We start from the raw sequence: 144,179 nt of genomic DNA on the forward strand, positions 1-144,179 counted from the left end.
ACACGACACATGCTCTCCGAAGCACGAGTATATTATCTTCCAGACTTCGGGCTGTTCAATGAAAGTTTCTAAAACCTACTAAGCGATTTCAGCCAGAAAAGGGAATTGAACCCGCGATCTGGAACATCATTCGAAACATTGCAAAAACTAGACCAAAGAGGCAGTCAAAATTGTATGTTCAATACAATAATCTACTAGGTAGTTGGTACCTAGTAAAGCCCAACTCAAGCTTTTCAGTGTTCGATCTACTCGACGTCCTAACATATCTATCTGCAGGGTTCCAGCAGAACAGAATACGAGCTATTCTATCAGACACAGTAGGTATGCTAAGCTGTAATAAAAAGTCATTCGGTGAAACTAAGAGACACTGTTATTTTTCTATTTATCCGAACTGGGATATATCCAGTGATCACTTTCATAATTTTCATCCAATTGGTATATTTCCAGTTTCTCAACTTTCTAATTAGTCTTTATTTTGATACCAATAAGAAAAAAGTTAAGGCTAGTAATAAAAGCTCCGACAAAAAAATAAGTATTGCCCTTACTCAAAATACTAAACCTACTGACTAAAATACTGACTTTCCGACTACTTTTCTCCGCATAAAAATTACGAAACGACCGAATGAGATACTAAAGTCTTCGAAAAATAAACATCACCGTTTGTTGCTATAATACTTTTCTACCAGTATAAATTACGTTCTACTGAAAACTATGCTTTGTAATTTTTAATCTTTACTTGTCTACTATTAATTCATAAATTACCTTTCATATTTCATAAACTTGGTGCCATTTTAACTATAACATTATACTGAAAATATTATTCTCAGTGGTTAAACAATACTTTAAAAAAATATAAAAATGTACTTGTAATAATAACTTTTACTTGCTTCATATATCATGAATTTTACTTATCACGGGTATGCTTCGATATCGGTACTTATTTCAGGTTCAGGAAAAAGATAGAATTAAAGTAGTATTTACGCTTTAATCTAAAACCAAGTAGATTTTGGTTTCCTAGAATATTTGGCCGGTTTTTTTTTCTATGCATGTTCATTGATTACGCCGAGATTTATAGACCGATTTACGTGATTCTTTTTTTGTTCAACGCGGAATAGCTGCCAGTTAGTCCCATAGTCATCAGATCAGGATCTGATGATGAAAACCCTGAGAAATCAAGGTTAACCTTCGAAAGTTGTAGACATTTGATCAACACCCAACTTTTATTTCGACGATTCTTCTTCACCGATGAACCAGCTCCCTCCTCTTCCTCCAACGATCCAGAACGGTACACGGGTACCTCATCCATATTTCGTAACAATATACTACAAAGATAGTAAGTTAGTAGTTTCCTTAGTACATTTATTAGTTATATTAGTGATAATAAGGAAGCAAAAGCAACAAAAAGCTATTTATTTTCTTAACATAAACAGACGTAACATGCAAGCATCGGTCGTTGCAAACCTTGCAAACGCACTGGGCTGCGCTCGGATCTTTCGAAGTCGCACACGAAAACTGCCGAACGCGACCCGAACCCGATCGCATGTGCCAAACTGTTGATGTATTTTAAATTTATTATTCAGAGTAAAAAAATAAATTTAATAATCAACAATAGAAATTATAACAGTTCATGCAAGTTGTAAAAATATGATTACTTTGTCAAAACCTCTGTTGTCGGTAACTTAGTAATTTTGTCGGAAGTTCAGTATTCTAGTCGGAACTTTAGTTTTATTACTCGAAGATCGATTTTTCTTTAGGAGAAAAAGTTATTTGAACCTGCTCATATTTGTAGTTAAAATTGATATTTTTTGTCGTTTATGTTTTGGATTTTTTGTCAGTAAATTATTATAACGCTGGTTAATAAGAATAATAGTCGGCCACAGATCGCTGGAGATTAATTTGTTTTTCGGAACCATTATTATTATCCAAAAGTTAATACAGGAATTTTCAACGAAACTAGTTCTGCTACTCGACAAAAGATGGTGTTAGCGGTCTTTGAAACCTTTACACTATGGTACTAAATTGCTGAACTAAACTGCTTCTAACTTCTACCCCTAAGACATATCAAAAGTGAAAGGGTTATTTATAAAGAAAAACGCACCTATGAATCATCCTTTTTATTTTTTAAAATAATTATAGCTAACCGTTTCGGCAATTATAGTCACTATTCTCAATTGAATGACACAGTAAGCATTTTCCGTTGTTAAAATTATACTTTTTCACAATAAAATTAATGGGTTAATTAAATTTGTTCAATAAAATGTAATAACTAAAAAAATATTGCTTAACATAACAACGCTAAACTTAACTATAAATTACATAGCAGTTCTTATTTTGACTAAATATCGAGTACAAAAAAATAATAACTTTTATAAAAAATATAATATTTAATAAACACATCGAGTAAATCTAAAATAATTACTTAAAAACATGGCATCGTTTTATATTAATAATTTTTAATAATAATTAAACTTAAGATTATAGGGTATAACTCTATACACGAGAAATAATCGTAAAAATAAAATAAAAATTACAAAATAATTAAACAAAAAAAATGATCTGTCGTGAACCCTCGTTACTTAAGAGAGTTAATAAGAAATATCCAACAGGTATGTTTATTCGCCTAAACACCGATTAGGTACAGTAATATCGTCACATCACATTTCTAAAATTTATTTACAATTTTGTTTAATTTTTACTTCTTTAAATTTAAATACAGCATGCCAAACACGAATTTTGACTTCTACCTAATCTGTAAAGATTTTTATTCTAACGTCTAAACATTTTTGAATTTTACAATTTATACGCCGAAATATAATATTGTAATATTTTTTTACAATATTTGATTTATACAAGTTTCCATTTTTATTTTTTACAATTTACGGTTTCCAAAAACGTACAACAATTTTTGATCAATCACGACATTTTTGAGGATACAAAAGATAAGACTAGAATTACACCAATTGGGTAAAGTTTTGCGAAAACAGAGTTAACGATTTTTAACAAAAACGTTGTAACAACGCAAATGCCGTATGTGACATTACAGAGGCTAGGCATACAATAAAATAGACAAAAAATGAATGCGCTGTCAGCGGCATTGACAAAATACCCTTCGATTCAAATACCCAATTTATTTTTCAGTTTTTAGTTTTTGAAATTTTATTTTTGTAATTTTGTTTTCGGAGAAAAATTAAAATTTTCACTTTCGTAAAAATGGATACTACAAAAGTTGATGATTGCATTATTATTTTTTTCTTAAAAGTACGTTTATAAATGGATACGACGCAGAACGGGATGTAATAAGTTCCCGCAAAAAACACCAATAATAAATTCCATTATCTATGACATTTAAGTACGTTTAAGTACACGGATATTTTTTTTTGTATTTATTTGTTTTTTTATTCGTTGTTTACTACGTCATAATATAAAGTAAGCATTTGACCGCTTAATTTATATTATATTTTCAACCATTTATAAGCAAAGACTTTTGAGTAATTATTTATAAATGGTATCCCGGTATTACATTACATTAATTATACTAACTTACGATACATTAAGATATACGACTACTATGTGAGTTAAATTGAAAACCTGGCTATCCTGACTACACTTAATTATATGATTAATGATGTATATTTAGCTAAATATGTAGTAAAACAAGCTGACATACAAACACGTAAACGAACAAGCGATAAATTAAATAACTTGTAACAGTCAATGAGGATGTTTAAGTCAAATCAACAGCAATTCATTGTTTAAAAACTTAACAATTTCAGAAAAATATTATCAACTGCTAAACTATTCTGGATTTATATTTTTGCAATTTTTTCTTTTAAACAATGTTTGCATCCTATTGGCTTCTTAAAATAATATGATGCTTTTTTATTTCTGTAGGTAATTTTAGTGTGGGTCAGAATTTTTTATATTTCAAAATATCAAAGTAGCAGTTGTTAATATTTTTCCTCTAACTTTGAAATAAAAAATGTAATGTAATCGCTAGTTGTAGGTCGCGATTCGATGTTCAGATGAAAGAACAATTTTATTTGTAAGTGAGTACTCATATTGTCACTTTTTTACTGTTCTAATATGAACAAACCAACCATCCCAACTTTATAGGACAGTAAAAAAGTGACACAAAAAACGTTCGTCAACGATTTTTCTAGTAACAAAACAATTAAATAACACAATATTGTAACTTTAAACATTAATTAATAGCCAATTAATCTAGGCGTCGTATCCATAAAAACTGACAGCGCATTTTAAAAATTGAGATTCATGCAGACTAAGTACTGCATGTGAAATGACATCAACTGAATCCAGTAGGTACTATTGATACTAAAAAACAGTCAAAAATATTACAAATGTGCACAAATGTAATATTATTTGACTCCGTATCGGCGATCCGTACATCGCCTTTACTGTTAATTAGGCTTTATATTTAATGTACACTGCTTAACTACGGATTTTTTTCTCATAAAATAAATGTAGAAAAACATTTTCACCTTTTTTCCGTATAACATTAAAAAAATTCACCTTCGAAAACTTAAAAGTAACCTCTGACAACTCGCAGACACGATCTGTTATAACTATTCCATTTCGATGATCACAGAAAATACGTTTATTTCCACATTTTTGCGCGCCGTATTATACCTAAACACTATTTTTTTCATTTTATTTTCGTATCTTAATCAAAAATTCTTATAATTAAATTTTACCATCTCGAAAATACAACTTGAATATGTTTTTTTTACAAATATTTTTACAATGAAATACGGCGCGCAAAAATATGAACCACGATGCGACATGAACACTTTCTTGGAAACGTAACTTTTGATCTAAAAATCTAATGTTAGGATTCACGATCCGTGCTTTTTTATTTTTGTACAACTCGTCACCTCCCGAGTCAAGTTCCCTAACATGATGGTTCATTAATTATAACTTTAAAAATACCAAACGTTCATAAATTTTTCCTTCTACTAAGACCTAAATTTAAAACAATACCTTTTATACAATATTCATAGGAACTTCTTTTGTTGTTATATTAATTTATTTATATATTAAATTTATGAGGACATTTTTACACATAAATAGCGATCCGTTCACTTGGAATTTTACTGCGATTATCATATCATTTTTGGTTTGTATCAGTCAAAATGGTTTCACGTCCAATATAATTGAATTTTTACTCACGTTTCCTAGAAAACATATTATGTATACGGTATTGGTAACCATTCGCGTCTCGATGTTACTTGCCTGTCCGTTCCAAAACAATAAATAAATCTTTGCCGAAAAGTTGTGTATTTCATTAACGAAATAAAGAATTAAGAAAATTATTTCGAAATAAAAACATCTTTCTTCCACAAAAATAAGAACACGATACGGAAATAAACAATGATTTTTGGGCTATTGCATTGATTTTTTTTCCTATTTACATTGATATAACGCATCAGAGAGAACACTTGGATATAGTGCACCACTGGACGAGTATACCAATATTAATTCAAGAATGAAACAATGACGTACATTAAAATCAGCTTATTTTTACCCTACCTATGTTACGATTATACGTATTAATACAACTTGTATGAACGAAATAAAGTGCATTCATTTGGTTCACATAAATTGTCCCTTATATAATACATGTTGATAATATTAAAAAGAATTAATATTCGGCAACACTTGACATTCTCTTAAATTTGGGATTGCAAAAAATCCCCCATATTTTTTATGTAAAACAGGGGGATATTTTACAATCGTGAACTATAAATCTATTGCGGCAACTGTATGCATTATTAAGTTTATTGTTTAATGATTGTATAATTGCAAAATGCAACTATTAATCATTTAAAAATGATTTCTGGGCTATTGCTGTTTAATTATGCTTGTTTGAAAAATAAAAATAAATGTATTAAGTATTTGGGCTGTGTGAACATCCGTGATGAAAAGAATGTCTTGTGTTTCTGTTTGTCTACTCAAGGTAATTGTCGTCCAAAGTTCTAGTAGTTGTTAGTTTTATGTAACTTTGACGCTTAGTCCAATTGTGATCAATTGTCCTGTTGACTGTAAGTTCAGTGAAAAATCGCTATTTTTTATTTATCAATTACAATTCCATTTTGATTTATTTACATACAAAAGATAAGTAACGGCAGTCTTCTGAAAAAATAATGAATATTTTTTATATATATACCTACACAACTATACAAATCATTTTGTAAATAATTGTTTTCCAGTTAAAATAATAATCGTATAATGTTAAAATAAACTGTTATTTTTTAATTTATAAAACAAAAGCATCAACATTTGCGTAAAGTGCTACGGTATTTACATAATTATTATCTAATATGGCATTTAAAAATAAAATACGCCAAGAAATAAGAAATTTTGAAAATGATAATAAAGTAAAAATAAAATTTATTTTTGTTAAATAGAATTATTTTGTGCGTTCAAAACGTGACTAGCATAAGACGTGTTATTGCGTGAAAAGATAAATAAAAATAATTATTAAAATTGAATAATTAATATTAAAATATCCTATGGAAACATAATGCAACTAATTATATTGCAATAAACCGTCGCTAAATGCGATAAAACGTGCTTAAACCTGTTTGGCACATCCAAAAGTTTGTACTAAGCTAAGAAATTCACTGCTCTGTGGTAAAGCTAATAAAAATAAATATATATTTCTAATAAAAACACTCAATAATAACCAAACAAATAATAGAAGATTGCACTGTAATATTATTTGTCGTAACTCTACATCTAATTACTTGTTCGGGCGAGTTTTTGTTCCATTTTGTTCATTCATTCAACTATTTTAGGTACTTTTTATTTTATATACAGTAAAATTTGTTTCCGCTAAAAGTTTCCCTATTTACAACAGTTAGTTCTATCTAAATTAATGTTATTACTTTTTTTTGTATACTTTTGTATACTTTTGCCGGCTAAAATTAAACATAAAAACACTTTAGAGTCCAAAACTAACTCGGTAAAATAATAGATTGTTACGAATTACCAATCAGAGGCGATTTCATTCGAACTCCGGCTAAAATAATTTTTCGTCGAAAAAATACAAAAGTCCCCCTTTTATAATTTTTACTAGGATTTACGAGCTAAATTACACCTACTGCGTCGAAATCGCATCGGATTAGTAATAGCTAAATTTTCATGGCTGAGGGTTTTGCTGGAGGTGGACAGCTTGCTGAGCAGCCTGCTGGGCGGCCTGAGCGGCCTGCGCGGCTTGGATGTGCTGCTGCTGGACGGCCTGCTGTGCGGCCTGTTGCGCGGCCTGCTGAGCCGCTTGTTGTGCAGCCTGGGCAGCTTGCTGGGCCACCTGCTGCGCAGCCTGTTGGGCAGCTTGCTGAGCCGCTGCTTGTTGAGCAGCGACAGCCTGCTGGGCAGCTTGCTGAGCAGCCTGTTGAGCCGCCTGTTGCACCGGTGAAGGCAGGTTAAAACCCAACATCCTGGGATCATGCAATCTCAAAGCCTGTTCTAGTCGCTGCTCTTGTGCGATTCTGAAAGCTTCTACTAATTCCGGTGATATTTGTCCACTAGCGTCGTTTGGCGGTTGTGGAGGAAAGCCTCCGTTGTGTCTTAAAGGACTTGCAGCCTCGTTGCCGTGAGCCGCTGCGGCTTGGGAGACAGCCAGTCGTAATGCCTCAGCCTGACTCCGTAGAAGGGCCTCAGCTTGTTGGATTCTCAATGCTGCTTCCGAAGGTGCTGGTGGAGTTTCCGCAGGTGGTTGAGCCGGGGGTGGCTCTCTGGCCAGTTGCTGCCTCATCGCGGATACCAGGTTGGCAGCAGCTACCTGCACGGCACTAGCACCTTCGCCTGGCTGGGCCATCATGTTGGCGGCGGCCGCGGCAATCGCGGCTACTCTCTCATCTCCGTATGCTTGGTGTCCATTATTAGCTGATCTGAGTAGGTCCGTGAGTTTGTTGACTGCTGCCCCTGCTTCGGAACCGGCAGAGGAAGACAGTCGTCCATTCGAGGAAGAGTCTGAGTGCGCTGGGGAGGGTGGCGCGAGGTTCAAGAGGCCCGATCCTCCGGCCGATGCCGAGACGGCGGCGATGATGTCTCTCTCTCGTCTCTCGGCAGCCGCTCGGGAGAGCACGTATTGCGCGGCGAACTGATGTTTAGGTTCCATTCTCATGTGTTCCATATGGGAGAGGAGACCTGAAATATTAGTCATTAAATGAGCATCGATATTGCAAATTTTATTAATGTCAGATTAAGTCTTTTGTTACGTAAAGATTGCAAAAAAGCAATAGGATATGAAAACACATTGTTTGGTTAATAAATTCATAACTAGCTTTTGCCTGCGGCTTCACGGCATCTATGATAAATGTCCTTCGGGAACGAGATTCGATTCCGGTTCAAAAACATTTTATGCTTTAGTCTGTGTGGTGATTTATCTCTGCGTCAAGATTTAACAACTAGAGCCCAGCCGTTATCGACAAGGTGTTTGCATATTTGACTGATATCGACTGAAGTCAATTTTAGACAAATATGCAGTAAATACCTATGGAATAATAATTAACGGAGTACTTTATTACAATGCTTATTTATACAGATAACGACTGCTAAGAAACAACTCCATTTTAACTGCATCGAAGTACTAGATAGACTAATGTGTGTCCATTTTGAAATGTTCAGAGATTATCAATAAGAGACTATTACTTTACTCAATAGTATCTTATATGGCAGTCGTTAAGCCAATTGCAGATTAGAATAGATCCAAATATTCTCACACAGGTGGAACATAAAAAACAACCTTTATATCCTTTTTATTATTGGTTGGGTTTTTCTTTCATCTCAAGCAGAGAAGAACTATAAAATCTTTTTTGATTGGCAATAATAGTTTCGATATTTTGGACCTATCCTATTATGATTCACCACTTACCACTTTCATGCGTAAACACAGCTTGGCAGACGGAACACGGCCACATTCGGAGTCCACTGGTGAGCTGGGTCTCTGGGTGACAGGCCAGGTGCTTCCTCAGCGAACCTTCGTTGACATAGTGCTTCCCGCAGACAGGACACGGGTGGTTCGCCGTCCGTCGCTTCGCTATGTAAGGGTCAACAGGTTTAGCTTGCGCCGGGTATGGTGACGTAGCCGGAGGGCCTAGTCACCAGGATAGGGTAGGTTAGTGGGTTAGAGGAGGAAAAAAAGAAAAAAAAACAGGTTAGTTCCATTGTTAGTTTCATTTTTTTGATGACGGTACCTTGTTGTTGCTATCAGCAATCGGGATCGATTTTAATATAATAATAAATAATCATTTTTGATTAATAATAGGTTTTATTTTAGATTGTTATGAAAATAATCATAACAATTATCAAAGGGGATTCTACAACAACAAAATGCCGTCAAAACACTTAAAATAACATTCATCTAACCGAACTCAAAACGCGAAAATAAATGGAGCTTAAATAAATCAATAAGTAGAACCAAAACAGAAACCAATTAACTGAACATTGGATGCCAACGAAACGGAATTGACGATAGAAAACGAGGAAAACGCTGCCATTAGATACATAAACAAAACATGTTATGATAATATAGACTGAACGCCATCCGAAGAATTTGTACTTCCAGGGACAAGCAAGAAATGTTTGCAAAACATACTACCCTCAGAATGATGCTAAAACAATAACATCTAGTCCCCGGACCGCGTTCAGCGCTTATTTATTAAGTTAACGTTTGAGATTTATGGAAACGATACGTTTTTGTTTTACCGTTGATATTGAAACCAACACCCCTCATGGCTTTGTGCCAGCTGGAAGCTTTTATAACGTTAAACATAATGTTAGATAAGTACAACTTATCGCCCTGTTACGATGACCAGTTACAAACTTCCAGTGACATAACTTACATGCTAACATATCTCTCCTATTGCTACGTATCACGAATTTTTATTACGTTATTAGAATAAAATGATTTTAACAATGCCATTATTAAAATAAAATCATTCACATTTATATATTAATTTTGAAAATACGTGAGCAAATAAAAGAGATATTTAAACCTAACTTAAAAACTAAACCCAAACAAATTGAAAAAAGAATACCAATGACATTCCATTTTCAAATGGGAACAGAACGCCGTTTTAGGTATTCTAATTTCGAGAGAATTCAAAAAAGGAACTTCTTCGACGTTTGTATCGAGCAGAGTTCTTTTTTCAAACGGACCAATCCTTCGAATATTGAACGAAACGCTGTGAAACTTACTCGCAACGCCGGATGCATTGGGGTCCTTGTGTGTATTCTTCATGTGTTCTACTAGGGCTTCGCCCCCGAACACTACTTTGTGGCATATTGGGCATGGAGTGGCGGTGGCGCCACCTATCATGAGTGCCGCGTGTTGCTGCAAAACACCAAGGTGCAGCTGAAGCTCCTGTTCCACCGGCGGTGGCGATGCGGGCATAGCAGTTCAAAGATTAGGACACATTCATAATAAAAACACAGAATAACAACAAAAACATACAGTCCAGAGGGAATTTTGAAAATAATATTCAGCCAAAACGTACAATTTTGTATTCAAGAAACTAAAATTTTAATTGCCAATTTCGTTGTTACATTTTAATTTTGAAAATTAAAATAAAAATTCTGACATTAATAAAATGAAAAACAAGTTTCGTGATTTTTGAGAAACTTGTATAAAATTGAAAAATAAAGTAACTAATATGGAAAAACTTTCAGAAATTCTCCAAAATATTTTCATAAAGTCATTGACCTACGAGTAGTACACAATAGCTTATTTTTAGAAGTACAATAGTATCTTAGCAATTATTACGTAATTATTCGATTATATATCATTAATCAAAACTTAAATAAACTACTTAAAAAATCTAATCAATTATTACACAAATGGACTGTTTTTTTTAATTAAAATAGAGATACTGACCTTTGCAGTGTGCGTTCTCAAACTGCTCTCAGTCGCGAATCCTTTGCCACAAATATTACAATGAAAGGGTCGGTTCTTTGCCCTTTCGACCTGGGCATCATGGTTCCTCAGATGCTGTTGAAGATTCGACAGCTGGATGAAGGCTCTACCACAATCAGGTAGGTGACATTTGTAAGGGCGCTCCCCTGAAAAGAAAGCTACATTTCAGTTTTTGTTGAACTTGCGTCTTTTTTTTTCAGAATTTTTAGTGAAAGGATCAATTTAGACGATATTTGGTAACTACGGAATTGTGTAGTATGAAAGGGTATAGCTTAATTCTTTGCCATTCTTTCGCAGTAGTTGTTGGTAGAGTTCATTTATAGAACACGACATAATGTCATATCTGAGTAATAGTTAACAACACAATATATCTGACCTTAATAACTAACTAGAACGCTGTTTTAAACTTCTAATCAAAAAGATTTGAACCATATGCTCGTATTAAAGTTAAACCAAACATTAAAATTAGAACAATCGACGTTCGAAAATCGAACACTAACGGTAATCTTACACAACGGAACCGCAAACCAGTTCGAAATTCGAAACAATCTCAGGCAGCGAGGGCACGTTTGTTAAAAAGCCGAAAAATCACGACCGCGACCTAACCCAACGCGAAAGAAACCGAACGTGGCGTTCCATTTTTAAAATAAGACCATAATAAAACGAACGCATACTTTTAGCCTGTACTGCAAGCAAATGCATAGGTCGTTGAACGCACGCACACAGGCGCATTACCCACACACAGGCGCGTGTATGTACGGAGTCCTGCGCTTTGGTAGTGTATGTGAATTTTGCATGTCTGGGAAGAATGCGTGCATATTATACGCGTGAGGGACTAAGATTATTGTAGAATTATTTCCTAGATGCAACCAGATAGATATGTATGTGTATCTAGTGTAGGCTGTAACGGTTCGATCGCCATATTTATTGCCAGTAAATTTTATAAGTGTGTATGTTTTATTAGTTAGAGCTGATAAAAGTGATTTAAATATCGACTTGTCTGTTTTATGGGCTGTGTTTGGTGATTGCACTGTCCTTGGCGGTGATATAAAAATTAATTGGTTGGCGTAATTGTAATGTAGAGTTAATTTAGAGTTAGATTGATTTAACAATAATTTATTATCATCCAATATTATGGTATTCTGTTTTAAAATATAAAATTATATTTTTTCATTTTTATTTCCTTGTTTTATAATTCATTTATCTTAATTTTGAACAAATATAAAATGAAGTGAAATAAGTAAATAAAATTGCTTAGGTCAATAAAGTAAGTTAGATTTTTGCCGTTACACAAATAAAAGTGAATGTCTGAAAACGAGGTCTTGCCAGTATTCCGGGAATAAAACCTTGCCTAACATAGGTGGGGTCAATAATCACTGATGCGTCACGGTTATTCTACACTCTTAAGTGGTGATTACTGTGAATTGGTGATTATGATCCAATTTCTATGCTGTGGGAATGTTTTTGTATGAATTACTGACTAGGTACTCTACTTTTTTTTTAAGGCTAAGAGATTGTCATTTCAATTTAGTTTTCAATGCACCAGGAATCGGGGATATACTTAGGTAACTTAACTGACTATGATTAGTTCCAAATACCCGTAACATCAAAATTGAATTGATCCTTCCTAATTCCATAATAATAAGACAAGCAGTTTAATATTTAAAAAATAGGTTATATTTTTTAACGTTTTTTATTTTTATACTTAATATTTAAAAATGTAACTTATATGTTTAAAAATAAATAAATAAAAAGACAAGCAGTTTAATATAACGCAGACTAGATAAAACAAACATGTGATTATGTTATATTTATAAAGGAATAATAACCCTAAAGTGTAGATTATTATAAGGATTACATTATAATAATTACCGATGGTTCTTCGATTACATCAATGGGTAATAAACTGTGCTTTAAACGGTGCTTTATAGTTTTTCATTCGGCTAATAGCAAACATCTATAAAAGTTTATAATGCGTTTTTAAATAGATTGTCTCTGGTTTTATGTCAATTTATTTAATGATCCAGTGTTGTAATAATAAGAACCGATGCAAAGAAATAAATAAAATTGATTAATCTTTATGAAAGTAACGCAAAAGTAAAATAATAAGTTGACCGTTTTTAAAAAGTTAAGTTCTGTTATAGTGTTATCTGTAATATAGGTATTTTAATGGTTGAAAAAACTGCTACTCTTTATGTCGCGGTTATACAACATTTTGTTTCAAAACTACAAACTCCCACGATTAACTATTCGATATCAAAACACAAGACACTTCGAAATTTCACATACTCATTCTTCAATTATAATTCACTTACAATCAAAATCATAACTAACAAACGACCCATTACCGTAATAGATTCTTCAAACAAAAAAACACAAACGTACCATAGATTAATCTTGTCTATGGTCAATATGTCTTCCGGGTTCGCTGTTCCCTATACTATTGTGGCTTAGCCGCCATTTTTCAACGTATACTTGTGCAACCTACGCGTGTACCGACCAGTGTAAGTTAAACCTCTTGAATGATGAGAATAAGTTATCTCAGAGGTCTTGATATACTGGTGGTGTACGGTATAGCTATTTTTGTTATTTCACTATGAATAAATGGAAGGGAAAGGCGCTTACCTTAGCACAGTTTGGCCGATGTGCGATGGTAAAGGATGGTATCTTTTAGATCGTGAACGGATTTATAGTTTAGTAATTTGATGGGAATTAGAGTTTATGATTTTTTGACGCTTTGGATATTAAAAATATATGTATATTGATTCTAAAAAAACTAAACTAAAAAGAAAAAAACACAATAAATAAAATACATGGATGCTAAAATTGATACCCATCGCTTATTTTTCAAACGCTAAGCGATTTAACAGTAGGTAGGTACAGTAGTAAAAAATACCGTATTTTCATAAAAGACAACATCTGTAAGCAGTTCAAAATATCAATAGAGTAATAGAGTAATAAATAAGACCATTATTAGAATTCCTGTTAGAATTTCTTAATTAATACGTTCTAAGAAGAAAAAAAACACATACCAAAAAAGGAACAAACAAAATGGTACTCAAACAACCACCTAATTAGAGACTTAAAAACATTTCCTTGGCTCGGAATCCAGGTATTACAAAGCCTAGGCTAGACCCAGGTATCCTGAAACCTACGCCTTCGATTTACATACAAAAGTAACTCCCAGCCACCTTTGACTCGAATGCGTAGGCATTATACATTCTTACGTTAGACATTTAGCATGCCTAGGTCGGCTTTTTGAGATAGCATAATTTAGCGAGATAAAACAATATTATTGTCATATTTATGATTTAAGTTAATGTTGGTTTTGATTCTTGGTAGACTGACCACTGAGTAAATAAGTGCCTAGGCAGAGTTATGCATGATGGTTGGTTAGAAGTTGGATAAAATATGTACTTAGTACAGCTTCAGTAAAATAACTTTGCCGCTCTGAAGATAGTCGTATGATTCTTCACACATACATAGTGTTTTGATCCTTTATTTTCACCGTTGCATAATCATTAGTAGCCAACTTCGGCCAAGAAAATGTGGCGAGAAGCATGCATAAAAACATCCATTTAAAAAATCATAGACAAACACTAAGTACTCATTTTACTTCATAATGGCAAAGGAATTCTGTAACGCAGCTAAGAGTTGCAACACAACAATTATTGTAGGTCTGCTAATAAAGTGCATAAGCAAAACACAAAAAATAAAAATAACTGAAAAAACTGTGCATTTATAAAACTAAAAATAAGAAAAATAATTATCTAGATTTAAAATTATAATGATTAAAATCTACGTGTCTCACGAGACGTGACTTAAGCGAATTTAATTTAATTTTGTTCTTTAAAAATAACTTAGCGTTTAATGTTTTAAAAGATTAAAAAATGTTGAGAGATAAAAAACTTTGGTTCATGGCATTTTTAATGTCCTTTTTTGAAGGCGGTTAAACCTTGGAAGTACTTAAATGGAAAAACAAATTATGACATTATACTTCATTAAGTTTTCAAAGTATGATGGCGGGCACGTTTTCTGTATTATTTACCTTTAGAAGGTATTTTATTTATAGATAGGTTTACTAAATTCTCTGCTTGTTTCAATCGGGTATCAGCCTGAATAATATCAAAACACTATATTTTTGTCTTATCAGTTATTATAGTTATTAGTTGGTCTGTGATTTCATTCAAAGTCCACAAAAAGTTAAAAAAACTTCTTTACGGGAGAATTGTGAATACTCCTCTTTTTTCGAAGTCGATTAAAAGTATTGGTATAATAGTAACTGAAACACATACTCGCTGATTCTAAGCAAAAATAACTGATCTACTTCAACTATTCCTCATAATAATAAAAAACGTACTAGCTTATGTTTTCTAATATCATTAGTAAACCAATTACGACATACTTTGGTAAAGGAACAGGCATTTGACATTATTACAGCGGCCATCTTTAAAAAGGACATTAAAAAACAAACTGACGACAAGACATATTAATATGATATGTCATGATCTGTCATCTGACAACACACACACACATGTAAGACTTGTAGACACACATAGAAATGGTAATGTTGCTGTTGTAGGCTAGAGAAAATATATGGACTTTTTGATAAAGTACTAGGATACATAACCGAAAACAACGATATACGCTAGTTTTTCTTTTCTGGAATCCGTTATTTAAATCAGTTTTTTTTAATAGGTACTTAGTGTCTTATCAATGACTTCATTTGCAACACTCCTTCGATATAATCAATACATCTCTATTTTTTGTGAAAGAACCTAAAATTTTAATTACTTATTGACTCCAGCGTAGCTCAACATTCACCAGACTAGTATCATATCGAAAAAGCCAATTTTACAAAATACCTGCAACATACCCACACACACAAACACATCTACGTTTACATAGATATGGCGGTGGATTCGAAAATTAAAATTAAACATATCTCGTTGCGCGTCGATTTTAAAACACGTCGGCCGGCCGGCGCGTGCGCGATGCACAATTTATTTTTGAATTTGGAACGCAGACTTCTCGCCGTTTTATACTGCAAGCGAATTATTTGAGTTTTTGATGTCGAGATTGACATTTTTTATGTTATTTTCGTTCATTTTTTTATTTTATTTTTTTGTGTTTGTATATGGAAATTGGTATTGGAGTTCTGTAACAATATTCGTCCTTTTTGATAGGTAGGAATATGATAATAACAATTCGTGTTGTTACACAACTATTTACTGTTATGATAGAGTTTACGAGTGACTATCTATGATAGTATTACCAAGTCATGCATTTTATACCTGTTTACTATACTTTTATATTACACAGTGGCTTTTTGGAAAAACAACTAATGTCCATAAAATAACATTAAAAAATAGGAATAAAACTAAAAAACATATAAACTAACTAAACCACAAACTGTATGAAACTTAACCCGTCTGCGGGACATTGCGTAATACAACTTAAACGTCTATAACTTCATAAACGTCCAATTTACTGTAACTGTCAGTTATGAAATATTTTTAATATCCTACTAAAGATTAACTGGAGATTAAAGTATCTTAACTACATTATTATAAACGCTAAAATAAGTCTGTCTTTACAATCAACTTTCACTGTAAAACTACTAAACCGATTATGATTAAATTCGGTACGGAGACAGCTAAACCTCTTCAGAAGTTTGTAGGATACTTTAATGTCACATAGTTTGCGCAAAAAGCAAGTAAAACCGCATAAAACAGCTAGTATGTACGTAATATGACAGTAAAAGTATCGCCTACGCTTGTCTGCAAGTTAATTACGCGCTTGCAAATAACTATCCGTTTTAAATAATCTATATTATCTTTAAACTATAGTTAACTTGCTACTTCCCTCTGTTTTACTTAACTTCATAAACTTAACCTTTCCTTAGTCAGACTAACGGCCAGTTTCTTCATCAAAAGTAAAAGTTAAAGTAATGTCTAAAGTAAAAGTAACGGTCAAATTCGTTTTTTCAAGGCTAAAGTGACAGCAAAACTAATAGAAAAATTGAATTTGACCGTTACTTTTACTTTAGACATTACTTTGACTTTTACTTTGGCTTTATCTTTTGATGAAGAAACTGGCTGTAAATCTGCTGAGACTCTTTTTGGTCTGATCGATATAAATAGTTGCATTCCTTTTCATATTTGTACAAGCTTTCATCAGCGGTTTCACCGGCGTTAGAGAACTACTTCGCGCACCTGGATAAAAGAAACCTTCTTCAATAAACGGGTCATCAAATACTGAAAGAATTTTTCAAATCGGACTAGTAGTTTTTGAGATTAACGCGTTCAAACAAACAAACTTTACAGCTCTATAATATAATATCAGTGACTATACCTAACTAACGTTTTAAATCAATAAACTAACACAACTAACAGCCAGTTTCTTCATCAAAAGTTAAAGCCAAAGTAAAATTCAAAGTAATGTCTAAAGTAAAAGTAACGGTCAAATTCAATTTTTCTATTGGTTTTGCTGTCACTTTAGCCTTGAAAAAACGTATTTGACCGTTACTCTTACTTTAGACATTACTTTAACTTTAACTTTTGATGAAAAAACTGGCCGTAAGTAGTATAATTTCAAAGAGTTTTACAGTAAAATTACAGGTACATTAGTAACACTAGTGATTCAAGTATAATTTGCACTGCAAAGCTGCATTGAATGCAGTGAAAATGACCCGATGTAAGCCATGCACTGCCGAATGTGTAATTTGTAGAACAAGTGCCGATCGATTCGACGTTCTTATAGGAACGTTTTTTTAAATGGGAATTATTCTAGTAAGAAAGGTTAATGGGTGCTTTTGGTAACAGTTAGAAAGGGTTTAGAATATGAAGTGTTACTGTAGGTTATACAGAAGAGTATAAAGGTGTAACTGTTAATAGATGAGGAGGGAAAATGTTACGAAATTTCGTGTAGTAAGAAGTAAAAAATAACCCCAAAATACTGCAGTCATTATACCACGCTATATCGAACATTTTACACCCAACGAACAACGTACTATGCGCACTATTTGTATGTATGTTTGTGAATTTATACAACATTAATCATTGCTATTGGAAATTTAAATTATTGGGCCTCGAATTTGCGTGCACACATGGTGGTGCAACCTCCCCCCGCCCCGCCCGCTGGGGTGGGGGCGAAGTATTCGAGGGTGGGGGTCACGCACTCCCTCCCAACTATCGCCACCCTGGCCCCCAACTATTTCGGGGTGGCCAGTGGGCATAAAAAAAAAAATAATAGTATTCCACCTGCGTCCGCCGGGCGGAATTCGTATTGACGTGCTGTTAAATATGGATATCGGCCGCCATTTTGTTTTATGCTGATAATTTTGGCAGCGGATTTTACATTTAAACTGGCTGCATTGTACCGAATTTAATGTTTTATATTGTATTTCGTGTTTCTATATATACATGTTGTGCTAATAAGGTATTGTGTTTAAGCTGTAATTTAGAGCTGAAATCGTTCGATAGATGGGCTGGTTACGCGAATTAGGTAATAAATCTGTGGGCTATTGAATCCGCGTTAGGTAACAGTAATCGTTATTCAAATAAAACTCCGTTTGAACAACAAAAGTCATGCTAATAATTCGGAAAGAACATCAATATGCAAAATTCGACGAATTGCTACCGAGTTGTAACTTTTAATTGTAATCGATTCAAGAAAAAACAGACTGTTCAAAGTATTTCTTAAGTTGGTAAAAGTAATAAAAAGTGCTTGTCGAGGGTTGAGAGAACGATGCAAAGTTTCTTACCGAGAGGAATCCTTTTTTATCTTGTCGGTTTTTTTAATTTTCACCGCGGCGCTATCTCGCGAATGCTTCAGTGGTCAAATAAAAACTTAAGGAGTTTTCAAGGAATAGCAAAAGCTGTGGAGAGTTCAGGTGAAAAAGTATTCAACATTTCTTTTGTTTTTAGTTTTTATTTGTATTTGTTTAATAAAGTATTAGTTAGTTCAAACATAAATAATATAGACACTAATTGCAGCGTTAGAATTAATCAATAATATTCCTGAAATATTATTTAATTTCAGGATAATATTAATTGTATATATACCTGTATATTTTCATCGTTTAAATTTTATAACTATAGAAACGACCGATACCTAAAAATAAGTTTTAATTTGAGGAAAATATCTTATTTACGACTAAAATTGCAATTACTATTGTTAATAATATTTCGCTGCTAGGTACAAAAAATGTGGTTAATTGGACTCATTTGTATGTATGTAATATAAAACTGTGAATCATTCTATACTTATTAATATATAGGTGTATTTAATAATAATTGTCGACTTCGTACAAGTGCATAATTCCAAACTCGTAATAGTAAAGACTGATGTCCTAAACTATTTACTTAGTACAGAATCCCATTTCACAGTGCAAAATCAAGTTAAAAATATAAGATACAAAAGTAAAAAAAAAAAACAGAGAAAACCATCTCCATAAAAACTAATTCTAAAAAGAAAAACTCGAAAGATAAAATTTCTTAACCCTCTCCACGCCACTCTAAATCTAAAGCAGTCAAGTTAAGAAAGATAGCCAGGCAACTCCTGAAAAGGGTACACGTTTCAGCGACGAGTAAAAAGATTCAACCGAAGGAGCGGGTTAAGCGAAAAAAGCAAAAAAAGCAAACGTTTTGCGCTCGGGAAAAATGCAAAAAGAACAAAAACTATAGTTGGCAAGTTTTCCTCAAGTTGCCGTAGTCTCCTAGGGCTGCTAACGAGTTTCCTGTGTGTATTTTATCTTAATGTTTTGTAGTAATTAATGTTTTTTTCTTAATCTAGGTTAATGTTTGTTTTAACTTTAGGTTTAAGCGTAACTATCTGTTAAGGTATATGAAACAGGAAATAAGGACGCCGTTAAAATTTAAGTACGAAAAGAGACGGTACAGTTTTCTGATATACCTAGTATAAACTTGTAGTTTCATTATAGCATGAAGGTATCTTCTAAAGCTAAATGTATATTATTACGAAATATGACTTTAAAGCACTCGCATATTGAATTGTATGCCTTAATGCAGTTCCTATAACAACAGCGAGACACCATTCAATATTTCTAAAGACAAAAAACAAAAGACAGATCTCATTTCCCCGATCAACTGCCAACCCTGTCACTAACTAAGATCGTGTGAATAGTAAGAGGTTGGCCCGGGCATCAGTCCCTGGCGGCAATTATTTTTATTCGCCCCCCACCTCCCCGTTGAGACATCGGACATTTTCCACTAAAAAAAATGTCCCCAACTTCGGGACAATTTAAAAATTCATCTGCAGTCGCAGTGTTGAATCCGATTTTAATGTCGATTTAAAGTTCGTAGTTTGAATTTTTTTTATTTTATTTTTATTGGAGTAGATGTGAAATGAATGAGCGTGGATTTTATTTTTAGTTGCGAATCGATTTTGTGGAAATGGCGACTGCGGTGATACAAAGTTGAATGTTGAACATACCTACTTAGTTTGCATTAGTGGACGATTTATTTGGACCAGAGCTTTTTATGTTAGGGTGAAAAATATTGTGTACCTATTCGTGAACTATTGTCTACTATACTAAGTAAAAAATTACCGTAACTATTACTGAATATTTTCATAAAGTCTCCACAATTTTAAGCTAGTTCAAAATTTTAACTAAATAAAACTTGACCGTTATTAACAAACTAAGTAAAAACAAAACAATACGTACAGTATAAAAATCTTCCGTTTCGAATTAACCCTTTGAGGCATTTTTTGTCTTTGTCTATTGTCCCTAAAACTTAACCCTTCGATTACCTGTTGTTCGTAACATGGACAGAGGGGCCGTGTGTCAATCTGCATTATTTTTTGTACACCGTTAATTATTATTTTAACGTTTACAAACGAGCTGTTTTTATTAATATCATGTGATTTGTTCGTGCTTATTAATTTGACTTTTTATTAATTTATTTAGTCACTTATAAAAAAATAGTATGACTTTTAGTAAGTTTTATAAAATATAAGTGAAATCGTTAGAAGATTTAAACATAAGCTTACGAAACAGATTCTTTACCTACATATACCTATAGTAGAAGTTTGCGGAGCTAGACTGAAATTGTGTAAGGCTAAAACTCGTAGGCGAAAAGGTATTCACAGACTTTAAGCCTAATCCGTTATGACCGCACTAGGATTCAGACAACAATATAACTATTATTACAATTCTCCATTCAATCGCAAATAGATAATAGACCAACGAGACATATATCAATCCTTTGTTAATTATAAAAATAATAATCGCTATTATTTTTCGAAAGGGTTGTGACCATCATTGTTCTTCGTGTAGACAAAAATACCAGTGGACGATGACCCCAAAAAATGGCCGCAGCTGCCCAAGCCATAATAGTCGTTTGTTAGCCAATATCGCCAAAATAATAGTACGGCCACTATTATTATGCTAATAAAAGGCGCAAGGCTATTATTTTGTTCACAGGTACGGAAAGAATATCTTCCGGGACGTTTTAGACCCCATTGTGTCCGAATGTTTGTCGTTGCAGTTGCAGGGTTAGTTTTTTGTACTAATTTTTATTATTGACCGTCTCTTCCGTGTCTAATTTTGATGAATTATAAACCATATGGTAGTGAACGGGTTATGTTTTGAGTTGCATTCGGTTTTGATATTATTATTGCTTTTAAAATATTTGGTCTTGTACTTAATTAGCGATACCACATACTCAGTAGCAAATAACTCACTTAAAATTAATTACTTTGCATTTACATATTATGCTAAAGATCGATAATAATTTAATAATTAATGTAAGACTCCATGTAAAGAAGATACCTACAAAAAATATTCCGACTGTACCTAACCCTTAAATGCAAACGTGATTCAAAATCCTCTCTCTAAATCGAGCAATTAATCACGACGATTCAAAAATAGGTTTTCCAATTAAGATGCACCGCATCATTCTTAACACATTCGTTCGATTGTTCCAAAATTGAATTCTAATCACCGTTCCTCGCACAATGGACCCGCCACGCCCCCACGGTGCCAAAAAATAGGGAAAATGGAGAAAATTTTCCTTTCTCTTATAAAATCGGTTCGATTCTTGAAAGGAGGCGAGCAATTAACTCGAGTATCTTTTGAGTTTAAATTAAGTGAAAAAAAAAAAATGGGGGATGAACGATTTCTTGAAAACGTCTGGGTTATTCTGAGATCTATTGATTTCGTTAATAGTGTGTGTGTGTAATTAGATTTGCCTTTATTTTTGCTACCCTTTTATAAAATATATTTCTTTGAGGAAGTGATACGTATAGATACAACATACCATTTTAAGAGCGTGTGAATGGGGTTTCAGAAATAATTTCAGCGCAAAGATAGTTGCAACTGCGCTTTTTCGCTAACAGCATCGCCACCACCAATAAATTATAACAAAATATAAGATAAATATCAATAAAACGTACAAACAAGCTAACCCTACCGCTGCAAAGGTCGCGAATGCCCGCACGCAACAAAATCCAAGCTCGAGCTCGTTATACATCTACATATTTTTGCTAAACAAAACCAGTTTTAGCCGGTAACGTGCGGTATTGCACAGCGTGTACCGTTACTTCGCATCTGGTGATGCAACTTTTGATGCCTATAATAACATAATAGTGCACTTATCTTTGGATACATATCCAGGTAATGTGTGCGTGATAGCTAAATTTGTATAAGCAAAAAAAAAAAACGGCATATCAGTAACTTTACTACTGCAACTGTAAATCAGTGAATTATTTCATTAATGTATCAACAAATAAAATGCAAATATCAGCACTGGTGTTCTAATTAATGAAAGTAGACAAATTCCTTTTAAAGGAAGCCGTGAGTAAAATAACTATTTTACAATACTTCCTTTCAACGTCAAATAATAAATAAACAAAAGACTACAAAAATTAGCATGTCTCAACAATTAATTGCGAAACGCATTATCCATTGTCTTTCTAGAGTAAGTAATTAAATTAAAAAAAATTAAGAGCAACACGCAATCCTATTCTTTAGCTAATTAAAGAAGGAAGAATGAAAGAAACGGCTAAGTAGCAAGTTGGGAGTGTAAAAAAAAACAAAAGGTCTCCAAAGTCTCCATAGGGATTTGAATTTCGAACGAGAGAGTTTGCGTGTTCGCGTCAGTTCGCGGCGTTCCATTTTTGAATTTTTATTTTTTCGCTAATTGTGTCACGATTTGCTTTTGTTTTTCGTTTCTTTGTATTCTACTGTCGCTTTTGTAGGGTTAAGATATGATTTAGATTATAAAGCTTAGTCACAGGCAGTTCAGTTGAATGTTGACTCAAAATTATTACGATTTAACCGTTTGATGAAGAATGCAAAGTAATGTGACAACAATACAATTTAGCTACATAAATACAGCAACATTCTCATATAATACCACACATAAATAGCAATCAACTTCAATCGAAGTTATTTAACCCTAAAAACACAAATAACACTTTCGATACCAAAGAAAAAAAATACTAATCACCAGACTTCCGTGACCCTATCCGATTTTTTCGATGTTTTTAATCGAAATAACCATAAAACTAATATCATAAATCGATTTAAGGTTCCGGCGGACATCTGTTGTTCTTATGCAGTCATAAAGTGATCTTGGGATACCGGAATAAGGCCATCAGTAATTCAGTATTGCTAGTGATTTTTAAAGGGATTTTTTAACGTTTTTCGGTAACATGTGGGATCAACAGATGTTGTGCGTCGAAATCTCGGAGTCAACGGACTGATCGATAAAGACTGTTATAAGTATTTCTTCTGGTTCTTGATAGGTTTTTTTTGAGGTACCGGAGAAAGTTTTCGTGTAAACGGTTACGAATACTTACTGCATTGGATCTTTAATATTTTTTCTTTTTTCTACCTTAAATTGCGAAAATTATAAAAGTGATTGAAATTAAAATATGTTGTAGGTATATTTCACATTTTACTTTTTGTCAACAATACAAGTTGTACATAATGTCCACTGCCATAAAGGTAGTTAAAATTAAGTTCCTATTAGAAATATTTTTGAAAAATTCTACATCAAGATATATTATTTAGTATAAATCTGCGTGCAAACTATTATTGCGTAGCTATTTCAAAATGTCTCCTCTCGTTAAAAAACAAGTGCTACATACAGTTCACACAAGAGAATAAAGTTTTGTTTAACAAAACGTATGTTTAGTAAGGAAACCTGTTTTTCTGTAACTATATTGTTCCTTAGTGTCTATTCATTATGCGATGGTAATTGTCATGTTAAAATTGCCTTCTTTGTTTTACAAATTGTGTCCTCGATGTCTTAGAGTGGAGGAAAAAAATGTTTTTAGCTCACGAGAGTTGTTTAAAATAGAATAAATGTTCATATTTTCTTTTTATTTTTAGAAATAAAAATGCTCTTTTTTAGTTTAGTTTTAATTTTAGCGTAGTAACAATTGACCGTGTGCATGTTAGGGTTAACAATTTTTTTTTTCACTAAAATTATTTTTTAATTCTTTAATCTGTATCAAAACAAAAATAGTTTCTATGGATAATATACAGTTTCACACATCATCTTAAAAAAAATCTTGAACATTTCGCACCCTAAAACAATTTTTACTTACCTACCCTACCATATGGCTGAACAAAAGATGAACAGTAACAATCCCAAGGAGTTAAAACACAAAAAAGGTTATAATTAATAACAGTCGTAATTATTCTTTGTAAGATTAATTGAACCTTATTTGTTTTTTTCACTATTGTTTTTTTTTAGACTGTGATTAGACTTCTTTTGTTTCTTTATGCTTCGCCAAAGGTATTGTTTTGGTATATTTTGACGAGATGTTATGGAAATAGACGCTTACGCTTACATTGGTAAATCATATTAGAGAGTTTCGTAATGTTTTTTCCTTGTTCAGACCTTGAATTTCACTTCATTTTGGGATGTGAACTATATTTCATATAAGGTAAACTTTATTTGTTTTGCATGTATGACTAATTCAAAAGTAAATGAATTGTTCAAAAATTATCTACCTACTCAGTTTTTGTCCAATACAAAGGTTACAAATATTTCTCCCGTTCCAAACGTCCCGCACAGTGGGCCTAATTAAAAAAACTCCAGACAATTAAAAGAGGGTGCGACACTAAGTCCGATTTAATAACCAATCGAGACCGACACCTAGAGAAAGTAGCAAAAAATTCAAAGAAGAATTTCTTCCCCAATATAATTTCGTAATCGCCGGACCGTACGTCCGGTTCCGGCAAAAAACTGAGATACGACCTTCGGGAGCCTCTTGTCAGAATTCGTGTAGTGTGGATAAGATAGGCGGGACAATTAGACGTTTTATTGACAAGATAAAAAAAGATGAACCTTTTATTAAAAATATTTTTATTTTGGGCTATTTTTTAACAAAACACATATTTTTCATTTCCAAAGAAGTAAAACCACTGCTAAGCATTCATTTCAAGCTGTACATTTTTTTCTTAAAAAAAAAAACAAGAAAAATCTGATTCTAAAAAAAATCTAAATTAAAAAAAAATAAATAAAACGAGGCACATCCACTCAATTCAAATCGGCGATATGACGTCAATATTTACCCGGGTAAAAGAAGGTGGCAAAAAATAAATTAGGCAAAAGCTCATTTCGGCTGAAAAATCTTTCGGGCGACATCTGGGGCCCGAGGGGTTGGTAGGGAGGGGATGTGATTTCTTTCCCATTACTATTTGAACACTTAAGTGGTAATGGCGGACTGCGCACCGTTGAGTAGGTACTCAGATGCACAGGGTTAGAAATTGGCATTGATGTGGGCGTGATTTTGATTGAGTGAGTTTTTTTTTTGCGGTTTGTGTGTGTGTGTTTTTTTTTTAATATTTTTGAATGTGTTTATAATTATATTCCAATCTTTAAGGGCAGTATAATTTTGATTAGATTAGTTAATTATTTACTTGCTTGAAGTCGTTGTGTCCAGTGTTTTTAAGAACTTGTTTCAATTATGTTTAAGCATCATCATCATGTTTAAACACTGTTATAAAAACTTAACTTTTAACGGAACTTTTAACGGAATTTCAACCCAAAAAAGGGTTGACGTCAAAAACTACAGAATATTCGTCCCTATCCAACAAAAATCTCTCAGCGAAGGGTTAGGTGTACTTCAAATTAATAGAAAGATAACTTTGGTGGTTTCTTTTATTTTATAAAAAAGCAAGGGTTTCAACCTTTGGTTTACTTTATATTATGGACTTTGTGAACTTTAACCTTTCTGCTAAACATCTGAACATTATTTTTAGATAGCCACGCCGTTCGAAGTATGGCGCATAATTAAACTTTAATAACGAAGGAAAAAATAAATTGTATAGAAATATAACGTGTTTATGATAGATTAACTATCAACTGTTTGACGTAATAAAGTTTATATTTATGAAACTCAGAAGACACAGTTTGCCACGACTCAGTAGGTAGTTCTAAACTCAAAAAACCCAATCAATTAAACATCTTCAAAAAAATAAATTGAAACGTTAAAAAATGGCTCAAACATCTATATAGGAAAAAAGAAAAATACGGAAAAACAAACGGAATACTGAATGGGAGGCGACGGGCGCTAATTTGGACGCAAACATTTTGTGAAAATCAAATAAAAGCCGATCACGCGAAACAACCTTTTTTCCATCTCGGTTTCTGCAAATAGACTACAGTTTTTTACACTTTGAACGATCTTGATACTTGATTATTTGTATTTGAGTAGATATTTGTTCGATGTTTACACTCTGCTAAGGTTATACTTAAATGAAAGATGTATGTAGGTATGGATGTTTGCTCCGGTTTCACACTAAAGCTACTGATTCAATTTTGATGACTCTTGACAGTAGGTAATAGCGTAAAAATCAGAATAACATAGACTTTTAATCTGGGTGCATGAAGTTCCGTTAACAGTCAGAGCTATATTTTTCACATGACAGCACAGCCTTTTTTACGTTATTTCATATACACACGTAGCCTTTATTCCTAAATAACTAGATATATGATGATGATGATGTCCTCCTAGCCGATTATCGGCTACGGCGGCTGTTCTCATGTAAAGAGATTAGCCAACTACGCAGGACATATTAAAGTGCACGAGCATTTGCGCAGACACAGGTGCACTCACTATTCCTTCACTCTCATAACCCGATGGGACGGCAATCCGACACGACCGGTAAGAGATCAGGCGCAGGACCGACATTTACGTGCTCTCCGATGCACGGGTTTATCAATCACCAGCTTCCAGGCTCCGGGCTGCTTTGTGAAAGTCTTCTAAAACCCACAAAGCGATTTCGGCCCGACTCGGGAATCGAACCCGAGACCTCGTGCTCAGCAGCCGCACTTGCGACAGCTAGACCAACGACACTAGATATATAACAGAGTATCATGGAAATAAAATACCTATTGTAACTAGCATTACATATTTTAAACATATAGGGCCTTACTACAAAAACTTTAAACCCTGTTTTACACTTGTCTAATAAAATTTTGGCTGCAAAATGAACCATATGTCAACGTCATAATTTGACATTTTTTTAGACAAGGCATAAACTGACGTTTAAAAGTTTTTGTGGTAAGACGGATATAGTGTCCATAATATGTAACACAAACGCCTTAAAATCACTATAATTACCCAAGTAGGTATTTTCCAAAAATAAAACACAAGTATCAAGACTAATATTCCCACTACACCCTGCCCTCTTTTTCTGAAGGGTAGCACAAAGACGCGGTGGAAAATGAAAAAAAGCGACAGAAAAAAAGATAACTGAATCCCCGAAGTTGAACCAATCATGGAAATTACGTCGTTTTCTATTGGACGATTCTGTTTTGTAATATTCTTTTTAACAAAAAAAGTATTTCTATTTGTTTTTCGACCGATTAGCTGGAATTTGTAGGTTGTTTGTTTGTTTTTTCGTGAAGAAATGTTTAAATAAGTATGATGTTGTAATGGAAATGTTTTTGAATAGGCTTTTCTTATAATATTTGGGTGGTTTTCCAAGATTTTGTTACTATAAGATTGTGTCTTAATGTTTTTATGTGATGGAAATTTTAGTTTATGGAAATGTAGCGGCTACTATGCCTACAATAATAATTTTCAAATATTTGCTAACATATTTGCAACAACCGCTAATGAATAATGTGCCTTAGTTAGTTATTAAATCATAGCTAAACCATATCTTATGATTCCCTCAAAATTTATAACTCTATTTAAAATCATTTATTTAAAACTGCAACCTTTCGAACTGAAAATGGCAGACAGCCAAAATATACCCCATATTAATATTACATTATTTAACACTAAAATACCACATAATATAAACCACCCTTCCCCAGTGGGACTAGGATTTCTTTAACGCGGACAAATTTTTCCATTAATATTTTTTCACAGAAATGATAAGATGGATTACGTGGTTGAATTAACGGTTATTCCCAAAGGTACCAAGTTCAACATCCCCTTTCTTGTGGTTATTTTTAGGGTACAAAATGACGTAAGTTTTAAAAGCGATCGTGCGAGAAAATGGCCGACATCAACGTCAGAATTGAATTATATTTTGCTGTATGTTTTAGTAAAAGACTTTATAATTAATTTTATTTCTACCACGTAATTAAATGTGTCCAATGGGATCTTAGCTATTGTAATCACGCGCTCTCAACGCATTATAGACGCCATGGGATCTTCAATGAATTTTGATGACTTTATTTGCTTTTTAATGTGTATGATATCGACTGCTTATGCAAGCAGACATCTTTAGTAATTGTTATAAAAGCTGCCATAGCAACGAGGATTAATATAATGGTTGAAAATTACAGATTTTCAATGGAAAGGTAATATTGGTTGTTAGTCATATGCACCGACCGCATTTGAACAAGACGGGGTCCAAAATTATCATTTATTTAGGCCGATATCGCATTAGTTTAATTTAAAGGAAATGCATTTTGTGCGCTACGGAAGCCACAACAGTGCGGTTTGCCTGTGGAGATTATTTTGACTGAAACGTATTCCTATCTTCATTTTAATATTTTGAGTAATATTACACAAAACCTTTGCAGGAAAAATTATATTTTTTGTTCAATTTAAGCTTATTATGTAACTCCGTGCGGGTACAAAATTTTAATACAGTTCATTTTATCGGTACTTCAAAATGCTTTCAAATTCAATGCAATCGAGGTTTTCTGTTTTTTTTTGGTTCGATTTGAACCCGCAACGCACGGTGTAGTATTCCATAGATCAAGCAGCCGTATTGTGAAATCCTATTGATGAGTTTCAGACACCTCTCCTGCTCAAATCCCTGATGGGACGAGGTTTATACCTACTGACTATAGATCGATGACTATCAGTATACGGAAGGGTAAGTTCATTATCAAATTACGTTTGAATGTTTAGTTGTAATATCAGAATATCGGATCTGGATTTAATGAGTAAGTACCTATACGAAAAATCTTAGGTCAATAAAAAGTAATCATTTATTTGGAGATTGCTTATATTATCGTTATAGATAGATTGTTTTACGAAGACCAAAAAAGCCGATGGAAGGATCGTATAAAATGCGATATGAAGAAGTATAGAAGATAGCAAGGACCATGCTTTGGAAAGGGTAGTTGATTATTTGTTGTTGAAAGACTTTCTGCTCAGAATAAAAAATATATCATGACTGCTTTCTACCAAGGGAGTTACAGTACCTACATAAGAGCATTAAAATGAGCTCTCTAATAAAACCAGATCTCGCAATATAAACTCTATATAAAATTGCAGAACTCAATCTAAAGAGAAAGCAAATTAACGTGTATAATCGAATACAATTTTATTTTTAATTAATATTGCAAGTTATCTAGATGCGTGGATTTTATCTATTTCCATAAATGACAGATAACATTGCTTTTTATACTGTTCGTAGTTGAAGGAACTTGTTTAATAATAGTTATAAACGCAGGGCAATGTATCAACATCTGCCTAGCCTTTTCGCAACTTTTTTCAGCTAGGCTTCCAGTTTTAACCAGATTCAGCTAAATAGTGTTTGACATGAAGCGACTGCTTATCTGATCTGCTGAAACCTGGAAATGCTGGTTGACAAACTTTCTGACCACCCGTAACGACCACCAAAGATGTACAAACGACAGCCTACACCTATAACTTGCACCTTCCAAACTAAACAGAATTTATTGTAATATCGCTTAGCCTGAGATCAATCGACTCTTACAACTGTTGCTTAGCCACGAAGATAAAAACACAGAAACGAAATTAAGCCCAACAGTTCAAAATGATCTGATGAAGCATGCCCATCACTTAGAACACTACAGCTAGTGTTGTCCACATAGATATCGATTTAGACACACAAGAGAAGGCTATCCCCGTGACTATTGGTTCTAAGAACTTGCGTGGGATGACAAGCAAGTTAAACATAACTATTGTATGCATAAGTGCATATACTTGAGGAAATAACAAGGCGAAACCTTGAGAAGAAGGGAAAGGTGTTGGAGAAGAATTCGGCGTTGGAATTGATTTGTTCAGTAACGGAGAAGATGTGAATTTGATTCAAGATGGCGCGTTTTTATAACAAAATTTATTGGTTCTAAGAATATAGGCAAAATTTATGCAGTGTTATCCAATTCCTTTCAATAAAAAAGTCTTACTAAGTATACTGTTGTTGACACATTTATCAAATATGTTTGTTTATGCTACTGTTGATTAGGTAATTCTCCTACGGCTTACATTGTATGCTAATCATTACCCTTTTAGCTATTATACTATAAAGAGCTTGTGGTTATTGTATAGAGTGACATATATAAACCCATTATTCATCTTCTACAATACCCTAATAAGCTCATCAAACCTTTTAAAATCATCATCACCATCATCAACGTCTATTTAAAGGACAAAATGATTATCTTTCAGATTTTTACGTCGTCATTGCAACGCAGCTTCACCCGCGGGCTCAGTAGAATCATCGTCTGTATACCGTGGCGCAATGATTCTATTGATTTCCACTATCCCCCCGCCTCCCTACCCCACTCGCGAACACACGAGATCACCCCTTCACCCCCCTCTACATAAGTACATAGCACCAATAATTTGCACAGGGCGTGAAACCGTAAAAGGCTATAGTATTTATGTTGGCGTAGGTCATTCAACTTCCGAAAATGACGGTAATTTTGAGCAAAAGCATTTTGTAAATGATCATGATTTTGTAGCTGAAATGATTGAAAACGATACTGTAAGTAGCAATGATATCAAACACTCATTTGAAGTGGTAAGAGCAACTATAGATATAATAATCGGCACTGCAGTTACTGTCAAAATTATAAAAGTTACTAATTCAAATACAAATAGGGTAGGTATAAATCTTCCTATGTATCTTCAACTGCAAGATTTAGATACAACACAATTAAAACTCCTACAAATTCCATAGACTTTAGAAAGATCTAGAAGGCTGGCCAAGTACCCGTTGCTCAAATTCAGTTGATTGCTAAGGTATAGAGACATACCTATGCTCATATCAACACAATCTGGATTAGCATGAAGCTAGTGTGTATAGTTAGGCAGGATTACGGTGACGAATGGGGTATAAAGCACCTCGAATGTTCTAGAATTACTCTGAGTGATGAGTTAGAAAGAACCTGAGGAAATAATGATTGATAGAAGAAATTTATTAGAATGTAGAATCTGATTTGGTTCAAAATATGAATAGGTATATAAGTATGTAGTAAGGAAAATTCTTCTACTGTTGCGAAGCTACACTATTCCTGGTGGACATAGGCTATATTTTATGTGAGCGGAGAAGTTGGTGACGTGGATGAAACTGCAAAAAAGGTAGAGTAAATATAGTTACACTAACATAGAAAGGCTGAAAAGGCAAAAAATACAAAGTTGTCTATTTAAAAGGCGAAAAGGTTCCGTAGAGAAAATTATTTGAATATTTCTCTCAAAACTTTGAAGAACATTGGACAGAAAGTCTTTGTTCTTTTAGAGAATTTTTCACTGAAACTGAAAAGTTTTCAGTTTAATATTGAGTTTTCAGTAGCGACCGGAAGGAGACCGTTTAAGTTTTGCGTACACCTGTTATTTTTTTTAGTTAGTTTTATAACTTATAATTTGCTTTGTGTTTCTTGTTAGCTTTATAATTTGAAATGAATTTATAGTTGCCATTTTGATTTAAGAATTTGATTAATGTAGTTATAATAGTGGTTACATTTTTAAAGTCTATTATAGCAAAATAATGGATGTATAAAATACATCCATTATTTTGCATATATTTGAAATAGTTTCTCACTAAAATAAAGCAGGTACAGTACTTTTCTCGACTGAAATTAAAATAAAACTCGGTACAAAAATTTTCGCAAATATAAGAACAACTACTGAGGAACCACGGGCCATCATAAACACCCAAAAGACACTCGCAAAATTATCTTTTATAGAAAACGACATATAAAGCAAACAAGAAAATCCTCTTTATCGAATGTTTCCAAAGAAAATGTAGGACTGAACTTCGCTCGTATCCAAGTTTTTTGTCCTATTGTCATGCAAAATCTTGAAAATAATTGGGGAATGGGGATTGACGACTTTTTCGGCCTATTTTGAGTATGAATAAGGATGTATACGAACTTTTTGTGTTATACTTTTTGGAACAATGGAGGTCGGAGTGTTTTCTTAATTGAGTTCTCTATGTATTAAAATGTTGTCTTTTGTTGAAGAGATGTTGCTAAGGTTTCTTTATTTTTCTTTACAAATTTCATGGTTTATTACAAAGTACTATTTTCACACATTAATCCATGTCCACGTTTAATTTCTTTTAAACAGGTTTAGTGTTTTATTTCTTTCAACTGAAGCTATAATTTTCCCTCTTATAATACAAGAAAGCATATCATACCTATTGATTATACTTATTCAAAAAGACGAGCTACCATTTTGTCTAACTCAACCATACCTCAAGGTGTTATAAAAGATTATGTACTGAACAAAGGGGGAATTTTACCAAGTAAAAGTGGAAAAACGTGGGAACATTTCATAGCTCCTGAAAGGCTGAAAAAGGTGTTCAGTTGTAACCTATTATTAGTTCACGACATACGTCGTTTGTACATAGTTATACTAAGTGGCTTTTTAAATATTTATGTGTCTATTCAGTTTGCGTATGTGTCTCAAATCACCAGTAAAACTGTTCTGATGTTTAGTTATCAAAGAAAATTTGCTCGTTACAAGTTTTGTTGAAAAAAAAAAGAAAGAAGTTAAACCACTTTTTAGTTCGTGCTCTTAAATATAACTAGAACTATTTTGAGCATTTTTAGAAGCAAAGAAAATGACAGCTCCCAAATAAAAAAATAAGAGAGTGTTGGGAAAAACACGCACCAAAACAGTCGATAAATCAACTAAAATCGCAGCGAAACTGTCGACACGACTTGTCGACATTGCTACAATTAAAAAACTCATTACTACTCGTAACCTGCAATCAGGGGATTGTAATAAATGCGTTAATTATTATGAACGGCTATGTCGAGTTTTTTAGTCTGTCATTATGAGCACTGTTTGTAGGGAAAAGTGTTTTTAATGGACACCGTTTAATGTTGAATCTATTCATTTATACGAGACTAGTAATTAAAAGGCGTTTATTGGAATTGATTTTTGCTTTCTTCTGAAATATCAAATTAAAAATGAATTAAGAAATAGTTAGACCCGTGTTTTTTGTTTTGTTTATCATAAAAGAAGCATCATAAAAAAATAAATTGAATTTTAAATACAAAAAATTGTAAAGAGAACTTAAATCGAAATGAATCATTAAGTATAAAAAAGTACCTAGCATAAAAAAACCCCATTTATATAAACACATATTAATAAGACAAAACTAACATGTTCTACAAGAACACATTACAAAAACAAGATCCACATACAACTACATACAGCTAATTGCTTTGCTAAACGAAACAATAAAAATCTCGACAAAAACATGTGATTGAATTATAATGCAGATACAAATGGATGCCGGCCGCCCATTGGCTGTTTCGAACGTGGAAAAACACGTAAATTTTTTTCTATCTAAGCCACGTAAAACGTACTTCGCTTGCAAGGCGCCCCTCCCATTGGTCGGCGCCGCCGCTCGCCGCTGGCCATTGGAGAATTTTTTTTACCGCTTTTCACGTATACGGTTCTACATTTTTTTTCTAAGAAACATCGGCCAATAGTGGGGAGCCTATTTAATTACATCGTTCTATTTTTCGTGACGCGCTCGCGTTCTGTTTTTAAATTTGGATTTGGTGCAGACATGTTGAATTTTTAAAGCTTGTTCTATTTAGAATACGTTAATCTTTTGTTTTATAGTTGTCTATGTTTTTAATCTTTCTTTTGATCGCCATTACATAAAGTCTGCTTTACATAACTCTATTTGTTTGTGGTTATATTTTCATACCAAATATGGGGATTTTCGTTCTTCAAAATGTAAGGTCAATTATCAACAGGTAAAATTTTAATTGTTCGGCAGCAAATTCCCTAATAGCAATTTTAGAGGGCTTAGAATTTCCTTGTAAATCAAGAGATTACTCTGGTCACGTAGCGCATTTTTACGCGTAGGTACTTTATTAACATATGAGGAGCATATATTTTGTATTGTTTGCTATGTTTTATATTTTTTTGTCCTCATACATGTTTAGAGGCAAAGCTATGAGTAATAGTAGAAGTATAAATAAAGCGACTAAAATAGTTTTACGTAAGAATCTATTAAAAGAGCGTTCGTAATTGGCTATTTTAATATCAGTTTTTGATCTTAGATTGAGTATAACAAATACATGTTTTCGATTATCCTATAGGCTTTAATTTTTATAGCTTGTGAGTATAACCGATGAAGTACCAGTTAAACTTAAATTACAGATTATTCAATATACATAATAATATATTAATAATGCCTATCTTGTAACAGATTCAGAATGCTACATTAGATACATTTAGTCAGATATTTAACAAAGAAACAAAATTCAAATATTTTCCATCCAAAATCAAAATCCTAAACACTGAACCAAGTTCACAATCCTAATATATCCTATGCTTCCATAATTTGCCTAGCCTTTTCCCTTCTATGCTGGGATCGGCTTCCAACCTAACCAGACGCAACTGTGTATAAGACTAATATAGCTGATGTCCTCTACCCAGTTACCCCGGGCAAACCGAAACCCTTGTAATACTGGTCATCAGACATTAACATATACAATGCTTTCATCATCTGCCTAGCCTTTTCTCCAATTATGGTGTGGGTGTATTAGACAACTACAGCTGCCTTCCACAACCCAATTACCCGGGAAAACCGATACCCCTTAGTAAGACTGGTCATCAGACCTTCAAAAAAGGTAACTACCTTAAAAAATCTCCACTAACCTGTATGCAATCTCGTATGCTGTTGCACATGACTCAACTGCTTGAACCGTCGGTCACAGTAGGAACACTTATACGGCTTTTCCCCCGTATGCACTCGAATATGCTGCACCAGCTGGTGGTTGGAACTGAAGGACTTCAAGCACTGCTGACACTGATGAGGCTTCACTTCTCCTCCGAGACCCCTTTGCAGTTCTCTTGCGTGCATCTGCATGGCGTTTTTGTGCATAAATATCTGTAACAATGGGGTTTTTGAGGGTTACTGAAGGTCGTTTGTGGGTGTTGAAGGGGGACTGAAGATTGTGGTTGTCATACCCTGGTTATGGTGGTGGCTAGTAGGCTTGCAAATAGCCTCAAATGGCGTCTTTTCGTTAAAGATGGAACAGAACTTGGTTGGTAACCACGATCTCTAGTCATGAGGGGCTAACGAAAAGAGGTCCTAAGGTATATGGTGCATCACCATTCACGAGAAAATCCGATATACCTACTTATGTTTCAGTAGTGTTCAGTGCAGTCAGGTAGCGTGGGTCTAAGCTTATGTTCAAGGAACAAATATACTGAAGGGAGGTTCTGAGAACTACACTATCTGAAAAATATCCTAACTGGAAAACGAGCATTGGAACCACAGTAAATACACCTTATTACCCAATATATCGTATCAAATATCCATACAAATCTACGGAAACACTACCAGTAGTAAGCGTAGTACGCGTTACATACATACAACGCTTAGAGCATTGAACCATTCGGAACCGCCATAAGGGCAAATGTTGCTATAAGTAGGTACAAATAAGAAAGTCTGCCAATTTACGCGTGGGGGACGAGGTAACGCAAGAAGTAGCTGACTGTTTTTTCGATGCCATCACAAAGGTACAAGGCATTTACTAAATTTAGTAGGACTTTGTGTCGCAAAATCCTATGCTTTGCTGTTCTAGCATTTTGCTGAGCGAGTAATATTTTGTGTGCTTGTGACGCATGCTACCTTCTCGTGTTTCATTCCTGTTTTTTTTTTAATTTATTTTGTATACGAATGCGTCTCTAAATCAAGCAATTAAACGCATTTTCTTTCTTTGTCATTCTCAACACAAATATAAACCTGACGCACTTGTGCAGGTGCACATACGAAAAGGAGTGACGCTCTTTTTGACAGAAGTAACAGCAACGGCCTATTTCACAGAAGGTATAGTAAGGGCGTCTCCAGTAGATTACATACTCTAAGCCACAACCATACATACATAGACCCATGGTGGTGTTAAGTTTCGCGCGCGGCGTCCTATAATTTTACCGTGGCAAAGAAATAGCCTTCTACTAGAAGAGATAAGGGGAAATTATAGAGACTTAATATTATTTAGTACCATGGTTTCCATGGTTGATTGCGACCGCTATTTCTTGGTTTAGTGACATTATTGGGTCGTATTGTGGGCGTGTTAAGGCTGTATTCTTGGTTATTAAAGTAAGTGTATGGTGGTGTTATGAAATAGGTTTTCTTAAGAGATGGAAAGAGTTTTAGTCATTTTTCTTTATGATTTATTCACTGAAAAATAAAAGAGCAAATTAAGTTTACCGCTCATTGAAATTTGACTTTTTTGTAAGTATAAACCTTTAAAAAAACGACGAAGCGAAATGTTCTCGTATTGTAACTTATGATTCATACTGTACAAATGATGTTCATAAAATACTTCAAATCAGAAAAGAATTTAAGATACAGGTGATAATAAAACGTAGCCCACAGGAATATCCTCCTTTGAAATCGCCTTAAACCCTAGAAAACTTAATTTCTCAAACATATAAAGACATGACAGGCTAGTTTGCCTATTCCTACATAAACCGCGGAATCTTGACGCGTTAATAAGCAACCTACAGTTTTGGTTATTTTCGACTTTCTATTCAAAAGTACTGATTAAATCTTTACTACAAATATGTCTGTTAGTTTGTTCCCTGTCATAGTTTTATAGATGAAGTGTTTTTCATGTAATTTGGATATGTATGAAAATACACTAAAATTATCTTTACGAATGAAGCAAAGAGCAAGAGGAATATCCTAACTAATATTATAAATGAGAAAGTAACTCTGTCTGTCTGTCTTTCTGTCTGTCTGTCTGTCTGTCTGTCTGTCTTTTCTTCACGCCTAAACTACTGAATCGATTTGTGTGAAATTTGGTACAAATATAGTTTGAAACTTGAGAAAGGACATAGGATAGTTTTTATTACAAAAAAATATAAAAATAAAATTTATTCCGGACATATAGCGCCACCTATTGGTCAAACCAAAAATCTACCGGAAGTTACTATTCCACGCGAAAGAAGTCGCGGGCAAAAGCTAGTACTTTATAAAAAATAAATAAAACTGTTTTGTATAAAAGTAAATATACACCTATAAGTGAATCAGTAATTTCCTCACACGAGTTCGAACGTATTTTGCAAATAACTTTCAATAAGTTGTGAGCTATTTTTGGACAATTACCACATCTAATTTGAAAAGTAAACAACATTATTTTCCCCAGTTATATTTGCTGTCATCCAGCCTCTTAGTAATTTTCCTAAAGGAAAAACCTTATAGCACTTTTGAACGGATTGTTACCTTGACGCTTCTTTAATACTATTTTACAATCACTAATTAAAAAGAAATGCAGGTAAAAAATATGATTGGATTAGTTTTCGTGAGGGTTTAAGTCTTGCAGATAAAAACATTGCCTGTAACCTGGTTACGAAAAAATAACTGAATCGATTCAGCCGATTAAACGTAAAAATATTTGAAATTTCCTACTTTTATTAGTTTCACCCGTATCCCGTAATAACTTGTACACTCACCCGGAAAAAATAGCTTAAGTCTATTAGTCTTTCTTAATATTTCACAACAAACATTTTTGTGAAGTCGGTCCAATGGTTCCTGAGATAAGCGAGTTTGAAAACAAACTTCAGTCTTATAATATTAGGACCAATACCTATAGATTATTTCATTAGTTACATAACACAGAAAAAACATCAAAGTTTTATCAATACCGGTTGTCATGTTACAATACTTTAATCTCGACCTAATCTCGGAGTATATATTTTATACGTTTGCTTGTGTACTTATTGAAAACCCTTCGTTCTACGATTGCAAAGAAACGACTTTGGACACGCAACCGTACAGTGGCGGCCATGGAAACTGATACCTACAATATTGTAATAAAATCTATGTTACGCGACTTATGAGCTGTATTGTGGAAATATTTACTTCATAAGGGAGTTAATGTTGGTTATATTAAGGCATTCTTAATGCACTTTAGATGCTATAAAATGTATATTTAACAATGTATTAATTATTATTGTTACAAATGTGTTTAGTTAAAAAAAAGGTTCGTTACAAACATAAAATGAAAAAGTAGTCGGCCATTTAAATAATAATTTTGTAATAAAAAAAAATACCTCAAATAACACATCAGAATTTTGATTGATCCACATTTTGAAGAACTATATTTATTTATTTTTTTACACCAACTACTTGTAGGTATCGCGGTCAACAATATAACTGAACTTAACATTTTATTTTAAATAATAATTTTATTCCGTCCCGCTCTCAAAGCGGAAGGAAAAATATTACAAAAATCAATTAAATACAACATAATGTTTGTTTAAAAAATTATAAAATTATGTCACCTTGTTCCTTGTTTGTTGAGGAGTAATATGTCTAAAGCAGGAAATAATAGGCAAATTGCGATAAATCTAGTAGAACAGCGGAAAAAATATTAATTGGTTTATTTTTAAGACTTATCTGTCATCAAAATAGTCGATCCAGTAACTATTAAATTTAATAATAATTCGAACGTCTGGCTCAATTTTATTCAAATATATCATCAATAAATCAATCATGTTTAAATATACAAAAAAAAACTATCCCAAAAACTTAAATATTTTAAATAAACTGCAAATCTCAAAGGTGTGCCACTAAATTTGTCCTGTAGTGTAAACCTTTCACGCGTGGTAGAAAGTGGGCCCACCGCCGTATCACGCAACGAAGAAATTGCAAAGAATTTATGCTTTTGATACGATATGACGCCGGGGTCTAAGGTTCTGTTCCCGGAAGAACACTTGACTTATTGTTAGTATCGACGTAACTGCCAGTTTCGCTAGTATTTATAGTTAAGTTGAAATATCTGTACCTTTAGTTGAATATATTTTGGTTGAGACCGTCGTCGTATACGTAAATTATTGTATGATAAAACTGATATGTATATGAGACGCGGGATAAAACTTTTAGTTCTTTGCTTAGCCATATTATTGAAAATTAAAAATTGAGTTCTTAAACTGGCACCTTTAATCAACCACGAGCACTTTCTAACGGGAGACTTAGTTTTTCTTACACCGTAAGTTATTTGTATTTTCTGTACACTCGTCATTCTACAAAAACAGATATTACAATAAAACTCTCGAAACTACCTAAAATAATATGTTCTTCTTAGAAAATGTTACCAATACTCGCCTATAAAAAACTTTTAAGAGCTAATTATTAAAAATGAAAATTTTCGTGTAACCCGGTTAATGTTCAGAATGTCTCCACCAAGTGCGCACTTCTGAATAAAAATGATTTGTGTTCGTCAGGCTGGCAGGACCCCTACTTGTTTTGAGAATATTTTTTTCATAAACCCAAAATCTTAAGATAGTTGTGTAGTATTGATTATATTTTTATTATGTACATTAGCTGTATTACAGCATATTAAAAATACAAATCAACCGTCAAGATGTTTCAATTTTGAGAAAAAAAAAACATAAATTGAGCACACATAGTTATATTGTTGCTATTAAATAAAAACCTTGTAAAATGCGTAACACACCTAATTTAAAAATAAAACATAACCGCAAATACTATGTTAGGATAAGGATAATAATAAAATAATAATTTTAATATTGCGACGGTATATAAAAATAAATTAATTATCATTGAAACGTATAAAATAAGTAATAAACAATGTAGTATTTGCAATATTACTATAGTAAACAATGACTTACGGTAGGATTTAATTGCCCTGTGGATTAATTTTGGTGTGAATTCAATAAAAAATTTAAACAAATACTTATATGCTAATTATTGAGGTTAGAGGAAAATTTATAAAAAAAAAAAAACATAAAAATACATTTAACGTGGACATTAGTTAAAAATAAAAATATCATTCAGCTAATAATAGACATTCGAAATAGATTTTTTTTTTCAAAAAATACATTGTCGTATAGTCTTTATATAGAAAGTACAACTTAAAATCCATCCAGAGAGGCACACTATCGAGAAAAAAAACATATGTTTTATGAAATCTTAAAAACAAGTAAAAAAATTGTCTAAATCATAAATTCTGAATGGTCCCTCTAACTCAACGAACACTAGTACAAGCCCTTGGGGAGTAATTAGCGACGTAAAAATTGAGCGCTTTACCGACATAAAAAAAGTAATGAAATATGCACGCCTCATTTTTACGTAAATTGTGCCGACACTCAGTGTTACAGCTCTATTAAGAAAAATTACTACCTTTTTGCTTTTTTTACAGCGCTTTTTATTGCTGAGAAAAGTGCTGTTTTTTAGGGTTCCGTAGCCAAAATGGCAAAAACGGAACCCTTATAGTTTCGTCATGTCCGTCTGTCCGTCTGTCCGTCTGTCCGTCTGTCACAGCCGATTTACTCGGAAACTATAAGTACTACAGTGATGAAATTTGATGGGAATATGTGTTGTATGAACCGCTACAAAAATATGACACTAAATAGTAAAAAAAAGAATTGGGGGTGGGGCCCCCCATACATGTAACTGAGGGATGAAATTTTTTTTTTCGATGTACATACCCGTGTGGGGTATCAATGGAAAGGTCTTTTAAAATGATATAAAGTTTTCTAAAAAACATTTTTCTTAAAGTGAACGGTTTTTGAGATATCAGCTCTCAAAGTCGTAAAAAGTATGTCCCCCCCCCTCTATTTTTATAACTACGGGGTATAAAATTCTAAAAAAAATAGAGGTGATGCATGCTAATTAACTCTTTCAACGATTTTTGGTTTGATCAAAGTATCTCTTATAGTTTTTGAGATAGGTTGATTTAACTGTAATTTACGGAACCCTTCGTGCACGAGTCCGACTCGCACTTGGCCGGTTTTTTAAGAGATGGCAGAGATTTTTACGGCTTTTAAATCGCGTTGTAGTTTATGACTTGCACAAAAAAAAAAGTTTTTTCTTCTATTTGTACTTGCCTATCATAGTTATTGTTTAGTTTTAGTAACAGAACCAAGACATATTATTCCTCAAGCAAAGCGTTTTCACATCAAAAAATCAATGTTAAAAATAAAAACGCATTAAAAAAAGTAGGGTGCCCAACATTAAAAATTATTGAGGACAAGATCGTTACGCAACGTGAAAAAATCGGCCAGCAGTGCATCCAACACAGGAAAACATGTAATTTTTTCTTCTTTTTATAAATAAAAAGGCGACCTAAAAAAAGATCGGAGTCAAGTTCAGTAAAAATGCGTCATTCGGTTACGTTAAGGATTTCGTTTTATTGTGACTCGTACCGTGGGCGTACTGTACTCAGGTACTTGCGCTTTCATTGACGTACTGTGATTGTGTGAGATATGTGCGCCTTATATCACGGGCACACTGTATTTATGACTATTGATAATATTGATTAAGTTTTTAATTTTAAATAATGTATGTGACTTTAAAATATTTCATGAGTAGGTTTTTAATACTCATATTGTGATTAAGTTATTATCGAGGCATTAAAATGTTTAATAGTGACTACTAGTTACGGTAGTTTACCTTGATAAGATTAAATATACCTACCACTTTGTCCTCTACTTCAATTAACGAACCATTTTTCAAAAAATCAAACACAATAACCGATCGACAAAACGCTTGACCAACCGTTAAATTGACAAACAGCCGTTACACGTATCAAAAAACACACAAATCACACCGACAGTAATTAACACGTACCTAATTAACTAACAAAAATTTCACACGTGTAAAACGTGTAAAAAATGTAAAATCAAACTGAAAGGCTATTAAGTAAACCAACACGACAGGTGTCAAAGTTATAATTATCAACTTATCACAATGTACGAACTGCAATTTGTAAGCAAAGTACCGAGGGTGATATGACAATTAAAAAATTATAAAAGTACTGTTTTTTTTGTGTAATTACTAATGTCAGTTGGCGACAAATAGGGCTGTTGAGTGCACGCAAAATGCTGTGATACTTTGTACAAAATGAATTGTAGTTGCAAAATAGTAAATAGGTATTCTTTAAAAAAAATCTTTATTCATATGATCGTTATTGACAAAATATTTCATATACTTAGAGTTTGACCAGAACTTCTGCGAGATGAGAAAGCTTCCCGTACCCGGACAAAAACTAGCCTATCACCATACTCGCCCACTTTCCTCCTATTTTTATTCATATACGTATGACTATTTAAGGACACATTACTCATAACTAAGAATACAAAGAGATAAATTCGTTAAACAAACGCGTAATGTACTGTTTTTTTAACTATTTTGCTTTTCTTGAACCTAATAACAAAATCACGACCTCATTATTTTGTTATTGTTTGTAGGGCTCAATGTTTGCGTAAACGATCACTAGGAGAAATAGCTTGTATAAATAGATTGAAGCCTGCATAAAAAATACTTAAGATTCGTAAAGAATTCACATTATTCGCGAAAAATTATATTGCGGCATTGTAAGGTTTGTTAAATGCACCAAATCTGATGTTAATGCTGATCTATTAAAAACTTTTAGACACAGCAAATATTACTAGTAAACAAGTACACTTTTACTACTCGTAGCCTCATACTCAACAGAAGCTATTACTGCTAGTAAAGAGAATACATAATGCCACAATTAAGGCTAACTGAATAACCACCTAGCAATAAAATCCTGTTAAAACAACAAAATACATAAACAAACAGATTAATATAAAATTTGAGAAAGCATATGTCATATTGATCCCCATAAACATATCAAGTAAGATTTACAACATAAATAAAATGGCATTAATAAACGCACAAACACAGAAGTCAGTACTGCAAGAAAAATGAATTTTTATAAGAAGTATTTATCGATTCAAGGCGACAATTACTCATCGGTATCTTATTCTGTGACTCTTTCTTTAAATAAAACCAACCTTGGACAAGAAAGTACTCGTAACTCGTAAACAATGAATAAAAAACATAAATACTTATAAATATAATTGCTGTCTGTTTGTTTAAAAAGGTTCCAAGTGTGTTTAATTTTGTTGGAACATGATTGTGCAGAATCTTTGTGGCAATATGCAATTTTACAATCGTTTATTTAACCAAATTTTGCAAAATGGACTACTAACGGGGTTCTAGTTTGTAGTTAATAGACTGTAGGTAGAATTGGCAATTAGACGTGAACCCCAAATCGGTAATTTGGTAAAAAAATACCGAAAGGTTACATAACTTTCAGAGTAACAAATAAATTATGACAGCCGATGACAGACTTTAATACCAGCCATAATAAGCCAGCCAAAAATATGGGTTTTCGTACTTACAACTAATGCCAAATACCTACACATTATTTACATCTAAAATAAATATACTGGGTCAAATATTGTTAAGCTGCGTAAAGTTCTATAATGTAAAACTGTCCGCCCCTTAGTAATTAGTAAGGTCAATAATTGCTTGCATTATTATTACAATAGCGTAATAAACTAATCGTTCTAACACAGGTTAATCTTATTAATAAGGTGATTAATATTGACCATTGCACAACGCAAAGTTCAAACAGAGTAGCGTGGAAGTATCAAGGCTTTATCTTCAAAAAGAAAAATAGCCACGTCTAAAGGTATCTGAATTTCACAAATATTTTTCTCTCAGTGTCTCAGTGCCCTAAACTCTGTTCTAACCTTTTAGGAAAACCTAACTGTTTCCCGTGGTTTTGCCCACGTGGAAACTGCTGCCCGTACCTTGCTAAAATATAGCCTATTTCCATTGGGGATAGTGTAACTATTCAGTGAAAGAATGTTTCTAATCAGTTTGGTAGTTTCGGAGAGCACAAACAATCAAAGAAATTACCTTCTTATAATATTAGTATAGATTGGTCCTCAGATACAATTCCCAAGGTTCATTTGGTCCTTTGACTTCTGTAGTTACTGAACCCTATAGAGTCTAAGGTCTCCAGTCTTCCTTATCACGAGGGACCTCGCACTGGCCTTGCAGTAGGAATGTGTTCAACCGTTTATCACTATGTATTTGATGTAATGATTACTCATTAAAAGATGGCCGTTTCTTGAAAACCACGCATTTGTATGCGGTGATACGAAATTACAGTTTTTGTTGTCTCGCGTGATGAACTTAGGAAGTGGGCTGTCAACTTGTTTTAAGTAGTTTATGTGAAGGTATGAATTAAGATGCTGTTGTGTCATTTATTACCTATTAGGTACTTCTTATATGACTCTTTTGTAAAGAGGTTTTAAGTACCTATACTAAAAACTATCAGAAAGTACCTTTAGCTGAGTATAAGAGTACATTTTATTACAGTGAATTTTTATAACTCTTTAAAGCACAAAACCACAAACCATTTTGAAAATCCAATTACCTAATAACAAATTAATTCCTCTCATCACGAACAAAATATAACATCCAATACACAATTTCTAAAAAAAAAAACACAATCAATGCAATCCTGAACACAATATACAAATCATTCGCCATCTCTGTTATTCTCGCAAGAGTGAGTGAGAGGCAAACGAGTTAGTTTAGATAGTTGTTAAGATATGGCTATCTCTGCCGCCCACGGAATGTCCGTGGTCACCCGACCGAGGGGACTTCCTACTCCAGTGTTGGGACGTACACTGACAATTTTTGTTTATTGTCCCTGTTTGTTGTGTGGTCTTGGTTGGTCACCCTAGTTGTGAATATTTTAGTTTTCGGTAAGAAAATAAAATTGAGAAAACTAAAAAAAAAGATTTTTTTGTTACATTTTCACAGATTTCGGGTTAAGTAGGATATAGAGCAATTATTTTAAAGTTTTCTTAACCCCCACTGAATAGATCATGATTTTTTTTTTTCGATAAAAACGTGACAGCTAAATGGATATAGGTAGGTACTATTGCCTTTTTTTCTAAGAATTATAATAGTACTTAGTTAGTATCTATTTTTAGCAAACTTATTGTTATTGTAAAAATATAATATTACTCTCACAGCAATTCTCAATGAAGTGTAATCTGAGAAAAAATGACTCAACAACTTATACATACAAATAGTACATTGCTTGCAAAAAAAATAAACATAATCTGTGTTGTGTCATTTGGCAACAAAACCTGAGCCTTATGCCAAACATATATTTATGATGCTTATTCTTTTCTAGATAAGAAAATATTCTTTTATACTAGTTGCCAGAATGTACAACATACTCGTGTGTTACTGAGCCCGAAATTAAGATAGGTCATCCGAAACTCGCTTTAAGTTAGTGTCAAAAATGGCGGATTTTTCAATCGTCTTAGTTCTCAGACAGTTAGAAATTAGATTAAAATTAGGTATCAGTAAAAGTATATTTATTGATAGAGCGATCATTGGAATTAGGTAAGTATTATTGTCTATTATCACCTGCATAAAGACATACAAAAATGATAGATATATGTAGTGACTCGTCCGTGTGATTAAAACATGTTATCTAGTGCACTACTTTGTTGGTACAATTTACACTGAAACGGCCCATTGTATACACGACCATCTAAGTACAAAAATTATTCAAAAACAGATACTTTCCAAAGCGAAACAGGCATTTTTTCCTAATTGACACTCTGATTCTGCTAGCATTGTCCATACGGACGGACTCAGGACCAATAAAAAAAAGCCGGCAGTGGCCATCGGTACTGACCTATGTCAACAAACAGTGACGTGTGCCTGTGTGAGAGTGTGCACATGTGTGTGTGTAGACCTCGCAAGAGTATAGAATGCGCAAAAGAATGCATTTTTTGTTTTGCCTTCTAAGCTTGTTGGAATGCAAGGTTTTTGTCCTTTGGAATGAAAATTTGTATTGTTAATGGTGTTTTTCTTATGAAATGGTAATTTTAAATAGGAAATTATGGTAAGTTTGCAAGAAACTAAATGGGGTTTTTGTTATTGTGATGATTTATTAACACGGTACTTAATTATAAGATGGATTAAATATTTTCTGCTTCTTGATTACAGATTAGAAGATTGCTAATATAAAAAAAAAACTATCTAAGAAAGATTCTTTACTTATTTGGATATGAAAAAGTTTTTTGGTTTTTTTCTAAACAGGAACTTTTTTCTATCTATCTTGTGGATCTATGCGTATAGTATATCGGAAGTGACAAAACTTTAGCTTAAAACTGTAATTAAACCACCAGCTTGAAAATAATAGCAACAAAAAATATAACCGTCTCATATCCAGACACATCTGTAACAAAATAGGTCTACGATTGAAGTGCTAACAACGAGACAATGACAGGCGCATTCAGATAACCTCATTTCTTTCTGCGATAGCACGCACACATGCGCGGTGCACACACAGACAAACATGCGACTATCGGGATGAAATCTGAGAACGTCACTTAAAAATAATAGGTTTTTGTTCTTTTTTTCTTGTTGGTGGTTGTGGCTTTTTAATTGTGGTGTGTTTTAGATTTTATGTTTTTTTTTTTGTGAGAGCGATATATTTGGTATTTTGAATGATCTCTACGATTATTTGCCTTTAAAGTATCCACAAAGAGCAAGAGAACACTGTAAGTGCCACCAAAAATTAATCTACACCATTATAACGCTTTCTGAATGCTCAGCTCCAATCATAAAAAGTAATACTTTGAAATAATTTCAATAAAAAATATAGACTAAATGACGATTAAAGAGCATAAAATCAAACAACAATCATTTCAAATTACAATAATCTCAATTTTATGAAATTACAGCACCTTAATCGAATGTAATGATTTTACCACAACAATAAAGACTCAATAAAAATTATATGTATCAATGTGTGAGTGAATCTCATATGTGTGCAGTAATATGTATGTGTGTGTTTGTGAACGATGATGCAATACCTAATCGTGTTTATCGGAGAAATGACGACGCGGCGTGCATTTTTTATTATGTTATGTAACGACATATGTGCCTGTTTTTATTATTAGATGTCTCGTAATTAACTGTGTATTATAAACAATACGGTTACTATTTAAACACTGTCTAATATATATGGCATTTGTCTTATCTACCTCTTTTACGATCTATTACATTACATCGGCTGATGAAGTTGCTTAAATACCAATATTCTTGTATTAATTGCATTTATTGTCCAAAGGTTTTACGGTAGTCATATACTTAAAAAGGTAGTTTATCACATAAAATACGATACTTCTGTTAGTTTAGAGGTTTCTCAAAACAGCCGTAAAATGTAGACGTTAAATCAAAACGGGTGTAGCAATTTATAAATATTTCGTAATATCGGACTGGAAATAAAGTTTATATCTCATAAATTACATATCAGGGACCTTCGGGTAATAAAAGTAGGTACTAAGAAAGTACAATAAAATTGTGCGGCGATAGTGTCAACGTCTTTGAGTTAAAAATGCAGGAGGAATGCACTTTCAGGGCTAAATGATAAGAATTGTAAAGGCCATTATCACAAAGGAATTACTTGGCAGTGCAACAACTGGTTTGTTTTTTGATTTTTGCAAAATAAGATTATTTTATTTCTCGAATTTTGTGAAAAGTTTTCTTTCAATATTTTTTCTAATTGTTTTTAAATACTAAAGAGTTCTTAATTAGGAGGAAAAATTTTCACCAGATATACAAACCCTACATATATTATAATGACGATTTATTGAAAAGCAAGCCAATTCAAGTTCTTTTTTTAAGTTCCTTTCTTGCAATTATTATTTAATTTATTCTTATTTACACTAACTCAACTTATCAGCAAAAAATCTACTTTTTAAACATTACTCACTCAAAACTAAAGGTCTACACGCTATTGATAAAAAACCTAATCGATATACAAACACTTAACCCATAATAAAAGGCGAAAGAAAAAAGATAAAACAATGCTTAATTTTCTTATAAATTTTCAACAATATTATATGAGGAACAGAAAGTTTCCCGACAATACTATTGTACTTTCGAAGGGACAAAGTAACATTCATACAGTATTCATGTGCGTGCCTGGGTCATGATCACGATCATCGAACTCGCATTTTTAAATCGATTACACCACAATGGGTGCGCGGAATCGATTCCAATTTTTATACTTATTTCCTTTTCCGATTGTATTCGTAATTAATCGGATTGTGTGTTAATAGTTTTTTGTTTTTGAATGTCACTTTTTTGTGAATTTGATTATGTAATTTTGTTTTTGTTTAAGGTAATTTTTATAAGTTGTGTTGAAGTGTCTAAGTTTTAAATCTCTTGTAATATTTATAGTGCTATAAATCCTATAAAGCATTATATTCTAAGTTATTACTAATAACCATACAAACATAACAGCTCTAAATAACGCAAATATCCAACTAAACCACAAAATCCCGATAAATCGTGCAAAGAGGAAGATAACGTAATAAAATCGCCATATACGTCCATTGCCGTCCACGTGTAGGCCCATAATAAAAATAAATGGTCTCTGCAAAACGAGAGAGTTCGCTCACCTCCCTAACCTAAGACAAGAGTTTGCGCTTACGCATCACGCACACACGCGCGTTTGTAGGTCGCCACACGTATGCACACACTGCCGACGCACACAGACAAACGACGCCCACATGCGAAAGGGGCGCGTGCGCTGAACAAGTTTAGACAAACGGAAGAAATATTATTCTCTTTTTAGGTACAGCATTTGCTCATTCTATTCTTGAAATATGTATTTTTATGGTTCTCTTTTTGTCGTCGAAATAGGAATAGAAATTGTCGGTGTACGTTTTTATTGTTATGAGTGGCGGTTCGATTTAGATTCTTGACGTACTTTTCTGAGATTTATCAAGAATTTAAATATACATGAATATTTTAGATATTGTGTCTACTTGAGAGATTTACAAATACGAATGAAACAGTCAATAACATCTTTATTAATTAATGATTTCATATTAAGAAAGTCGGTAGGTACATTTTTTTTGATAACTACTTAAATATCGTTGCTTTTTCTTATAAAAAAAGGTATTATTACTATAATGCGCAATTTTACTTATAAACACTATGTCTACGGTAGATAATAACAACAGCGTAATAATCAATTATCCTTAGGTAAGAAAACATTTTCACACTTCCGATAACGCTGATATTACAAAACTTTCGACCTATTTACTTCTAAAACTGTATTATAGAGGTTCTTAAATTACAGGTATGCACTAATAAATACCTATTATTATTGTTTATTTAACAAAAACCGATACCGTAACTTTTGCGTACGTTGCTCTTTGCAATTTTTACGTTTGCACGTGTGTGTAGAGTCTTGACCTACGACAACAATCTTGTGTATGTGTGAGTGAGTGTGGGTTGCGTAATTTTTTCAGTGAGTTTGTATAAAAAATGTATTGTTTATCATTGTTATTTTATACAATGTATTTTGTAATTATATCATAAATTGTGTAACGTATTATTGAATGAGATTTTTTTATTGGAATTGTAGTAAATATTTATTACAATGTTATTCGCTTTTCATCGTGATGCGCCTACGATGTTTTAATACTTATTTTTGTTGGTGTACTGAATTTCAAGTAGTACTTTAGTTCTCGAATAGGTATTTTCTGATCAATGAAAAAACGGGCTTGTCATTTTTTATGCTTATGTTTGTGTTTAATATTTTACTTTATGACAATTTGGAAATGGATTAACAATGTTTCATTGCCGAAATATGTTTGTAATATGTATCTTTAAGATAAGGATTTATTTCTCAAAAAAGAAGAAAATAATTTCCATAACCTTCTCAAAAACAATACAGCATTGTTTTAAGAGAAATATCATAATTATCTTTATAACAAAGTCGGACTCATGCAAGCGAGTAGTACAAAAGAAGTTTATTTTTAAGATCTCAGCACAAAGTGCTTCGCTGTGCGAGTTTGAAATAATTAAATTTTTATTCACTCAAACTGTATTGAAGCTTTGAAAAAGTTTTTACGATGTTCCTTTTGTTAACAGAAAAATGTTTTTTTACTTTTACTTATTTATAAAAACTACACATTCATTTTTGTATCGCGAAAAATACAAAATTCAAAGTACAAGTCAAATATAAAGTATTTTATAGAATGTACGCTACTACATTTTATAAAAATGATTTTATATCAATAAATATAAAACCGATTGATGTTAAATTACATAGTTGTGTAATATTCTCAAGTAATTGTGTCCGCCATTTTATTTCTACACTTTTAAAGACGCATCTATCATACTTTATAATAAAGTATTTAGAAAATAGAAAGTTAATAAGTTATATTGCCTTTGCAGCTTTGTAAGAATCATATTTTTCCTTTTAAATATCTATTAAGCATATACAACACTACGATGCCTAGTAAAAGAAACACGTTTAGGTTTAGGTAAAAGAAAATGCATTTTTCTAAATTGCAAACAAAAGTTACAATAATTATAATAAAAAAAAAATGCAATAAGAGTCGATAATTTTTTGTGTAAAGAAAGTAAACCTTTTTAAGCCCGACGGCATTATAAAATGTAGTAATAAAATATTACTATGGTATTATTATACCTATTACCAAAATAATATTCAACATTTTAGTAAATTAATATCGAAAAGCTTTATATCTACGACCTATAACTTTACAAAACTAATTATATTATTTAAGTCAATAGGTACCAACATTAAAAACAGGAAAATATTTTTTCTTGTAATCTTAGATAACTTTATTTAGAAAATAATTACTTATTAAGCCACTATTATTTAAAGTTAACGAGTATTTTTACGGAAGTACCTATATAGAGATAGGTTAATTAATAGCCAAAATCAAAGAATCAAAGATAATTCAGTGTTAAATGTTTCAGATTAGAGTGTAAGTAGAAATAATTAATTACTTTCGTAAAAACAATATTCTATTAAACTATCCAATTATTTTATCGTTCAATACCTACGTAATTAATTGAAAAAAAGATTCATTCTAACCTACATTCCTTAAAAAAACAATTAAATACTTCACCAAGCTAAATATTTTACTTCCCTCTCTCGAAACTTGAGAAAAAAAAACCAAAATGTCACACTGACTTTTACCGCTCTGCACTTTGGATTAGGTTACTTTCTCTAAGTAAAGACTTAAGTTAAACTAAGTAAACAAGTCTATATAAACTGTTACTTTAACTTTTACTTATCTAATTAAGTTAGGTTAACTGGCGGACAAACAGTTTAAAAATGTATTTTTTTCTTAGTATTTGCAGGATGTTGGTTGAAGGTTGGTATTTAAGAAATTATGATATGAAAATGGTAATTAATAAACGCTTTTTCTTTCCCGTAATAGGTCCTGAACTTATTTCATTACTTGTTTAAGAACAATACATTCTTACATGCATTCTTTACACATTTTTTATCTAAGACTTTCACAAATGAACTTAAAGTGAGGTTAATAGAAAAGAACGCTAGCAATTTTTCCTATTTTATTTAATTTTATTTTACCAGCAAATTCCATTAAGATACAGAGAGGAATGTTACCGGAATCTATTGTTTATCTATTCGTTGAGCGGGCAATAAATCGGAAACTAGTTCGTAGAATTACGCAACAAGCTCTTAGCGGCCATTATAATAAAAATAAATACCTGCATTGAAATTTTCTCGATTTACATCCAAATCGATTCCTTAAACTCATCGCACAACTGTCAATCACTCACAAACAGAAAAAAAAAAAACAAAAAAAAAACGAAACCTCACTTCGATGCGTCACATAAGTTTTTTTAAGCAAAGACGAAAAGTTCGTTCGGCCTAAAAACTTTTTTTTCGCGATTTTTCAACGCGAAATGTGTGTGTTTACGTCAACATGTATTTTTCAAATGTAAGTGTGCGGCAAAAAAATGGTTGTGCTCGGCTCCGACCGTGGGCGTTCTGTTATAAGCACTATAGTCATAGTAGGCACGGCATGGCATCGTAATGCACTTATGTGTACTCGCTAACTTTTTTATTATAGTCTGTTATATCCAAGCGGTTCCTTAGTTTGAGGCTCGGCGAGAGAATACTTCTTGGTGCTTGTTCTTACGTAATCGCGTTTACTTTTTTTCTTATTTTAAATTTCGAACTCTTATTTTTATATTTGGAATACTATTTTCTTCTTTTTTATTTTCAAGCCGGAGTATGATATCTGTGGCTTGGTTAGTTGCTATGAAAAACTCTGTAGTTGTTATCTCTCGTTATTATTAATTACGTAGAATTAAGTGTGTCAGTAAAACAGATTGTAACTACATAGAAACAAAGTCGGCCATCGCTTTCGAATATAACAATCCCATTTCGCATTCCTTACTACATTTTATTTAAATACCATAGTTCATATTCATAGAAAATTGCCTTTATAATTTAAGAATGACACACTTACTCATTAATCTTCTAAGAAACTTTAGTTTGAAATAATAATGTTAGATATTTTTTCGTAAAGTATCAAGATTTTTACACTGCAAACCTTTCTTCGATAGTGTGCTGATATGAAATGGATTATTTTATTCTTTCTTTTCATTCTAGCCTGTTTACAATTACATTTAGTTATGCGAAACATGGTCCTGCATATCATAGTTTGAATCACATTGTATATAGGAAAAAAATCGTATCGATTTTATGGTTTAGCTTTAGATTTTTTAAAGTAACACCTCTACTAGATCACTGGAATATGGAGTCCCGGAATTTTGGGAGACAAAATAGTGTGTCGGGCCGAAGCCAACACGCTGTCGCAATTTTAATGACATGGTCAGATAAACGATCATAACCCTTTAGGTATACAACATTAATTACTTTTATTTTAATACTTTTTTACAAAAAAAGAGTCTATAAGATAAAGTTCTTTATTTATATAAATATCAAGACTGTTTGGTCGCTGTAAGTGATAGTGTGTGAGTGAGAGGGAATGCCCGCAGTTTTTCATTGCTTGTTCGTAAGGCGAAGTTTTTTACCCGATCGTTTTTATATCAGACCTTATTTGATGCTTTCTTGTAGGAAATATTTACTTTTTGTAGTATCTTGGGGCCTATGCCGGTGGTCTTGATTACGACCTGTTTTCTTAGTGTATTTTCTAAGTTTTTAGATGTTCAGTTTAATGGGGATTTAGTTTTGCGGCGGATTCCTGTTTTTATCGGAGGTTGTGAAAGTCTTTGATTTAAATATGTTGATTATTTAGCTTAGTAGGTACGGTCGATTTTTGTAATTGAACGATAGATAGATTGAAACATGGTGTTTTCAGTTAACATCACTAATTACGCGATTAATCCTTAAAAATATGAATTATAAATAGATATCGCATTTTCACGCCGAAACACTATACAGGACCTTAGGTACTTTTTATTAAGGTGCGGGAAGTTGGTTCATCGGGACGCAAGTGTATCCGTAATACCGTGGTAGGAACAGTTTTATTTTCTATAATTCTAGTGGCTTGTAAAAAATTACGTTTTTTGTTTAGAACATTTTTCTTTTGTGTAAAGAGATTGTGGTCAATCACTAAGCTTTTGCGGTCAAACCATTGAGTCGATTTAGAATTAAATAACTTAGAAGCTATGATTAGGGATGTTTATAGTACACGCAGAATACGAATAAAATTTAGAGGAAAAGCGGGTAAAACGTCATTATCCTACTAATATTAGTTTACATATCGGAATAAAATACAGGCTAGTTTTTATATCCATGTTCTTTGAGACGTGGATACCACGGGTGCAAGCTAGTTTGACCAAACAAATACGTGATCTACTTACCCTGATTTTTATTAGTAAGATTAAAACAAGTGTTTATATAATTATTTAAATAACTGCTAATCGTAACCTACCTTACTTTGAATTAGTTGCGCACTCAATATTTTATATGATCTATTGAATATATTATTTGTAATATGAGCATTATTACAACGTCAATGTAGGTACTACAAATACTGCTTATTGGCAGAAAAATATGACTACGCAATAGTTTTATTAATTATTGCCAATTAATAGTACGACAAAACTCTTTGAATATTGTCAACATAGACAAAACTCTTTGAATATTGGTCGATAATTAGTAACAAAACAGCGTGAAATAGTATAATGATCAGTTTGACACATCCTTGTATATTTTACTTTGAGTTATTAAAAAAGTTGACAAGAAAAAAGTTCGCGGTTTTTATTTTGGTGGTTCAGTATGCTTACATGTAGAGAAAATTAAAAGTTCTTAGCAAAGCAGAATGCCTCTAATTAAAAAAATAAAAAGATTTTTATATCCATAATTTACTTAAAACTAAGAGGTCATCAAAATACAAACTCGACAAACATATTTTACTTGGAATGTGAATCAGTCTAAAGATAACTGACTACTCAAAATACCAACTAGGAAGCTATTACTACTTCGCTTCTCCGGATAAGAAGTAGCCTATAAAAATTGACTATCTAAGACTGAAAGAATTTTGAAATCAGACCTTTAGTGCCTGATTTGTGCATTTAAACAAACTCTTTCGGTTTATAACGTTAGTAAAAACTAAACCTTTGTAAAACAGGAAGAATTTAAACCACGTCTTCATTTGAACCGTACATACTTCTATTCAAATAGAAACCTAATTCAAAAATGCAAATTCAAATTCACCATTACAATTTATCATGTGTAATTCGTTTCACGACAATTTCCCTTTGTACCGTTTTACTATAATCATTATTGAACTCTAAAAATTGTCCCCTAGGTACGTAGGTTAGTTAGAACCCATCCAACCGTTGGATGTCACAAATAAGGGGTTAGGTAATGACTGCTTGAGGACTAACGAACGATTATTGTCAATTTAACTGTCGGTAAGTCCTCACTTATTGCGGAATTGCGGAATTCGTCGATATTGCATTGTGATTTCGAAATTATTTTTTATTGTTAATTAGGTACTTAGTCGATTTTTTTAAATGTCGAATCCAAAATTCAGTTATAAATTACATATTTATCGAGGAAACCCTAAAGGATCATTTTTACATGGACGGGGTAAAAGCCATGGGCAAAAGGTAGTCCTCAAATTATGATTTATGAATTTCAGATAACTACGTTAGTTTTTACGCCAATAAATATCCCATATTTACATTTACATTTCATGCTCAATCTTTTCAGCAAGACAGTTCACAAGAAGAGAAAGTGACTCGATATTCCAACCGTCTCAAAGAAGGTAGGTAAACAAAAAATATGGAGGGCAAAGCGAATAAGCTAAGAACCATTTGAGTCGAGATCGTAGAATGGTGTTCGTTAGTATCTTTTAATTTCAGCTAATTTTTATCTTACAACGACGACTCCTTTTTTACTCTGGAGCGAGCCATTAGCTGAGATGTAGTTGGAACAAAAATTTTGATACTTTGGACTTTTTTTTTCAATTTTCCAATAAAAGATGTTTATTTTATTTTGCTAAGAGCAGTATTGGTCGAATTTTCTTTGTAAGCTTTTGAGCTAATACGCAAAAGTTATCATGAAACTCTTAAGTTGATACTAGAATTTTATTGTTACATAAGATTTGCGAGTAAAATAAACTCGACGATAAATATAATATTTAACATAAAATGGAAAGTGCAATAACCATAAATACAAATCAGTTATATGTAATAGCTAGGTATACATAAATAATATTTCTATTCATAATCCTACGAGCTTCTTTATGCGGTTTAATCTTCTTCATGAAAAAACTCCTGAATAATATATAATATGAGTTTATTATAAGTTTGAAGAGTTTGCATACCCTGATTTCAAGAACTACTAGACGAATTAAAAAAAATATTTCAGTGTTAGATAGTCTACGTATAGAGAAAGGCAATTTATGTAGTTCCACCAACCACTAGTGGAAGATAGTAACAAAAAAATAGTAATATTCTTCCAATATAATAAATTCACTTTCAATATAAAAAAGTTTTTTTTTCTCTCATTTGGTAAAGCGGTATCGTAGTAGATAGACTAAAGAAAACATACAGACAACCCTATCGTAGATATTGTTTAGTACATATTTCTAAACCAATATGGAAATTATTCTTATTGCAATATAGGGTTTACGTCATACTAGTCATAATAATTATAAGAAAATGTATTGAGGCGCTAAACATGCTTAGTTCCTTAACAAGAAATAACTAGCAATGTGCTATTATTATATTTTAAAAGGTTCGCTGTATAATTTTATTGATATCTATGGCGTGATTGAAATTATGAAAAACTTAATTTGCAATTTTTATTATCATTCGTTTATTTTGTACGGTTTGTTATCAATTTTACCGTTATATCAATTTAACTTTATTAAGGAGCTAATTGAAAATATAATTGGCATGTTGACACGCGCTGCAATTTTTTCGCATTTAGAAAATTACTGTACGTAATTATAGTTTTTTTTTTTGAAGAAAACCGTTAAAGAAGTAATTAGGTACTGATTATATTTTCCGTTACTTTTTAAATAAGATTGCGTGTTAAAAGTCATATAATGGTTACGCATCGTTTTAGCTAAACTCAAAAGTTACATGATCATTTAAAATATTTTATTCATAAATAGTTTGTTTGTTTTTTGTTAGTACAAAAACTTGTCCAAGTATCAAGATCGTTTCGCCCTACTTGCTTCAGAAGAAATCTAATTTTTGCCGAGTTTTTCTCTTATTCCGCCGGCCCCCGGAGGGCGGTGTTTTCCCGCCAATTTGTGTGTGCTTGTGAAAATTTAACCGTTGTCATGTCGCACCGTTTCACTTCATGTTAATGAAGTGTTATTCGTGCTAGTCTCCTGTTTGCTATTCATATTTTTTTAAGAAAAATATGGTAAAAAAATAAGAAAAAAAAGTTAATATTATTTTAACTTATTTTATGATCTGTCCTAGTCAATGTCATGTAGGTACCTACCTTCCAAAGGGCCATATTAAAAAAAGATCAAAAATAAATTATTCAAACGCGAAAAACGGGCAGGTGTCGTACCACCACAAAAAACGGTGTTTTTACGGCCACTAAGAAAACTTTTCTAATAATGTCTCGAGTTAAGAGTGTCTTGTCGCTAATTGCGAAATAAATTTTGCAAGTTTTAACCAAAAAACTCGCTCTCTTATGAGTTACGAGCGAACGAAAAAAAGATTATGGCGAGCCGTGAAAGAAAAATGTTCGTGGCTCCAGCGTCCCGTATTCATAGGCGTTACCTTCTTAATTATATGACGTATATTGCCTGTAAATTGCAGTACTAAAAATAGGTAAAAAAAGAGTAAGCAATAGGCCAGGGAAGTTAAACTGGATTTATCTATCATGTTATAGATTACATTATGCAAAATATTTAGGTTTAAAACTGCTATACTCGTATTTTGGAGCAAAACTAATGTGAACTCACTGTACAAAACGATATAAGTACCTAAGTACTTAAAAAACCTATCCACAAAGTTCCTATTACTAACATTGTAGTAAATTACTAGTTTTTCAAGTATAGCGGGTGTCTTAAAAGTAGATTAAAATAAATGACTCATATCGAATGTTACCTTACAAGTCCTGAGATCATGTCAAGTGAGATACAGGTTGACATATGTATTACTGATTTTAGTTGAAAATTAATAGGAATGTCAGTTATTTTGTTACTTATATGCGTAACTGAATGTTATTATTAATAGCGAACACTAATATAATGAAACTGTTACACGTGCTATTATGACAGCAGAACTTTAAACATATTAATTAATTAGTAACTAATGTAAAAATAATTGACCTATGTCTTTCAAAACTTCGTGAGTATGATACCATAAAAACTAGCTTCAACAGATAAATAGATATTTTATTTTATGTTGTAAATTAGATGTTATTAGACCATCGACATTTAGAAATAATATATAGTAGGTATATTGTTCAGGCATTAATCTCGTGATTTGTCGTTAGTAATGACGTAATTTTATTCATTAGTAATTAAAGCCCTGTTTTGTTTCCATTTGATTCGATAGAAACCTTAGATATTTAGTGCAGATATCGGGAGTTTTATAGGTTCAGCTGCCAAAGAAACTATTCAAAATCAATTACTAACTTTAAATTATTTCTTGTGACTTTATTACATTTTCCTATTAGTAAGCATAGCCATAACTGCTATTAAACTTCTTGGTCAGATAAAGAAACCGCTGAGATTTTTCAATGCCAAAAATGGGTGTCTAAAATCTGCACTATGAATACGGCAAAAATGGGTTAAGAAAAATTACGGGAGATAGGAGAAAAGTGGTAAAAATTACCAAACGGGATGGGGTGATAGCACCATTTGACGTCATTATAAATGCCACTGTGTTGTGACGTCACGTTTTTATACAAGGGGTGAGTTTTAATATAAATAACTAGTTGAAGGCCCTGTTTTTTTTTGTGAAAGGTGATTTTTTGTTGCTGTTGTAGGAAATTATTATAAGTATTTATTGCAATACTACTAATTCTGTTTTTTTTTAGTAATCTACTCTACTTAATAAAATACTTATTAGGTACTAAAGTTGCCCAATATACCTAAAGGCTATTTAAGGCATAATACGTCTTTTCTAAGGCATAAATTTTGCCGCTTGAAGATTAAGCATTTTGAAAAAATGCATCAAGAAGAAGCTGTTAACGAAAAGTTATCCTTCTGATGAATGAATAAGGTTCATTTTACATGTCCGTCTAGTTCTAGACTGGTAGCACTAACAAATTTTAATATAACCGCGGAAAATTTCCCTTAAAACATTATTACCGATTCATGGAATAATCGATGACATACATTATTCAGTTTAAACCTATTAAAAAGATATTGAAATTTTGTTAACCTTCCTACAGTCAACATTTAGTACATCTACCTACGTAGTTTATTTTAGTTAGTCTTTCAGAATTGTTATTTTTACTCTGTCTGACATGACACGCTTCTGTTTTGGAAAGTGTGTCTATGGAGTTTCTTTTCCATAAGAACACTCATTTAAACCGTGCACATAGAGCTATACGATTTTTAAGAGCGTTGTTCTAAGCCAAATTAGTTTACCAACAGAAAGAACACGTGATTGTGTGTGTCTTAAGCTAGAGGTTTTTTATCCTAGTATTTTTATTTTGAGAACGTCCATCGAGATACATGAAACAGCTACTGGGTATTTGTAAAATTAGGGATTTAAAAACAATGTTATGTAACCCTTTTCTCAATCAAAAACTCACATTACTAAGTACAACCAATAAAAAAACGTTTCAACCATCACACCTAACAAGCTTCCATCGATCTACTTCATAAAAGGCATAAAAAAGTCTTAGAGACTATGAAGGATCTTTCCAAACCTATTAACTTTAAAAGCTGGCTGGTCATTATACTTCTTTTTTTAAACGGTCTCCCGTCCTACCCCCCTCCCCTTTAGAACACTTTTCATAATTACCGCTCCCTACCTCCCCTTGTTACAAGATGTTACAGTTAGAATCGTTTAAAAAAAAAAACAATTTCATTATCTTTGCTTCTGTGATTTTAAATTCGGGAGTTCGTTTTCTTTTTTTGAAAAGTTTTCTCTTTTTGAATTGAGGTTTTTTTATTTTATTGTGTTATAGAACTACTATTTCTTAGTCATGTATTAAAATATATATAAATTATATAAATTGAACTACTTTTTATCACTAGGTACACTAAGACTTGACATAACTTCTAAGAAAAGTCAGGAGATTTTACAAATATGTATATGCTTCCCTAAAAATCAATTAAGCGTTATGTAATCATACACTTATTACGTTAAGACTTAACAGATGATTAAAGGATAAAATTAAGTACGAAATACGCCAGGTATGAAAACGCGCCTTTATGTATAGGTAAAAATAGGTCATTGATTTATAAGGCGATAGCTAACCTACTTAGAAAAAAAAGACTATAATTATTACAGGTTCTAAGCCAAGCTCAGTTCACTGTTAATAAAAATAGATCAAAGACTTAGCCTGTTCAATCTTTATATCGGTCAAAGGGCTTTCGAGGTAAAGAAGAAAAAAATACATCCTAGGAATACGGGGCGTTATAAAATACTATAACATGTTAAGCAAGGCTAACAGCAAAAGTCGCAAAATCGCATCCTATAATGTCTTAAAAGTTCCAAAAAGAATTATTAAACATATGCATTCTTTTTCAGCGCCAATAAATAAAACCGACCGCATACGAAAACGCGAAAAAAGCAAACTTCTAAAAACCCAAACACTCTTCATTCGTCATTAAAAGCATTTTTAAAACAATATTTATACTTAAAAGGGGCCGCACAACAAAAACTAAGACAACTTAACTGAATTGATTTATACGAAAAACGTACAGCCACAGTACAGTCGCAAGCAAAATAAACGGAACAAAAAAAACTTAAACACATGTCGTAGTAAGACGGCGAACGTCAAAATCGTCTCAATTTCGAAACGAAAAACAATTGCTATTTGAATTTTAAATTCGACTCGGTCATTTTCGGTGGATTTTTTCGGAAAGCGGCACTATAATAAATCTAGAGGCAATAACGATAAATTCATTGCGAATCGACATGCAAATGTTGAAGGATTTTTTTCGACAATGTATATCGTACTTTTGTTTTGTGTATCGGAAACTATGGAGCTGCCCGTTTTGGTTGTGACTGTACTTTTTTAGGTGTCGGATGTTTAGAGCGAAGGGTTGTTGAAAAAACATGTTTGTTTTTCACCTTCAAATGTTAGGAAAAACATTGTGTCCGTCAGTCATTCGAATAATACTTTAACATACTTCTAACATGTCTTACATATTTTATTAAGAACAATTGTAGGTGAGTAAAAATACATTATTTTAGTAAATTAATATTATTGAAGTAGGTTTTGTCATTTGTACTAAGTTACATATATGTCATTTTCATGAATTACTTGTGACGTATGTAGGTAAGTACTTAATTTGTAATTTTAAGCACTTATAATATAATTAATCAGGTATAGCATTGTTTTAGGTAGTTCTATAGGAATTACCTAAATGTCAATGCTATATTTTTTATTCTCTCTTCTACCAATTAAACTAAGGAAAATAGTACCGGGTACTAGAGCAAACTTAAAAATATTTTCGACACATTAACCATACTTAATTTTTATATCAAATATTTTTTGTCCGACTCAACAGTTTTCGTCGGCGCCGCCCACAAAAGATCAAGTACCCGACTTGGTACAAAGAGTGTAGTTTTTATTTTGTCGGAGTACACTTTTCCGTTTCGTCCGACGTGGCGGGCTCTTTATTTTTTTCAAGCACCTGTGCTTTTTTTCGTTATTTACATGACTGTAGTTTTTTAAAATGCACGCAGCCCCGTTTTTGTAACAGTTTCAAGTAAAAATGTGCTCGGATTTTTTTTCGCTTAATTTACGATTAGTTCTTGTTATAGTTCGGCCATTCAGAGAATGCGTTCCTGACACGTCGCGATTGAACTGACGACGTAACTACATTCATTGATTATTGATATAATAATGTTGTTTTAATGCTCCTCAATTGTTAAAACGGTAAACAACCAGCAAAAATATTTTTATCGTAACTGCAACGCCATTGCAAAGTTACGTCGTCAGTTCAATCGCGACGTGTCAGGAACGCATTCTCTGAATGGCCGAACTATAAAATGTTAAATTGTATAAGGATTTATTTGTTGTTCTTATTTTACTTCCTGTTCTACTTTTCTGTTTAATTTAACTAGACTGTAGTTGTTACGTAATAGTTAAGATTCTTTCTTGTCATGTCTACTATTTTAAAATGCGGGCGGTGTGTTCCTAGCTCAAAGTCTTCTCACTATAAAAAATCACCTTGAAACGCGCAAAAAATTTAGACCGAAAAAATCATTATTTAATCCGATATCAGCGTACTATAAAATTACAACAATAAAATGCAGATGCATAACATCCCGTAACAAGTACTTCCTGACTTATCATACGCCACCTTGTACGCAGATGGTAACAGTATTAAAAAACAAAAAACAAAATGGCGCTCGGATCTCGATTAAATAAATTGTTAACACGCCCGCGGCGTTTTATCGCAAGATTTTTTATCTTACTCGATTCTATGCGAAAACGCTTCCTTAGTAATGAATATGCAACATTTAGATTGAGCCTAGATACTTTATAGTTCCTGTAATATAAAAAAAGAACACCTCACGCCACCCACTGCTTAGATCCACGATAAAACACTTTAGTACTAGATAAAGTTGTATTTATTAGACCTTACGCTAGTGGGAATTTTAATAAAAATTAAAACTCACCTTAAAATTTAAGTAATAGCTATTGGTATAGTGACCAATACCCAGTTTATTGGGGGACTCGATTAAGCGACTGTGTATGAAGAACATTCTTTGACCGTCAATCAATAACTAAAAAACAGGAAATAAAAAGTTAAAAAAAAAACAAATGAAATAAAAAATAAAGTCAACATTTATTCCTCAGAAAATAAAAAATGAAAAACAAAATTAAAATAAAATAAATTCGAACACGTTTGAAATGATCAGACACAGTCGCCGCCGCGGGTCCCCTACTTTTGGAAGATAACAATACACATTGAAACAGATGCCAACTCACTCGCTGAAGTGTCGACCAGCACTCCTCTAGGGTTCTCTCACTGATGCTCTGCCCTGACCGCGCTTGTTGCTGTAGGAAAAATGATCAATTAGCACCACATACTCTCATCTATAGTATCTGAAACCCTTGGTAACGTTACTAACTTTAATAAACGAAACTAAAATTACAAAAATAAAATTGCGAAAATAGCAAAGAGTTTCAGACACTATTTTAGTTTTTCGTTAATAATATAAAAGCGTAATGTATTAAAAATAAACTGAAATGTATTTTTATGAAAGTCTGAAGAACCAAGATTTGTTATTTTTTTCGACTATGAATAATAATGAGCTTCGTACTTTCTTTTTAGAAAATAAAGATAAAGTTACGATGTAATAATGTTTAATGGAATAGAAATAAAATAGAAAAATGAAGCTCACTATTGAGAAAATGGTTCTATGAAAACTCATTTAAATGAATTATGTTTTATTATAAAAAGTGGGTACTTGAATAAGTGAAGGTACGCTTACTAAAATTTAGCGCTATTTCTATTATTGGGTGTTCATTTAATAAAAAAATACGATTATACCGTATTAAATGTGTGGAAGAAATTATTGAACATATTTTTGTCACTATTACAAAGTGTTTTTTTCAAAGTTTTCATAGCACACTCATGTGTAGAAGATGGAAAGAAAGAAAAAATAATAATTACATCGATATTGAGGCTATTCAGGACATTTACCAGAGCGAAGGGTAACATAGCGTTGCGATCACCGAGCGGCGTCTCCCCGGTCGGCGACTGTTGTTGCGGCTGCATGCGTAAACAAACAAACATACATTAATTCCTTTATTACTAAAAACAAAAAACGCAACTAAAATTCCGAAAATTAAAAAAAAAATTGCCAAGTTAGAATATAAATATGAATTATGGTGTTCCATTTTCGAAATTTTAGTTTGGAATGGGTGCTTATTTTTTTGAAAATAAAAATGTGCAATGGATTAAAAAGAGGTGATTGCAATTTGTCAAATGGTTTTAGTACAAGTGATGTTAGACAAAATTGACAAGCAATGATTTGGAAAAGAGTTTGGAGTTCGGCATTCCTAAAATGTTATAACCATCTAAATACTAAACATAGCAACGTTTTAAGCAATTCAAAAGTTAGGTCAACCCAGAACTTAAATTAGTAAAAACAAAAAATAAAACTTACCCAAACTAGGATTGTTACCAAAAACTACACAACACTTCGTGCACATGCTGTTAACCAATGGTTAAAAAACGAAAATTAAAATAAAAAGACGCTAAACATCCGTTAAAAAGAACAATGTCCACTGAGAAAATTTTATTAAAATTATTTCTATTACCTCATATATACTTCTTAGGTAGTGTATAAGCAATCATAAGTTATGTTATTTATATGAGCTTTGCTGAATTTTACTAGTCATTAATAGATACATTCACAATTTTCAGTAAAGGAAATTCAATGTAAGTAAACGTCAACAATATTCTTAGTAAAACCTTAATCATACAACAATGGACAAAGTCTTGAAAGCGCAACAAAAAAACTAAAAGCGCGAAAAAATTCGCAACCAAAATATTTTTAGTAAAAAATGAGAAAATAAAAATTGTAAAAACAAGGACAGACACAACATTTAGAGTTAAAAATGTATTTACATCGATATTATTGAGTGTTGATAGTAAATTTACCAGCGCAAACGGTACGAGTGATCTTTCGCTCATGGTCGAGTCGGCTGAAGGTGACTGCTGTTGCTGCTGTCATCCAAGATGCGGCGTGAAAAAGATATAGCAGGTCAATATTTTTTTCATTTTTAGTTTTTTCAACATTTTAATGTTTGAAAATTCGTTTTAGGTTTTCTACAGTCGCAAACTTATTGGCTTAGTTATACAATGATATGGTAGGAATTAAACTCTGGAGCGAAGAGATGAGAATAGATATTGAGTTCATGTTGAATTTTAAGCTATAAGCATTTCAATTCACTTCAATTCGTTCTCGTTAACGCGCTACTTCCCACCGCAAAACTTAGTCAAAGAAAAAAAAACAATAAAATTCATTATTTTGATAGCAAACGCTTGACTCAACAATAAAAATATTAATAAATCAAATTTTAATTAACTATTCTGCTAAAAAACTTAACCACAAAAGCGCAGCGCGTCGAACCGTTAAATCTCAATTTACGCAAAAAAACCGATGAATGCGGAACACGAATCGTAAAACCGGTTTTTGTTCAAACAAAAATTTTCGGCGAAACAAAAAAAAAAGATTCGCTACAAATAACTGTCAACACCCCTTCAGTGAAAACAAAAGAGTTGGAAAAAAATTAAAAATAAAATGATCGCGTCCCTAATCCGTTGTGCCGTGGGAATCGCAAGGTGAAACGTATCCGAAACTAATTTAAAATGTAATATTCTTTCCTCTGTTGTTTTCGAGTTTTTGATTAAGAAAGTTATTACTATTTTTCCTTTTTGTTTTTTATTTTTAGAGCTGCGATTTTATTTCCTATTTCTGGAATTTTAGTTTTAGAACGAACATTCGTGTTTGCAATGTTTGAATATGGAATGAGAAGTTTTGCGGACGGAATTACTAAGTAATTTTGCAAATAGACTTTATTAGATGTTCCAAATGAAATTGCGAATAAACTAAATTAAATATTTTTTTTTAATGCACAAGGACGACAAGGAAATTACGTTTGAATGCATACAAAGGATATGTTTATATGACAAAATATCTCCCGCCAAAATCAATTCTTATTTCAAACATGACACTTCTAAATTCATCAAACCAATTTAAAAAAAGAGAACATAGGTTATGACAACGATTGTGGATCCAAATTGACGTTATTAACACAAAAAATATCAGTAAACCGGAATACATAATCAAACCATATGCTAAAAACAAACAGTCGTTGAAAAAGAAAAAAATATACCTAATCGAGTCCGCCGACAAGTTGATCACAGGTAATAATAGAATTATCACAGATTATTGTTATTTACATATCCTTTGTAAAACCGGATGCGACATAAGGACACAAAAACGATTTAATAATAACTTTGACGAAGGACCTTAACCCTTTCTTGGTTTAACAAAGCTTACAATATGTTGCCTTGTCTCGTTTCTTTTTTTTATTTTATAAGGAAGGGATCATTCAAATTTGGAACGAGTTTCACCTCGGAGTAATCTGAGGTCAGTTCTACATGAATCTTTGAACAAGATAGACGTAATTTTATAAGTGTTTTGTATTCAAATATACGCGTATTCGTAAACTTTATCAAGTGATGTGTTGATTTGTTTCATGAAAGGACTGTAAGTTTCAGTGAAAACGACTCAGTGGTTTCTAAGCACAGGTAAGTTTTCACCGCTGTTTGCCGTCGGTATCAAAAGTATTCGTGAAGACGTTTGAATTTTCGACTTCTAAAAATGTTTTGATTTCTAAACATATTTTCTAATCACATCACTTTTGACCCTTAAGACATTCTAATGTTTATGTTTGATTAAGAAAATTATTCTAATTATAATTCCTAACACTAAATGACGTCCTAAGAATCCTAAAGTTTTGAAAAAAAAAGATCACTCACCTGTATTTCATTGACCAGTTTTTCAGTCATAATCTTGTGGTCTGGCGTGGCTGGCGGCTGCGGCGTCGGAGGCGCCGGCCCCGGCTGGCTGTGGCCCTCCCCCAGCTGGTCCTGGCTGGGAGAGCCTGGCCGGCTCCTGTTCCAGAAGTCCTGCATCTTGAACTGCCTCTGCGCCTCAGCCGCTTGCTGCAGAGTTGGTATGTGGAGAGATAGAGGGGCAGCGCGGAGGTCCAGCGCGCTGCCTCCCGCGGAAGCCTCGGGGTTGCCTTCGGCGGCGGTCATCTTGAAGGAGTTCTGGAGCCAGCTCGCCACGAAGTTGTCCTCCTCCTTGGGAGGGTCCAGCAGCCTCGGGAACGGCGGCGCGGCGCTCGGCTCAAACGCGCCCTCGCCGCCGACCTGCTCGCCTTCCTCAGCTATTTTCGGTACTTTAGCCTCCCTCGGTGAGCCCTCCTCTACCGCTTCCGTCTTCCGATACTCATGGAGGTCCCTGTACCTCTCCTGCAGCGCTAGGGATATGTTTTCATTGAAGTATTTCAACATTAATTCCAGTTTCGGACGTATCGTCACAACGAGGACATGCGATCGCTCGCGGTTCTTTTATTCACACTCTTTTTGTACTCCGACGATGTCTTCGGATCTGCAATACAACAATCTTTTTAGCGCGACGCGTCCGAAAAATATTTCCGAAAAAAGTTATCGCGGTTTAAATTTATTTAATTTTTCGCGGCCGAGTCACCCCCGGAAAAGCGCAAGTCCCGTGGAAAGCGGAAACGAGACCTTCTTGAGACGCGGGCGGACGACGACTAACTTCTTGGTGGAAAACTTGAGCGTCGCGACGCTTTCTTGCGGGGTGGGGCGGACGCGCGCGCCAGGCGAAGACGCCGGTCCAACTAGCAAGACGCGGCGCCGCCCCCGCCGCCTTAGACGTAGCCAAGAACATCCCCACCGACGCCGGGCGCACGCGCCCCGCGTTTTTTCCGCGGAAAAATGCGTCCGGTCAAGGAAAAGACGGCGCGGCCGGCGGCGAGCGGCCGCCGTGTGACCGCCGCCTCGCCCCGCGCGCCGCGCTCCCACACACTCGGACACAATTTCCCCAAAAACGCATGACGGACCACTCGGACTACTACGGCCGAAATAAGAACTATTAAAAAGGGCGCTAAGGACGCCGCAGGGTGGTCGCCCCTCTCGCTCGCCCGACCCCGAGCCTATCCCACCCTTGCATGTTAGAACGGGACGAGTAGAGCTCCCCATTTTTTTCTAAGCCGCTATTAGTGAGGGAGGAAATGAAAAAGAATGGGTTTCTTTGTGATTTTTTCTTAATGACGTCTGTCTCGCTTGCACTTAGAAGTTTCGTATATCGCTGTTTCGCATAGAGTTTTTAAGCATTTCTTTTCGCGACGCCTCTTTTACTATTGTGTTTTTTTTTCTATATTCAGGCGGGGCTTAGCTTATGGGGATTTAGCCAACGATATTTTTGTGAGATTTAACTTTTTCCTGTTTTACCTAAAGTTAGGGAAATGGGATGCGGAAGTTGGGATTTTCCGCCTTCTTTGTATACTTACATATTTGAACTAGAAGGAAAGTTATTTTTAGAAACATGTTGGAAACTTTTTAACGTATCTTTTTCTTTTTTCAGGTACTTTATCGTCTTTTGAAGACCAGTCCTACAAATCATTGGCTTTTTCTAAGTTTAGTTCTAATCTACGAACTGAAAGCTTTGTATCTCAGTGGGGCGCTGTGTTCGCACCCCCGAGAAGCTTTTCCTTCGCAAAAAGCTTATTCTGCTACCCCACGGCAGATGGCGTAAGTAACTGCGAAAATTTTCTTCGTCTTAAACTTAGACTTCTTCAGTTATTTAAAAGTGTTCTAGTCAAGAAAAAACAGGACTGCTAGTTATTTATTGATTTACCAGAGTTTTTTTTTGTAATTAAGCACCGAATTGTTTTATGTCTAATTTCCTATTTCTAATTTATTTCCCTGTACTAAGACAGTTCTGCCCTCTATATCTATTGTTTGAGTAAGGGTAGCTTATAACTCAGATCTATTTTCAATGTTTAACTTGTGTTACTAAAGGTACTTTATTCAGAACATTAGTTAAGATTAAATAGTAGTTGGATTTGACTTCATATCAAAATTCAGTTAGGTATAATTTTCATTCTATTAGAAGAGACTTGTTACTGTTTCCAAAATTAGATAAATAATAAGTCTATCATTCCATATAAACCTAACTTTACCAATCACAAAATCATGCAACGTTTGACTCTTTATCATAAAAACCCAGTAACCAACATTAATATTGCCAAATAAAATTTTCTATTCATACAAAGTTTTTTTTTTACCACTCCTTCATAGGTACCTCCCGTTTTACCTCAACAAATCATTAGCAAGTATAAATTGCTGTAACAATAATAATGCGAGGAGGGGCAATCTTGGGAGTGACTATATACGGTCTATGAACACGGTAGGTTATTTGAAATGACTTAGAAAAATTATATGTATTGTGTACTTCAAGGTAAGGTACTTAATTAGTTCTAGGTATATTGTGTCTCGTATGTACTGAGTGATTTAACCAACTTTGAATATGGAGGTTATGTTTTTAGAACATTTTTGAGGAACATAATTTTTCATTTTTTTTTTTGCTGTACTATGTAATAAAAAACTACTTATTTTTTCATGTTTTAATAGAATTTGCAATAAACAGAATCGCCTATTTTAACATTGTTTGTTTTCATACCTATGATAATGATTTATTTCTGTTAAACAAATAATTGGATAAGTGGCTGTCAATTGGTTAATGTTATGTTAATTTATTCCGTACAGGTAATATTGAATCGTGCGCATTATTGTCATAATACTTTTATGATTTACATATATTATTTAAAAAGTTGAAATAATAGGGTCCTATTCACTGTAAGGCATTTTACAGTTTAAGTAAGTTTTTAGTTCAACCTCCAAGTATTGAAATACATATTACAAATCTTTTCAAATATTACTAGTTATTATAAAAATCTCATCACAATCGCTCAAAATCTAGTATAATATTCGCAGTTTCTAAATAGACACCTATAAATAAACACAAGGGGTTGCTAAAACCCTCAACGGAGGGTTGACAAATATAGCCGATAGATGGCGAAACCGGTTCCTAAAATGGAGACTCTTATGATAAAATTCACAAATACTGTGTTATTTTTCACAACAGTGGTTGAGATAATTTCTTATCTGTTATTTTATTAGCATTTGAACTATTTAGATGTCAAATAAAGGACAATAAGCAATGCTTTTCAATTTTATGTTTAGCCGATATTGCGTTGTTTATAATATAAATAAATGTTATAAAATAAATACAATTATAATTATTATTTGTGTCTAAAAACTATACCATTTATCGAACCAAGTTTGTTTTAATCTAAACAGTATGAACTTCCTACACGAAGCAAACAAATCATCTCAATACTTTAACCAGTCCTGAACTATTCTCTCTTGGAATACCATTCAGTATATGAATAGAACAAAAATCGAAAAATAAAGTAATATAGGTAATTAAGTTCAAGTTTAGAATCAAACTTTGAATGGCAGATATCTACTAATTTTTACGAAGACGATAGATGACGCCACTACCCTATGAAAATGCTTTTCTCTATTACGAAATCTACCCGGGTTGATATAATGTATACAGAGTTAAATCTTACAGAAGCAAAACTGGAAGGAAGAAGTAGGTACATCTGATAAATTAAACGATGGATGGCTGGTGTGAAAAACGATATGGCTGGATTTAATTGTAGGTACTTCTGAAACGACGTCGTACTTAGTATTTTTGTAAGAAGCTCGTCTGAAGTAAAAAAAATAGGAACCACCTAAGTAAATCCTTCGATCGATTTTACTCTAATTTAATAATAGGTACCTGCCTGCACTTCCAAATTCGTATGGAACATCAATAGCTAATGCATAGCATTCTTAGCATGATTCCAAAATGTGAGTCTTATGGGGATGAAACCCCAAGAAACTCCTTAGGGACTACCCATTACGACTACCAAAGATATATTTTTTCTTCCTAAATGGGGACAGAATGACATTCCTATATTTGACTGATCCTCTTAGAAGGCTTTAAATTAGACTGAACTAAAGGTGCTTTTCAGACTGACAGATGCCTATAAGATGACCGAAGTAGACTGACTTCTAAAGATGGCTGGACAGTGATATTCTAGTTTCAGCCTGAGGAAATGTTTATTATTTATTTGAGGCTACTAATGTGACTGGAAATGTGTCTAAATGTGGATCTTAGAAGATTCTCATGTTGGGTTATTTGCTGAAGTGGACCTTTTAGATGAAATTGACGTTTGTTGTGGGTGAATGAAGTGCTATTAAACTCGTGAGAATGAGAACTTTTATATCTAAAGGAAACACTGATATTGAATTGTCACTTTAAACTAATATTATTAACGTAAAAATGTCTGTTACTCTTTCATGCAAAATTCTGAAAGGATTGCTGTGGTTCATAATAAAATATCTCATCATTTATCCAGGTCTGAAAAATTGGTTTCCCAAGCCGAAATAACAACATAAAAACTATTAAGATCCTGTTCATATTTTAACTTGTTATAAAATTGATGCAGTTTATTAAGTGCCATACAAAGGCGGCATAGTTTTTAACAAACTCACTCCATTCATATTGTGAGAACTCTCGAAATATATTTTTACTGCAACCTATTTGTAGCAAAAAACAAATACCAAAGAATTCATGACAACAATCCTTCAAAGACTAAGAAATTGTGTGTATATTTTAACAATCTTCATAACGGACGGACAGACAGTCGATTCGAATAATAATATCAAATTAAACAATGAATCGAATGGCCTGCGTGGTTGACCCTACGTTTTAGAGACCCCTCCACAATGGTATCAAAACCAAAGTCGCATTCATTTTTATAAAGTTTTTACACTTTGTATTTATTTTATAAAGTTCCGAATTTTATTTCGAAGAAACTGGATGTATTTTTTGCAGCGGTTAAAAGAACGTTCATTTTCAATAACGAAAAATAAAGTGCGAGAAAAGTTAAGTTGAAATAAATTGAGCAAATGAATTTTATATAACATCGACGAATGAAGAGTTATTTTTATTTTCTTTAAAAAATCTCGGTACACCCGGCTATCGGGTAGCCGCCAATTTTATTAATTAACGAATAAGGAGATATTTTTATTTTCATTAAAAAATTATGTCTGCAAGATTGATATTTACATTGCTATTTATACAACTGCATACCTTTTCTGCAATATCTCAATCTCTTTTTTTTTAATATTTGTAAATATTCTTTTGTCAATTGTTACTTCTAGTAATACCTTCTTGTTTGGCAAACATGACGCTAGACTTACTTAAAAATATAAATACACAATAATTCCCGATCTTGTGTACTTACTACGCGAATATTTACGCAAAAAAGGCAAACAGAAACGAGGTATAAAACGCAACTAATTAACAAAACATCCAAGCCAATAAAATAGAAAGGTGTAGCAGATCTATCACTGATACGAGACAGGCCGATTTATTCCAGTGCCAACTGACAGGTTAAAACGTACGTTATCTCTATCTTTGAGTAGCTTGTAAAATATTTCACTTATTTAGCTTAAGTGAGTGGTATTTTTAAGGTGGTTGGATGTTTAGGGAATAGGGACCTTATTGGCGATGGTAGCTTAATAAACTATCCAGATTTAGGTACCTAAATATTAAAGTTTTAGATATTGTAAATTAATTATATGTTTTAGTAAATCTTCAAAAATATAGGGATAAGTAGTAAGAATACATATTATTACACGAAACTATTAAAATCAAAAATTAAAAATTATGTGAAAATTATAGACACTAATTTCCACATAATTTAAAAATGAAAAGATCATCATCGAGGGCAAGCCCTGATCTAAATATTACCTATTTAGGATCAGCGCTGTATGTTTTCTTTTTTGAAAATCCTACATAATTCTATTTGACGTCATCTCACAAGTAAGATTCTTTTTAGATATGGCTACAAATCAAAAATATTCTAAGAAATTATTTACTTATTAAAAAACTTGTATCCAAGAAAATAAAACCAATAAACTCAGAAAACAATAACGTGTCCACTGTAGAACAGACTCGACAGCTGTTCTCGGCCATTGTTACTTTTATATTGACTCGCATAATTTCCGGCAGCCGTATCGCACAACACTATATTATATAACTATGAAGTCTATATAGGACAATATATTGTATTCTTACGATCTTTTACTATGTGTTTAATCAATCAGAATGTTACACATTTTTTTTTTATTTGGACAGCTAGAAGACCCGATAAAACTGTCAAAAATATGTATATCTAACTTAGTTCTAGAAAGCGATTTTGACCGACCTGGGAATCGAACACGAGACACAGCAGTTTCACTATGCGACTTTAAGACCAGGTAGTTAGAAACAGGAGCAGTAAGAAATCAAAAATGAACAGACATCGTAATAGCCAATGGATGAAAAATATTTCAATGCCTCTTATTTTTGAACCTACTACCTCAACAATCACGAACAACCTATTTTCGAATTTCCAAATAGCAAAGTAAGTATAAAATGAAAGCCAAATATCTTGATGTATTTTGTTATACTTGAATAATCCTCAAATCCTAATCGTAACCCTTCAAAGTCAAAATAAATGGACAGTCATTAATTCAGTAATACATCAATTAAATATGTAGCTATTAACAATCTTAAACCACCCCGTTATATTAAACCTAACCATTCATTAGAAGATACCAATGGTTTTCAATATTTAATTTCTATTGTATCCAAAAAATTATAACATGTGGTGACTCTCACATTAATTAGAAGCTCTCACACTGCAAACTTTTAGTCGGCCGATAGTTTGTTTGGGCTCATAAACCAGTATGAAGATGAATGGTAGTATGCACATAACAAAGATCATGTATTTAGCCAGCAACAGACCGACAGAAAACTTTGCTTTACTTAAAAAAAATGACTTGCTGACTGTCGGGTTAACCGTCGTCGGTCGACTGTTTAGTCAGCAGTTTACGGATACTCTAAAGAATAATCTATTAAGTTTTTTAGTAGCTAAGTCAGTCCTTATATGACATAAAGAATTCCTTAGTGTTTTGGGAGGCACTTTAAAGGTCATAACTGTAATTTGTACATCTGACAGGACATCATCAGACATCTCACAATGAACATTCTTACTTAAGAGGGGTATCGTGTTTTCGAGTTGAAAGAGTCAGGTGGGCAGTCGCACCATGTAAGATTAGTATTAGTTGGGTTTGACCAAATATGATGGCTAGACAGATGATGATGGCTAAGTAGCTCTTGCAGCAGTCTTTATTCGGTTGCTGGGGATTTTTGTTGCGCCACTTCATCTTCCCAGCGAAAACACATAGGAAGTGGTGAAAGGCGGGCGTTTTGGGGGCTGTTTTTTCAAAAAGTGCTGATTTCCAGCCAACTTTGAATAAATGACTTTTGATTTTGATGGAGAAATAAAGATCATGTAATAAGGATTTAAAAATTGTAGTTCCTTGTGGCTGTATTATTATAGGTCCACACGATGCCTTATGAATGTAAAGAATAATTATAGATACCTACTCATTGACCCCACAGTCAAACCATTGCAACGGTTTTGTGGGGCTTAGCACATAAGATGGTTAACTTGTGAAATAAGATAAATAAATAAAATAAAAAATCATAAGTAAACAAACACCCTACTTTAGTTAAGTTAAAATAGAAGAAGAATAAAAATCATTGGTCTAGGCAGAATACTTAGAAAAATCTAGACTGAATTAACTGTTTTACAAGACATCCTGCTCACCCCTTGAATAAAACAAGCAACACCGATCCATGTCTCATTTAAATAAATTATTCTATCAGTGTTCACATCATTTTCTCACGAACTAGTCTTAGAAACTCTTTTATCTCGCAATCTTGTCTATGCCGTTCCCATAGACAAACAAAGAAGGAACCCCATCAACCAAAAACAACCGGTTCCTTATTGTTTTTTGAAAATAGAAACAAAAAAATGGCGACATTATTAGTACCCTTGCTCACCTATTGAATTTAAAAGTTGATTTGCATAAATTAAAGGGTCAAATGGATCCTGTATGGTTTTTTGCAGGGTTAAGTGCAACGGATTGATGAAAGAATCATCTAGTGTTGTGTTTCAACTGGTTTTTAGAGGGTTATGACATTTGTTAGATTTTTTAGGTGTACTAGTATTGTGTCCAATTTAACCCTTTGTCAATGCATGGGATTTTACGAGTACTTTGAAAGGAACGGGTTCACACTTTGATGTTGTTGATAACACATTTTTATGAACATTCAGTCCTAGTGCTATAAGAATTAAAATAATAGAAAGTACGCCAATAACACTATGAGCACCAAAAATAATTTGTTGCCAATGCGACAGAACCTGTAAAAGGATATAGCCTGCTTTTTAGCCGGTGGAGAGGGATAATTCTCTTGGAACATTGTATTACTTCTATTGATACTTTATAATATATTACATGCCAGCGGTTTCACCCGCATCCCGTGGGAACTACTTCCCGTACCGGGATAAAAAGTAGTTCCTGAGATTAGCGCGTTCAAACAAACAAACAAACAAATTCTTCAGCTTTATAATATTAGTATAGATTTTATCTTCAAAATAGTTTCTATCTAAGACTAGCCCTTTTTAAAGAAATAAAATTCCTAGCCCCAAATTACAGTTTATTAAAAACCAATCAAAAATATCCGTTTTCTAAAAATGAGTTCTAAATATAGAAATGAACTAGCATCGGAAGGGTTGTTCGAATAAAAACTCCTGGGGGTCATAATGACCGCCCGCTCACGCACCGCGACCTATTTTTAATCATTTTTGGAAGAAAACGTGAAGGGTTAACATTGGATAGCGTGGAAATGGCTCTAGGTTTGATCGTGCTATCTATTTTTCTTTTTGACGTACCTATAGCTAAAGTTAATTTTAATTGTTTTCCTAGTCTTTGAAAAATACTATAAAACTGTATGCTATTTAAGCTACATAAGTACCATAACTTCGTTATTATGTATTACATTAATCATCATCTGCTTTTTTCCAACTATATTGAGATCGGCTCCCAGTGTTCTACAAGGATCGTCTGCCTATCTGATCACCTCAACCCATGTACCCGGGCAACCCAATACTCCTTGGTAAGACCCGTAACGACTGCCGAAGATGTTTAAATCATAGCCGGGATATACAGTTATTTTATTCTTACGTTCAAGAAAATAAATTATTTTGATTCGATCATGGTCATGCAAATATATATATATAATTCATTATTAATTATTTCGTAAATGAATTATTTGAATGTTGAAAAAAAATTGGTTCGAATCAATGTTTTTTTTTTATATATTTTTTATCTACTTACCTATACATTTTTTCTTTAAAAACCTCTGAGACGCGGTCTCCACACTAAGAAGTCAGGAAAACATTATTGATGCGAGTATTCCGTGACAAGTGAAGGAAACAAAAGCGAGTGTGTCTGTTTGTGTGATCGATAACTTAGAAACGAAACGCGTGCCTTCAAAACAAAAGTGTAGGTTGTTTTTTTGTTGAATTATTAATTTTGATTTTGAATTGGTGGCATGGAAATGGTATGAAAAAGGTAGCCTTGGCTATCAATACGGTGGCATACTATAAAATTGTTCAAATTTTTGACCATAATTTTGTATATCTCAATAATTAAGCTAATATAAGCGTCTTAAAAAAGGAGGTCAGTTTTATTTTTTTCTATTTTTAAATCCTATTTCGTGTTGCTACTAAAAAGGTCACACCCGAGGCAGTAAAAAGGTACAACGAATTGACTAACTTTGCACGTTAAATAACCCCAAATAATTAGCCAAGTGATTGGCAAAAATCGGTCTATATAAAAGAGGTATTAGGAAAATTCTGGAACGATGAAATGTAAGGAAATTCCTAAGACGGAGTTAATTCTATTTTAATAGAAGATGCACGTGTTCAATGTAATTGAAGAAATGGGTTACACAGATATCCTATCCTAGGTGACCTGAACTAAACATGATTGTTAACTACTCTCTATTTCGAACTTTAGCCATGTGTTTGATTGTTAGTTACTATTATTATTTTGGCGGCATAGTTACTACGTATGTACCCATCCGAAATAGACAAAAAAATCTGTCAAATTACTATGTTTATCGATTTAGGAGATGAAAATATTAATAGACCTTCGAAAAATAAACAAAACGGCTTTAAAAAAAGACAGTTTAAAAAATTAACACAACACACCTACAATATCTTATAATATATATCTTAACCTCTTATCAATTTCCGCAAACTGAACTAAACATTCAAATAGAAAAAAAAAATCTACACCAAATAAAAACATAGCTAAGCCGGATACATAAAAAACGACACCCCTCAAATCAACCGTTAAACAATTACACAAGTATCAATCTACATTCAAAACGAAACAAAAAAAAAATAGAAAAAAAGAGAAAAAAAAACGCCCCTGTCCAAACATTGCGTGTCAAATCCCACAGCTTACTAAACGGTAGTCTCTAAAAAAATGCCCACGTGTTAATCTTGGCACGTTTGTAAAAAATGGTAAAAAAACGCCCCTCGTATCGCTCAACCAATAAAAAGTTAGAAAAAAAATGTTAAAAACGGCTTTTAGAAAAAAGAGTTAATTGGTGGCGAGCGTGCCGCCTTTTTTTCTATTCACTGTTTTTTTTTTTTCGCCCGTGGGGTGCATTTTTTGTCCCTATTATGAATTTTATAGGCTGTGAAACTGTCAAATTGCATTACAATTATAATTTGTATGCGTTTATCGATGCATAATTTTGTTAATAATAGATTGTGTAGCGTGGCAGTATTTTTTATTACAGGTCATTTTTGTACCGAAAAAAAGTTTCTTTTTTTTTGTATTGCTTTTTTTAAGTTTTATGACTTGTAACCTGTGTATGTTAAGCTAAAGTTTGTTAACGTTTTAAAATACATTTGATTAAAAATCGTTAAGTAAAATAATTTTATATTCCAGGTACCTAGTTTATGTTTCCGATGACCTCAGATGTCATCCATGTAAAATAAAACTAACATTGTTTACAAAGGCGCCATCTAACGGAGAATAGATAACACTTTTCATTCCAATAGTCTAATTAGAATTTATAAATACAAAATATTGATCAAACTAAGTAGAAAATATTAAAAAAAAATCTTTGCTTGAAAATAAAACCAAACTTACCGGCTTTTTTTCAACTTTTTTTTCTATTTCACGGTTGTTTATTAACAAATTTCTTGCTTAACAAACTAAGCCAAATATTATGTTATAAATACCAACGAAACGTTTTTAATTTTTTTTTTTTCAGCCACGTACCAAAAACCAAAAAGAATGCGTAACTCTTCACAACCCACTTAAACGAAAACATATCATAACCACAAAACGAGCTTATTATCTTTTACCACTACAAGAATAAAAAAAAAACACTCAAAATCCAAAAGCAGAAAAAACGCAAAAAATCTTAAAAAAAACTTCACTATTGCGTAACAATGGAAAATTTTACCTCGTAAGTATGAAAAAACAACCGCCCTGCGCTGCGTCAACTTATAAAATTTCCATTTAAAACGCAGCATTATTATCTTTTTTCTAACGAAAAAAATGCACTCGAAACATGCATTTTAATTTCGTATATGCCATTTTCTATCAGTCGATTTTCGACTCAATTGAAAGGGGTGTAGAATTTAATTTTATTTGAATTAATTTTCGCGTTACGTCATTTTGATTCGAGTAACATGTTCCTTGGTCTACTTTATTGGCTAGTGATGTGACTTTCATACTTTAAGATTTAGTCAAGATGTAGTCAAAATCTAGTAAAATATTATTTAAATAGAAGTCCTTAAACACACTAAGTTCTTTTATACATGGAACTTCAAGTATTTCTTTAATATTTTTTCTTACTTAATTTTATTGTTATTTTGAGTCATTGTTGAATAAATCATCAGGATGATCTTGATAAGGTATGTACTATGTCATTAGTATAATAGTAAGCATTAAAAGAGCATAACTAATTAATTTATCATGGGATTACCTATTGATTCTACGCGTTAAGTCACTTAACTAAGTGTACAGAAAACCTTCGTCAGTGATAATTTTCCAATTCCTACGGAAAAAAACCCTTGCAGAGAACAGTTTTTTATATGTCAAAATTACTATCTGCCCGTGTTAAACAAGCTAAAAGAATCAGTCTCTCTAAATGGTACAAGCTGTTTGAAAATCCGTGCAGTAGGTAGTTTTGGAGTAAGTAAATCGCGTATAGACACACTAACTTCTCAAATATTTTTTTCTAATTCCATAAATTTTAAAATGTTTTAATAGGTGCAAAACTGAAGATATCGTTTGTTGGAAAGCCCCAAGAACTGCTTAGTAAAATTCATTCAGTTTTAGATATCTATAGAGGAGGGCTATATATTAGGTTATAGGCTTTACATCCGGGAGCATCCCAGTTCCGAAAATGTAACAAAAGCAGTAAGAAGCTAAAAAGTCACAGTGGATTATAAGGACCGACTGCCTATCTGACCTCCCCAATAAGAACACGATACCCCATTTTCACGATTTTTCTTAACCTGTACCTATCTAATTGGTATCTAACAAAAAGAAATGTCAATTTTAATGTTGTTGAAAAACAATTCGTGTATTTTAACTCAGAGTAAAAGTCTTTAAACCTAATTTTAAACTATATTGAACCCGTATATCACTCAATGAGAGAACAACTCAATAATTGACTTGATCATAATCTTGTGTTTTATCCAATTTAGTTTTTATTTCGTTCCCTTTTTGTAGTCTTTACTGCTCATGTGTTTGAATTAAATTGAATTGTCACTTAAAGCTATTCATTCTTATACGAAAATATATGTTTACTTAAAAAAAACTGTAGATTAGGACTATTATGTAAATTAAATATTTCACAAGTAAACATTACACCCTACTTTAACCGAAATGATCACGACAAATATTCACAATACTAACAAATTCGTTACATGTAAGTCGATCGATTATACTCCATTTAAGTCGATCTCGACTCACATTGCACATGCACATCACTAATTTTGCACTAGTGTGCACGTTATCTCAACGTGCAGTTGATAAAATTTTGAAAAATCCACAACTTTTCCGCGATAACCCCGCCCCGTTGCAAGGAAAAAAAGCTCTAGTGATGTATTCATAGTCGAGTTGCCTTAACTAATTAATTATAGTAAAACGAAATAACTGTGATTCAATTTCTTACTGATTTTACTGAGGAAATAACTAACTTTAGAAATATACTCTGTCTAGTCACTGTCCAGGCGATGTTTTGGTCTGTTTCCTGTTTAATCAGAGTTTTACATGAAATCTCTGTTTACCTGATTTCTACACCCAAGTTCGTTTGGACAAATAACTTTTGAAGATGATTATACAGTTCAGTAAAAAAAAAAAAACATTGGGAGTAGATATTGATTATTTATTCATCAAAAAATATAATCCTGGAAAAAAACATGATATGATTTTACAAAAAAAACCTTATTAACCAACCCCCAATCATCAAAAGAACCCAAGAAAAACCTACATAAATACACAAGCCAAGCGAGTCCCACACTATGAATACAGCACATCTTATAAATAACAACGTTATCATGGCCTAAGTACAAGTAGTACGTTGAAATCATAGGGCTCTTTGTGCGAGTGTAGATAAAGACACTCTATTCGCGACACGATGAGAGAAGCACGTCTATAAACGACTATTGCAAGTATGTAAAAGTATGACCTATATTTTTGATTGACTACTGTTTTACCCCGGTTTTAAACGTATTATACGTATGTTTAAATGCGCTAATCATAGGGTCTATTGGACCAATTAGAATAATTAATTCAGTCAGTGTTAGATAGCCGATTCGTTGAGAAAGGGTGAAGACTTTTTATCGGGCTGCATGGAGTAGTTCTAACGGTACATGCGTGAAACCGCTGGCTAAGGGCAGTCTTCGTTACGTAATTTGTATTAGAATAATTGATCTCAGTACTTATGTATTCATTATACAAAATAAAACACAAATATATCAAGAAATTGTAAAAAAGAAACTGAGTACCGTAACGACTGTCAAATATTATCAAAAGACCCTACGCATCCACGGTTCGACCGCGTCAAGTTTTGCTTATTGGTTAACCTTATGATCGATCGACAGGCGTGGTTGTTATAAATATGATAAACTTTATTAAAATAGATCAATTTAAATCTAGATACGTGACTTCAATCTTAGAACTGTTTTTGTCCAGGTAGGCTAACTAAAGCTGCTGACTAACCAATCGCTTTGCGGTCTTGGTTTAACTTGCGGTTAAAACTGAACGAATCAGTTAATCTTAGAAGTTATCCCAATTTTATATTTAAGCGATTTTTTTTCAAAGCCCATTTTATTTTCTTTGGGCGATTTTTCAACCTTTTGATCACTTAATTTGTCTGAGTAGTACTTAGGAGAACAAATATCATCATCCTCATCCTTCGCCCTTATCCCAATTCTATTTGTGGTCGGCGCAGCATGTTTTCTCCTTCCGTACTCTTCTATCTGTCGTCATCTCACAAGTAACATTCTTTCTTACCATAACAAATAGACATATTTTATTTACAAAAACTGTCAAGCAATGTAGTGTTGGCTCATTTGTGTTGAGGTAGGTCAAATAAGAAGTGGATATGTAAAGCACTGGTTTTTCTTTCGGTTAGACTAGAAGCCGATTTTTTATGTTTGGGTTGAGTTTGAGTTTCAACTGGTAGGTACTAACCCTGTCTTTGTAACCATGAGACCTTGCCAAAACCAGGTTTTTTTTTCTTTTTTTTTGATTTCGGTAAATAAAGTCCTCTTACAATGTTCAAAGAATGAAAGGATTGATAAAACTATAATAAGGCTTTATTTCTTAGATCATGTATGTTATATTTTTCAGGTTATGCAGATGTACGATTCAAAGTCCAAGCGGCCAGGCTCTGATGAAAGACACGCTGTTCTCGCGGTTTCACCCATATCCCGGGAGAATCAGTCCTGCAATCGGGTAAAAGGTAATCTATGTCCTTTCTCGGGCTCTAGATTATCTGTGCACCCAATTTCAGATACGTAAATCGGCTCAGTAGTTCTTTAACTATCTGTGTACCTATTTTCATGGGCGTAAGTCAATTCAGTAGTTTTTCGTGAAAGTGCGACTAACAGACAAATAGGGTTTTGGTCGCACTTGTAATATCAGTAAGAAAAAAAGCTTTGAAACGACAAAGCTGAATGAGATAAAATTGGAATGAAAACAAAGAAGAGTATTTCCTTCAAGATAGAACCGAAAAAAAAATAGATCTTTAGAAAAAAAATGGTAAAACAATACATTAACTTGCCTACAAACTATAATTTTATGAATTACTTAGGTACGCAATAACTATTAAACTTATGATTAGGCCTTTTCGCTTTCATACAATGTATTGAGTAAGATATATTTTTACACTTATAGAGCTCGTAAGGGTTGTATAAGCTTTCATATTTTTATCGATGTTTTCCTGACGTTGACGTAACGCAATATGGTTAAAGGTCTTCAGTAAAAAATAATAGATGTGTTATCATGTTCGTAATACTGTATTCTAGATATATACTCAAAAAAACCGTTCTGGCTAGACAAAAGATTCAACCATAATTGAAAGAAATTAATCTAAATAACAATGTCAAATTATATGATATAATATGCCCTATTAAACACGAATGGTGTTCCTATATATTCTATTTTAATATTACTGGATATGCTAAAAATAATAAAGTACAGTTGAAAAGTATATTCACCTGCATATTTTATAATATTATCCACACTTTCAATTTATAAAAAAAAAATCCTTTCCAACTTAAAACATCCTTTAATAACCAACAATCTATTCTATTTCAGAAGCGGACCAATTGGACAACAACACAAACCAGAACAACTTCCAAGAACAACTAATTAGAAAAAACTCCGCCATAGCGAAAACAGCAATCCAATTAGACAAAATCTCGATTGAGATAAATTTATCGATATCGATATTCCAATTACCCCACACTAGAGGTCGCTAACGGCTCTGTGTGTTGCTCCGGCGCACTAGAGATAAATCTTTTTACTGCACACTTCGATTAGAAAATTCCTTTATTAATTGACTGGCTTAATTAAAACGATTTCGTTGGTTTCTTCCTAGTGGTAAAATTATGGTAGGAGATTAAATTTTTAGTAGATTATTACTAAACCTAATTATATAGGAACTCTGATCCTGAATGCAAGATTAAATTTTAATCGTTTTATCGAGATAACATGGTGCCTCCCTTTTCCGGGGTGCGCCGTTTTAGAAAGGTACAAGAACTATACAAAACTTAATAGAATTTCTTTTAATGGAAGCTGAAAATAGTACGGTACTTATTTCAAGAATCGAATCAGTAATGCTATGTTTAAGGAACAATTGTTATTATACCTAACACTTAGATGTTTTCAAAAAAATAATTAATAAAAAAAAACTCAAAGCATCTCGCACTTTCATGATTAGTCTTCTCATGTCTCGAGAAAATTTATTTTTTAAGCGCAAACCTTTCCTAGAATCGAAAGACGGTTTACAACCTATAATAAATAGCCTAGCTATCCTCGCACGGCATAAAAAATAAATTGCCAACAAACCTAACATTAGATTCAAAAAGGGTCCCATAAACTGTACAGTATTAGAAAACAGATTAAGATAAAAGCAAGAAAAATAAATCTACGGCCCACGCGACCTAGCCCACCGAACACACACGGAGGAAAAACGATAAAAAACGACCGAGCAAGACAAAAAAATCGCAAAAGCGACGCGAATATATCCGAGGGGAATGACCTGCGAAAAATAAGACGAAAACGAACTCCCGCGCACATGTGCGTTCGGCCATTTTTTTGTTTCTGTCCCTTTCTTACGCCAAAAAAGGTAGGCGTGTGTTTATGTGGGAGAGAGAGGGGAGATAAAAGAAAGCGCGCGGAAAGAGTTGGCGGTCGTTCGCGCTCCGGTTTAGTTCCGAACATTGCCGGTAGATGCGCTCGCGCCGCGGGAAAATTTCTTCCTGTTTTGAGTTCGCGCGCTCCTTTTTTAAGGAACTTTAGCTGCGCGTGAGTTTGTGTTTATGAATCATAATTATTTTAATTGCTGTTTTCTTGCGTTTTGATTGCTATCGTTAAAACGTATGGTGAATCATTGAAACAGCCTTTAGGTGCTGAAAAACACCTCTGTTGTTTTAGAGGATATTAACGAGATTAACAAAGAAAGTTTTCGATTATAGTTATTTTATGGTATATAACATTTTTTATACTTTATCACAATAAACATACAAAGGAGATGCAAAACTCCTTATTTACAAATATTGTTACTAATGATTGCTTAAAAAAAGCAAATAAAGCCTGTATGTGTTAAATAAATTAAACGAACATGGACAATCGATCTTTTCATGTTAAAACTAATCGATGGTCTATGTGCCATTTGTTTGTTCGTACAAGCTCTTTGTGAATTACAGCTTGGATGTCCATAAAATACTTAAAGAAATATTTTTTCAAAAATCTTCAGATGAGCACGAACCCATTTTCAAGGCATAAATCACAAATTATCATGTTGCAAAACATTTTGACCTATAGGCCGTCTCAAATCACCCAAATGGTTTATAAATTATAACCAAAAAAATCAGTGCATTGAAAAAAAAATATTTACGGTTATCCTTACACTACTAGTGATGTGCTACTGTCCATACAGCATCCCGTTTTGCATGCAAAAACTAGTTTCGGTTGCCCACACTATATCAAAAAAAATAACGCATTAATAACCACTCTAGCTCAGCCTATTTTTCATCCTAGACATATAAACAGCATTAAACTTGTAGCCTATAATATCTTCCTTATAACTTTACTTTTACATTCAAAAATAAACCTTAAGTTTTCAGTCTTAGAGTAGGTTTTACAAGTATATTTTCTAATGAATCTGTCGACCGATTGATTTAAAAGCTTGAAGCAGCTTTTAATTGATGCTTTTTCTCGGCATATTTATAGTGGACCTGTTAAGGTCTAGTACAATATTATTGGTTTATTATAATCGTTTTTTTTACCTGAGATCGGTTTAGTGTTGGTGAGACACGTAATAAAGTGAGTTTGTTTCACTTAATTTAAGTCGTTGACAACACTTTTTCCTGTCACATATTGAGTACTCGCGGTTCCCCAAGGATTCGCCTGCGTTTCGTGGGAACTTCATCCCGTAACTGGGTAAAAAGGAGCCGATGTCCTTTCTTAGGCTTTACACTATATGCGTACCCATTGAAATCTATTCAGTAGTTATGGGATCAAAGTGTCGACGGTAGCCAAACATAGTCATAAAGAGTGGTTCTACACAGATAGCCTAGAGCCGGAGAAAGGAGATAGGCTACTGTTCATCCGGCTGCAGAAGCAGTTCCTTCGGTAAGCGGGCAAAGCCACGGGTAACCCCTATATAAAATTGAAACCCTCTCCTTAAGAAGAAACAAGTTTATAACGATTTCTGACCGTGGTGCGACCCATGGGGAATGGGGAGATTTTTATGGTACCATCGTAGAAATAGCTTCCTAATTTGTCGGCCATGCTAGATAGGTTTTAGACCGTAAAGTAGAAAATAATTAATTCATATAAAGGACGAGTCTTAGTAAAAGTGTGACAATAATACGATGTGATTTGGGAAAATAAAGTTTGTTATGGGTTCTTTTACATAGCTGTAGAAATATTGCCAATTAATAAAATGACATTACCTATTTGTGCTTTGGGTGTTTAAATTCACTTTTACACGTTGACATTTACGTTTTTAATAGCTTGTTGGCGCCACAGACAACTGCTGTCAAAAATGTCATCTTTCTCATAAAGGTAATGCAATATTGAATTTCATATTTTGCTATCGAACCTCTAAATTAAATTTCATTTAAGTAGGCAGTTGCTCTATGTAAAACGCTAGTACCTACTCAGCTGCATCTGAATATGGTTGGACGTGATGCCGACTTCAAGTAAGTTGGGAAAAGGCTAGGCAAATGATGATATCATTTAGTCGTTCAATGTAATATTACAAAGCATTTTAAAAAGTATCGTGTAGTTAAACTTCAAAAGTATATACAGCAACGTATGGAAAGATATCTTAGGGTTTGTTGATGCTCTGAGTTGGTTCGCGGGAGTTACCGCGGTCCTGGTGAATAAAGAGCTCCAAAAGCAACAAAGGTTGGTTTTAGTCATCATCTGATACTCTCTCCAGCTGCATCTGCAGCTTGAGGGGTCATCTGATGTCCTCTCAAAAAAGGGATCTTTCTACATTGATCAGTCATTGTGTAGCTCGGTTTAAAGGAGAACTCATCCTCCGAGCCGTTTTCCCAACTATGTTGGGGTCGGCTTCCAGTCTAATCGGATGTAGCTGAGTACCAGTGCTTTACAAGGAGCGACTGCCCTGTCTGACCCCTATCTGATCTGATATTTAAGGGAGAACTAAAAATTTGATTAAACTACATTGTAAGCCCTCTCGGTGGTTATTGCAAATAACCTCGTTATTATAATCCAGTGTTATACAAAACAGTGTTACATAATAAAAAGTAAGCGGTGTGTGAGCTCAAAAGAAATATAATAACTTAGTGCAGAACTAGCATAACCAGTTCTCAAAGTATCGCGTCACAACACTTGGACATGCGTACCATTTTCTTATTAGATAACGAAGGTTTTTATGATGTGGGAATTCTTTTAGACCTTTTACCTTTTAACCATTCCCAAATTATAATTTGTCCTTGTGTTGATTTGCTTATTAGTGGTAGGAAATTGATGTTAATTGTGTAGGGCAATTATCAAAATTCGAAATTGGGAACGACCGTAAGGTCGTAGCTTTAAGCGAACTTAAATTTAATAGTGTTTGATGCTTAGACTTTTCCCGAATTAGGTACCTAAAAGATTGCTTACAAACTGTAAATTAAATTAGTCTATCGCCGAGTAACTTTATTTATACCTAGAGAACATTTTTTTTTAATGCTCATTATATTATTATTGTGAAAAATAAAATAAGAAAGGATATATAGCCTACTTTTAATCCATGTGTGGAAGGTAGTTCCCGTGGTGGATGGAACCGTGAAGAACAGCAAGTTTTCCATAAGTCCTAAATAAGATATTTTGAGTATTGAAACGAAAATCGGCGCCATATTACTTTACCGAAACTACAATAAGTTTCAGATGCAAATTACTAAACAAATTGACTTCACAAATATGGTCACAGATTTACAAACTTATCTGACAAAGGAATGTTGTGAAATAGATGATTGACTGGTCTTAGATCAATAAATAAAATATTAGTTATTATAATCGTGTAATGAATGACTGGACTGTTTGATTTTGATCTTGTTTTGTGTCTGTCTTGACCAAATGTAATTGTGATTTTAAAATCATCGATAAAACAAAAAGATCTTAAGTTTATACAACTCTAATTTTGTGAATCAACTTGTGAGGAAACTTACTTTATTTTCGTTCAGCTACACCCTTTAATATATACTTGTGGTTTAATCTTCATTAATATCGTATAATAGGCACCTTTTATTCCCGTTAGGAGTTAAGGAGTTTATTTTATTCAGTTACGGGAAGTAAATCTCGAATTCGTATGTGACATAAATAGGGAGGTATATTTAGAATGCTTTACCTGTAATAATTTCGAGAAATTGTTTTATTGAAGTGCAATTTTGATGCACACACATTTTATTTTCTAATTTAATAAATACTGCAATACAACCAAAACTCTACTAATGACGATACTATTTTTTACGCACACTACGATCTACAATAATCTAGTATAGCCTACAAGTTATGCCAGCCTATCCCCCCCTCTCCCCACCGCGAGTGACTCAGAGCTGCGCGCGAGCATGTTTTGCAACCAAAATTCTACCGGTTCGAGACAATGGCATTATTAGGCGTTAGACGCCATATTGTTTTTAAGTTGAAGCTGTTATGTCTTATGTAGTTTGCTTTATATATTTAGGTATCATTTTTGGTTACCTACTTAGATTTAGCATGAAATTGGTGGTAGATATTGACAGTTGTTGCACGTTTTCAGTAGTCTGAAATTCTGACAGCTACAGGACAGCTGTGTATTTATGCTACCTTCTTAGCCATGAAGGTATTGAATATTACATACTTAGGTTTTGCTTCTGAGTTGGCTAATAGTAACTCCACAACAGCCAAAAACAGTACAAAAGTAAAAATAACACTTATGCTCATGCGTAAGAAGTCGTGGTGGCTTAGTGGGTAAAGGACCAACCTCAAGTATGAGGGCACGGGTTCGATCCCAGGTCAGGCAAGTACCAATGCAACTTTTCTAAGTTTGTATGTACTTTCTAAGTATATCTTAGACACCATTGACTGTGTTTCGGATGGCACGTTAAACTGTAGGTCCCGGCTGTCAGTGAACATCCTTGGCAGTCGTTACGGGTAGTCAGAAGCCAGAAAGTCTGACACCAGTCTAACCAAGGGGTATCGGGTTGCCCGGGTTACTGGGTTGAGGAGGTCAGATAGGCAGTCGCTTCTTGTAAAGCACTGGTACTCAGCTGAATCCGGTTAGACTGGAAGCCGACCCTAACATGATTGGGAAAAGGCTCGGACGATGATGCTCATGCGTAAGACACCTATTGGATTACTTCACAGGGGGGAAGTTATTATGACGAAAACTACATTTGGTGAGAATACCAACTGATTCTATAGATGCAGATAAATTATACATTTCTATCATCACCAGCAACCTTTTACGGTCCCACTGAAGAACACAGGTCTCTTCTCTCACAGAGAAGGAATGAGCGTTAATCACCACGCTTGCTCAAGGCAGTTTGGACATGTCAGACTTTAAAGTCCAGGTTTACTTGAGATATTTTTCTTCACCACTCAGTCATTGGTGTAAAGGTACATTATAACGACGTAAAAGGTTATGTTTGAGTATTTTAAGGTTATGAAACTGGACAAAATATGGCGTAACTCGAGTATAACTAACAGAAATTCTACAATAATTAAAGCTGAAATCAGGCAGTAAACTACTGTCGTTTTGATCACCAACTACATCACTTTGGACATAAATTAGATGGGAGGAAAGTTGATGAAATACCACTATCTTCTGGCACTGAGCCAACTGTGAGTGACAACCGGGATAACAATGAGTGCAAATCTTTAATGTACTTGCGTAGAGAATGATTACCATCTTTGAAAATGTGGAGGTATGAGAGCAGAGAGTAAAGCTCATCATACCTCGCAGTAAAGGGAGGATCCTCCGCTACAAAAATATGTACCTTCTAATAACCTTAATAAAGTACATAGTTAAATACTTGATTATAAACGTGGTTTTAAAAAAGTACAGATTTTTTGGGCTTGGTGTAAACCATCGTCTAGGAAGGAAATAACCATCTCGAGGAAAAAATATAACCTTAAATATGATTATTTTTCCAAAAATGAAAATCCTGAGGCAAAATGGCCTTAAAAGTCTGAAGTCATGAATCCATGAAACAAACGATTCCTTCTTTGTGTGAGAAGAGGGATGTCCACTGCAGTGGGGGATTAAATTAAGCACAATATACAAACATCCGAATTGGTAAACTCCGCCTTTTTGAGAATTCGGTTAAAATGAAAAAAAAAAGGTACACCGTCTACCAAAATGAAAAACCACTAAGTATAAGATACGACAAATAAATCACACTAATCAATCAGGTACAAATTGCAATAGATCAGCAATAAAACCGGCGCCTACGCATGATCGTGACTCGTCCGATAGCGGCTAGCTTCGGAATTATATAACGTTTAGAAATGGCGCTGAAAGTTTTGGTTTTAATAGAAAAATATCTGTCCGTAGCAATTTTTTTGATGGCAGATGAGTAGAGAAAAAAGTCGTGGTGGCCTAGTGGGCAAAGAACCAACCACTCGAGTATGAGGGCGCGGGTTCGATTCCAGATCAGGCAAGTACCAATGCAACTTTTCTAAGTTTGTATGTACTTTCTAAGTATATCTTAGATACCAATGGCTTTGTTTCGGATGGCACGTTAAACTGTAGGTCCCGGCTGTCATTGAACATCCTTGGCAGTCGTTACGGGTAGTCAGAAGCCAGTAAGTCTAACCAAGGGGTATTGGGTTGCCTGGGTAACTGGGTTGAGGAGGTCAGATAGGCAGTCGCTTCTTGTAAAGCACTAGTACTCAGCTGAATCCGGTTAGACTGGAAGCCGACCCCAATATAGTTGGGAAAAGGCTCGGAAGATGATGAGTAGAGAAGTTAACTAGATTGTTATATATTACCTACCTATATATATTGAAAATGAAAAATATATTTTTTTATAAATCATCATCATTATCCTCCTGCCCTTATCCCAATTTTATTTGTGCCCTTATCCCAATTTTATTTGGGGTCGGCGCAGCATGTTTTCTCATTTTTTTATAAATACAGGTAGGTATTAGGTTGCCCTGGGTGACTGGGTTGAGGATGTCAGAAAGGCAGTAGCTCCTTGTAAAACGCTGGTACACAGCTTCAACCGGTAAGACTAGAAGCCGACAAAACATAGTTGGGAATAGGCAGATGATGACGATTTATCATTAAGGCAAGAAAGTAGTAATTTCTCCTAGATAAATACTCTTCAAATAGTAAAATTATCATGACACTTTGAGAGATCTGAATACTGATTTTTTTTCAGGACATGTATAGGAATACAGTTCCTACGAATCTCTAAAAAAAACATGTCTTTCGATAATTGCCTATACAGGTATAGTAAGTTCAACTCAGTCTTGCGCGCGGCCTTATGTGTGGGTAACCCTTGTACATATACAGTGACTTTGTGTGCGTGACAAGAGGTGCAGTCGGGTACAAATAAAGTTATTTAGGGGTTGTATAAGGCTGTTTAAAGAAAAACAGTTATTACGTAATTTAATGTTTATTTATTTATAATGATTCTGAATCGCTACTTGAAAAATAAATGATGAATTTTCAGATTCGCTACTCTCACCAAGGTCAATTATAAATTTTGACTCCATGTCAAAATGTCTATAGTATTTGGTTTTTCTTTTGTACATGTCTACAGGTATTACCCAACACCCCTTCATCAGTTTGAATTAAACGTTCATTTATGAGTTTCATTATTTCCGTCTTATTTTGGTCGACATTATGCGAAGCAATATAATTTTAAAAAATTCCCCATACATTTTGTTTACATTATTATACTAGATTATACGTCTTTTTACATTCTTAGTCCACACTTTTATTTATTGTCCGCGTACCCCGAGCTAGAAAATATGTAAGAAGTATTTAATTCATCTTAGATATTTCACCTCATTTATTTCTTAGATACTGTCAATGTCAATTTGAAAAAACGTATGAGAAAATAATGAAAAACTGTTAAATATAATAATAAAAAGCTTTGAATGTTTCATTTTTTGAAACGCTACCTGACTCCTTAAACATTTTCTCCGTGAAGAACTAGACATTTTCGTAAACGACTGTACCCATAACAAAAAGCGATAAGAACACGTCATCCTCGGACGACGTCACTGTCACACGAATGAAAGTTGTATATTTACAAGCCGACGCACACATAGGGCCGCGCGCAAATCTGAGTTGAACTATCTATAAAACAATATGTTTTATTTATTACATAACTGCCTCAATGATGTAGACACCTAAATCCATCACCTTTTACCATTTGAAAACGTACGATACACGCGGCTATAGTAAGGCGTGAAGGTACTTGCGCCTACGCAGTCGTGACCAGAGAGGAGGTACTGTTAGGTATTTACGATTTTAAATATTTGCTACTGATGTATCTCTCACGCTTTCTTTGGATGGGTGGGCGGGAAGTATTGGGGAGGATTTTGATGGTGAATAGATTTTATTGGGAATAAAAATATTTTTGGTAGAAGCGGAATGTTTATTAGAAGTATGTAATAGAGTAGTAACTGAGAGGTAAATCAAAATACTTTTTACTTAAAATAAAAATTTTAAGATGACATTGGTCTTTGCGATTACTTTTGGAGGATGGAAAACGTAACATTTTAATCTCTAGACATTTCTGGGTTTACGTAACTACAAGGATAACCTTTTTCTACGAATAGGTACTACCAATTACTTTAGGTGCATGCTAAAACCTGGGCTGTCTGCCTCTTTCCTGTACCGTTAGAAAATATACGGAAAACAAAATCCAAACCAACGAACATTTGAAAATACAACCTCGCATAAAACGAACCATGTTTTTGCCGAACTATCTACTAGCGAAGATCAAACGTTAAAACACATACATTACTGTGTATGCATACATACATTAAAACACTCACACAACTAGGGCACCGATGTATACGAACGTTCTAAAGAGCTGCGAAATATCGGCGGTGTTTATTTTAACTGGCTTGAAAGAAGGCAATCTGGTGTTTGTAAGGCTTGGTGCATACGTAATGACGGTTGCTATACCGTGATTTGGGGGAAGGAGGGGTAAAAGTAAATGGATACGTGAAGGTTTTTTGGATATTTAATTGAAAGGTTTAATAAAAAAGCCTAAGCTTATAATTTGGGCAGTAATCGTGTGTGTGGTATGATATGCCTATGTAAAGGAAATTCGGAAATATCCCAACTAACCTTAAGAACATTATGGTTTATTTGTTATGAACAATTCAATTATCTAACCGAATGAAACAAACCGAATAGACAGACATCGCACTAAAACTTTACTACATCAGAAATACCTACCAATTCAAGATCACCTTAAAATCAGTTGCCATGAAAACAAATTCCGACCATGTAAACTACTCCTAACTATCGAATTCTATTTTTAATGTTTAGATCGGTAACGCGAGATGCAATTTTATGCACAAAATTCAACCGTTCGCATGCTGCCGCCATTTTTCAATATTTAAATTTAGAACCAATTCGCAGGAAGCTCGCGTTCTATTTTCGAAATTTTATTTATTCCTAGGCGTGGTTTGGCCAGTCTTGTATCTGAATGAGTATGATTGAACATTCATTCTATGTATCTATACATATTTATAAGCTCTATGGTTGATCATTCGTCCGTCTAATTTTTTCGTGGGCGGCACTCAAATGAGGCGGAGTATTGTTTTATTTGTCTGTGGTTACATTAATAAGTAGGTTTTAAATAGATTTTAGATTCATTCGATTTGTGTGATGAATATTCGATTTAAGTATTCTGTTAGTGTTAGTCATTATTTTACATTAGTTTATTGGGAATTTAATTATACTACTATCAGGCAAGGTTCAGCCTTGCTAGCCATTATTCGATCAGTAGATGAATGACTATCAGATTGACACTCATTTCCTCAATAGGAAAGCTAACTATCTTTGTTAAGAACCTGAAACTAAGACAATGATCTTTATACAACAGATGAAAAAGATTTTAGAAACGTTCGGAAGGTAACCATGGCCAATCAATCATCTGCCTAGCTTTTTCCTAACTATGTAGGGATCAGCTTAGCCATGAGCTATGAGCTCCTTATTACATAATCTGTCCTGAAAAGCGTATAACGGCCAGTTTCTTCATCAAAAGTTAAAGTTATGGCTAAAGTAATGTCTAAAGTAAAAGTAACGGTTAAATTCAATTTTTCTATTAGTTTTGCTGTCACTTTAGCCTTGAAAAAACGAATTTGACCGTTACTTTGACTTTAGACATTACTTTAACTTTAACTTTTGATGAAGAAACTGGCCGTAAGAAGACTTAATTCATATATGAATATGTTTTTTTTTATGTTGCCTCAATTGTACACTAAGCTGGCGAGCTACGTTTTCCTCGGACGATATACAATAATGTACCTATGAACCTATTTGGTTCGCATAAGAAATAAACTATAAACGTAGGTATAAAGAGAAAGGAAAGAATTTATTACCACACTGACCGCGCATGCGTCTCAGTTCAGAATTAGATTTTAGTTTCTTCATTCGTTAAATTGTGCCATTTGAATATAAAAGTTAATGTACTTTGAAATGCTATTAAGATTGATAGATTTTTAGTTTCTTAAGCTAAGACCATTAATTTAATAATTGAATTATTTCAGTTCTTTTTCATTAACGGTTCACTTTTAATGTGACGGAAATAAATGGATAAAGATTGCATTGAATTTAGCTCATGAGATTTATTCAGCAGATTAGTTCTGTTAATGTTTTTTTTTTAATTGTTGATCCTGACTTAACCAAATCAAAAACCCAACGCAGCTCAAGACCGACCTTCTCAAAACGACTTTTTTTTCGAATTTTTATATAGAAAAATATAATTATTTTCGTAAGTATGTAGGCATAGATATGACTGTATAAGTTGAACCCATGACAAAAGCTAATCAAAAACTTATCTGAGGGCTACCTGACTGTAAAAAGTATCTCAATCTCATTTATTTTCTTCCCTGAAATTTTCATTGAAACACAAAACAATATAAACAAGCCAAAACAAAAGAATGACGCCACATATTCTTCAAGTTTGAACCATTACCTACCCCAAAACGCATTTGAGCGTGAATATAAAATGCATCCAGATTTAATAAACTGCCAGAGAGGAGCATCGGGAATGCAACGAGCGTTATTTTTAACAGATTTCAACCTTGAATTTTGTCGGTATTTTTGTATGCACTTACTGCACTTGGCTCACTTGCAATGTCTGGTTTTGTGTGTAAAAAAATAATGAAAGAAGCAATTTTCAGGTGACCATGAACGGTTTTTGGCGTAGTAATCCTTTTTTTAAGGCAGGACCTTTTTGTTTTAACTAATAATCTAATCACTGATGTTAAAAAAACACATGTGTAAAATCCCCAAAAGAATAAAAAATACCTAATATTTATATAATATATACTACTATACTAGTTTTGTTATGATCTAAAAACCTTTTATAGACATTGATTGATACAGAAAGGCTCTCAAATATTTAAATCATCGATTCAATAAACATCGATTTCCATTGACGCATTTGTACACAAAATGTCGATCATAATAGTCAGTGATCCATCAGTGTATGTCGAAATGCTCAGTCGCTGCCATTTTCTGTCGTTGGGCTATTACAATGCCTTTACCCCTACTGTTATATATAAAACCTGTCACTTTGCTTCTTACATTTAAAGCCAATCTTGAAACAATGGGTTTAGGAAGAAAGGAAATATTAAATTCATACAAAAGGTGTTAAAAAACATATTTCAAGTAAATTAGGTCAATGTCGCATAACTCATAATTTCAAGACAGTACCTAAGCTCATTTCTTTATGTGGTCACATCAAAGTAGGTATTAAAACTTTTATATCAATTTTTTACAAAGACATTTTTCCAACAAACTTTAAATAAAATAAGCGCAAACAACTACATCAAACGGCTTTCATTAAAATTGGCCTCCAAATTCAAAGATATAACTCCAAGAATGAATCATATTATGTATAAAACATTGTAACTAAGAAACTATATAAAACCCACTACCCAAATAGACGCACACTAATAAAAAAACCTTAAAAGCATACTACCATTAGACACACACATATAAAAAACACTCGAATACGTTAGAAGCACACATTTAAAAATCCTATCAAATGCACGCACACATGTGCGCGACGTCTCTGATTGGATCGCGCCCGCGCAGCGCAGATTTCAAAATATACGTTAATGTTCATTTTTCGACGTTCTATTTTTGTGTTCGCAAGTTTTTATCCCTTTTGTCGGCGGACCGAATGGTTTTGATACTTTCTAGGTCATTTAAAAAATTAATGAGACAAGGACTTTTTGATATTATTTTTTACATTAATGGCAAGTAATAATAATGTGTATGAGCCCCGCAGGGCATCTGAGGCGGATGACGGGGAGTAGCGACCCCGCGGGGCTATATATCCGAGTGTTCCAGGGAGAGTATACTATCCCCCATCTCCGGCCTGCCGGAGTGAAGCATGACGGGGGATAGGTCTCCCGCCTCTTGGCTTGCCTTCATCGGCCGGTCAGAGTGGAGTCGCTAGAGTAGGGTTAGCAGCCCGCTCGGAGGGTAGGTGCCTCGTGGTAAGTGGCGAGTGGGCCGGTGATGCTGGACCCACAGGGAGCGCGTGATCTGCGTTTAAAGTCCGTCGAGGTATCCTCACCCTTCAGCCGCTCATGTACCTGTTGCCCTCTTGTTGCTATTCAGTGACTGATTCCCGAGGGCCCAGTAAGTGAGTTGGCGAGTCTCCACCTGCCATTTTTACGTGTGCAAACATTGTTATCGGCAGGTGCCATAGTTCCCATAGTCTTCCCATTCCTGGTCTACTAACATCCCATCACAATAGCCCAAGTAGTTTTCCTCCATAGTTAGCAATAGTTTAGCACAGAACCGGGGATTGTCCTTGGGTACATTTCTATATAATCGTCGGTTTTGTGTCGCCATTTCAGTAAAGTTGTCTCAAAAGGGCTTCAGCGTGTTGGCTTCGGCCCCACGTTCGCCTTCCAAAAATCCGGGACTCTGTAGTCCCGTGGTCGGTTACGGTACGGAGACATACAAGATAATGTGTATGACAGTGTTAACGTGCAGATAGAAATAATTATTTTTAATTATAATAAATTACAGGTTAATCCACCTTATTTAAAGTAAACAACAATTAACAGCAATAAATTAATGAGACTAAGAGAATTATGACCTTTATGATTTTGTTTCATAATTGCTGTAGGAACATTACTTATCAGGTCACCGATTATTTTTTTGATTAAATAATATTTTAGGAAAATAATCCTTTATACTTAAGTACTGAATAATATCATTATAGTACATAGAATCGTAGTTAAACTAAAAACATATCAGGTACTGGTCAATTAAGAGTATCAAGCTAACCCATACCTACGCCATACTTCTTATCATCACTTCCTTTTCCTAAGCCGTAAACCAGCAACTATGTAAAACGTGTTAATTTTTAATATTAAAAGAGGACACGTAAACCGGATTACTGTTTTCTATTAATAAACAAGATTTCTAAGAAACACTGGCAGTTACACCTGCCAGCATAAATATATTATTAGACAATATTTATATTTATTTATTTATGAAATAAATCCAAGATGGTGGTGGTATTGCAAAGAATTTTCAAATGACAACGTTGTCATATAGTCTTTATAGCCGTATTTGCATAGAGGTTTTATTAAAAATGCATTTATGTTTGCAATCTTGTCTGCTTGTATTATGTTAATATTGCAAATTATGTCTTTTTCAATGGTAAGTGCGATTGCGAGTGTCGCTTTTAGTTATTTAACCTTTGGTAAAAATCTTTTCTTGTTGGTTTTATTTTATCAATCTTCATGTTTAGTTGTAAGGCTTCCTAAATAATTGTCACTTTGCTGGCTTAGTCTCGTGCAAATTGGTTATGCTTATTATTAAGTCTTCATTTTTTATGACCTTTCTACGTATTATTCAATGGATGAATTTTGAAAATTGGTACATATTACGGAAAAAAAAACATTGATTGAAAATTCAAAAAAATATTATAAATAAATATATTCCAAATAAATATTATTACAAAGATTTTTTTCTATTTTATTTTACGAAGAAAAAAAAACACATAAAAAGATCAAATCAAAAGTATCAAGACCTCTCACACTACATATCTCCTTTGTGTTTTTTGGCACGGCAGCCAAACATTGGTTTATGCGATGCATCCCGATACATGTGTGAGTGCAACTCGTACGCACACAAAACAAATCGTGCATGTGTGGGTGAGTTTGCTAAAACATTTACGCAAGGAAAACATACAACGTTTAGGATAATTGCTGATTTGTTTGTGATTTTATTAAGTGCATCTTGGACGCCATGACAGATTGGATTCGGGTACCATTTGGCCTAGAAATTATTGCGCAGATATTTCGTAAAATATTTTGTTTAGCAGTCTTAAGGCCATTTTATGAACGGTGAATAGAAAAGATGCCAGCTCAATAAAATACTGTTTGATAAACTTTTAAAGCTTAATTATTTTTTTTATAGATTTTCTATAATAAATTCTGTGGTGTTAAGGCAAAAGGGGATAAGTCAGAAATTGTGAAAAATGAGTTAATTACACAGTTGGGTACAAAATTTTACGAACTATCATGGTAAAAAGGAGATAAGTCAATATAATGTATTTTATTTCGTGAATCTCAAATAAAAAATACGAGTCTAGTCATAAATAGCAAAACCTAAAAAGTAAAAAAGAGTTTTGTCTAGTTATCTTCTTATTGCATACGTGATCCTTTACTTATAAAATTAGGTATAATGAGATAAGTCGACTTGTGCCTAAATTCATATTCGTCGTTCCGCGTTAGTTGCATTTCGCGCGCGAAGTTGACGTCTTTTTACTAGTGCAACGGTGCAAAAAATCCTAAAATTATGGTTTACGTGGGTAATTTGAGTGTTGAAACCTACAGAAATGAATAGGATTAACAAGTTCGATTTAACGTAAGTATGATGGATTTAAAACCTTAAAATCATGAGCTGATTCGGATCTGGAGGACAACCAGTATGGTTTCCGTAAAGGGCGTTCAACAGTTGACGCTATACTGCTTCCTCCACGCATGCGCGTGAGGGTCCTGGCGGTCCTGGCGGAGGAAGCAGTTGACCGGGGCGAGGTGGTTTTGGCGGTGTCGCATGACATCGCTAACGCGTTCAACACCCTGCCCTGTAATATCATAAAGGAGGCGCTCCGTTATCATGGAGTGCCAGGGTACCTCCGTCGCATAATCGGGGCCTATTTATCCGAAAGAGCTGTCGTGTACCCGGGTCGAGAAGGATGGAGTCGTCAGAACATCTCTTCCTCAGGGGTCGATTCTCGGCCCTCTCCTGTGGAACCTTGGCTACGATTGGGTCCTGCGCGGTGCGCTTCTCCACGGCGTCAGCGTGATATGCTACGCTGACGACACGCTAGTCACAGCACATGGGTAGGCGTACCGGCAGGCGGCCATTTGGGCCACAGCCAGTGTCGCGCAGGTCATGGGTAGGTCTTGGCCTCGAAGTGGCCTTGCACAAATCCGAGGCCCTTTGCTTCCATGGGCCAAGGAAGAAGCCACCTCCGGGGTCCAGTATCGTGGTGGGAGGGGTTACCATCGCTGTGGAGCCGACAATGAAATACCTGGGACTCGTTCTCGAAAGTCGTTGGGACTTCGGGCCACACTTCCAGCGGCTCGCTTCTCGGTTGATGGTCGCAGCTACAGCGCTCTCACGCTTATTGCCCAACCTCAGGTGACCCAATACCTCCTGCCGGAGGCTCTATATGGGGGTCGTGCGGGCGATGGTGCTTTACGCCGCGCCAGTATGGGCGAACACCCTGACGGCCCGCAACCTTGCAGTGCTGCGAAGACCACAGCGAGCGATGGCCATCAGGGTTATAAGAGGATACCGCACGATCTCCTTCGAAGCTGCATGCCTCCTAGCCGGATCCCGGGACTTCGAGACCGACAGCCCTCACGTCACTCTATACATGGCGCGAGGAAGCGGTGGGGCGGGCCGAGCGCCTCGTGCCTCAGCAAGTTGAGGTGCGCAGGGCAGACCTCGGCCAAGATCTCATTGCGGAATGGGAGCAGCGACTTGCGCGACCCACGGCAGGGCACGCCGCTCTCGCGGCGGTAAGGCCCATACTGAAGGAGTGGCTGGAGGGACGCCACGGCGCCTTCAGCTTCCGGCTGACACAGGTCCTTACCGGACATGGGTGTTTCGGAAAGTTCCTGTGTCGCATCGGTCGGGAGCCCACGCCCGAATGCCACCACTGTGGCATCTGGGGCAACGCAGCGCCGTGACCTAGCGGCAGCAGTAGACGCTGCGGGAAGTCTTTCGCTGCCGGCTGTCGTGTCCTGCATGGTCGGCAGCGAAGATGGATGGAACGCCGTCGTCTTCTTTTGTGAGGATGTGATGGTTTTAAAGGAGGCGGCGGAAAGGGAGAGAGAAGCTTCGCTTCCTCTCTCCCCGCCCGCAGCAGACGTGGAGGACGTCGCAGGCTGACTGATCTCCGGCCACCATAGGGCGCGGCCTGCGGTCGACAGACTAGGGGCGTCTGTCGTCCGATCAGAAACAGGCCTCGAAACGGTGGCGTTGTGTTGCGAGCGCCTCTTTTAGTGGAGCTTGCTGTGGCCGCTGGGTGACGGCCACAGCGGATGACGAGGCCCGCCTTTGAACATCTGGGGGGCCAATACCTGTCGGGGGTGCGGAAGAATGCTTTGGCGATACCCGTGCCCTCGACAATAGGTAATTGAAGGCAATACTGGGTGGGTTTTTAGCCGGTAAGAGTTCGGCACACCCCCTCCACCCACCCCAGGTGGAGGGAAGTCCATGAGGATTTCCCCCCTGCCAAAAAAAAAGGTATATACGTAAATAATAATAGCAAATAAAGAGACGAGTCGTTCTAGGATTTTTTTTTTAATTTGTACCGTGTTATGGAAAAAGGAGATATGTCAGTTATTTTAATAATTAAGAAATAAAAATACTTTTTGGGTACATATAAAAGACGACTAAATTAATAAATGAATATTAAAACAGAGTTGTGTTAATTATTTCTATACACTTTTGATTAAACTGCATTTTTATTACAAAACAAACACGCGTTTTTTTGATTAGCCCCTGGTGAAAAGTTGTGTTTTTTGACTCATCCCCTTTTGCCTTAACACCACAGAATTAACTGTTGAATAATATTTTGTTATTTGGCTCGTTCTCATAATGAAGGAATTTTGGTTGGCGCGAATCATAGCTCATTAGTTTCTAAATATTTTTAATTTATTTTAAATCTAAAATGACTTAACAATTGGATTTTATATGGGCACTGAAATTCAGATAGATTCGATAATATCTTTTTGTAGAAAAATGCCTCAACATGAGCAAAATTGTCATTTTCCTGTGGGGCGATTTTCCAAAAAGCAAGTTTTCTACCGACATAATGCGTAAAGTTAATACATAAATAAATCAATCAATACCTAATCACAGTAACAATTAGTCAAACTTTGCTAAAACTTAAAAAAAAGTTTCGTGGCTCCCTATTTTTTGACGATTTTTAATCATAGAATAGGGGCGACAAGAATTGTGTATCACATTCCTGTCAGCTAAAAACATGTCAAGAATACCTATAAATTGAATTGTGACAGCTGTCGCCAGATTTCTATAACAAAGTAGGTAGTTAGGTAAGCTCATTGCCGCTTATAGTTCCGCGTAACAGCCAATCAGACAGTCGCGACGAAGCTCTCATCGACCGTTAACGCGTTCGGGACAGACAACTTCTCACTTGTATGGTAAGTATTTACGTAAACAATATTTGGATTTCATATATACTTTTTATTATTTTAAATAATACACCAAGGGTAAATATTTCATGAAGTACTGAAATGTCATTCAAAGTCAGCGTTTTTGTGTTTTTTGTGAATAACCTCAAAATTATCACTTTCCTGCATATCACTTGTCTGGATCTGTGTACACAGGAAAATGATGACGTTACAGAAAAGTGATAGATTTACTTTGATTTCTATTTTTTTTCTTAACATTTTACATTTTAATCCGTTGAGGCCTTGTTTCCACAGAAACCAAAATGTCACAACCTAAGAAAAAAAAGACCAGGGAAGAAGTACTAGCACAAAACAAAAAAAAATAAAGAAAACATTATGGAAGAATGAAAAATGATCCACAGAAGTTAGGTTCTTTGAAAGAAAAGAAAAAAACAGTATTAGGTAATTAAAGTCAAGAAGTACGTACAGGAAAGATAAAAAATAATATCCGAGAAGACTCGAGACAAGAGAAAGACTCGAAACTGATTCTGATGATTGTTATTGTATTATCTGTGGATTGTTACATGAAGAAGACACAACAGGTCAAGATTGGATCAAATGCATGCAATATGTCATCAATGGGCGCAATGTAACTGCATCAAAACGGAAATAGTATCGTTCAATTGTCCTGCCTGGTTATTGGATAAAGACTATGCAATGCAAACTTAAACCGACCTATGTACTTAGAGAATTTTTGACTGATTATTATAAAAAAAGCACTGTAATTATAAACGCCATTCTAATATTTAAGGCTGTTTAAAGTACTACCTGAAAAAAGGCAGCTGATTATTTTGTATAACGTATTCATTTCAGAGAATGGGTTGATTTTATTCATCTCTTTAAGACAAATTTAGACTATTAACTTACAGACTTGTTTAAAACAGACTATCATTATTTATTGTGCCTTACTATTAAAATTTTGTAATTCATTGTTTTTAAATAAAAAATAAATCTGATAATTTGTGTTTGATAATCTCACTTTCCTGGTTTTTTCTCACTTTTCAGGCAGTAAAATAACATTAATATCTTAAAATTGTTAACGGTTTTTAATAAATATATTAAATATATAAAGTGAATAATTTACACGTCACTTATTATGCATTTTTATACATATTTCATGTTTATTTTCATTTTCCTGTGCCATATATCATTTGCCAGTCTTGATTTTTTTTTTAAAGACCTATAATTTAATTATTTACCAATATTTTGTCTGACCCGCAAAACCTGTGCTTATTTATGTAACAATCTTGACTTCTGGCCACTTAGCATAGTCAATTTTAGAAAAAAAGCATGGGACTAATAATGTTCCGTTAAAATTCCTTCATAATAAGAACTACCCATTTACCAATCAATCAAATCCAATCAACGATAAAAAAAATATATATTTTTTACTACACCTTACTATTACATCAAATAAATGACAATCAAGGTCTAAAGCACCCTTTGCCTTCTTTTGACAAAAAACGGACGGTTACCCATCTCAAAACTTACCGCGGCAAGCACAGCCAAAACATTCGAATATTACATAAACATTTCTACAGTACAATTTCCGACTACAAAAGCATGTGTACCATAAAAATGTATGATTAACAACGCCATGGGCATATTTACAAACTCAAGTTTCTCTACTATTGTATCGTTTTTCCTATAATCGTCATGTTAGTGGGTAGTGTCATAACATCTATTGTTCTAGACTATTGTTTTAGCTCTTATAAAACAGACGGATTTCGAAAATTGGTACTTTAATGACTGGTTAGTGGGTTGTTGTGGTTGAAAAGATTTTTGTATTTTTTGCGAAAATTATTGGCTAAAGGCTCGGGAGATGATGATTAATATTTCTTTCAGATAATAAACATGTGGGAGTTCAAATCTGCCCTGGGGGTATGTAAATATTTCAGTCCGTACGGACTCCAAATAAGTTTCTATCAAGTGCGAGAGGGATCTTATAGGCATTTTTAAATGAAAAATTACAGTTTAAAGTTAAAATCTGAACTGACTCCTTATTAAATCTCTTATTAACTTTAAACAAAAACTTCATTGCCCTCCCGCAAAACTATCATCATCGCTACAATTTTAATAGCACTGTTTTTCTCCAAGAAAAAGCAGCCTGTATTTAAATCGGCCGCCTACTAAGTTGCGCAGGCGCATCGCATTTTTCTAACTGTATTACAAGCTTCGATATGTATCAGGTGACCGGCTAACTGTTACTTCACTGGACGATAGATTTTGAATAGTTAAAAAGTCAGGTAGATTGAGTACAAGGATTTCGAAGCTACAGTGTCTAGATTTGAAAAAGAAGATTTTTGTTTGTTTTTTCGTTTTTTGGTTTACATTAAGCTATTGTGGTAGAAAACATCGTACAGAAACTTTCTGAAAAATCAAAAATTTATTTGATGGAGCAAAACTGGTGGTCAATGCTAGCAATCATGTTAACGTTGATGAAGGTAAAGCTATGTAATGATGGTGTAAATATCTCCCTGAAAAAGTGTTTTTTTCGGAAATAGGACCTACTTAGATAGTAGCCAAATTTTTATGACAAAGTTGAAGAAAAAAAGGCAGGCTTTCGTTACAGATATTTTGACGAAATCACGAAAAAAATTATAGTGTTGAAAACAATTTGTACTTCAGTCCGTTTGGAAAAATATATTCCAAACGTTCCATACATTTTAATAAACCCTGCGCATTAGCTGTCAAGACGATGCAAAAATGTTTCCTTGATATAAAAAGCATCGCATCTACAACGATATAGTATAGCTTCTAGTGGACGTAAATAATCCGAGGATGTTGGATAAAGTCCAAGAAAATCTGGTTAAAGCGTAAAACATCTGTATGGGGTACGATTTACACAATTTCTATGTTCCTTGTCCGACGGGATTGGAATAACTTCGATAGTTGATACTATCCAGTCGCGGTGAGAATCTTTATCTTTTATGTAGGACAGCGGGTTTTGAAGATGGCTGCGTTTTAGAAGTTATGTGGTTCAGAGACCAACCAAGGCTGCTCTTACTAGGTCTGTGGATGGTCATTATGGAGAATTAAAAAGCATGTAATTGAGCGTCTATACCAAACTGCTTAGACATATTAACAATATGACTGGAACAACTACTTTTGAGATGATGACAAAAAAAAAAGTAAGGTAGAAGAAGACATGTCACGCAGGGGATAAGGCCCAGTGATGAATATAGAATCTTATTTTTTTTATTTATTTTCAAACTGTGTTATTTACACTTAAGTGAGTTGATATTGTAAGAGGTTTTGGGTAGGTGTTTTTAATAACCAAGCTTTAATTACGTTTAATGTAGCTTTATTTAACATTTAATAAAGCTATTGATTATTAAGTTATAAACCTAAGCTTTAGACCAGCCTTTCTCTACACTTGTTTGAAATAAACCTATATAAAACCCATAATTTGCCTTCTAGCGATGAAGCAAACCATCGTGACAAACTATACACGTTTTATAATCAATTGTTACCGTGTAATTTTGTAAACTGGGATTAATGGAGCGGCCATGATACGAGACGGTGTATCACTATTGCTTACACAATTAAATATTTCACATAAGTTTCTAGAAACGGTTACACCCACGTCCCAAAATAGCCTACTACCTAAGGTAACTTTCTATGCTTTTCTTTTTTTTTCTCTGTCTCTTTTTACCTGGACAAAAATGGCTTTATGTAATTTGGATGTACCTATAAGTTTGAGGGTTAATACATAAGTATTACAGTCAAGATTCAGGAAAAACTGAATGAATTAACTGTGTTTATTCATACAAAAGGGAATTTCCACTGAGTCTTAAGATATTGTTGTAAGATTTTTATTTCGGAATCAGTTAGTACTGACTTTACAAAACATAAATCAATAAAAATCTTTCGGATTAAAAAGCTTCTTTGACTCGGTATTATAAAAACATAATAGGACATCGGCATAATGGTATTATTCGATTTATTGTCTTCATACTAGGTAGTATTTCTACCTAGCAATAGCTTTTCATATTAGGTAAGTTAACTTGACACTACGTAAGTACTACAATAATTATTTTAAACTTTATTGTTTAAAACTTTCCAGTTAACTGGTGGAGTCATAAACCAGCTATGCTCACATAACCTCATGGCTACTTAAAGTCGTTTTCAGTTAAGTTTTATGTCCAACAGTGACCAATGTTGGTCACACTTCTTCAAGTTAAATGTTTGGCCAATGTATTGTTTGTCATAGTTTGGACCAATATATTGTGATTGTGTAGATCGCAGTTTCCAAATGTTGTTTTATTTTTTCATTTAAACCTAAGCTTATGAAAATCAACCAAAATGTTGGTGATAAAAATTAGAACTGTTCGGTTCAAATTATGTGTAACGTAATTGAAAATATGAGAAGTTATAAAAATTTAACGTCTGAACTTAAACTAAATTACATAAAATTACATTTAGTAAGATTACTTATAACTAAGCTCTGAACTAAATTCACAACTTAATATAATTTTAGTGTAATGTTTGCGTGGAAAAATGCAGGAAGTTAACATAGTCTAGATTATCAGCTAACTTAGATCTAGCCAGACCTGTATAAAGCCTATTAGAGTTAGCCATTTCAATAGTACTTATGGTTTTAGATTCACTCTGTGTGGCCTATTTGCATGTTAAAAATGGTGCATGGCAGTGTTGAGCCAAGTTCAAATTAATTATCAATTTATTTCAATGTACAAAATTATACAAGAAGTATGAATCGGGTACAAAATTCTTTTTTTAACTGTCTCCCCAAAAAGGAGGTTCTCAATTCGGATGTTTTTATTTTTATGAGAACAATTATTTTTTTTTGTTTCGTATTGCCTTCATTATTTTGAGATAACTCCATTTTTGATCTTAACCACCGAATTAAATATTCAGGACAGTCCTGAATTTTTACAAACTAAATTATTACATACATCAGTATGAAGGTAATATAGTATTAGAAGTAGAATAGTAAGTTTGTATATAAATGTATTTTAAAGATTCAATTAATAAATAAATAGGACGGTCCTTAATTGTATATTTTTAATGATAATATAAATCATGATTACTCCATCTAAAAATTTTCTCAACCATCTCAGCTAATAAATTCAAAAAGCTTCTATAAAACTATATCACTTCTAATAGAGTCTATCTTGTTAGAAATTTATCGGTCACACCGCAAAATTTCTTAACATTTTAAGTTTAGCATAAAATACAGTATACTTACGAGCCTTATAAACTTACTCTACTTAACTAAGTTGCACCGTTGGCTGGGTGATTAAAGAGCCTGCTATTTTTATCAAGAAATCTCTATTCGATTCTTGGTAACATTAAGTACAACATTTTTCCTGACTACAGAGTCGGCCTTATTGAAATGTATGTAAATTTGTATATAAATTGAGCTGCTTGATACGTTTTTGCTTGTTCCCATTGTTGAGAGATGATGGCATTTTTATACGTCAAAATTAATAACATTATTTTTATGAATATTTTTTTTTACTTGGCGCATTTTCCATGATGCCTTTTATTAGGTACATTTTATTACTTTACATGCATATGAATATTAAAAATGTTTATATGAAGTGGGTATCACAAGTAGAACTAGTTTAAAGAAATACTTTTAAAAAGTTTAATTCCAAATGTCAATCGATCTGAAACTTTCTTGATCTTTAACTTTCGGAGAAAATTTGAACTAATTTAATTTAACAATTGTTTTTAGAACTGAACTATACTTACCCAACTAAATCCAATCAGGTAAAGAGCATTAAATATCGACAATATACATTCTAATAGGCGGTCATGACATAAATCCTTCCCGGATCCCGTGTGACAGTGGTCACAGTCCCAAACTCCACCACGTATGCATACAACGTACTTTAAACAACTTATTGCCTTTAAAATGGCGTTACGTAACGACTCCTGCGCATGTGTGCGTGCGCGACGCGTGTGTGCGAGACTGCGCATGCGATTTTCATTGCGTTAGAATTTTTCCATTTATTTATTATTTGTTTTTATTGTTTAAAATGGTGTATTGAGGAAAATCGTGGTGTTGGCTTGTAAAGCTGTTTATTTTATTTTATTTTGATATGCAATAAGGTTAACTGTTTAGTTCAGAAGGAAAAATATATTGATTTAACTTAATTAAATGAACACATAATTTCTACATGGAATTTTTTGACAGAAAAAAATCTGGACGGACCGATCGCCTCGTGCTTCTGGTACTATCTACGATCTCCTCTCAAAATTAAAAATCTGCTTTTTTAAAAAGCTAATAATTCAGTAACTACATTTTCTTGTTATAGATTTTTACACAGCCGCACTGCCAGTAGCAGGGTTGTATTTTTACACAGCCGCACTGCCAGTAGCAGGGTTGTATTTTTACACAGCCGCACTGCCAGTAGCAGGGTTGTATTTTTACACAGCCGCACTGCCAGTAGCAGGGTTGTATTTTTACACAGCCGCACTGCCAGTAGCAGGGTTGTATTTTTACACAGCCGCACTGCCAGTAGCAGGGTTGTATTTTGGTGTATCTAAATGAATAAAGACAAAACAGTTTTTGTTTGTAAGGACTCCGAAACTACTGAATCGATATGAAAAATTCCTTCAGTGTTGAAAAGCTATGGAAGACTACATATATTACCTAGTGACATAGGCTACATTTTACCCAGGTACATAAAGTTGCATATAGCAGATTAAACTATTGGCAGATAATTAGTTGGATGGGTCACTAAGAATTTATTTTGAAGTTAATCATGAATCCAATCAAAAATTGTTTTTGTTCGGTCGGATATCTAATGAAATGGGCGCATTACGTTTGAGAGCCCGATCAAAAACTATTGGCCGACAAAGAAGACTAAGTTCGCAGTGTGCAACGTTACCTAACAGGAGTCTAAACGGTTTATTTCATCATCGTTCTCCTGTCCCTATCCGATTTCATGGGTTTCATCATCATCCTCACAGGATAAGACAGGAGGTTGATGATGGTTCAGCGTTTCTTCTAAATATTACAAAGCTTTATTATATTTTCAGCTTAACAACCAAGGAAGGCTTTTACCAACAAAACTGGAACAACATAGCATCTAAATCAAAAAGGCTGGGCCATAAGCTTCAAGCGTGCGCCTACGCAACCTAATGGTTTCACAGACCTTTGACACCGGTATAGAATGAGTTAGTAAATCTTGAGGAATATTTGTAAGAAAGTTACTCAAATCTTAAATGGAAATTCTTTGGTAAGTATAATAAAATGATTAAAATCTTTAATATTATGAGTAGCCGTGTCCCTGAAGTACTGTCCCTACGTGGATAAAATATAACGTTTGAAAAAATACAGAATTTTGATTTGTGACCAGATAACCGTCTCCTTTTATTTAAAAGCTGAAATTATATTATACAGCTGAGTTTTGTTCTGAAAGCAGCCCGTTTTATAATAATCTTTGATCTTCATTCATCCATTCAGTCATTGGTAATTGCAATGCTCTTATCCCAGTTTTAGATATAATATACCTAGATACATATGTAAAACTACCTACCAAAAAGGCTAATTATTAGGTTATTATTTTATGCTATGCTATGCTAGTTTATTATTTTATTTTAGAATTAAAGTAAAATAAATTAATCTATCTCTCAGTAAGGCATTTGAACGCGACGGCTTTTGTTAAAGGTAAAGTCGTGTACTCATTTGCACACACATGAATAGTTTCTTCCGCAATACCTACCACTAGTTTGTTTGTTTGTTTATTTTTACACAATAACAACATACTTAATTTTCTTATGTAAACTAATATTGTAGTGGAACCAGCCTAGCCAATAAGCCTTTTCGGTTAATAAACTATCCACACTGAAAGACTTTTTCAAATTGGACCAGTAGTTGCTAAGATCAACTCGTTGTAGTAAACAGTCACACAAAACTAAAGAGCTTTTCAGCTGTATCATATAAAATTTAAGATCTGAAACAGATTTCGGCTTATTGTCACGTTGTATGAAGCATTTCCTAAGAGTTTCGGTAGGGTATTATCTGCCTAGCCTTTTCCCAAGGGTTTATGAATGAACTGAATGCATTTAAAATGCTAGTATTTGATATAAAACGAATTGTCTATCAGACTGTCTCACTGATCTATCGACACGTGCGACTGTTACTTACCCACGATCACCCCCTATAAGTAGGTACAAAATGTACCTAAAAAATAAACTATTTAAAAACTATAGAATAAAATGATCCATTAGAATAATAATGCTATATTCACGCCATCACAACACAGGAGAGACAGCAAACGAAGCACCATTGTTCACACGCGGAAGTGTGAACTCCATCAATTTTATTTGATTTTCTCTCTCAATAGAAACGATTTATTTATAAAGGTAATGCGAATTTATTGTTATTTGATTGATTTTGCAATTTTCTAGACAGATGTAGGCACCTACGTATTTTTTTGTGGGATACCTTAGAAGGCGTTTTTAAGATAAATACTCTTTCGGATGGCACGTTGAACTGTAGGTCCCGGCTGTCAGTGAACATCCTTGGCAGTAGTTACGGGTAGTCAGAAGCCAGTAAGTCTGACACCAGTCTAACCAAGGGGTATTGGGTTTCCCGGGTAACTAGGGTGAGGAGATAGGGCAGATAGGGCAGTCGCTTCTTGTAAAGCACTGGTACTCAGCTACATCCAGTTAGTCTGGGAGCCGACCCCAACATAGTTGGGAAAAAGGCTCGGAGGGGGATGGAGACTCTAAATACTTTCATGATAAAATGAAATAACAACTTAAACCCCGTTATTGTGAGGCTTTTGCACCTTAATAACTACTATAAATGTAGCCTCATTTATAGTAGTTATTCAGATACCTAGCCATTTCCGAACTATGTTAGGGTCGGCTTCCAGTATAACAGGGTGCAACTGGGTACCAGTGTTTTACACGTAGGAACTGCCTATCTGATCTCCGTAACACAGTTACCAGGGCAACCCGCTAGGTAAGTCTGATTGTTAGGCATTCTGACTTCTGACTGCCCGAAACGATAGTTAAAGATGTTCAAATGACATCCAGGACCAAGCCATTTAACGACCCATTCAAAGAACGGCTGAATTCTTCATGATGATAATATGATGGTCACAAATGGACAGACTGACTCCTGCAGGCATTGCTTAACTTGTATGCGGTACTTATTATATTAGGTGCCTTATCACATACACTTTTCTTCAAATAACTTTTGGCCCTCTACAGTTATGAAGCAGCGGGAACGCTTTGCTTGTACATTTTGACTATCCTGAAGTCACTAGCAGCCAACTTCGGGCCGGCAAAGGTACTTGACAAGAACTGTACAAGACGTTTAACTCCTTATAACCAACGCCTATTATTACCCCCACTACTAATAAAAGGGCTATAATTAAATTCAAATAACTAAGGTTTTTAATCAACAATTCAGATCCTGAGAACCTATTCGTCATGTTTTATAGAAAGTCAAAAAGTCACGCCTTCGAAACGCCCCCGCTCCGCCTTCAGTGTGACGCGGACCTAGTGGGGATATTGCTGCAGCCGTTCTCATACTCAGAGGAATAGGCTAGGCTAGGTGGGTGAGAAGACCTAGCCTATTGTCGTCCTTTTGAGTGTAGCCTATTTGTGAGAGAAGCTTCGCAACATTTTTTTGGAGGTTTAGAGCGAGCGAGCAGTAATGAAATGAGTTTATTGAAAAAAGGATGATTTTTAATATATTTTTTTTTTTTTTTTTAAGTTTTCAGTCCCATTCTTTATCATTTCAAAAATGTACGAATATTGATAAGTCTGTATAAAAATAAAACACTAAGTAAAAAAATATTAACTGTAAATTGCAAATACGTTAATAAAGAAAAAACAAATTCAAATAGGTAAACGATAAAAATTACAAATTAGCGAATGCTAAATTACCGTTAGATCTTGTATGTAATTATGAAGATTAGAAGCTATGCAATATTTCACACTAAATAACACGTATTAGATACGGTCTTTCAAAATAGTTTTTTAATTATTTATAATTAAATTAATGGGAAGGAAAATTTAATTATTATTAACTTTGATTTAACAGCTTAAAACAAAACGTATAATATTTTATTTAAAAGTCGATCCGAATTTTGCAATCTCTTAAAGACATTATATTTGAAATAATTCTAATACATAAACAGTAAAATAACATTCGCCAAAAACATAATAAGAAATAATAAAAATAAAACAAAAAACAGACTAACCTTAATTCCTTTCAACACAACACAAAAAGTCCGAATCTTCACTCACATTACAAAATAAACGAAAAAGATTTTCTTACGAGGTCTTTTTCAGTTTCGAATAAAACCTTCTTTTAAGATTGCGCGCCAAATTCTTTATCGACACGACGCACACTATTTTTATTTCCAAGTTACGCAATATTAATTTTTTTCCCGCAATTTCACGGAACGGCGAGCGTAGATATTGAAAAAAATACAATAAAAAAAATACGCAAAAAAATAACTAAAACCAAGTCATTTCACATTGAATATTTCAAAATCACAGTTCCAAAAATAGCTGTTTGACAGTCACATTTTTGAAAATCGAACGCGGGCGCAGCGGCGCGGCGCTCGCCATTTAAAAAAGGAACGAAAAAGGCGCGAACTCATCTGTAGATGCAAAATGGCGTTATTATTTGGAATTTTTCTTATATTATCGTTAAGTTTTCATTGTGGTCTGGTGGAGTGTCGCGCGCGTGTGCTGTTTCACCACATTATGATCTAACACTGCCTGACTCTCGATTGCAGAACATACTTATTCTAAGTCAACTTACATTCGTTCATATTTGCCTGCGGGCCGTAGGGCTGTGCTAGGATGTTAGAACCTAGTTTAATGCCTTTATATTTCCGTATTCTTTATCTAACTGTACTTTTATTTATGTGATTGTATTCCTGTTGTATTTAAATTCAGTACGTGTCAACTTCAAAATAATCCTGACTCATTTTATGAAGCTTTTAGATTTCTTTGAAGTGGTTGTCTTCAAGGAAATAATTATATCAAACACATTTAGCCTATAAAAACTAGGCAGTAAAAACATATTTCCGTATAACTAGATGCATTTTAAACGGACAATAAAACATGTACTTTCCATTCCGACATTTACATAACTTCTTAGAAAACCTCCGTGGGATTGAACAAGAAATAGCTTCGAACAAAAATTGAATTTCGAATTCTGGAGAAATGTTCGTGAATCAAGGTTTTTCTAGGGCTAGCAACATTGTATGGTGCTGGCAACCCTATTTTCACGTAGTACAAGAACTTCTCGCATATAATAATATGTTTTAGCCTATATTGCGCTTACAGGCACCGCTTGCGACTGGAACTGTCTCGAGTAACAGCTATTTTTAACTACTTCGGTATTTCACTTTGATACGAGAGAAAATGGTTTTAAGTTCGTTATTTTTTTGTTAATATGGTAACATGTTGTAGGTAGTAAAATAACGTGTTAAATGCTGTATCAATATGTGACTTTGATTGAATTTAATATTGAAGTTGATCGATTAATTCATTCATTTGAAGTGTTTTAGTAAGAAACATTTTATTAGGTATGATTTTTTGCTCAAGTTTATGCAAAAATGCTGCGTTTTCTCATATGTTTTGAGTTTTAAAAATTTTGAAGCTTTTACACAAATAAATCGCTTAACATCAAACAGATTTACCAAATCAAGTTTCGAATGAATAAAAACACAACACTCCCGAAAACATACCGAATATGAAAATCACCATTAACTAGTTCCGAAAAGAACCGATACCGCACAACACTAAAGTCCGTTATTGGAACCTTCACATCACTACTTAGTTGTATGCACCGTGCATTGGCCTGCACTGCCGCATTCTTCATTCAAATTGAAACGTCCTAAAACTTACGAGTATAGACTCTAAATTCATCCTTGAACATATAAAAATAGGGTTCATTTTTCTTTGAGCAACTTTTTCGAGTTAGGCATTTCAGCAAAAAAGTTTTTTCGAAGCTAGGCTCCTATACTTATTTTGCTATGAATTTTAGATAGGTATAGTAGTATTAGATATAGAAAGAAATGTTCAGTGTCTGTGGGTTCGTATACGTTTCTAGGACACGGCAAAATGTTAGAAATCTTCATACTTAGATGTCTATATAATTATTGGGAGTTGTTAGGTTTTAGTAGATCGATTTTTAGGTAAGTTTGAATGGACTTTTAAGTTAAAGTTTGTAATCTAAGAATATTATATTAAGATAACTATCATAAACGTACGGGAAGAAGTTCCTTCGGGAAGCTACTGAAACCGTGTGAGACAGCTAGTGTCAAAAAAAGCGGTGATGAAATAATTCAATGATAAAGAAATATTAAAAAAAAAAACTTTTGACTTTCACATGCTTCAAAAATATTAAACTCAGTTTCAAATACAGAAAATATCATTTAAACACATAGTGAGATTCAGACTGCTGCCCATATCTAAAGCGAGCAGTCTATCAAAGCACCATCTGTGTAAAAAAGCTTATAGAGGCTAAAAAAAAATAACTATTATGGTTTCTAACCTGTTTTCAGTGAAATTAATTCATAGAAAACATTACAGAAAAATATGCTATACCAGTCTTAATTCAGAGGCTGTAATTCAAAAACAATACGGATATTGTTTTTATTAACTTGATCTGTAAAAATCCCCGTCCCGTATTGGAAGATAATCTGGTCATTAAAAACCTACCAAATATCATCTTTGCGAATATAATAATAGCCATGAAGTTTCAAAACCGCAGTTCTAATACTGAGACTACTAACGCCATCTAGCGATGTCAATTCGAATCCATTCGATAGATCCAGCATCTTGTACTTGAATGCAACTTAAACTTAGGCAATCGCCCACCAGGCTGAGTCATCATTCAGCTAAGTTAAGCCCTTTCACCAACTTTTGTGTTTAAGTTAGAAATAAGTAGATATATACTCAGCTATGAGTATGTTATAGAATAGTTAGGTGAGTATACAGTTTGTGAGTTGTTTTCCCTGAAACTGGTTAACAAATTAAAAAAAATTGTTTCACTTAAATATGGCAGGTATATTGTGTAGCCTACATGTGGATTTACCGATATTATACCCTTAGACACCTCGTGCGTAAGCTTAAATTTTGTAAAATATATGTCATTCACTTTTTAAAAGATACTAATCAAATTAAATAAATAAATAAATAATCAAATAACATTAGTTGGTTCGTGTGAAAGACGATATCGCATGTTACTTGTTACTTGTAAATTAACTCAAACAGAAAAGTATAAAAGAAGAAGACATGCTCCGAATTCCGACGGACCGACTGCAAATGGAAATTGCAATACAGGGATAAGATGATGAAAAAATAATGGAATTAAATATAAGTCTAGTTTTAAATAAAGATAAAGTATTATAGCCTAAAAATAACTATTATTCTCAAACAAGCTCAGCTAAGAAATTGCGTAATGCAATGAATCACAATTTGAATTTAGACAGGGTTGTACGTACTTTAATTCATCATACAATAAAAAGATGTGAGAGAAACCATCTGAAGAAAAAGTGCAGGAGTAAAAGAGAAAAAAAAATATTTTTATCGTGAAGTTAGTAGAGGTCTTTTAAGTCCTGAAGATTTGTAGGGCGATACGACAAAGAAGAATTGAATTTAAAGGTCCAAAGAATATCAAGTTTTTTAACCGACTACCAATAGGGGAATAAGTAGGTACAGATTTACTGTTATAGAAAGAATAATATGGCATTTATTTATAATTTTACCAGACACTCCACGAACAAAATAATCAACTTATAATTTTTCATGCAAGTACCGTCGGACAAAAAAGTTTTAAGAAAAACTACAGTCACACTCAAAACTGCTACACACATTTAAGCTGGTATTTTTCTCTCTCAGCATACTCCTTAACCCCGGCTTTGCTTAGAAACCTAAGCATATGCGCCAACACTCGGAAACTCTAAGTCAATATTGTGATAGGCAGTTCACGGTGAGTTTCATAGGAATGTCTGACTGCCAATGAAGAATGTGTACCTTGTAAAAACTTGGTGTCACCACTGTACTCGGTACGGTTGTGATGTTGCTCTACCGAGTATTTTAGTTTGCTAGGAAAATGTGAAAAACGTGTGTTGTGGATATTTAGTATGAAATGGCTTTTGTATTTATTTGAAGCTTTTGGGACTCACGGCGATGGATTTTAATTTATATTCACACAAAATTTAAGCCATTTTTTTGTAAATTTCCTACAATTTCAGTGAATTCAAAAAAAGTATGACACTCAAAGCAAAAAGCGCTCCTTTTTCTTTTCATCATTTCTTAAAAACTATGTCACAACTTTGCAATCTTGTTTGGATGCGCAAAGTATTTTTTAAACTACGTTGGCCTTACTACAAAAACTTTAACCACTGTTTTACACTTGTCTAAAAAAAATGTGGCTCCAAAATGAACCTTATGTCAACGTCATAATTTGACATTTTTTTAGACAAGTCTTAAACTGACGTTAAAAAGTTTTTGTGGTAAGACGGATATGTTTAAAGTTATTCATAATTAGTATTCAGTAAGTATAATATTTAGTATTTTTAAAATATTAAATTATTTTTACTACTATCTTTCAAAAATCAGTCCAAACATCGTAACAATGAAGTAAAGCATCTAACCACTCCACAACCATTGAACTCGCATCAATTTTCTAACACCATTACCGTCGCTTGCGCATGTTTTTGTCAAAGAAAAATGCGTCTTATTACATTACGACAATCGTGTCTTGTCGCAGTGTTTTGCACGCATTTGACTTAGATGCGTTTTGTAGTCGTGTCGGACGGTTTACACGGACCAGAAATGTCTGGTAAATGCGATTTTTTTTGTGTGTCGTTTAAGTATTTCCTTATTTGTTTTGGAGTTTGGATGGTGGTGGTTTTCGTTTTATGTGCTTTTTTCTGTCGTATGGGTTTGTTTGTGATGTTTGGTCGGTTTTTATTAGCTAATTGCTGCTGAGTTTTTATTTGAATAGAGTTGCTATAATTAATTGACGTAGCTTTAATTTTATGCTAATGTTTAATATGAAATGAATTAGGTATAGTTTAAAATATTGAAATTAAAAATGTTTTCATCATCATCAGCCTATCGCAGTCCACTGCTGGACATAGGCCTCTCCAAGTTTTCGCTATATTGGGTACTTTTATTTAATTATTATTATTTTGCAGCTTCTTTTCAGCAAGGCTATTAAACATCTTCAAAGTTAATGCCGCCGGCTTCTACGGAGGCCGCCGGCTTCTACGGAGGCCGCCGGCTTCTACGGAGGCCGCCGGCTTCTACGGAGGCTGCCGGCTTCTACGGAGGCCGCCGGCTTCTACGGAGGCCGCCGGCTTCTACGGAGGCTGCCGGCTTCTACGGAGGCCGCCGGCTTCTACGGAGGCCGCCGGCTTCTACGGAGGCTGCCGGCGGCCAGGAAATTTTTCAATTGCATTTAATCTAAAAGCTACATAATATGGTTTCAAATATATTCACAAATTAACCGATGCGACGGCACAAATATTGACTATATACTTATGGAATTGGATGATGTTATTTATGGACGTGCGAAAATCATCATCGGCGATTATACTTATATAACTGTGAAATCCCTAATAAGTTTACTACTCTAATAAGTTTCTTACTCTACTAATTCCATTTAAGAGTACCTGCAGTTTTTTTGGTCGGCCGAAAGTTTGATAAGTGTAAAAATGGTTAGTAGTATGCACCTAACAACAATCAGATATTTAGTTGGCATTGAATCTGCTAAATACTTTGGTTGTAAGTCTAAGTCTTTAGCCTTCCGCGTATCGTCACGGAAAAAGCATGCTTAGTTTACCTCATTCATGTCTTGAACGATCGCGTCGAAGAACTTTTTTTTATTGCATAGAATTTATTTGTTCTTCTGGATTCATCTCATTAGTTTTGTTTTTCATCATTGTTCACTAACTACCTTTAACTAAAAACATGGCCCTTCTTGGCAGTCGGTAAAAGTAGTGACACAGTCAGTCTGTTTTCCTAAACTCTTTAACCTCTGCCTAACTTCTAAACCAATCAGCCTTGATATTATACTCAAGTAAAATGACCATAAACACACAACATCATAGCTTGAGCATCAAAACAAAAAACACCCACTTAACTTACGTATTAGTCAATAGTAATCTCACTTTTTCCTGCGCGCGCGCTGTACACCCATTTAATATAAAATGACATTAAGGACACCGTAATGATTCAACTATAGTGGCAAAAAAATATTATTACTTGTTAATTATTGTTTGTTTTTTTGTTTGTTGTTATTATGGAGACTATTAGGCCCGGTTCTTGTTGTAAAATGCCTTTTTATTGATAGAATCTTTTTCGCTAAACTGATTATTGTAGGTAGTGAGGTTCTAGTCGTATCTTTGGCAGCATAGTGATTTCTAATTAATTTCAGCAGTGCCGACGGTGATTTTTTTTTAATCTGCCTATATTTAGAAACTGTTTTAATTTAGACCGTTCGGTTTTTTTTATTTTTTGTCGTTACCTATCAACATTTATAAAAAATGCTTATAAGGCGCGAGTATTAATGAGTACGCAAAGCTAAACGCACATTGACAAATTGCGTTTTTTCTTTAAGTAGTTATATTTTAATCAGAAACTGCACATAAAAAAAGTAATAAACCATTTATTTATTTATTTAATTTTAGGTTATTAAATAGGTGTACAACCCACAAAACTCGAAGAATTCGTAGTGATTGAGAAAATTAAACATGTCATTATTAGCTTTATATCTGACGGTCCACCGCTGGCTACTTTCCGTTCAAAAAACGCGTGTCGGATACTCAAACTTGAATTTGTACCTTTTAATTTAAAAACTAGGTAGCATTGAACATTATAACTGAACCTAAAAAAAATACAGCTAAGATACATTTGCTAAGGTACATAATAACCTATTCACGATACCCGGATCGCTATTCGCCTGTTCGTCCGAAAACTATCAATGTTTTCCCTACGTCGAATATTTGTTTCTAATTTCAATTTTCAAAATCCTAAATATCAACAGCAATTGGGAACATCAGCCAAAAATTATCAATAATCATTAAATATCTAAAAGAAAATATTAAAACTACTGCCATACTAAAATGGGATTACTCTGTCATAAGCTTTACAAGCGACGGAGACTTAATGCATGAATCATCAAACGAATCAGTGTATGAAAAAGGGAGTGGTACGAGTACCACACCACCAACGGGTATACCTACATGTCTGCCTACCACTCAATTGTGAACCTCAGACTTGAAGGGTGTCAAACCAGGAAGGGATCAGCTTACATTGGGGTGAATTCTGAATAAGATGATTACAATGATGATGATATACCTATTTACGAAGTGTATGAGTAGCTTTTAGTTCTGCCTACCCTTGTAGCAGAATAGTGTGAAGATTTTGACAAAGTTTTTAACTTTGCAGAAAATAAAGTTTTCGTCATGAAGAAGTTTTCTGGAGACGTTAGAATCCTTTACGAGATTCCTAATGAGCTGCTGCTGTAAATATTTCGATTTATATCCAGGATTAGGATAAACAGTCATCAACGGTCATCAAATCTGAAATCATTCACTGAAGTCGTCGAAAATATTCAAACTTAAGACGATGGTTTGCTAGAAAGCATGCTAGCAGACACGCCGTCCCACCACATAAAGCCTAAAAACTCAAAGGCCTTAATTAATTAAAACGAAAGGACCATAATTAAAATAAACTATCGTATCGCCAGTAAAGCCCCTGCTATAAATTCCGCGAACCGATGGGCGTGACCGATAGAATTTAATACAAAATACGCCATATTGATGTATACATTTTTTCGGACCCCCCTACAACCCTCCTCCCTACATAATTGAGCGTTGTGAAAACTATCACGTTAGTAAATGACGCCCCCCCTCTCCCCCCGCAGTTTTCCAACATGGCGGAGATCAATAATTTGGCTGGGCAATGACTGTGATGACTCGGACATGCGCAAAAGGCACGCACGCCGGAATCATCGGCAAAACCTGAACTTGACTTGGCGAAAACGAAAGTTAGGCGAATGTTTCTACAGCGTTCTTGGCATTCGATACTAACACACTGACGGTAGTAAGTCACATGGTCTTTATTTTAGACACGAGAAAATTTTAGATGATGATTTTTTTATTTTTTCGTCTCAAAGATTTTTTTACTAATACTCTTGGTTTAAAAAATAAAGAAACAACTAACTTTAAGCATGAAGATTAAGTATATAATCTAAAAAAACAAAATGAAACTGCTGCAGAGGATAACGCCGATGATTTCGGGAATGAGCCTGAAAAAGATGAAACAGTCGATACGTTCCCCGTAAGTGCGAGCGAGATAACAGATGTCAATTTTATTTTAATGGTGGACGGCCATTTTGCTCATTACATAATTTAATGTAATGAGCGTTTCAAAAGGCGTCATGCGAGGTTTTTTAAAGCTAAATATGGTGAATTCATATCTATTCTAAAATTACTGAGGAGTTCAAAATATCCCTGAAAACATGTCATGCACAACAATATGGACGATCATATTCGTCTCCAAATTCGTCATTTTTTATATTATCTTACCTGAGTGTTGCCTCTTTTGCGACAACTTGGTTGCTGTTTCTTGGTTTAGGTGTAAATTCTTGTAATTCTTCTATAAATTCTTGTATATCTCCTCTCTTCTTCTCTTCTCTCTGTCTTCTTTTATATTGTCAGCTTATTGTATGTCTAGCCCTTGTTAAGCCCATTAATTATACATACTCATATAAAACGTTATAGGTATAGAAATAACGCAAATATTTAACTAAGTCTTAATGTTAATTTTATTTTAATTTTGTACTATTTAAACAAATCTAGAAGTCGCTTCAACAGGTAGGTAAACTCGGTAAAATTTAGATATTTTTGTAACTTTTTTTGGAGTAATTTTATCTTACCTTTTTTACTTATAATTTAAGGCCAATTTAAGGCACAAGAATTTGTTTTTAGTTTGCTTAATTTGTTTTCATCCACCATACAGTCTGGAGCGGTTGATGAAATTGGTCGAAAGCTTTTCCCGAAAACTTATTTGCCAAATATTTCAAATATCACTTAGCCTTAATGTGTAGGTCCAGAGTCTTTCACTAAATTACTTTTCACTAGATATATATAGAGAGTTTGCATATAAAAATCAATTTAAATCAATATTAAAAGTTCCAAAATTAACCAGTGTTGTTTAAATGTACTTAAAAAACTTAAGATTTAAATTCTCTTTTCTATTGATTCCTTGTAATAACGGTTGATATAAACTTAAAACTTGTTCTATTGCGAAAAAACGTGTTTCTTTATCGTCAAATGGCGCTGGTTGTTATTTGTTTTGCTAGATTCCCCTTTGCTATGAAATCTTTGCTTTCTTTAGTTTCTTGCGCATTTAACTTATTTTAGTCCGCTTCTATAGTGCCATGGTCTTCTTCGCGGACTTCCCATGTGGTCTTTTCTTCTTTTTCTTTTTTATTTTCGATAGCTGCTTCTCCCGGATGGTCGTTGATGTTAAGTAGCCCTGGTACGACAAATCCGAGTCAAACTGCTTTCAGTTGCCTTAACACTAGGTTTACAGTAAAATGAAACCGGTCCTTTGAAAGTTTATAGAGTTCAAGTGTTGCTGAATACTATTGATTACAAATTCACTTAAATACTATTTATGATTATGGTGTGTTGTGGAGAAAAATTAAATAGCGTCTATTGCATAAAACTATCTGAATGTGACGGCGGGCGGCAGCGGTGCGTAAGACGCATGCGCGCAAAATTTCGAATTTTGTCACCAAATTATGGTTTTTTTATTTCGATATTTTTGGAATTTAGGCCGTTTTGTATTTTGTTGTTTTAAATATTATTTTGATTTTTTTCTGGTAGAGTTTTTGAAATATTTTTGCGCGGTGGGTTTTCTCGCGCTGCGTAGGTGGTATACACGCGGCGTCAGCAGCCTCGCCGGCCACACTGATGGGTACATTGCATTGCTGCTGCATCGGCGACCCCTCGCCCGAGGGATGAGGCCACCTGCCACCCACCTCACCCCGATGACTCGCGTACCTCCAAATCATCAAATAATGATTTTACGTGTTTATTATAAAACTCGCCACGTTTCCATGTGTGCGTCAGCTATCTAGGATATTCTAAGCGCATCACGCTAGTGTGTATCATATTTGTTTGTTATTTGGCCTGTTAGAATAAAGTATTTACCGAACATTATATTCATAAAGAGCTTTATGGAAAATGGATCAATAGCTTTATGTACTTGTGTATTTGTTGTGTACTTGTGTCGTTGTGTGGTTCTTGAAAACGTACATACATTAAGTATGTATGGGCGGTCGTATATAAGTTATGTCACGTAGTATTATATTCACTGTGCGTTACTTCCAGGGTAGGTAGGAGGGGTGAGGTTTGTAATAAAAGACTGCTTTTTGATCTGACTGCGTGTAATGGAATGAACGCTCAACATGTTGATACAAAACTGAACGGGATATACTAACGTTACATGTATCGATTTTAACACGTTTATATCCACATTATCTACCACTTAAATGTTTCTATCTAATACGTCTTTCAAACATATATCGTTCCTCCAAACACAATCATCAATTTGTGACCTATTACTACAATTCCCACTAATTATACAAGCCTAATCACCTAAAACATCGACATCAAGACTGACCTTCAATCCAAATTCAACCATGTAACATTCAAAATCATCAACACCACTATCTCTGTCTACCCTCTAAATCAAAAGCATGAACATCGCTAATAGAAACTGCTACCCGCAACTTTTCATTTACCAGTCCACCTTCCCTCATTGGAAAATGAACTTTTCTGTTCAAGTCATAAGGTTGGAATTTGCGTTGACGTGGTATGAAAATGCTAATCGTATTTTTGACCATTACGTAGTTTTCCCTTGTTAATGCTACATTAGCCGGGAGGTATTGGTCAATGGGTTTTGACCTTGTATCGGAATGCCATAGATTCGAAGTTGTGCAGTAAGTTTTTTGTTTATGGTGTAACACGGTGGCTTGTACTGTAATTATGTGTAATCATGAGACTGTACTTTGGGGTTAAGTAGTTCTTGTAATTATTTCTATATTTTCTTCGAAAAATGTTTTTCTGCACAATTGCTGCTGTATAATACTAAAACTTCTACCACTTGGCACACACTTCTTCAGTTTATCTTCATATTCTTCAGTCACGTGTTTAAGTCAATCATATCTTCAATAAGTAAGATATAGGTACTTTTACACTGGATTTATGCATGAAACATTTTATAACAGTTATCAAGTGATTTTCTTTTCTACCATTCAGCTAATGATAGAGCAATACATAATGAATTTTGAGCTTTCACAAATTTCCCAATTTCCCAAGAGTTCCTGATGTTAGCCTATACCAACATTGCAAATAGGCAGTGAGTTGTAAGATCGTAGTTTTATTCATTGAAAAAAACTTTTGGTAATAGAAAGCCCCGTCATTAGTGAGTGTCGTTTTATCCTTAAATGTGAAGTAGTTCCTTCAGGACACTGATGAAACTGTGCTAAACATCGAGTCATCGCAAAAGATAAAAATTACATTCCATATTTTGATTCAATCATCAACATAACCTCTAAATACAACCACGTTCAAACAAGTATACATCACTTAACTCTGACATTTGAAACGAGTATTTTTACTCGAAGTTTTTACAGTCATTAGGTAGAATCCTAGTTTAATACTGTGGGAGTAAATGTCTAGGTTTTAGTCAAAACTTGACGACCTACGCGCGTTTGGAGGTTAAAGTTTTTCTATGCAAATGCCTGGTTATTGCATATTTTATGTGGAATTCTAAACTTCGTGTGTGAATTGAGTTAGAAGTACTTAGGTGTAATTCTGATGCTGAGTTTGTTTGATTAAATATTTTTTGTTAATTTTGTTTTATTTTGGAACCAAGTAATTGCACGTTATGTAAATTTTTAATTGTTTTGGTTTTAAAGTGTGTGTGACTCTTTAAAACAAAACGCTGAATCGTTCTGCGTGTGAGAGGAGGCCTGTGCCCAGTAATAGGATGACAAAAAAGGCTGTAAATATTATTTTAAAGTGCATTTTTTTCGAAAAATGTACCACTCTTAACTAATATTACTAACATGGGGGTATAACTTTCTTTATTTCATTGTTCACAGGGTGATCATCATCATCATTGGACAATACCGTCATTGTACAAGGTAAGTTGCTATGAATACTTTCGTTTAATTTTCAAATCAAACAGTTATTTTATGATAATCAGACGATATTGTCGGTGAACTTGGGCTTTTATGTCTAAAATCGATTCATCTGAGTATAACAAAAAACTTGAGAAATCCGGAATAATGACTTGATGATTTCATTAGTTGATGATTACAAGAAAAAAATCACAGGTGATGTACAATGATAGTGTAGGATGATGATGATGATGATGATGATGATAGTAACACAGGGTGTTGTCGTGTCACATCACCGGGTAATCCGCCAGATTAAGGGGTGCGCTCGCAAAATTCTATATATCATTATTAACTGCACGCGTTGCAGCCTGTGGGACCGTCTGCAAAAAAGGTAACACTATTTTTTGTTATAATTTTGTTGCATTTATGGAAATCGTAGAGGTATCAATATATTTTGTACCTCGAAGATAGTTAACTAAGATAGTTGAGTAGGGGCAGCTGTGTTCAAAAAAGTAGTTCTTCGCAAAAATAAAAATGAATAGCCCTTTGATGATAATCCCGAATTTAATGAGGATGTATCAACAAACGCAAGAGTATCATTTACTAATTTTCTAGTATTTTTGTAGGTACCAACTTTTAATTAACACTACAGGAAATGAGACACAAGACTATTCCAAAATACACTCAATAATTTTACTACTTTCCACTACCTATATATTTTCGAATTGATCTGCTGACGCTCCCCCGCTTCACAACGTCCGTAAGCCTCGTGAAAATGGTGTAGCATGTAAAAATTATCAGAAATTAATAAATATATATTGGACGTCCGGATTTTAAGCCGTCGCGTAAAGTATCCAACGTTTATGTAAATACATGATCAGCCTGTACATAAGCGATTTCGTGTTGATCTCCAAATAAAATATGATGCTGCATCGTATTGCGGGGACTGGGAAATTGTAGCTAGAGTTTTTGGTAGGCTGTTAGTACGTTTCGTGACCTGTAAAGTTAAAACTAGGAATAACTCGGTGTTCAAAGGAGGAAAAGCTGGAGAGAAGTAGCACTTCAAAATCAGGCCCTGATGCACGGGATTTGGAAGGCTTGAAATATTTTATTTCTTAGAAATATTACTAATTACGAAAAGACAGCTTTGGAAGGACAACCGCTTGGATTTAGATGTCGTTAGCTATATGGACGTCAAATTATTTGAAAAGCTTTGTAAGTAGTTAAAATGACTATGACTTTACAAAAATTCGTAATGTTAGGTATACATCTAAAGAGAACTTTGTTTAATCCAATTAAGAATAACCAGTTACATAGCCCATTTGGCAAGGAAGATTATAGGCTACTTCTTATCAGGGTGCCGGAGTTAGGTTCCTTAGTTTAAATGTACAGAACAATTAAGCCATGTATTCACTGAGAAACAATTGTTTATAAACACTGTTTCAGAAACAATATTTCTGAAACAAATAATTTTGTTTCAGAAACATACAATTTTGTTTCTGTGGACGATGTGGTCGGCAGAGTTTCCGAAACATTGTTGCTGTAAACACTACGTGATGTTTCAGAAACTGTGTATCTGAAACATTGTTTCCCAGTGAATACATGGCTTTAGTAAAACCCATACAATCGATACCCACATAAAAATATTATTGCATAGTACAAAATGACTAATCAAACAATAAAGAACGATTTCTAGAAAAAAACTTGACTCACCTAATTGTATTGTTTGAAACTAATTGTCTATGATGACTATGACTGATATTAATTTGTAGGTAGAACTTACCGCTATGGTGTTTAATCAATCAAAGGTCAATCAAATATTATTGTATTCCGTGTTCTGAAGATATTTAGTACAGGCATTTATTTTTACAACTCGTTCACAATTAATCATCCACCGAGCCTTTTTCCCAAACTATGTTGGGGTCGGCTTCCAGTCTAACCGGATTCAGCTGAGTACCAGTGCTTTACAAGAAGCGACTGCCTATCTGACCTCCTCAACCCAGTTACCCGGGCAACCCGATACCCCTTGGTTAGACTGGTGTCAGACTTACTGACTTCTGACTACCCGTAACGACTGCCAAGGATGTTCAATAACAGCCGGGACCTACAGTTTAACGTGCCATCCGAAACACAGTCAATGATGTCTAAGATATACTTAGAAAGTACATACAAACTTAGAAAAGTTGCATTGGTACTTGCCTGACCTGGGATCGAACCCGCGCCCTCATACTTGAGAGGTTGGTCCTTTACCCACTAGGCCACCACGACCACTAGGCCAATTTTTACAACTCGTTCACAATTAATCATTATTATCAAATAGATCACAGAACTGAGTGCCTAACCGTAAGTGACCTAGCATTAACTGCAATACCTACCTACATAGTTTACCAGAATACTTATTTTTCTACATATATACCTATAAATGAAACCCGCTTTCCGTTGTCATGACATAACATGAAAACGGCTTGACCGATTTGGCTGAAAATTAGAAGGGAGGTAACTTAGACCCGGGAGAAGATTTTAGGATAGTTTTTGTCATCATCCGGCTACGCGACGCATGTGAAACCGCGGGCGAAAGCTAGTTTTTAGATAAAAATCGAAAATGACGTGTCAGAAAATTTATACAAAAGATTATTCAGCTAGCACTTCCTTTTCAAAACAAATGAAAAAATTGCATTTAAATTGAAACATTCGTTACGATAGGCATACATAACAAACTTTACACCCACGGTTACTTAAAATGTATTAAGTTATATAGTATAATTAATTATCTTAAAATGTATACAACTATACAGTATATACTACCCATTCACCAATACACTAAAGTTCAAACCATCCATCATTTGAGTCTAAAGGTACGTAAATCTACGTCGTTTTAGTCCCAGTTTTCCCAATTCGAAGCAACTGGTCCTAGGTTAGGACAATTTTAAACCATTGTTGGGCACAGACCGGGATAGCTGGCCGAATGAATAGAGAGACCGCTGGCGTTTTAAATAGACGTCCATGTGAGAAACTTTGTACCTATAGGTTGTCAGAACTATTGAATTATTGGTTTGTGTTTTGTTTCTAGATTTTAAAGTGATAATTGGTAAAGTAAGTCTAGTGATTTTATTGAATAGACATGTCATAGATATTACTGCAAAGTAAACAGTCGGATTTTCATAAAAATACAAGGTGTTGATTTGCATTTGTGCCATACGGCGGGAGGAGGACATAAAATACGTAAATAATCGATTGGAATTACAATAGACGGGAAATAGCTAATATGCACTGCTTTTTTTGTCATTGTAATGTCGTAGTATTTTAGAAGTAATCCAATTTTATGAATGAAAGAGCAATGTCAGACGTCCATAGTAACTTAGGCTCAATAAAAATATTTCATGTACAGTAAAAATTCTAACAGTTTTTTGTGTAGTTTAATGTCAGAAGCTTTTCTATGTTTTCCACTTTTGCATTGAACTTCTCAAAACCAAATTATTCCAAATTAGATGACATTGACGGAATTCCGAAAATAAAAAATAAAAATTACGTACCAATTTTTTTGTTGATTTGGGTCGAGAATCATTAGCATAATTACGTCCTTGAATATGGCACGGATGCAAATCAACAGCTTGTATATGTTAGGTATTTCACAAAAATCTAAAATATTTATGAGAATTTTATGTTAACATCTAAACAGTTTTTATATGCCTATGTGTAATTACAGGAAAAGCAAACAATATTTTTTTTAAATCCAAGAGTTTTTTTAAGTTTTTGTATTCTTACAATGCTGATCAAATAAAAAAATAATTCTTTCTAACTCATTGAAATAAATATTCTGACATGAGATATGTATGTAAAATGGCCAGTTATCTTAAAGGTTTAACTCGTGTAAGGTAACGGTAATATTTGTAATCACTTTCTAGGAAGACCCGACAACTTTACTGTAGAAGACCTCTGTATTTTACTACGGGTTCCGTATGTAGCAAATAAATAAAAAGGAATAGATTGTAGAAGCTTTTTCTGAGAAACAACGCTTTCTGCTGTGGTTAGTTTAATTTATTTATTTTATTTTTATTTAACAATTTATGTACACAGTAAAAATATAAAAGAAGTAGACATAGCATAAAATAGTACAAAGGTACTGCTTATTTCTAAATCGAAATCTCTTCCAGCAGACCCGTAGTAGGAGAGGTAGAATAAAGAGAAGAAGAATTTAATCTGTGTGGCAGATTTTTTTCAACAAATGACAGGATTTTTTAAATCTATTTTACAAGCAGTTCATTCAACATACATTTTTCATGATATATTTCAAAATAATAAAATAAAAAAGCTGATCTCAGCTTCTCCATTCGCTTTTCGTAGGACCTATTTCCCGCACCGCTATAAAAAGTCCTTTAGCTTAGACTATCTGCGCTCTCAACCTAATTCAAATCAGTTCCGTAGTTTAGGCGTCAAAGCACATTTATTAGTAAGTAGGTTTTATTAGTAAAGTCAAAATCGTATTAAACTGTAGGTCCCGGTATCATTGAACATCCTTGACAATCGTTACGGGTAGTCAGAAGACGGTTAGTCTGACACCAGTCTAACCAAGGGGTATTGGGTTGTCCGGGTAACTGGGTCAGATAGGCAGTCGCTTCTTGTAAAGCACTGGTACTCAGCTGAATCCGGTTAGACTGGAAGCCAACATAGTTGGGAAAAGGCTCGGAGGATGATGATACTGATGATGATGATGATGATGATGATGATAATAATAATTTATTTCATTTTACAATTACAAGCACTTAATACAAGGTTTCAAACATATTTTCCATACGGATCTCTAAAAACACATGAAATTATGAGCAGGGATTTGAACCTATTACCAATAAATCGGCAATCTGATCCTACCAGGATGTTAGGTTTATCTATTGTGCTATTAGCGAATGTTGCTGGTCAAAGGGTCCGGGTTCACATTCCGAGTAAAACACGAATATATATTATTGTTTCTCCGTATAAGAAAACAAGTTATGTTTGAAATCGTAATTGTAATTTCTAATTGTGGATGTTCATGTGTGTTCGTAGGCACATTATTCGTAGACCCCTACAATTATTAATTATAAATAAAAGATAATAATGTATGTTTTAAATAAAAGTACTTTTATGGGTTTTATGGGCAGAATCCAGTCAGTCTGCCCGTGACCATGGATGCTGTAAAGGATCCGAAATGTCTGGACTAAAAATAATATTAATATTACCGCGATAAAATCCGTAGAAGCAGTTGTCTAATATTCGCGTAAGTGTCAGAAATCAATGTATGTTTTACTTTTTGGTGTCTTTATCTGTTTTTTTTTGTAAAGAAAAAAATAAATAACTTGTCATTATATATTAAAAACCAACTTTCAATGAAAAGATTGGCTAGTACTGTCAAAGTTACATTGGTAGTTTCTTTGGGACATAATTTTATATTAAGAACTATTGTATAACTTGTAACAAAAGTGCAAGACTGCAGACACCCCAAACGTATTTTAATTCTTCATCTCTATTTCACCCCTCAAATAAAACAGATGACTGTAAACTGATTTTAGTATCATCAGGTCAGTCTACGAGGGCTAATCTCGAAAATCACTGAACGATTATGATAGAATTTTGTCCGTTCAGCCTAAGGGCCGAATTAGCATTGGGGTAGGTTATAAACGTTTCATAGCGAAATAGAGAAATGGTACATAGACCTTATTTTTTTTTTGAAAAATAAGGTAACTTTGTAGCTCCTAATATCTTATTAGATGTCTGATTTCTAATTAACCTAAGCTTTTCTCGAAATAAAATTGATACAAGTGATTATACTTATATAAATGCAATTTTAGCCATTTTATTCATAATTCTTAACTTTTAAGTTTCCGTCGGCTTGCTTCATGTCCTGAAATTATAAAATAATTTATCTACTCTAGAAATAAACCATTTCTGAGATTCCATCTATGTAAAGAACTCAACACAAAAAAAAATAGATAAAAAACAAAATCGTGAAAAGGGCTTAAATTCTGTTCAAAAAGGTTCAGCCATAGAAATGTGATGGACAAACTAACATACGAATTCACGTTCTATTAGGTTGCAAGTATAGTAGGTACGTAAACGTACTGAGCACGAGGTCGGGGTTCGATTCGCTAGACTGGTACTGTCATTAAATTTACCATAATGAATTTCTAGCTCCCAAAATACTACATAGCTTTGAGTCTAAAATGCTTACTTGATGGCATAGCTTTGGACCCTATTACATAGGAATATAGTCAACAAAATGTAGTCAGTGTAACGAGTCTGTAGGTACTTAGTTGAAAGGTGTTTCGGGTGAAAAAACATACAAATTGATAACCTTCTCTTTTTGGGAGTCGGTTAAAAATAGGTAGGACAGTTAAGTATGTGAGGTATTTTTATTATTATAATGACTATTTATACTTTATTAAAGTGGTTGAGTTCGATTAGGTTGTTCAAAATAAGAGCACACTGCAAACTTTTAGTCGGCCGATAGTTACGTTGGGCTCATAAATAGGTGTAGAGATAAAAGGTAGTGCACACATTACAACGATCATCAGGTATCAGACCGACTAAAAAGGAGGTTATTGAATTCACGATTACCTTCAACATAAACTGTCAGGCAACCATCAGGCCAACTATCTGCCGACCGTTTAGTCTGTAGTGTAGGGCGTTCTAAAGCTGATGGTTTCGGTGCGATAAGTTTCATTGACCTAACCCCATGTAGGAAGCTTTTGTTTTGCCTTCCAACTGCAGCCGAAGGATTGGTTTAGTTATACGAATATATTTTTTCCAGTTGTTAATTTCTGCACAAACGACTGTCAATGACTTTAAACGACATCATCAGTAAATACTACAGGACTCAATCATACATCAACAGCCCATAATAACAGGCGATTCCTGGTTAAATCACTAGTATTAATCATGCCTAGACTATAGCCATACATTTTTGTCTAGCCGTCCCTTTCTGGCAACTGCGCAGACTCGCAGTCATCGTCATCGCCCCCCCTAGTGGGGTGAAACTACCCCTTTTACCCCACGTCAATATACAGCAAACAGTGTTGGATAAAATAAACCCACACTACCACATTTGTACGCGACAGTACATTACGCACACAGGCACACGTAAACGCACACTGTAAAGTATTTATACAAAATTGTACTGATAATTACATTAACGCTTGCATGTGTGGTTTATGTTGTATATAAAGCGGAGGTAGGAGGTGTCACAGGGGGTATGCCGAAAAATGGAAAATGTTTTTCGGCAATTTTTCCGTCCCCCCGTTTGGAAATTTTATGGCTCTCTGTTTTCATGCAGTTTTAACTCGCGTCTGCCTTTTACTGATATTGAAAACGTAATATTTTTCCGCCATAGGCAGGAATGAATTTGTTATCATGTCAGTCTGGCTATCATTTCATTTGAGCTCTTAATTCAAGTACTTTGAGACTGTCGACAGGCATATCTGATGCATTTTTTGTAGGGTTCAATCCCAATTGACTGGGGATTCGGCGGTGCTAAAAATAATACGTGTTGAAATGTTAATTATTATATTGTCATTTCGCAAAGCGTTATATGGAATAACGAGACACGCCTACTATTTGTTGAATGATATATGTATATAGCTATTTCATCTAACTGTTACCACATGGGAATTATATGTATCTCTATTTCGCTTAAACACGAAAATATTGGAGATATCTTTATTGTCATTTTCTGTAAGAAAAGTGATGATCAGCCTGTTTATTCCACTGTTGAAAAAAGGCTTTCATAATTTCCACATTACTTACTAAACTTAAACGACTATAATAATAAATCAGTCGCATTGGTGGTTACTGAGTTCGAATCCACATACAAGGTTTATTCTAAGCTTTTCACGATACTTACAAAGTTTCCACCTCGTAGAAAAAACTACGTTTAACCGGTTTTTGAACCAAGAAAATACCTAATCTACGTGATTTCCTACGATTCAATGTATCGCCGTACCAATGGTATTTTAGCGTCAGGATTTGGATAAAGTGATATCTATACAGGATTCTAATATCTATAGAATTATACACTATCTTGTACCAGGAAACCACACAAATATTATAAACGTAGAGTTTTGTATGTATGAATGACTTCATCATGAAAACGAATTGTAGCTTCTCAAATTCGAAAATCGGTAAGTACAGCAATTTCGGAGCATTTAGGGTGCAAACAAACTAACAAATAAAAAACCTTTTAATTATATTAGGAATTTAAGATAAAATCAATATTCTCTGACTTAAACCACAGCAGATGGCTACTCCAATTTGCACGAAACTTGCCCTAGAAACGGGTAAAGATTAGAAAAGAACATGACATATTTAATCCTGAACAAACCATACCAAATATGCAATTAAAATGGCATCTAAAAAATCCACACATATCAACCCTAAAACGCGACATTCATTGTCCAACAAACTACGATAGCAAGTTAACCCTTCAGCGCCGACACGGCGCATCAAATATGAACGTAGTATTCAACACATGCAGTGTTAGGCATCGCTCAGTTCAGCTTAAAGCGATTTAAAGCGCCCGTGAAAACAATAGCTTGCTCGTATATCGAATTGAATGATTAGATATTGGGTGGTTTCATAGCTGTAATATTTTGAAGTGTAAGTTATAATTTAAACGCTGGAAAAGTGGGTGGGTTTGTCAAAGTATGAGGGAGCGGTTTTTCAGGTAACTTTTCTAAATTGTATGTACTATCTAAATATATCTTTGACGCCACTTGACTGAGTAAAGTTGAAGTCTGAAATCTCAAATCCGCCTTGATAACCTTATGCTCATTAGTTTTTACCCATATTTTACTTTACTTATATAAGTCCTGTGCCCAAACTTGACACAGTGAAATATGGTCTTTTGTTATTTTTGTGTTGTTTACGTGACAAACAAATAGTTCTTTATTTCAATCCTTCGTAACCATATCACAACCATCTTTTGACCTACAAAAACCTTCAACCGAAAACCTCCAAATCTGGTTATCCTCAACAAAACAGATAAACATACAGACACATAACGACAGATACACCGACAGGGTTTAGCTCAATCCTCACTCCTCATTGAAAGTTCATTGACTGCGAACACGCTGAATTGATTCCTCTGCCGGTACAAAGGTAATAAGCGCCGTGATAGCACTGACAACGTGATAATCCAGCTATTGAGTGCTGATCAGTTTATGTAGTTTCCTTACTTAGGAATCTTCTCTTATGTCAGCTGCACATAATACAATTATTAAACATTATATTTTTCTTATCGGTAACCCGAAAACGAATGATCGAGTTTTCATGATGAGGTAGAATAAGGTCTTTCCTTCCTCCGTGATTAAGGTAAATAATTTGGGCAAAGCTATATACATACGTAACTACACTCTTTTGCAAAAAAGCGGGCACCTATGCGAAATCTTGGTTTTAAGGACTTCGAGTGTATTTCAAAGGGTTTTAATAACTGTAGTATGTTACTAGCCTCAAAAGGGTTAGCCAAGCATGGGTGAGAGTGTATTCTAAATTTGAATTTTGTAGTATTGCTAAGAAACTGGTTAAAACTCGTTTTGGACTAATTCTTGGTAGAAAGTTCGTGGGCGTTTTGAAAAGTTTTTGACGTGATTTTCAGAAAACTGATAATGCAGTTTTTATTCATGATTAATGTACCTTTCTGTTGCATCAAAACATTTTTGAAAATCTATGCGTATTTGATAACATTTTCAAATGCTCTAAATGGTCTATGCTGATGATTGATGGCAATGTTAAGTGATTCGGTATTTTTGTGTAAAGCGTTCTATTGTTTTTAAAAGCGGGCACCCGCTTTTTTTGCAAAAGAGTTTATATCGTATTGTAATCTATACGAATGTAATCAAGAGCCGTCTACCTAAAGCGATCTTCTATTCCGAGATGGCAGAAGGCAAACGCAAGCAAGGAGGACAATATCTTCGCTACAAGGACGTGTTCAAAAGACATCTGAAAGCGTGCGGTATCCACCCTACAGATTGGGAGAGGCTTGCCTTAAATAGGTCATCTTGGCGCAAAACGATCTATGAAAACGTCAAGTTATTCGAAGAAAAAAGACTCGAGGCTTTAGACGAAAAGCGCCAGTTACGAAAAGAGAGACCTAAGCCTTCATACAACTATACTCTCAATAGTGCGGGTCAGTTATTCTGCAGCACTTGCGACCGGGTCTTTAAATCCAAACTCGGTTTCGCCAGTCACATCAGGGCTCATGCTAGGAGGTGAACTTGCCATAGGTCGCCGTTATCGAAAACGATAAGGAGGACTATATATATAATCTATACGAATGTAATCAAGAGGAAATATTCCTCTGTTTGATTGTATCCTGAAACTACTACCTACCTTTTTTTTCTATTAGAAAGCTAGACTATCCCCAAGTGACAAAGCGAAAGTTCCAGATTTTATTTAAAACATAATTCTAAACACTAAACACCAGTATGTTCTCTAATCCATTCTCTAATACTGCTTTCAGAGATGTTGGTGTAAACTCCCGGCATTCGTCGCCCGCAGCCGAAGCCGAAAGACGAGAGGCCGACGAGTTTCCCGCGGGACACCGCTGGACCACCACTGTCGCCCTGAAAGAAAATGTCCTCAGAAATATAAAGAAACTTGTTCCCACTAGAGGTTTCACCTGTCTTCTGCCGGGGCTGCGGGATTGTTCAAAAGAGTTACCGCAGCCCTGGTACATAAAAGCCTTTTTAGTCAGTAAGAGTCTGACACTCCGTCAGGGGGGAGGGGTCATTTGATGATTTTTGACATCGTTAAAAAAAAAGACCTTTCACCTGTCTTGGGAGATTTTCCGCACAAGAATAAAAAACTACTTATGTTTTTTTTCGATTGTGCACCAACTCTTATAGGTCGGTTTCATAGTTTCGGAGAGATTATATTATACACTAGCTTCCGCCAGCGGCTTCGCCCGCGTGGTGTGTCGATAAAAAGTAGCCTATGTGTTAATCCAGGTTATCACCTCTCTACACACCAAATTTCAATCAAATCGGTCCAGCCGTTTTTGCGTGATTGAATAACAAACATACATCCATACATTCTCACAAACTTTCACATTTATAATATAAGTAGGATGTATAGTATCAGCAAGGACAAGTAATCCGCACGTAAAGTTGTACATTTTCATTTTCTTATAATTATAGTTCGGCCATTCAGAGAATGCGTTCCTGACACGTCGCGATTGAACTGACGACGTAACTTTGCAATGGCGTTGCAGTTACGATAAAAATATTTTTGCTGGTTGTTTACCGTTTTAACAATTGAGGAGCATTAAAACAACATTATTATATCAATAATCAATGAATGTTATTACGTCGTCAGTTCAATCGCGACGTGTCAGGAACGCATTCTCTGAATGGCCGAACTATAATACAGCTACCTACTCTACTAAGTTTTGAATACAGTTTTCAAATCTGTTACCTGACAAGCATCTCTCCCCCACCCTCCCGCGCAGAACATTCTAGGCGTGAGGGAGTGATTGTACCACTTATTCTTCACAGTTTGGCACTCCTTCATCGGTACCATCGTGATCATGGCTTGTTGAAGAGTGTCGTGGTAGTCACCCTACATATTGTAGAAATCAAATGTTAATTCCAAAAACATTCGTTCTTAATTAAAAATACGAAGTAAACTTGTTCGGTTGTAATTATGATTTAACCAAATTTGCCCAAGTTCATTCTCCAGGCATAACTTGCTTTTAAGGATTCCTCACTCCCTTATTCGGTCATTGATTTTTCTACAAAAACTTCGTTCGAAAAAAGGTGCCCCACTTCGCGTGTAAAATGTGTACGTACTAGTGTACAATTTACGACGTTTTCGTTAGTATTATATTAAGCAATGAAATAAGAATGGTAAGTAATTAACATACACGTTCCTTCTGATAGCCCCATCCTGCCACATAAATGTTTTGTCCAAAATGCTCACTGATGTTAATGGGATAGACCATCCTACTGAAGTGGAGGCTTCGGATCGCTAACAGTTGAACGTCGTAATCGAACTCATGTTTCTGCTTATACATCGGATGGATGATATGGGAGCTGATGAAGATCTTCGGACCCTTGAGACGGTGACTACTGCCTACTCTGATGTAGGTGTGGTTAGTTCTGGAAAGGGTGAAGGAGATTTTAAAGGTGTAAATAATTTGGAAAGGTATTCAATTTAATTCAAGTGCAGTAGGATATTGAGAGGGGTTAGGGGGAAACTCGCCTCTGGGCCGCGGCCCAGATTACACGGTATAATAACAGTCGGGAAAACTGGTCCGAATGTGCGGGCCAGATTACTATGTGAAAAAAGTGACGGAGGTAAGTCGACCCATTGGGACTTAATTTCATAAAATCCGATAGTTGTGAAATTTTTCACAGCTCAAAATCGTCAGGAGGCAAAAAGACTTAGATCTTTTTCATAATTTTCATCATAAATATAATACTTTGTCTAGATACTGGACTCCTAGTAGCTAATATAGACTTCGTTCAATAATGAAGTTCCTATAGATATTTGATACATAGTTTTTATTTTTACTTTTTTTTTAATATCTAGATTAGTGGAGATAGTGGGATATTTACATATGTAGAATATGTGTGTATAAGTAGGATATAATATTTATTTTTATTTACTTACAGCATGTTAAAAAACCCCATTAAAGTTTTTGTTGCATATTTAGTTCCTATACCTATATATTTAATAATCGCAAAATCGTCAGGAGCTAAAAAAATAAAGATCTTTTTCATAATTTTATCGAAAACTAGCTTTTGCCCGCGGCTTCGCTCCCGTCAACTGACTTCTCTACTTTACCCTATTTTGTTTCATAAGAACCTTCTCCTGACAATTACAAACACAACAAAAAAAGAATTAGTCAAATTGGTCCAGGCGTTGTTGAGTTATGCGCTTACCAACACATTTTGCGATTCATTTTTATATTATTTTATATTGATGTCAATATATCCAACGTCAACATAAATGAGTGTTACAAAAATATTCTTGTTGCCAAAAGGGGATTTGTTTTTTCTTGTAACACTCGAACAAAATTTTGATAAAAAGAAACAATGTTTCTATATTTACGTTCTACTTATAAATTGAGATTATTAATTAAGTATCTATAGGAACTTCATTATTTAACGAAGTCTATATTAGCTACTAGGAGTCCAGTATCTAGACAAAGTATTATATTTATGATGAAAATTATGAAAAAGATCTAAGTCTTTTTGCCTCCTGACGATTTTGAGCTGTGAAAAATTTCACAACTATCGGATTTTATGAAATTAAGTCCCAATGGGTCGACTTACCTCCGTCACTTTTTTCACATAGTAATCTGGCCCGCACATTCGGACCAGTTTTCCCGACTGTTATTATACCGTGTAATCTGGGCCGCGGCCCAGAGGCGAGTTTCCCCCTAACCCCAAGTTGCTAATTCAGTTCAGTTGGATAATCGAACTGTTACTATTTCTTAAGTAATAGACTGCCTGCCTACTAATTAATTTAACTGACATCCTAAGTAACTACTGACTAAAAAGTGATAGTTATTCTATTATTGTTTTATTCTATTATTCCACTTCGCATACCATGAATAGAAAATTATGAAGATAGAAGACCATAAGACGATGTTTCGCAACTTACCCGCAATGAGCTGTAGTCAGAACCCATTTCCTATGTATGAGAGCTCCACCACACTCGTCACCATAGTTAACTTGGTAAGGCGCATGGTGGATTTCGATCTCATAACCACCGATTATACTAGAATAGATTAATTCATAAATAATTGTTTTATATCCGACTTCACTGGTTCAATTAATTGCATTAGGAAGAATAGGTCTTCACTGTTCTGACATCTTTAACAAATGAACCTATGACGTGGTTTCCATTGAAAAAGAAGGATGAGGATAGAGTGCATGTAGGAGAAATGAGGATCAGGAAATGCATGCGAGGGTCTGCGGAATAACCAGTAGCGGTATTAGTCACAAACTTTCAGACAGATTGCTTGGTGGTACACCAGAGCATTTTTGGCTTGGCCTGGGAATCGAACCCATGACCCCGTACACAGCAGTCGTGACTACTATACCGAGACATCATTTACATAAACCTTAACTGTAAAAAATCAGATTATGACGTCACGAAGACACGTGTCACTTACCCATGCACGATGACAAAATTTGTTAAAACGACGATAAATAAGAAAAACATAATAACACGAAAAACTAATTATGTCTAATCGAAAATTCAATTAAAAAACGTTAATTGATAATCAAGCGAAAAATTAGGAACGGTGTGCAAGAATTTACTTATGCTGTCATAGGATTTTGGTAGTTTAATTGAGATTTAACTGGACTTTAATGGTTTATAAAAGACAGTAATATTATTGCATAATTTATGATTAAAGCAATAAACACCCTAAAACTATTTGAATTATTTGTTGGGAAAGCTAAGCTAGAAAGCTCAATGGAAGCTCGGTCTTTCTACGGAGGGAGCCTATTAGCACTTTTATATTCATCACTTTCTTTGATGCTGAATCATGCTCTTATTCCAAAAAAATTAAGGTATTTATCTATCGGCCTCTGATGCCTGACAATAAAGATGATTTTGATTTTTTGATTTGAAAACATATATTAATAACTAGCTTCTGCCAGCGGTTTCACCCGCATCCTATGGAAACCTCTGCACGAACCCGGATAAAAAGTAGCCTATAGCCTTCCTCGATAAATGGGCTATCTAACACTGAAAGGATTTTTCAAATCGGACTAGTAGTTCCTGAGATTAGCGCCTTCAAACAAACAAGCAAACAAACAAACTCTTCAGCTTTATAATATTAGTATAGATAACTTAATAGACACTACAAGAATGCCGGACCTGTTCACACAGGTCCTAAAATCCTCCCCTGGGTATACCATAATTTTATAATCAATGTTGTCACCTTTCAGTTTACTCGGATGCATATGAGTGCTAGTCAAGGTTCCGTACCCAAAGGGTAAAACGGGACCCTATTGTTTTCGCTCCTCTGTCCGTCCGTCCGTCCGTCTGTCACCAGGCTGTATTTCATGAACCGTGATAGTTAGAGAGCTGAAATTTTCACAGATGATGTACTTTTGTTGCCGCTATAACAGCAAACACTGAAAACTAGAACAAAATAAATATTTTGGGGGGCTCTCATACAACGTGATTTTTTGCTAATTTTTGCTCTGGTACGGAACCCTTCGTGCGCGAGTCCGACTCGCACTTAGTCGGTTTTCTTTTTTTTTGTTTCATAGAAGGACTGCCTATCTGACTCCCTCAACTTATCCAGATAACCCGATACCCCTTCGTAAAGCTAGGCGTAGGGATTAGACATTTTGAACATTTTTGTTCCAGGATATCAATAGCGTTCGTTTGAATACAGTACAATTCATTTCATCTTCAGTAGATCGAGATAAAATGTGGTCATTTCAAGAACCAGAATTATAAATATAATTTCAGATATTTTGGGTTTTGTTCTTATCATAAATCAATGAAACGAGCATCTTTCAAACAGGGGTTTTAATAACAATTTCAATATTACATTAATTTTGTCATATGAATTTGGAATTCTAGGACTAAGACTATTTTAAGATTTTTGATAATATTTTTTAAGTTACACAATATTACAAGCTACATCCATAAACAATGCAAGTAGAACAGGAGTATGAAATAATAATAGCATATTTTGAAATTATTACCTTTTTTAAAAATGAAGATGAATACAACAAGACATTAACAACAATACAACAAAAATAAGATACAGAAATAAAATTCACAACGTTCCAAAATATTATATTTCGAGTCTGTACAAAATCGTTTAGTCAAATTTAATTCCAGTTGTCTGTTCCACCCAACTCCTGACTTTGGCAATTTTACTGTAGACACCATAAGATCCAGGAGTTGCGCAGCCGTAGCCGAAGGAAACCATTCCCAGGAGACGGTCGTAAGCCACTGCGGGTCCACCGGAATCACCCTGGAATTGCAAATCTTTATTAGCTGTTTGTTTTGTAAAGCATTGTCAATTTCCTCCTCTGCTTTATTTAGGTTATGTGGAATCTTAATATGTATAGAAGTATGGTTTATATTTCCTTTATATATCATCTCACTATTGAACTTACTTACGGTTAAAATTAAGATGCTGTCATTTAAAGTTTATTGATCTTTTTACAGTACTAAATCATCTATGTTTACTTACATCTTCATCAATTTAGCTATATTAATACTTATAAATGGTAGATCAGTATCTGTTATTGGCTTAACTTATTCGTTTACTTTACTCTTAATCATCAGCATTATTAAAAATGTTATTTTACCTGGCAAGCGTCTTTCTTCCCTTCAGCATACCCAGCACAGAACATTCTAGCTGTCAAAGTTCCTCTAAAGTACGGGAACGGTACATTTTGGCAGTGCTCCTTGGATATAATTGGTACTCTTACGGCTCGTAGTACATTTGAATATGGACCCTGGACAACAGAAAATAAAGCACAAAATAGCATGCATCAAAGCAGTAAATCATTTACAGAATATGTAACATTGCCTAACTTTCGTTTTATAGAATCGAGAGTTCCCCAAGGACCGGTTTTAGGTCCACTCCTTCATATGAAATTGTGATTCGTAATTTTTAATTTTCATGTTTTTAAATTATTGGTTACTAATTATAGTTAGAATTAACTTGAGTATAGTTATTTTGCCTAAGCGGCGTACGGCTAAAGCATGCGAAGTCTAAGCAATAACTGTGTCTGGTTATAAATGATTGTTTTCAATTTGTTACATTCGACTAGTTAATAGAAACGTGTAGATGGGCGGAACCAATGGGATTTTAATTTACCGCTTGGTTTCAACTAAACACGGTTATGCGTATTTAAAACGTATACATATGCATTCAATTTAATATTACATAGTTTATACGTTATTATAGATTGTCATGTTGGTGTTATGGTTCCAAATTGGTTAAAAATGTACTTGGGGCTTAGAGTACTCAGTCCGTTTTCCTAATACGGATTTCAAGATTTATACCCATTTGATAAAATTTTAGCTATGCCAATGCATATTGCATTGCTCAAATAATTGCACGAACAACAAGATCACGTGTCATAACCAAACTACTTCCTAATTGCCACTTCACCATTTTTAAATACCTGAATTTAGCGCTAAAAGTCGAAACATGTTCATTAGACTAGGTACAAAATAAATATATATTTTTTACTGGATTGTCTTAACAATGATAAGCCTCATTATGATATCAACTTACATTTTCTTCAGTATTACCCCAACCAGTGACTGTAACAACTTTACCAATAACCATGTCTTCAATGTGAGCTATTTTGATTGGCTGGATATTTTCGTCAAATTTCAAGGGTTCACTCAACTCTAATAATTGGAAATCGTAGTCAAATGGATGGTCTTTCTTCTTAGATGACCACATTGGATGTACATAGCCTCTTTTGACAGATATCTTCTTTCCCTGATTTATATATTTTGAACCCGCTCTTATGTACGGCTTTTTCCTGTGGAAAAAATAGCAAATCATTGTTAACACTACTTCAAATAAGTAGGTTAGGTGTTTGTCATGTTCTCTAGTTCTATACAAACCCTACAACTCACTCGGTAAGCAGAAAAAAACATTATCATAATATTTCGAGTAATTTTTGTTGGTAGATTTACAATAACTGTGAAAAGAACTTATCAACCATTGCCACAAAAGTCGGTCAATGAAATGAAAGTGTCATTTAAAGGAACTTAGGCCACGTGAGGAAAAAATACATCAAGCTATCTTACCCACAATGTCCAGCTGTTACAACCCATCTCTTATCAACGATAGCTCCACCACAGTTAGTACCATAAGACACGTGGTAGGGATACAGATTTATATCAACTTCTACACCACCAACAATTTTATCATCTCCATAATTAGATTCAAAATCATGAGATTCCTCAGTCCTCTCTCCATCTCGGTCTTTACCATAATCAAAGCTGTCTACATCTGGCATTTCTGTCGCCTCCTCATAAGACTCAATGTCAAGTCTATCAAAGTCATCCTTTTTTAATCTTTTTGATGATCTCTGTCTCATTGGTGCGTAGATAACATTTTTCGTTTTGATCGGAATTTTCTGTACTGGTATTAATAGCACGTCATACTCTGGAATTTGATTTAGTAGCGATTATTCAAATGTTAAAATATTGAATAAAGAACATACAAAAGATTTCAATTTTAATACACAAAGTTCACTTGTCGACGTGCTCAAATCAAATGTGATTCAAACACTTTTTTTTGTTAATTTCCACGACGTCATATTATAATGTAGTTAGGTGACAAAGATATTTGGAGTTAGCTAGAACATAAATACTTAAAGTGGTTATAATATTAGAGACAATTAACACAAAAATATCATGTATGCCTTACTGTCGCTGAGCCTGACTAAAATTGGAGCTGGAAATAAAATATGTCAAATGAAAGAATAAATAAATAGAAACCATAATCTATAAATTAAACTAGAAGAGTTGAGAAAAAATGATAAAAAAAGATCTGCAGGATATTGATAATGCTGTACACGATGATAAAGCGGACGATCATCAAAAACCTATAATGGTAGCAAAATTGAAAAGAAAAACAAAACAGTCGAGTCCAAATGCTTTGTTTCTTCGAGATTTAAATCTGGATCCATTAAAAGACAATTAAAATGACATAACCCCACCCAATCCAATAATTTCCATTCCAAGAACGTAAGCTACGAAAGGTGTCATCTTCTAACTTATTATCGTCACATGAACTATCAGAAATTACATAAGACTGTTCACACGTACTGTCAAGGTGGGCCGGTAGTAAACAATGTAAAAAGACAATCCCAATTAAAAAAATATTGCACATTATTATTTGATTTTATTTTGTGATCTTCATCACGGTGCTTCGTCTATACCACGGACTGAGATTTAATTTTCAAAATCGTTGCAAAAGTAATATTTGTGCGATCACGAAAGTTAATTCGCCATGAAATTAACTATTCGTTTTCTTGATTTTGATTTTTTGCTAGTTTCCTTTTCGGTGTTCAGAATAATTGATACCTTGTAAGAGGTAAAATTGGTTTTCATTTTTGAGTTCCGTGAGTTGAATATTTTAATAGAAATTCAAGTACAAATGTTGTCTATATAAAATAAAATGTACTTATAATTATTGAAGGCTTGCTTTTTTTTAAGTTTTTGTACATATCTGGTGTTTGAAATTGTCGTCCAATGTGATAATCTTGTACCGAGTTTCGAGTTTAGTGGGAACTTAATGGAATTTCGTCTTCATATTTTTTTTCAAATTTTTAATTTTCAGGAAAATATTTGTTTTGTTTCCTTATTCTAAACTACAACTATACTATAGTTATTATTTTACCAGTATTTGCTATGTTTGCTCGTACTGCCATCTAGTTAAGAATCAAGAAAACAATTAGCCAGATAGTTACGCCATCTATGTCTCCATATAGGAAGTGTTTTAAACTTGAATTCATTTCAGATTGTATTCTATTCGGAATCAAGAATAAGAAAAGAATAATTTTGTATTTACTTTTATAATATTCAAAATTAAACAAATAAAAATAGTTGTAGTTTCATTTTACATTGCGACTACTTAGTCAAACTTTATCAGAGTAGCCGCGCCACCTAGTATCGAATAGCTACAATTATTGTCTGGAATAATAGTTCTAAGTGCCAATTAGGATTACAATTTTTATAAAAAACTTAGTCTTTTGTTATTGATATAAGTTATTAGTCCTATTCTGACGTTTATATTAAATCATAAATAATAATTTATACGACGCTGTCACTAGCGCCACGCGTGCATTTTTGAAACTAAGCATTATCTTACATTGTAGCGGACGTTTTCTTTCTATTATTTTTTAAAACACCGTGTTAATTTAGATGTTTTGCATATTTTATTGATACAATTTTTTTTCGCAATGTACATCGTCGGACTTAACGCCATAGGCGTTCTCGACCAGTTTACCTTAGGGTGGTGGTGAAATAAAAGTGGTAAGTATAATATCTTTCTACCGCTGTAAGACCTGAAAGAAAAAAATGTACTTTTAGTACAGCCTTTTACACTATGTATTATAAATTCAAGTAGATACATACTTATTATAGTAAAGTAAGAGAGATTATTATAGGTAGGTAAGTTATTTCAATAGATATTCAGATCTTATACGAGTTTCAGACTATTTGAGAAAAGAGTTAGGATTAAGAACAATATAAGAGTATTTTTTAGGAGTTGCTTTCCATTTTCCTTACCAAATAAATGACGGCTTATCTAGATGTAAGTAAGTAGATATAGATACCTAATACCTATCATTGCACTCCAATCAAATAGATGACAAAAAAAGAACAAATAATAAAAACTGGACGGTTTTCAGTGCAAGTCAGTGTAATTCTGAAAAATCGTGTCCTGAAAGTTTTACACACATAATTCTGCTAACTGCGTTTTCATTGTATGTACAACTGTTTTGTGATTTACAACACTGTGTATACAGTTTTCATTTTCTATTATTTACCTTTGTCCACTTTTTACCTGTTAAATGGATGAATGAATTGAGGTACCTCTTACCTGTAGGTAGTTCAGTTAAACACTATTCCAAAAAAATATATTTTAAATGCCAAATATGCCAGCAAATGTATATATTTTGTTCCATTTATCTTTCTGTGTGGTTGTAAAAAAACATTTTATGACCTCGTCCGGGTCCGAGCCAAAATTAAAAAAAAAAAAATTCGTTTTTCTGCTGAATTTTGACTCCTGTAAAATCAGCAAGAGAAATTAAACCTGACTTTTATATTTTATCTAGTCGGAGGTCCAGGTGGAGGAGAATAAACAGGCAGTCGCTCCTTGTAAAGCACTGGTACTCAGCTGCATCTGGTTAGACTGGAAGCCGACCCCAACATAGTTAGGAAAAAGAGGCGGTTTATCAATATTAAACTTCTTGTATGATTATTTTAAAACACCACATATGATTAGTATTATGTAAAAAAATATAAGGTACGTGGCTTAATTGCGTGATGTCCGGCTTCGATTCCTTAGTCAGGCAAGTAATACTGGTCAATGTGGACGTTATCATTAGCAGTTTTTTTGAGCCGAGAAATCATCAGTAGAAGTTTGACTCCTGCTTTTCTGTTCAGTAGAGGTAATAAAAATACGAAAAGAAATAGGTTAACCAAGTATAGGAATACCGAATAAGTTGAGCTGTTGGGCAAAATATAAACATGCATATAACCTTGTAGGTACTTACATAGATCAGAACTTATAGCTTTTTGATTATTAAGTACATATTTATGTCA

The 144,179-nt window shown here is 34.0% G+C and overlaps 3 protein-coding genes and 2 long non-coding RNA genes across 14 annotated transcripts; 2 read left to right on the forward strand and 3 right to left on the reverse strand.

Moving 5' to 3' along the window:
• Positions 1-2,099: 2,099 nt before the first annotated feature.
• LOC124642671 (zinc finger protein 135-like) lies at positions 2,100-111,385 on the reverse strand. 10 transcript variants are annotated; one of them, XM_047181260.1, is made up of 10 exons: positions 110,902-111,385; positions 66,440-67,076; positions 64,520-64,618; positions 63,560-63,658; positions 62,872-62,940; positions 35,264-35,495; positions 10,898-11,082; positions 10,222-10,387; positions 8,897-9,118; positions 2,100-8,169 (listed from the first exon to the last, which is right to left on the reverse strand). In XM_047181260.1, exons 2-10 carry the CDS (start codon positions 66,977-66,979, stop codon positions 7,160-7,162), a joined length of 2,622 nt encoding a protein of 873 aa, XP_047037216.1. In that variant the 5' UTR covers positions 66,980-67,076; positions 110,902-111,385; the 3' UTR covers positions 2,100-7,159. The 10 variants fall into 10 exon arrangements, with proteins under 10 accessions (XP_047037216.1, XP_047037217.1, XP_047037221.1 ...); XM_047181261.1 differs by lacking the exon at positions 110,902-111,385 and adding an exon at positions 77,994-78,029; XM_047181265.1 differs by lacking the exon at positions 110,902-111,385 and having other exon boundaries at positions 64,553-64,615; positions 66,440-67,217.
• On the forward strand, positions 80,135-82,971 carry LOC124642673. The gene is made up of 3 exons (XR_006985803.1): positions 80,135-80,214; positions 81,398-81,509; positions 82,367-82,971. It is a non-coding gene; the product is annotated as an uncharacterized LOC124642673 (long non-coding RNA).
• On the forward strand, positions 100,104-101,664 carry LOC124642674. The gene is made up of 2 exons (XR_006985804.1): positions 100,104-100,678; positions 100,964-101,664. It is a non-coding gene; the product is annotated as an uncharacterized LOC124642674 (long non-coding RNA).
• Positions 111,386-133,309: 21,924 nt separating the features above from the next.
• Positions 133,310-134,907, reverse strand: LOC124642575 (trypsin-2-like). Its single transcript, XM_047181016.1, has 3 exons — positions 134,758-134,907; positions 134,310-134,453; positions 133,310-133,459 (listed from the first exon to the last, which is right to left on the reverse strand). The coding sequence occupies exons 1-3, from the start codon at positions 134,905-134,907 to the stop codon at positions 133,310-133,312; spliced, it is 444 nt and encodes a 147-aa protein (XP_047036972.1).
• Positions 134,908-138,456: 3,549 nt separating this feature from the next.
• LOC124642726 (trypsin-1-like) lies at positions 138,457-141,241 on the reverse strand. The gene is made up of 4 exons (XM_047181332.1): positions 140,652-141,241; positions 140,125-140,380; positions 139,187-139,336; positions 138,457-138,846 (listed from the first exon to the last, which is right to left on the reverse strand). The coding sequence occupies exons 1-4, from the start codon at positions 140,942-140,944 to the stop codon at positions 138,691-138,693; spliced, it is 855 nt and encodes a 284-aa protein (XP_047037288.1). The 5' UTR covers positions 140,945-141,241; the 3' UTR covers positions 138,457-138,690.
• Between the last annotated feature and the right edge of the window lie 2,938 nt (positions 141,242-144,179).

The sequence above is a fragment of the Helicoverpa zea genome, chromosome 25 (assembly GCF_022581195.2).
Source record: "Helicoverpa zea isolate HzStark_Cry1AcR chromosome 25, ilHelZeax1.1, whole genome shotgun sequence".
Taxonomy (NCBI): Eukaryota; Metazoa; Arthropoda; class Insecta; order Lepidoptera; family Noctuidae; genus Helicoverpa; species Helicoverpa zea.

Coding starts and splice junctions, on each gene's coding strand:
- LOC124642575 (XM_047181016.1), bottom strand. CDS start 134,907: ATGTATAAGCAGAAACATGAGTTCGATTACGACGTTCAACTGTTAGCG. Junction 134,454..134,757: donor GGGGCTATCAGAAGGAACGT/GTATGTTAATTA, acceptor TACAATATGTAG/GGTGACTACCACGACACTCT. Junction 133,460..134,309: donor GGGGGAGAGATGCTTGTCAG/GTAACAGATTTG, acceptor ATTTTCTTTCAG/GGCGACAGTGGTGGTCCAGC.
- LOC124642726 (XM_047181332.1), bottom strand. CDS start 140,944: ATGAGACAGAGATCATCAAAAAGATTAAAAAAGGATGACTTTGATAGA. Junction 140,381..140,651: donor GTAACAGCTGGACATTGTGG/GTAAGATAGCTT, acceptor TTTTTTCCACAG/GAAAAAGCCGTACATAAGAG. Junction 139,337..140,124: donor GGGGTAATACTGAAGAAAAT/GTAAGTTGATAT, acceptor TCTGTTGTCCAG/GGTCCATATTCAAATGTACT.
- LOC124642671 (XM_047181260.1), bottom strand. CDS start 66,979: ATGTTGAAATACTTCAATGAAAACATATCCCTAGCGCTGCAGGAGAGG. Junction 35,496..62,871: donor GCTGGTCGACACTTCAGCGA/GTGAGTTGGCAT, acceptor CCATTGTTACAG/ATATTTATGCACAAAAACGC. Junction 10,388..10,897: donor TGAGAACGCACACTGCAAAG/GTCAGTATCTCT, acceptor CCGGTGGAACAG/GAGCTTCAGCTGCACCTTGG.